The sequence below is a fragment of the Phyllostomus discolor genome, chromosome 2, assembly GCF_004126475.2.
Source record: "Phyllostomus discolor isolate MPI-MPIP mPhyDis1 chromosome 2, mPhyDis1.pri.v3, whole genome shotgun sequence".
Classification (NCBI taxonomy): Eukaryota; Metazoa; Chordata; class Mammalia; order Chiroptera; family Phyllostomidae; genus Phyllostomus; species Phyllostomus discolor.
In genome coordinates this window covers 163,930,045-164,062,048 of record NC_040904.2, presented here as the reverse complement: position 1 = coordinate 164,062,048, position 132,004 = coordinate 163,930,045, and the positions used below count along the sequence as shown (strand labels likewise).

General features: G+C 46.8%; 4 protein-coding genes, 2 long non-coding RNA genes and 2 pseudogenes across 16 annotated transcripts; 3 read left to right on the top strand and 5 right to left on the bottom strand.

Annotated features, from left to right (window-relative positions):
* Positions 1–12,891: 12,891 nt before the first annotated feature.
* Positions 12,892–16,688, top strand: KRT18 (keratin 18). Its single transcript, XM_028533178.2, has 7 exons — positions 12,892–13,416; positions 14,175–14,257; positions 14,556–14,712; positions 15,225–15,389; positions 15,497–15,622; positions 15,925–16,148; positions 16,499–16,688. The coding sequence occupies exons 1-7, from the start codon at positions 13,000–13,002 to the stop codon at positions 16,614–16,616; spliced, it is 1,290 nt and encodes a 429-aa protein (XP_028388979.1). The 5' UTR covers positions 12,892–12,999; the 3' UTR covers positions 16,617–16,688.
* Positions 16,689–25,899: 9,211 nt separating this feature from the next.
* On the bottom strand, positions 25,900–27,208 carry LOC114513684 (annotated as a pseudogene).
* A 5,630-nt stretch (positions 27,209–32,838) lies between these two features.
* Positions 32,839–49,148, bottom strand: LOC118499076. The gene is made up of 3 exons (XR_004901582.1): positions 48,912–49,148; positions 43,747–43,843; positions 32,839–33,253 (listed from the first exon to the last, which is right to left on the bottom strand). It is a non-coding gene; the product is annotated as an uncharacterized LOC118499076 (long non-coding RNA).
* A 7,690-nt stretch (positions 49,149–56,838) lies between these two features.
* Positions 56,839–64,266, bottom strand: LOC118499075. The gene is made up of 2 exons (XR_004901581.1): positions 64,179–64,266; positions 56,839–59,203 (listed from the first exon to the last, which is right to left on the bottom strand). It is a non-coding gene; the product is annotated as an uncharacterized LOC118499075 (long non-coding RNA).
* Positions 64,267–64,296: 30 nt separating this feature from the next.
* EIF4B (eukaryotic translation initiation factor 4B) lies at positions 64,297–94,877 on the top strand. 4 transcript variants are annotated; one of them, XM_028533406.2, is made up of 15 exons: positions 64,297–64,516; positions 73,225–73,362; positions 74,660–74,868; positions 77,378–77,494; positions 79,561–79,615; positions 80,257–80,391; positions 83,616–83,753; positions 83,862–84,035; positions 87,433–87,661; positions 88,527–88,639; positions 89,898–90,111; positions 91,134–91,189; positions 91,750–91,855; positions 92,299–92,371; positions 92,737–94,877. In XM_028533406.2, the coding sequence occupies exons 1-15, from the start codon at positions 64,504–64,506 to the stop codon at positions 92,815–92,817; spliced, it is 1,851 nt and encodes a 616-aa protein (XP_028389207.1). In that variant the 5' UTR covers positions 64,297–64,503; the 3' UTR covers positions 92,818–94,877. The 4 variants fall into 4 exon arrangements, with proteins under 4 accessions (XP_028389207.1, XP_028389209.1, XP_028389208.1 ...); XM_028533408.2 differs by having other exon boundaries at positions 64,404–64,516; positions 88,527–88,624; XM_028533407.2 differs by having other exon boundaries at positions 64,404–64,516; positions 88,527–88,624; positions 91,747–91,855.
* Positions 84,712–84,814, bottom strand: LOC114514313 (annotated as a pseudogene).
* Positions 94,878–96,544: 1,667 nt separating the features above from the next.
* TNS2 (tensin 2) lies at positions 96,545–115,239 on the top strand. 4 transcript variants are annotated; one of them, XM_036018962.1, is made up of 29 exons: positions 96,545–96,656; positions 103,627–103,735; positions 104,222–104,259; positions 105,138–105,176; positions 105,494–105,532; positions 105,702–105,751; positions 105,991–106,162; positions 106,462–106,512; positions 106,823–106,945; positions 107,031–107,095; positions 107,923–108,006; positions 108,518–108,630; positions 108,719–108,779; positions 109,052–109,127; positions 109,371–109,500; positions 109,595–109,660; positions 109,733–109,846; positions 110,045–111,256; positions 111,392–111,542; positions 111,655–112,244; positions 112,367–112,456; positions 112,793–112,918; positions 113,108–113,200; positions 113,322–113,399; positions 113,572–113,649; positions 114,063–114,231; positions 114,321–114,389; positions 114,508–114,537; positions 114,670–115,239. In XM_036018962.1, exons 1-29 carry the CDS (start codon positions 96,582–96,584, stop codon positions 114,806–114,808), a joined length of 4,230 nt encoding a protein of 1,409 aa, XP_035874855.1. In that variant the 5' UTR covers positions 96,545–96,581; the 3' UTR covers positions 114,809–115,239. The 4 variants fall into 4 exon arrangements, with proteins under 4 accessions (XP_035874855.1, XP_035874853.1, XP_028388393.1 ...); XM_036018960.1 differs by lacking the exon at positions 96,545–96,656 and adding an exon at positions 98,780–98,938; XM_028532592.2 differs by lacking the exon at positions 96,545–96,656 and adding an exon at positions 101,311–101,894.
* A 229-nt stretch (positions 115,240–115,468) lies between these two features.
* SPRYD3 (SPRY domain containing 3) lies at positions 115,469–130,824 on the bottom strand. 5 transcript variants are annotated; one of them, XM_028532596.2, is made up of 12 exons: positions 130,700–130,824; positions 129,168–129,314; positions 127,885–127,960; positions 127,282–127,406; positions 126,821–126,956; positions 125,966–126,151; positions 118,892–119,041; positions 118,421–118,478; positions 117,441–117,560; positions 117,182–117,354; positions 116,664–116,844; positions 115,469–116,238 (listed from the first exon to the last, which is right to left on the bottom strand). In XM_028532596.2, the coding sequence occupies exons 1-11, from the start codon at positions 130,774–130,776 to the stop codon at positions 116,710–116,712; spliced, it is 1,383 nt and encodes a 460-aa protein (XP_028388397.1). In that variant the 5' UTR covers positions 130,777–130,824; the 3' UTR covers positions 115,469–116,238; positions 116,664–116,709. The 5 variants fall into 5 exon arrangements, with proteins under 5 accessions (XP_028388397.1, XP_035874857.1, XP_028388395.1 ...); XM_036018964.1 differs by having other exon boundaries at positions 129,168–129,335; positions 130,700–130,801; XM_028532594.2 differs by having other exon boundaries at positions 115,469–116,844.
* Between the last annotated feature and the right edge of the window lie 1,180 nt (positions 130,825–132,004).

Sequence of the window (132,004 nt, the reverse complement as noted above, 5' to 3'; positions counted from 1 at the left end):
ACCTCTCCCACAACCCAGGCATGTGGCCTAACTGAAAATCAAACCAACGACCCTTTTGCTCACAGGCCAGTGCTCAATCCACTTAGCCACACCAGCCAGGGCTGAAAAGATTAAAAATATTGAATAACCTCAATCCAGAGGAAAAAAAGACAAGAGAAGACAAACCACCAATATCATCAATGTAAGATGAGATATTATTACAGATTCTATAAACATCAAAAGGATAAGGGAATATTGTGAAAAACTTGTTGCCCATAAATTAAACAACTTAGCCCTGGCCAGGTGGCCCAGTTGGCTGAGTGTAGTCCTGTGCAACCAAATGTAGTGGGTTTGATCCCTGGTCAGGGCACATACCTAGGTTTCAGGTTCAATCCTCAGGTGCAAATGGGAGGCAACCAACTGATGTTCCTCTCTCACATCAATGTTTCTTTCTCCCTCTCTCTTTCTTTCTCTCTCTTTCTCTCTCTCTCTTTCTTTCCCTCCATCCCTTCCTCTCTCTCTCTCTCTCTCTCTCTCTAGAATAAATAAACACATTCTCAGGTGAGATTAAAAATTTTTTTTAAATTTTAAAATTAGACAATTTACATGACATGGACAAATTCTTTTAAAAAACAAACTATCAGAACTCATGCAAAATTAATTCAATAACCTAAATCATTCCATATCTATTAAAGAAATTGAATTCTTAGTTAAAAAACTTTCAACAAGAAAATTCTAGACTCTGATTGTTTCATTGGTGAATTCTACTAAATACACTTAAGAAAGAAATAATATCAATTATACACACATTCTTCCAGAAACTAGAAGAGAAGGAAACAGTTCCTAACTCATTTTGTAAGGTGGGCATTACCCTGATACAAATGGGAGACAAAACAATACAAGAAAAAAAAAACTATAGACCAAGAGCTTCCATGAATATCAATGCAAAAATCCTTATCAAAACATTAACAAATTAGGCCCTGGCTGGTGTGGCCCCATGACTTGATCACTGGCCTGCGAACAAAAAGGTCGCTGGTTCAATTCCCAGTCAGGGTACATCCCTAGGTTGCAAGTCAGGTCTCCAGTTGGGGGCGTGTGAGAGGTAACCAATCAATTTATCTCTTGCACATCAATGTTTCTCTCCCTGTCTTTCTCCCTCCCTTCTCCTTTCTCTAAAAATAAATAAATAAATAAAATCTTTCTTAAAAAAATCAACAAATTAAATCTAGCAATAAAAAAGAAAATACATCATAATCAAATGGAGTTCTCCCAAGAATACAACATCAGTTCAATTAATGTAATTCATTTTATCAATAGACAAAAAAATCATGATCATCTCAATGCAGAAAAACCACTTGACAAATTTAACATCCATTCATGATTAAGAACTCTTAGCAAACTAAATAGAAGGGAATTCCCTTGACTTAATGAAGAGCATCTACAAAAAAAGCCTATAGCTAATTTCATTTTTAATTAGACTTTATTGATTGTGCTATCACAGTTGTCCCAGTTTTTCCCCCTTTGCCACCCTCCAACTGGCAACCCCCACTCCCTCAGGCAATCCCCACACCTTTGTTCATGTCCATGGGTCATGCATATGACTTCTTTGGCTCCTCCATTTCCTATATTGTACTGTACATCCCCATGACTATTCTGTAACTACCAATTTGTGCTTCTTAACCCCTTCACTTTTTCGCCATTCCCCCCAAACCCCCTCTCATCTCATCTGGCTGTTATCAAACCATTCTCCATATCTATGATTCTGTTTCTGTTTTGCTTGTTTGCTTAGTTTGTTTCTTAGCTTCAATTTTTTTAAAGGTTTTATTTATTTATTTTTAGAGAGGGAAGGGAGGAAGATAGACAGAGAGAGAGAAACATCAATGTGCGGTTGCTGGGGGTTATGGCCTGCAACCCAGGCATGTACGCTGGCTGGGAATCGAACCTGGGACACTTTGGTTCCCAGCCCGAGCTCAATCCACTGAGCTACGCCAGCCAGGGCCTCAATTTTTTATAAATATGTATGTATTGCCATTTTATCATTCATACTTTTGATCTGTTTTTTCTTAAATAAGTCCCTTTAACATTTCATATAATAATGGTTTGGTGTTGATGAACTCCTTCAGTTTTTTTCTTATCTGGGAAGCTCTTTATCTATCCTTTGATTCTAACTGATAGCTTTTCTGGATAGAGTAATCTTGGTTGTAGGTCCTTGTTTTTCATCACTTTGAATATTCCTTGCCAATCCTTTCTAGCCTGCAAAGTTTCTTTTGAGAAATCAGCTGATAGTCTTATGGATATTTCCTCTTAGGTAACTACCTGCCTTCCTCTTGCTGCTTTTAAGATTCTCTCTTAATCTTTAACCTTTGGCATTTTACTTATGATGTGTCTTGGTGTGGGCCTCTTTGTATAATCTTGTTTGGGATTCTCTGTGCTTCTCGGACTTATGTGTTTGTTTCTTTCACCAAATTAGGGAAGTTTTATTTCATTATTTTTTCAAGTAGATTTCCAATTTCTTGCTCTTTCTCTTCTCCTTCTGGCACCCCTATGATGCAAATGCTGGTACACTTGAGGTTGTGCCAGAGGCTTCTTTCTCTTTTTTTTTGGGGGGGGGGGGGGGGTTTTTTTTCCCTCTTGTTGTTCTGGTGGGGGGTTGCTTTTGGGGTTTTTTGCTTCCTTATGTTCCAAATCATTGATTTCATTCTCAGCTTCATCCATTCTACTGTTGATTCCCTGTATATTGTTGTTTATTTCACTTAGTGTATTCTGATTGGACCTTTTTTATGTTATTGAAGTACTCACTGAGTTCTTTGAGCATCCTTATAAACAGTGTTTTGAACTCTGCAGCTGATAGCTTGCTTATCTCCATTTCATTTAGCTCTTTTTCTGGAGTTTTGATCTGTTCTTTCATTTGGGCCCTGTTTCTGTCTCTCCTCATTTTGGCAGCCTCCCTGTGTTTGTTTCTATGTATTAGGTGGAGCTTCTGTGACCTTCTTGGTAGTGTGGCATAATGTAATAGGTATCCTGTGAGGTTCAGTGACACAGCCTCCCCGTCACCCAAACTGGGTACTTAATGTGCGCCATTTTTGTGGGCTGAGTTCACCCTCCTCTTGCATTTGAGCCTCGGTTGCTGTTGGCAGATCAATAGGAGGGATTTACTCAGGTTAGTCAGGTGCAAGGTATAGCTGTGACCACTGACCTCCAAGCTTTGCCCTCCATGGAGGATCAGTTGTTCAGGGACCCACTAATTTCATTTTTAATAGTGAAAGATTGAATACTCTCCCCTCAAGATTAAGAACAAAACAAACATATTTGGTCTTACCACTTCTATTCAACATCATACTGGTGGTGTTAGCTAGTGCAATAAGTCAAGAAAAAGATATAGGCATACAGATTGGAAAAGAAGAAATAAAGCTCTCTTTATTTACAAATGAAATTATATTCTATGTAGCAAATCCTAAAGAATTTACAATAAAACTAATATAACTAATAAGAGAATTTAGCATGGTAGCAGGATGTAATGATCAACATACAAAAATCAATTATATTTCTATACTAGCAATGAAAAATCAGAAATTGAAATTGAATACACAATATTATTTACAATCATATTTAAAACATAAAATACCTTCCAATCAAACAAAATATATGCAAGATTTGTGTGCTGGATACCACAAAACATTAATGAGAGAAATTAAAGGAGATCTATATAAATATAAAGACATATCAAGTTCATGTACTGAAAACTCAATATTGTTAAGATGATAATTCTCTCTCTGAATTAATCTATAAATTAAATATAGCTGCTGTCAAAATCCCAGTGAGCTTTTACTTAGAAATTGAGGAACTGATGTAAATATTTATATGAAAAAGAATAACCAAAACAATTTTGAAAAATAGGAAATTTGGACTCACACTACCTGGTTTCATAAAGCTACAGTAATCAAGACAGTGAGGTATTAGCATAAGGATAGATATATACACACATTAATGGAACATAATAGAATCCAGAAATAGACTCACACAAGAGTACCAACTTAATCATTGCATAAAGAACAGTCTTTTCAACAAATAATGCTCCAACATTTGGAATCCTCAAGAAAAAAGAAATAATTTCAATCCATACTTCATATCATAGATAAGAATCAAGTCAAAATGTAAAACCTAAGCTATACAACTTCTAGAAGAAAACAAAGAAAAAAATCTTAGTGATCTCAGGTTAGGTAAAGATTTCTTAGATTGAACACAGACAAAAACACAAAACAAAAGAAATAATTGATATGGAAACTTTTTTAAAATTTAAAACTTCATGTCTTCTTGTAACATTTTTAAGAAAATACAAAGGTAAGCCACAGCTGGGTAGAAAATGTTTGCCAAACACATTAACTCAGATGAATCATAAGCCAAATATAAAGCCTAAAACCATACAACTGCTAGAAGAAAACACACAAAAAAATCTTTGCAACTCTTAGATAAGCAAAGATTTCTTAAATACAGCACCAAAGCATGATCTATAAAATAAAAACTTGATAAACTGGACTTCTTCAGAATTGATAACCTTCTTTCAAAAGATACTGTTAAGAAAATGGAAAGACAACCACAGACTGGGAGAAAATAGTTATGTCACATATGTGACGAAGAACTTAAAGCAAGATGCATAAAAAACTCTCAATATGTAATAATTTTTAAAAATGTTTTTAAATGGGCAAAAGACTTGAACAGACACTTCATCATAGAAGAGGTATAGATGATAACAAAAAGCACATGAAAAGATGTTCAATATCATTAGCCATTAGAAAAATACAAATCAAAACCACAATGAAGTACTACTACTCACCCTCCAGAAAAGCTGTAATTAAAAAAAAAAAAAAGACAATTCAAAGTGCTCATGAGGTTGCAGAACAGCTGGAACTCTCTCATGGACTGCTGGTGGGCACGCTAAATGATACAGCTACTTAAGAAAACACGTGGGCAGTTTCTTTTAAATTTTTTTTTAATTATTGTTATTCTAAGCTTCTTATAAAGTTAAATACACACTTATATAACCCAGAATCACATTTCTGGCTGTTTTATCCAAGAGAAATAAAAACATTTTTCGCACAAAGGCTTGTACACACAAGTCTATAACAGCCTTTTTTAAAAGGATTTTTATTTATATGTATTTTTAGAAAGAGGGAAAAGGAAGGAAAAAGGGGAGAGAAACATCAATATACAAGAGATATATCTAGAGATATATCTATAGTTTGCCTTTCACATGCCAACTGGGAACCTGGCTTGCCACTCAGATATGTGCCCTGACTGGGAAGTGAACCAGAGACCTTTCAGTTCACAGGCTGGCACTCAATCCGAGGAGACATACCAGCCAGGCTTGTTTATAACAGCTTTATATATAATTACTAAAAAGTGGAAACAACTCAAATATCCATGTGCTAGTGAATGATGAACAAATTGTGGTAACTCCATACAATGGAGTACAGCAATAAAAAGAAACAAACTACTCATTCATACAGTAACATGGAAGCATCACAAAAGCATTATGCTGAGTGAAAGCAGCCAAAGACAAAAGGCTACACACTCTGTGATTATTTCTATGACATTCTGAAAAAAAAAAATGTAGGGATAGATCAGGGATGGCCAGAGCTGGGGGTGGGAGAGGGAGACAGACTACAAAGGAACACAGTGAGACTTTGCAGATCATTAAAATGTTTTATATCTTGATTTATGGTAGCAATTCTACAACTGCATTCATTTGTCAAAGCCTATCAAACTGTATACCTGAAAAGGGTGAATGTGACTGTATGTGAATTATACCAAAAATCTGAATTTTTAAAAAGAAGAAAAAAATAAATGCAGGAAGATCATATGTTCAACTTTAGATCTAATAAATTTATTATTTCTGTGCATCTTCCAAATAGGGATAAAATCCAGTGACCAGCAGGAGATCCAGGTCTGAAAGTCAGAGGAGGGGGCTCTGTTGGATGCTATAACAGGGTCAATGCTGGTCCTTTGGTCTGGAAAGCCCTCTCCTTTACCCCCTTACCCCCCTAGCAAGTTCTTAGTCATTTTTTCAAGCTCTGCCCAAGCATTCCCTCTTCCATGAGGTTCTCCATCACCGCAATCTTTCAACACCTAAAATATGAGCTCCCTAAGAGCAAGCTACCTTATCTGGTTTTTCTTTGCTGTGTCTCCAGAGCCTAGAACATGTCTGGTATATGAGGGGTGCCTTACAAATAGTGAGTGAATGGATGAATTATTCCTTCCTTTGATAGTACTTTAGAACTTTTCATAACACCTGTATACTGTGTTTTGTTTGCCTAATTATCTATCTCTTCTAATAATCATCTATTTAATTATTATTTTTTAAGCATATCTTTGTATTTCCCAGCTCACTGTGGTACTGAACCAAAATGAGAGAGTCAAACCTCCATGCTGATGATTTTTCCAGAAGGAGGCAGGTGAACGCCCTTGAACAGCCCCTGCTCTGCTCCAGGCCCTACCATGCACGTTGAATTCCTGCAACAACAGATAAGGATACTGAAGCTTACTAACTTGGGCTCCTCACCTGACTACAGTCACTCCACAGGCAAACAACAGAGCTAGGATACAAACTCAAAAACAATCAATTCTCTTTTCCCATCCTCTCTTCCTTGAATTTTATTTTATTTTATTTTAATCATTGTTCAAGTACAGTTTTCTGTCCTTTACTCCCATTCCAGCCCACCCAACCATTCCTCCTCACTTCCTTCTCATTACCCGCCCCCCCGAGTTTTTGTCCATGTGTTCTTTATATTTGTTCCTGTAAACCCTTCCCATTCTCCCCTGAAATTCCCTCCCCTCTGGTCACTGTCAGTCTGTCCTCTACTTAAGTGTCTTTGACTATATTTTGCTTGTTTGTTTTGTTGTTTAAGTTCCTGTTAAAGGCGAGATCATATGGTATTTGTCTTTCACTGCCTGGCTTATTTCGCTTAGCATAATGCTTTCCAGCTCCATCTGTGCTGTTGCAAAGGGTAGGAGCTCCTTCTTTCTCTCTGCTGCATAGAATTCCATTGTGTAAATGTACCATAGTTTTTTGATCCATTCATTTACTGATGGACACCTAAGTTGCTTCCAGCACTTAGCTATTATAAATTGTGCTGCTATGAACATTGGGGTGCAAAGGTTCTTTTGGATTGGTGATTCAGGGTTCTTAGGACATAGCCCCCAGCAGTGGAATTGCTGGGTCAAAAAGCAGATCCATTTTTAGTTTTCTGAGTAAGTTCCATACTGCTTTCCATAGTGGTTATATCAGTCTGCAGTCCCACCAGCAGTGCACTAGGGTCCCCTTTTCTCCACAATCTCTCCAACACTTGTTGTTTGTTGCTTTGTTTATGATAGCTATTCTGACCAGTGTGAAATGGTATCTCATTGTGGTTTTAATTTGCATCTCTCTGATAGCTAGCGATATTGAACATCTTTTCATGTGTCTCTGGATCCTCTGTATGTCCTCCTTGGAAAAGTATCTGTTCAAGTCCTTTGCCCATTTTTTAATTGGGTTCCTTGTCTTCTCAGAGTGGAGTCATGTAAGTTCTTTATATATTTTGGATATTAAACCCTTGTCTGAGGTATCATTGGCAAATATGTTTTCCCATACAGTTGGTTCTCTTCTCATTTTAATACTGTTTTCTTTAGCCGTGCAGAAGCTTTTTATTTTGATGAGATCCCATTTGTTTATTCTTTCCTTTATGTCCCTTGCTCTAGAGGACATGTCAGTAAAAATGTGTCTACGTGAAATATCCGAGATTTTCCTGCCTATTAATATTTGACAAAGGGGGCAGCAACATAAAATGGAGTAAAAATAGTCTCTTCAACAAATGGTGTTGGGAGAACTGGACAGCTACGTGCAAAAAAATGAAACTTGAGCACCAACTTACACCTTACACAAAAATAAATTGAAGGTGGATAAAAGACTTAAATATAAACCATGACACCATTAAAGTCCTAGAGGAGAACATAGGTAGGAAAATCTCTTCCTTGAATCTTTAACTCCATGATTTTCAGCACCTTCAGCCACCCTCAAATGGCATCATCTGCTCTGATCCCAAAATCTGATAATCCCCTCTCTGACAGCCACATCCTTTGTGCCTTGTACAGCTGCTGTCATACTGCTCATCAACTCTCAGTCCCTGGGCTCTTCCTTTTTCACTGATGTCTTCCGGTGTTTCCTTTGTTCCCCACTCAACCCACCCCAAGAGTCTGTCATTTCATTCATGCTTTAGGCTTAGATTCCTTTGCTCCTGAGTTTCCACTACTCCCACCCTCTTACCTTTCAGTGAGAGATGCCCCAGGATATAGAATGTTTCTCACGGGGCTGGCCTCATAACAGAGCTATGCTGGGTAACCTCCCCCAAAACCTCAAAATCATTCACGTATCTTTTCATGTTTCCTGCATAATAGACCATGTATCTCAGCACGTATGCTGCAGTCTCCTCCTGCCTCTCATCCACTTTTGCCATTGGTAGAGAAGGCTGTGCCTGAGGAAAGACCACGAAGACAAGAGTCAGAAGGGGAAGAGGTCATAGGATTAGGAGAGGCTGCCCCTGCTGGGCTAGAGTTGGCTTTGCCAGAGAAGGCTGCAAGGGGGCCCAGTTAGGAGAGGGGGCTCCCAGGAGAGCCAGATTCCCAGGAGTCCGCTCCAGGCTTTAGCGCTGAAAATCCTGGGCAGCCCATGTGCTCCTCAGTAGTCAACTGTCTTTTCTTCCTTTGTCCCTGGGGAATATCCCCTTCCGTGCAAACCCAAATAAAGCAAGTATTGGGCTAGCCAAAATGTTTGTTTAGTTTTTTCTGTAAACTAAAAGATACATTTTTCACTTTTACCAATAACTTTATTGATTTGGATATTTTGAGTATGTTGGCTATCTCCCACGTGGTATAACGGTGGTTGTTCTCAATGTCTCGATTGAATTGCTGTCGAATTCAACTGGTCTACCCGACCATGAAGCATTGTCCAGTGAGAAATCTCCAGCATGAAACTTTGCAAACCACTTTTGACCTGTTCAATCAGTCACAGCACCTTTTCCATACACTGCACAAATCTTTTTATGTGTTTCAGTTGCATTTTTTTTTATTTTTAGAGAGGTAAGGGAGGGGGAGAGAGAGAGAGAGAGAGAAACATCAATGTGCGGTTGCTGGGGGTCATAGCCTGCAACCCAGGCATGTACCCTGACTGGGAATTGAACCTGCGACACTTTGGTTCGCAGCCGGCGCTCAATCCACTGAGCTACGCCAGCCAGGTCAGTTGCATTTTTACCTTTCTTGAAATAATATGCCAAAATGTTGCATATTTTCTTCCATCTTCAATATTAAAATGGCTACACAAAAAAATTCACCAATATTTATAAGTTGTTTTTTTTTAATTCACACTGTTCTGAATGAAGTTAAAGACGATTAAGTGCTACTAGAGCCATCTTATGGAAGAAACAAACTTTTTGACCAGCCCAATATATAAAAGTGCCAAAGCCTTTTTGACACTCCCAGCCGGGCCTGAGCCCTCAGAACCCCTCCCCCACTCAACACTGGACAGGCCTCCCCAGGGCCTCCAAATAGGGTAGGAACACCTCTGGAGAAATCCTCAAAGTCTTGACAGGATCAGCACAGGTCCTGCCCCCAACCCACATCATCCCACCTGCCTCCACAGCTCAGCTAACCCTACTCCTGGTCCCCCAGCCTCACCCTGTACCCTCTTTTCATTACTTGTTTGAATCAAAATCATTCCCAGTAGCTCTTAGGGCCCTCCTGGGAGGCCCACTGGCCTGTGCTGGGCCCTCCACTGTGGGGTGGCTGCGGGGGAGTCTCTCTGGCCATCTTGTCATCTTGCCTCCAGCCCTCCCCAATATAGGGACCTCTCACTCTCTCCCACACACCATTGGAGAAGAGGGTGGGAATCAGCCCCTTCCTGTTTGGGCTCTAAACCACTCTTTATCCCATACCTCAGTTGCTATTCTAAACTATTCTCCTCAGGGCTGAGCAAGAAATTTCCAGTCTAAATGTTAAAGCAAAGCCTGAAGGACTCCAGGCCTCAGGGTCCTGCCTAATCCCCTAATCTCCCATCTGGTTTCTACAGGAATGCTGGCTCCTTCCCTCTAGGGGAGAATGTGGGGTCGGGGGAATGAGCTGACCCACCCTTATCAGGATTATCTCTGAGTTTACTCAGTAGTTAAACCTGCCTCTCAGGTTACCTATTGTCCCTCCCTAAGACACTGGAATTCAGGGCAGGATGGGAGGGAGGTGAACCATTTCCCCCTCTCCAGGTCCCCCCTCCGCTGGGTCTCTTTACTCCAAGTGCCTTTTGACTTTGTTCCGGGAACCTCTGGCCAAGGCCCCTCCTCCTCCACCTTCTCCCAGGACCAGCCTCCCAATCACCCTTCCCTCTTTCAGCTTGCCTCACACCCCTCACTCAGAGAGCCCCAGTGATGGGGATCCCGGGAAGGACACTCCTCCCTAATGCCCCCGTCCCCAGCTCTCCCAGAGGCTCTCAGAGTAAAAGGCCCTGAACCACAGAGGAATCTGGAAATGATAGAAAAGGGCAGGTTGGTGCCGGAGCCTGAGGTTGGTATTTGCCCCATGCTGCAAGAGGTCAGGAATGTGGCCCCTGACATCAGCTGCAGGAGATAAGACCCGCTTGGCAGCATTCCTCCTCCTGCCCCTGGACTGAGCCTCCACAGACCCCCAAGGTGCTGAGCAGTTGGGGTGGGGGAAGGACCAGGGGAGGATCTGGAAAAGACCTTGGATAAGAATCCTGGAATTTGGGCCTGATCCCCAGTGGAATTCAAAGTCGTCCCCCCCCCCCCCCCCGGGGTCTTAAGTGAGGTAGAGAGAGCCCTTACTTACATCAGTGAGCCATCTTTACAATTAAATTAATCCTTCCCTCCCCCTACCTCTGCCCTCCTGGATGTGTTGGAAACCTACCCTGCAATGACTGATTAGTATTTGTTTAATAAATGAGTGAGTGATAATTAACATTTACATCCACTGCCCCCCAGGGAGATAGACTGAACAGGCTTTATTATTTCCCCTTTTACAAGTGAAGAAACTGAGTTCAGAGTTAAGTGATTTCCCCAAGGTCACACAGATGGCAAAGTACCAAAATTGGCTGATTTCAAGCTTAGCAAAAACAATGAAGGCAATCCATCGCAGGTGTAGTCTACACACTTTATGGTGCACGTCCGCACAGCCTGGCAGTGCTGGAGCCCAGGGGGACTGTGAGGGTGACCGCAGGAGAAACCCCTCTGACTGGCTAGCACCTCTAATCTCCCAGAAAACTTCCACGGAAAACGACTGAACATTCATTTGTATGCTATTTTGCATCCCATTTGCCTTTTGGCCTTCAGCAGGCCCTGACCCCCCCACCACCACCAGTCAGCCCCCACCCTCACCTGTCCCCGGCCACCTGCTGTGGAGTACTGTGGTGCTTTCCCCACTCAAAGGTGGCTGTCCTGGGACAACCCAGGGCCAAACTCCCACATCTGAGATGCCCTTCCTCCCTGGCTGGTCCACTGGCCTGGCTACTCCCCAGCCCCTTTCCCTCCCCAGGCCTACTGTCCCACCTGTTGCCACCTCTTCCGTTCAGCTGGCAGCTCAGTGAGAATCAATAGGTGTCCTCCAGAGCAAAAAGCACAGACAAGTGTGCAATGCCAGGCCCTGCCAGACAAACCAGCTGCTGGTGGGACAGACTCAAAGACCCAGTCCCTGGGGATTCCCCCAGTTCATTCAGTGGGAGGTGACCATCCAGCTCCAGGCGTACAGGGAGCAGTGAGAACTTCCCAATCTCCATCCTTTTCACCCATATCCTGACCTACGCTCCCTAAGGAGTCAGCCCCCTGGGGACAGGCTTGAGATCCCGAAAGCCTTCTGAGGAGAGGAAGGAGGGGCCCTGCAGAAAAGTCCTAGTAAGGGGGCCTGGCCACCAGGTCTGAGTCTCAGTCTGAATCTCTAGACTGTTTCCGCTGGGTGTGCGTGTTTGCCCTGGGGCCCCGTTCCTTGTGAGACACGTCACAATCTGCATGAGGGGGGTTTGTTCTCTGTTACCACTGCTGTTCTCCCAGCAACTAGAACAGGGCGTGATGCCCTGTTCTAGAGTAGGGGCTCAAAAACTATTTGTGAAACTCTAAGTGCTTGGATACTATTTGTTTACCCAGCAGTGCAGTCAAGGTTGGTTCACAGGTGGACAGAAGTGCAGACGTGTCCTATCCCCGGCTCCAATCACAAAGTGTTCAGTGGAAGTCAGGCCTCCCATGGGAGGGAGCTGGGGGTGGGAGGCAGAGTGAGGAGTGGGTTCAGGGAGTGAGTGTGTCTTCAGGAGTCTCCACACACCTGGTGCGTGACATGTACATGTGTGATACAGGCAGGAGTGTGTACTGGTGAACATGTGCGCGTGGGTATGTTTGGGACCCAAGTGTGCTGGGAGTCAAATGTGTAAACCAGCAGAGTTGGGGCTCAAGACTGAGTCTCTCTTCCTCTTCTCCAGCCCCCACCTTTTCTTCCCCAGGAACCCTGGTGCTCCAGGATACCCGCCAGATCCCCTCAACGTCAAAACTGAGGCTGCACACTGAGAACAGCTATAGAGGCTCACACCCCACTCCACTCTCCCATTCCCCAAAACTCCCAAATTCTCAACCGGCCAGCACCTCCTCTACCTGGGGAGGGGTATAATAACGTCATTTCCTGCCCTTGAAATCACAGCAGCCAGGGCCAACACCACTTTCTGCCCTTGTCCTTCTAGGTTAGTCACCCCCTTTCTAGGGAGTCGAGGGTGGCCTTGGCAGGGCTGTGCTGAGAGGGAGGGGGCAGGGTCTGAAACCTACGCCGCCCGTGCGGCCCGCGGGAGTCCACCTGTCGCCAAAGCACTGCGACACCGGGGAGGGGGCGGGGCCTGCCCGACGGGTCCCCAGCTCCTCCCTCCGCCCTATAAACTTAAGTCGCGGACCTGGCACTCACTGCAGCTTCAACCTGAGTCTCGGCGACTTCTCACCTTCCTCCCTGAACAACATGAGCTTCAGCACACGCTCCAGCTTCTCCACGAACTACCGGTCCCTGGGCTCCGTGCAGTCGCCCAGCTACCGAGTCCGGCCGACCAGCAGCGCGGCCAGCGTCTATGCAGGCGCCGGGGGCTCGGGCTCCCGGATCTCCGTGTCCCGCTCCACCAGCTTGCGGGGCACCTGGGGATCCGGGGGCCTGGCTGCAGGGGTGGCCGGGGGTCTGGTGGGCATAGGGGGCATCCAGAGCGAGAAGGAGGCTATGCAATGCCTGAATGACCGTCTGGCCTCCTACCTGGAGAGGGTGAGAAGCCTGGAGGCTGATAATCGGAGACTGGAGATCAAAATCCGGGAACACTTAGAGAAGAAGGGACCCCAGGTCAGAGACTGGGGGCATTATTTCAAGATCATCGAGGACCTGAGGGCTCAGGTAAGGGGCCGTGGAGGGAACAGCCCAACTCCCAGCCCCGTTTGCCCTCCACGCAGTACCTCGTCCTTCCCCTCTCCCAAGGATAGGAATTTTAATAGGGTGGGGCACATGGACTCCCTCCCCCACTTTCTGTCTCCACCCCACCGTCTGTCTATTGTTCAGGGAGGGTGTTAGGAGTGCCCTGGGTTTCCGCATTTACCCCTAGCCAGTGGGACCCCCAGGGGTGGTGACAGTATGAGCTGGTCCTTTCCCTGGAGAAAGTGGGAAGGGAAGGCCAGAGCTTGGGAAGTGAACAGCATCAAGGGAGGTGAGACAAGGCCCAAAAAGAGGACTCAGACACAGGTTTCTGACAAATGGGGACAGGTGGAGGGTTAAGCGGATGTGGTTAAGGCTGAGTCATACTAAGAGTACACTGGAGGCCTACCTGGGGGGTGGAGAGTGGGGAGGTGAGCAAGTGCCCTAGGAAAAAATGCCGGGAGAAGGCCAGGGAGAGGACTTGTATAGTAGTAGCTGCTCACCTCCAGTAGGCCAGCCAGCAGAGGCTCCAAAGGAGACGCAGCAGGAGACTGGTGGGAGCCCAGGTACTTGGGACTTCAGGAAAGGAGGGAACGGGGTGAAGGGCACAGGTGGAAGCTGATAGCCTCTGGCTATTCCTGGGACAGGGATGTTTTCACTGAGACATATATACCTTTCACACACTGAGCCCATCCCATCACTGACTTCTTATTCATGGAGCAATCTTTCTCACCAATCCTCAGATCTTTGCAAACTCTGTGGACAACGCCCGCATCGTTCTACAGATTGACAATGCCCGTCTTGCTGCTGAGGACTTCAGAGTCAAGTAAGGCTTGGGGGACTAGGCAGCTAGGGTTGGAGCTAGGAATGTTCTGCTTCCTGAGCTAGGTCAGCTAGAGGCTCAGAGTGGGATCTTGTTCAGCTGTGGGTGGAGCTGGGTGGATGAGATGCTCCATCAATCATTCATTCACATAACCCAGTTTAAGAATACTTAGGGCCAGGAATGGCGCTCAGAGGATTACCATCTGATTCCTGGATCAGTTTCTGTTGGCAGTGGCCACAGTGCTGCTCTTAGGGGGCATGATTGAAGAAGGTTCTAGATCTAATCACCTCTACTTCCACAGGTATGAGACGGAGCTGGCCATGCGCCAGTCTGTGGAGAATGACATCAGTGGGCTCCGAAAGGTCATTGATGACACCAATATCACTCGGCTGCAGCTGGAGACAGAGATAGAGACTCTCAAGGAGGAACTGATCTTCATGAAGAAGAACCACGAGGAGGCAAGCAGTGGCCACCGGCCAGGCCAGGAACTAGGGGCCAAGACAAGTCTGGGGGAATAATGAAACTACCAGCCTGGGCTCTTAATCAGACTGTGGCCATCCTCAGTGGGTAACCTAATGTACAACATGATGAAGTCAAGAGGCCATGGGTGAGAGAATAGATGAGGACGAAGGCAGAAGCAGCCAGCACAGGAGTGAGGGGTGATTGAGGAGTGAGCGCAGGTGGAGCCATCAGGGCTTCCTGGAAGAAGGCATAAAGAGGAGGTTTGTGGAAGGAGGGTAGGTGGAGAGATGGGGTGAAGTGAGGAGAGAAAAATTGCATGTGACAGGTGCGGGCAGTAAGTGGGTTGCATTTTACCCATCCAGAGAAGAAAGCCAAAAGGGCAAAGCTAAGAGTTTCCTGTTCTCTTCTCCAGCCGATCCTGTAGGCCAGGAAGAGCCAGTCACAGATGAAGAACCTTCCTAGAGCTCAACCTTGAGCCCCTTCTCACTTCCTCCCCTCTCTCCTTTAGGAAGTGAATGGTCTACAAAACCAGATTGCCAATTCTGGGTTGACCGTGGAGTTGGATGCCCCCAAATCTCAGGACCTCGGCAAAATCATAGCAGAAATCCGGGCCCAGTATGACGAGCTGGCTCGGAAGAACCGACAGGAGCTGGACAAGTACTGGTCCCATCAGGTACAAGACGGAAAGAGATGGACACTTGCTGGGCACAGAGGCCCAAGGGGGAGGGAGCAAGGGAGGCCAACAGAGAAGGAGGGACTTGAGCATCACATCTCCTGCAGATTGAAGAGAGCACCACAGTGGTCACCTCACAGACCGCTGAGAAAGACGCTGCTGAGCAGACACTCACAGAGCTGAGACGTGTGGTCCAATCATTGGAGATCGACCTGGACTCAATGAGGAATCTGGTAAGAGCGCTCACTCCAGCTGCCCCAACTCTTCCAGGTCCCTTGACCTCTGTCTGCCTCAGACCCATCCTGTCTTGACCCAAATCCTACCCCTTCCTTCATGAATTCCTTTCGCCCAGAAAGAGTTGTTACTCTGCGTTTCCTGCTGCTTCTACCTCCCTACCCTAGAAGCTGGCACAGAGCAGTTGCTCAAAGAAGTTGCAAAGAGTGAAGTCCTGAGTTCTGAACTGCTCTGTGAAAAGTTGCTAACTCTCCACTGCACCTCAAGGTTCACCCAACACTTTTCCCTATGCCCCCTGCAGAAGGTCAGTTTGGAGAACAACCTGAGGGAGGTGGAGATGCGCTATGCCATGCAGATGGAACAACTCAATGGGATCCTGTTGCACCTGGAGTCAGAGCTGGCCCAGACCCGGGCAGAGGGACAGCGCCAGGCTCAGGAGTATGAGGCCCTGCTGAACATCAAGGTCAAGCTGGAGGCTGAAATTGCCACCTACCGCAGCCTACTGGAAGAAGGGGAGGACTTCAAGTAAGTGGGGCTGTCCTTCCACCCACACCAGCTAGGGTCAAGATATCACTTCTCAAATCCTGAGCTTTTGAAAGCCCTGCTGAGCACCTTGCTCCTGAGTGCCCCTTTGTCTCCAAGCTAGTAACTGTTACAGAGGTTCCTTCCTGGTGAAGAGGATGGACTAAGTATTGCTCCTAGCTGTATTTAGAGTACACATGGAATTTGGCCTTGGGTTTCCCTTTTATGGAGGGAGTGGCCAAGGGGAACTTGGAGATAAAGGGGCACAGGGATAAGAGGCTTTTTTCCTCCACTTTCCTCATCTCCCTTCTCTGTGGGACTGTTTATAACTGAGATTTGGTCTCCTGTTACAGCCTTGTCGACGCCCTGGACAAGAGCCTCTCACAAACCATCCAAAAGACCACGACCCGCAGGATTGTGGACGGCAAAGTGGTGTCTGAGGTCAACGATACCAAAGTTCTGAGGCATTGAAGGCAGCAGAAGTGGGGCATCCCTTGGCAGGGCAGGAGGCCAATAAAAAGTTCATTGAAAGATTACTTTGCATCTCCTTGGCTATTTTCATACTATGCAAATCCCCTTTTCCAATGGTCTTATCTCTGGTGAGGCAGAATCACCTCTGACTGACCCCAAGGGTTTTATATAGGTAGGGGAGTGGGCAAAGAGGAAGGGTCTGGGTTCTTGGAAACAGCTTCTTAGAGAAAGAGGGAGGAGTGGGTTAAGGGTTGGGGGGGAACTACAATAGAATTGTGTAATCTTAGCTTTGAAGAGACTTGGTGATCATAAATCCTCTGCCTGTTAGGTGCTCTTTAGCAGGAATCAGCCTGAGAAGGAAGTAGAGCCAAGAACAAAGCAAAAGGAAGAGAAAAGCCCCACCAGAGTATACAACTGGCTCTCTCCACCCTTGCCGCTCTGCATGCTTGACACCCTGCCCAGTGCTTCCTACCCACAGCTTCTCCCCCTACCCACTTTTTCTTTTTTAATCCCCACCAAGGGCACGCTTATTGATTTTAGAGAGAAAAGAAGGAAAGGAGAGAAAGAGAGAGAAACATTGACATGCAAGAGAAAGATCGGTGGGAGAGGGAAACATCCATCCCATATGGGCAAAATTTGCAGCCAAGACATTGACCCGGACCAGGAATCAAGCCTGAGACTTTCCAGTTTATGGGACGGGACTGTGATCCAACCAACTTGAGCCACACTGACCAGGGCCCCCCTGGCCCTCTTACATTCAGCCCCCAAACCTATGGTCCTATATGCTCTGCTTCTTCACTCAGTTGGGGTAAGACTTAGTGCACTAGAGGTCTGGCTAGAACTGGAGTAAATGCGATCATTGCGGGTAAAAGAATATTCCAGTGGTCCCCTTCTAGGCAGGTGGTGCCCCTAAGTAAGCACCCACTTAGGTAATAAAAAGCACCTTAAAGCTAACTGAAACATCACAACTCTGCATTCCATTGGAAGTGTCATCTAGTAGTGACAAATGGTTATATCTAAACCTAATCATGTGCTTTGATTGGGATGATAATTTATCTTTTTATTTTTCTTTTGATAATTTATCTTTTTAAATTAAAATATATAAAAGTGACCTGGCTGGTGTGGTTCAGTGGATTGAGTGCTGACCCATGAACCAAAAGGTCACTGGTTCAATTCCCAGTCAGGGCACATGCCTGGGTTGTAGAGCAGGGCCCCAGTTGGGGCCATATTTATTGATGTATCTCTCACATCGATGTTTCTCTCCCTCTCTCTCTCCCTCCCTTCCCCTCTCTCTAAAAATAAATAAAATATTAATATATGTATAAAAGTAATGTACAAAATCTAAAAGGAGAGAAGGAAACAAGATTAAATACTTTCCAATACTTTCCATCCCACTCCCCAGAGGTAACATTGTAAAATAGTTTCTTAAACCAAACATATACACATTTTTCTTTATGTTTGTACGATCATACTATTCCGCATCTTGATTTCTTAAACTCTGGTTTCTTTGTTTTACAATATATCTTGGACACCTTCCCAAACAGTACATGTAAACCTACCCTTTTTTTTCAAACCCAATGAATAAATTTGGAGTCTCTTCTACCTTCATTTGGAATTTATATATGTCTATTCCATTTACCAAAAAGAAAAAAAATTTTAAAGATTTTATTTATTTTATTTTTTTAATTTTAATTGTTATTCAAGTGCAGTTTTCTGCCTTTTATCCCCATCCCAGCCCCCCCCCCCCATTTATTTATTTTTAGACAGAGGGGCAGGGAGGGAGAAAGAGGAAAAGAAACATCAATGTGTGGTTGCCTCTCACATGCCCCCAGCTGGGGACCTGGTCCACAACCCAGGCGTGTGCCCTGACTGGGAATCAAACCGGTGACCCTTTGGTTCACAGGCTGGCACTCAATCCACTGAGCCACACCAGCCAGGGCCAAAAGGAATTATTAGTCCAATATTGGGGGGAAAGCACAGAATTGTGATTATGCATTCTGTCACCTCTCCTGTTTTGGTGACATTTTTTAGACTTTTTTCCTACCCATTGTCCAGTTGAATGTTTATATCACACAAATCTGCTCTCAATCTGTAATAAAGAATAATTACTATGTTCCAAATTCCTTCCAAAAATCAAAACCTTGCTCCATTAATGTCCAATTATGGTCACCAGACCAATTTTTCAGTGATATCTAGGTCTTTTTTGACCCTTGCCTTAGTAATTTGTCATCCATCTAGTCTGAGAGACAGCATACAAAATATGACATCATTTTACATAAAACTTTTTTAAGAACTTTTTAAAAAAAAGATTTTGTTTATTTTTATTTTGGAGAAAGAGACAGAGAGAAACATCAATGTGTGGTTGCCTCTCACATGCCCCCAACTAGGGACCTGGCCCACAACCCAGGTATGTGCCTTGACTGGGAATCGACCAACAACCCTTGGTTCACAGGCTGGCACTCAATCCACTGAGCCACACCAGCCAGTGCTATGTAAAACTTCTTATTGCATCTATATAGGAGTGGTGTTGGGGTAATTATTTTAGAAGGACCCTTAATAATTTTCTTTCAGGTCTCAGCAACCAAAATTTGGTGAGGAAGAGGTTATTATACTTAATTTCCTATACATTGTATACCTCATTTTTCTTTTTAATTGCTGCCTTGCACCAGTGTGTGGAGTACAAATGTCCTCAACCCAGGTCTTGTAGTGATGGATGTCTTGGTCTTCAGTAGTTTTAGTTTTGTAAAAATGCTACAATTAAGGTTAATTAATATGCAAATAATGTTTGTGATTAATAATTATGCTATGTCAGCATACCTATAGGATAAATTCCTAGAAATGGTATGCTGGCCTACCACATTAACAAATATTTTTTGTTTGGTTTGGTTTGTTTTTTTTTTAATTGAAACTTTTTTTTAGACTGATTTTTTTAAAGATTTTATTTATTTTTAGAGAGGGAAGGGAGGGAGGGGGAGAGAGAAAGAAAGACAGAGAGAGAGAGAGAGAAACATCAATGTGCGGTTGCTGGGGGTCATGGCCTGCAACCCAGGCATGTACCCTGGCTGGGAATCGAACCTGGGACATTTTGGTTCCCAGCCCGCGCTCAATCCACTGAGCTATGCCAGCCAGGGAAACTTTTTAAAAGATTTTTATTTATTTATTTTTAGAGGGGAAGGGAAGGAGAAAGAAAGGGAGAGAAACATCAATATGCGGTTGCCTCTCATGTGGCCCTCACTGGGGACCTGGCCTGCAACTGATGCATGTGCCCTGACTGGGAATCGAACCAGCAACTCTTTGGTTTGCAGGCCCACGCTCAATCTACTGAACTACACCATCCAGGGCCATATTAATAAATATTTATGAAGTACCTATTTTGTGCCAAGCCCTGTGCTAGTCAAGTGTGCATGTGGTCACCAAAATGGGTATTGTCCCTACCTCATAGAGCTCACAGTCTAGTGCAAAAGCATGTGCATTTTAATTGTCCTCCAACAAATACTTACTGAGGACCTACTATGTACCAGCCACTCTTACAGGCACTAGAGATACATCAGTGAACAAAGCAGACAAAATCCCTCTCTACATGAAGCTTATATTCTGGTGACAAGAGACAAAAAATAAACAATAAGAATAATGTAGCATGCTAGCTGGTGATGAGTGTTATAGCCCTGGACAGAGCAGGCAAAGAGGGTTGTAGTAGGGGGAGGCAGGAAAGGAAAAATGGATGCATGATGATTTACGGTAATGAATCTTTGACTGAAATGGAAAACTCAGTTTTTACTAAGAAATGCAGCGTGGCCCTGGCCAGTGTGGCTCAGTTGGTTGGACACTGGCCCATAGACCAAGAAGTGGCTGGAGGATTTGATTCCCAGCAGGGCACATGCCTGGGCTATGGGTTCAGTCCCTGGTCTGGGTGACAAGAGGCAACCGATCGGTGTTTCTCTCTCACACTGATGTTTGTCTCCCTCTTTCTCTTTCCCTTCCCTTCCCTTTAGAATCAATGGCCATGTCCTTGAGTGAGGATTAAAAAAATATATATGTATATGTTTTAAAAAATGTAATGTGTTTACTTTACAATCTCAAACAATATGAGGATCCTTGGGGGAGAAAATCTAAAGACGGACTGAGGCCCTGAGAACAACGCCAGGACAGGCAGAACCTGTGGGTGGTGGAGCAGCCCCCCCGAGGAACCGGGTGGGAATCTTCATCATTGTAGAGCCCTGAGAGGAGATGGGCCAGGAAGGCCTGCAAAGTGAACAGAGCAAGAGCTGCCCTTCGTGAGTGAGGTCTGAGCTCGAGTTACATAAGAGGTTATTTGGGAGCTTCTGTGGGTAGGCACCCCTGTGGCCTCTGAGTACCTGGATTGTACTACCTGGAAGAAAACATTCCACTTGAAAGCAAGGTGCCCTGGTGACATGTCGCTCACCTCTCTGAAAAACATAACATTCACCTGCCTCACTTGCTTCTGTTCTCTCTCCAGCCCCTGCTTTCTCCACCCCAGCCCCCAATCTTTATAAGAATCTAGAGGACATGAGTCTTTGGAAAGATGATTGAGCTTTAATTTCTGAAATTTGTTTTAGAAACACATTCAGCGTAGTTTTCCTGCCTTGTCCACCCCTCTGTTTTCCAAATGTGTTAAGTATAATATGGAATGTGTTTGCTCTGACGCGCAGGTGCCCCAGAGGTCTGGTGAGCACCCCCAAAGGGTTGCACCACATAGGCCGGAGAATAGACTGACCTCAGCAAAAGTGACGGCATGGGGACCTGCCTAAGGGTGAAGCAGAAAGTCCCTGGCAGAGCCTGAGCGGGCCTTGCAGCTGAGTCAGGCTAATTGGAGTAACCCGAGACAACCTGCAAGCACCTGATATGACTATCCCTCCATCAGACAAGGTCCCACAGTTCCCAGGGCGCTTATGTATTTGATCCTCATTACAATCCTGCGAGGTATGCAGGGTGGTGGGTATTACTGGTTCTGGCTCAGAGGTAGGCACTGAGATTCAAAGAAATCATGTGACTCGTCTGAAGCCACTGAGCTAGAAGCTTAAAGCAGGAAAACACATCCCCACATTCCCAGTCCCAAGCTCTGTCCTCCATGTATTATAACTTAACCCAGGGGTTCTCAGCCCTGGCTGCAATTGAAGTCATCAGAGGAGTTTTACAAATAATACGAAGGCCCATGTCCCATCTCCAAAGATTCTGATTCAATTGTTTTGGAGGGGGAGCTTAGGCGCCCAGGAAATCTTAAAAGGGCTGCTACTTAGTATCAACAGGCAGGCAAGGTTGAGAGTCAGACCCAAGCTGTACCTCCTGATGTGGCCATGGCCATGCCTGTTTGAAACAGCGCACTGCTGGAAAAGCCTGGCGCCTTCGGGGCAATCCCCCTCTCCCTGCAGGAAGATGACTGCACAAACGGTGGCCCATTTAGTTTTCCAAGGGCTAAAGGGAAAAATTAATGATTCCAAGGTTATACTATGGAATTATCTGTCCCATTTCACCCACCCCCTGTCTAGGTGCAATCCAGAGCGGATATTAAATTAATAAATGGTACTGGAAGGGGCAGAATGGCAGGTATCATACACTGACATTTTTTAAAAGAAGACAAAAACAACAACAAAATATATGTGTTATATACATACACATATATCTAGGTATATATTCATACATATATGTCCTTATATATGTGCAAAGATCTCTGGCAAGATACACAAGAAATTGGAAATGATGATTGCCTCTAAAGAGGAAACTGGTGCAGGGGAAATTAAGGTGGGAGGGAGGCTGACTTTCCCTTGCACATCCTTTGTACCTTTTGAATCATACACTACTAATTCAAATACAAAATATTTTATTGTATTTTTTCCATTACCATTTATCCCCCCCCCCCGCCCGCCATTTTGTTGTTCTCAACTTTTAGAATGGTACAGGAACCTGCAGCCGCAGGGAAGGAAATATTGCACCCTTCTGTGTTTCTGTCCCACACCATTCATTCAATGAGTCATTCAACAAATATTGGTTGAGCACCTACTGTGTGCCAAGAACTGTTCTAGCAACTGGGAATACAGGGTAAACAAAACAGATATTCCTGCTCCTGTGGAGCTTACATTCTCGCAGAGGGAGAGACAGTAAATGATCAATGTAATGAGTAAATTATATAACATGTCAGAAGAGGTATGATAGTAAAAATAGAGCAAGATATGAGAAATCAGGAGTTGGGGAATGTTCTAGTTTCCTGTTATCGCTGTAACAAATAACCATTAGCTCAGTGGCTTACAACACCCATTTGCTATCTTACGGTTCAGGAGGTCAGAAGTCCTAAAATCAGTGCACAGGCAGGAAGGGCTGTGTGCCTTCCAAAAGCTCTAAGGGAGAATCAATTTCTCCTGCTTTTTCCAATTTCAAGGGGCCCTCTGCATTCTCTGACTCTTGCCAAACCTGTTATCTTCACAGTCAACTGCATAATCTTTTCAAATTTCTCTCTCTGACTTCTGCTTGCCGGCAGTCACGTTTCCTTCTCTGACTCAGGCCCCCGTTTTCCCCCTACAAGAAGGTCCTTGGGTGACATCAGTTCCGCACAGATGACTCATCATGACCTCCCCATCTCAAGACCTTTACCTCAATCATGACTGCAAAGCCCCTTTGCCATGTAAGGTAGCATTCAAGGTTCTGGGGATTAGGCTGTGGACTTTTTCAACAGAGGAGTAATTATTTTGCCTACCATAAGAGGGGAGAGGCAGGTTACAATTTTAAGTTGGGCAGTCTGGAGAGAGGATGGCATTTGAGTCAAAACTGAAGGAGATGATGACATTACTATATTTTCCCATGTATAATGCACACTTTTTTACCCAACTTTTTTAGGGAACAATAAGGATGCTCATTATATATGGGTAGTACTAATGCCATATCTATACAAATGTTTTTAATTATTTTATTTATGCTTGTGCATTAAAATTGTAAGTCTAGAAAGCAATAACAATATCTGTATGCAAAATAATACCATGAAATATGATCATCAGTTTTATATATAAATTAAAAATTGAATTAAAAATTAAAACAAATTATTTTTTTTCCTGATAGTTTGGGCCAAAAATGTGGGTGTGTATTGAACACAGCAAAATACAGTAAATAAATGGCAAAGCAAGAATCCAAACCCAGGCAGTCTGGCTGCAAAGTCTAAACGTAGGGAATGGGATGAATTGTCACTCAGTTCCATTCCAAATTTGTGCCTTTTGCTTCATGGGTGGTAAAGCTAAAAAGCACTCTTCTGAGACACCCTTGCAGCTAGGATGTGAATTATGTGCCACTAATTAGATGCAATTCAATCATATTTGGAAGGTGGAGGTAAGACAAAAACCCCCTCCAGCTGCTGTGGTTGCTCCTGCTGGCAAGCGTGGTCATGGGGCTGTCGGGTTTTTCTGGAGCAATGTCCAGTGTCCAGTCATTGGTTTTGTGAGTACTGAGAGGCAGCTGTACCAGGGGAAGTAGTGGCTTCCTGATCCATAGGTCACAACTGCCTGAGTATGTCCATGGGTTCTGTAGCTGCCCCATGCTAGAGTGGGTTGTGTTTCCTGCAACTAGAGTCAAGTATGAGACCTTCAAGGAGGAGATCCGGGAGCAGTTATGTCACTTGGCTGGGTGTGAAGGCAGTGAAATCCTAGTTACCACATGTAATGGCAAAACTGGTAATTTAATTTACTACCTGGGGCTACCCGAAAGGCAAGGCTTTGGCAGACTACATAGTTGTTGCAATAGACCATGATGGTGAGGAAAAGGAAATTGAAGGTTCTGGTGTGATCTGGCTGCCTTGGCTGCACTGGTTAGCTCAAAGAAAAGAAATGGAAAGCTCAGAGTTTTAAATTCTTGGCTCAAGAGGACCAGACTGCCTCTAAGACTTCCCAAATGAATCTCTCAAATCCTGTAGTCACACGGCTGATGTAGTGGAGACCTGAAGCTGCAGGTTATTAACTACATCACAAGCAGGTCTTACATGAAAGCCAAGGCACTGAGGAGGATCCTAAGAATGGACAAAGGGGCTTTGGGATGTACTCGTATTTCAGGATGCTAACTACACAGACTCACTAAACCTCACTGGCTGGCAAAGGCACCCTCTGCTTCTCTGTCTAACGAGGCTGGTCCTGTCTCACGTGAAGACTATAAGGGCCTCACCTAAGGTAGTTAGCGTGCAGTGGATGCCTCGGCTGTATTTAGGGGACAAATACAAAATCTGGTTCTACAGGAGAAGACACACAAACCAAAAGATTTTGCTAGTTGATATGGACACAAACTGGAGGAATGTGTATGAGGTTGGATCCTAAGGGTGCTAACCAGAGAGGAAGAAATACAGTTTTAGACTGAATTTATTGATTTGGGTTTATTTACATGGGTTCAGAGATTCCAAACTCAGTCTGCTGACTCCAGCAACTTGGACTGGCTTTATCTCTTTCTCCCATTGACTGGCTAAAACCTGGACTCAGTAGTGATACACAACAAATGAAGCCGAGTTACCAGAAATCTGACTGCATGATTCAGAAAGAATCCGAAGAATTAGGGAGAGGAAAATGTTAGAGCAGATTTATCACATACAGTCCACTCACCTGCCCCTAAATAACTTGTCCCAGAGGCCCTGGGGGATGTTCCCTTCACTGAGACACTGATAAATACACTGGTAAGAGAGGTATTTTTGGTTTTGGTTTTGTTTGCATGCTGTAAAAGATCATTTTAGTAGAACCTATTCATTTCTCCTCACTCAAAATTGCAAAGAGAAAGCAACATAAAATATGAGGCTAGGGAAGCTGATCTTCAAGAATTTCTGTCTTCACACAAATTTTTTTTTCTGGTATAGCAACACTTCCAAGCCTAGAGCTACTCAAAGATGAATCATGCAAATAAGAAACAATTTTATTTCAAACAGATTAGGTGGTATGTGTGCTGCAGCAAAAGCTGATTGTAGCAAAAAGTTTCATTTCAAACCTGCATTGACGTATAAAATAGACATTATTTGTGAATGATTGATTTCTGGTAGATTCAATCCAACATTACACCAATTTTTACACTTACTATAGATCTGATTTAGATCCTATTATAGATCCTAACTAGAGGTTAAATGTTCATCACCAGAAAATGAGAATAACAGCTACTACTAAGATAATGAGATGTGAAATCCATTCCCCAGCACTGCTTTGAAAATATTCCTCTAGGCTATTAAGAGAAAATCTGACTTTACCTAAATGTATTATTTAACTGAAATTCTTCATTCATTATCTATTGTTGACTTATCACTTCTTTTCTTATACTTTACCCCAAACAGTTAAACATCAGTGCTGCTCAACTCTTCAACTAAGGGCATTTTTTCTCCCAATTCTGTGCACATGTGATTAACCAAAATGATTTTGCCCAAATTGGCTTTGACTGCACTGACTCTTCCTCCAGTCAACATGGGTCCTATGTCCACCCTGAGCACTTCATTCTCAGACAAGTTTTGTACCCTTTCCGCTTTCTTGTCTTCTTCGGTACGTATACCTAGAAGCCATCTAAGTAGGAAGGAGGAACTTTCCAATTCTGTGAAGATCTCAGGTAAAGCTCCAGCTGCACCAAGAACCTATCCCTCCATTCCATCAGCCCAGCACACAGTGGGCTCAGTCTCTGTTCCTACTCCAATACGGCCTCCTGGCGCAGCACACTGAAGGTCATCATGTTCCACAAAGAGTGATACCATTTTGGAAAAGATCAGTTTACATATGCGTTTTCCTTCACTATCTTTGGAAACAATACCAGGTCTAACTGCCATCTCCTGGCCTACCTTTAACACACCTTTCAGAGTACTACCACCAGCCACACTCACAGCCAGGTTTGCTGACTTGAAAGGATTTAATAACAATAAGTCAGGGTTCTGAAGTAAAGTCTCTTGTGGGTACTAGACTTTTCTTTACTGTGTGCTCACAGACAACTGCAATATTGTATTTCAGCTGAGCAGAAATTGGAATAATAGGAGCTCCTTCTGCTACTGTACCTTGTACAAATGCAAGAGTCTGCTCATACTGTCCTTTATTTGAGCTTTCTTTTTTCTTTTCTTTCTTTAAAATTTTTTATTTATGTATTTTTAGAAAGAAGGGAAAGGAGAGGAAAAGAAACATTGATGTGTGAGAGAAACACTGATCAGTTGCCTTTTGAAGGACCTCAAGCCCCCAACCGGACACCTGGCCTGCAACCAGGAATCGAACCAACGATCTTTCACTTTGTGGACAGTGCCCAACCAACTGAGCCACACCAGTAGGGCCAGCTTGGCTTTCTTATACTAAACCCATTTTATTTTGTGGAATCAAAATATGCTTCAGTTTCATGATCTCTATAGCAGCCAGGTGTTCAGAAGTCTGAGGCTGAGGACAAGACTCATTGTCAGCTGTCAACAGAAGAGCTGCATCCATCAGTGCTGCACCATTCAGCATAGTAGCCATCAAAATACCATGGCCAGGACAATCAACAAAGGAAACCTGTCTGAATAATTTGAAGTTCCCTTTGGTCCCTGGAATGTCCATAGGAAACTCATCGGGAATACTACTTCCACAGGATCATTCTGGCTGAGGATAGCCTTGGTCATCAAGTTTATAAAAAAAAATTTTGAAGATTTTATTTATTTACTTTTAGAGAGAGGGGAAGGGAGGGAGAAAGACAGGGAGAGAAACACCGATGCATGAGGATGTATGAAATATATATTGATCAGCTCACCCCCGGGTGAGGACCTGGTCCACAATCCAGGCATGTGCCCTGACCAGGAATTGAACCAGCAATCTTTTGGTTCAGGGGCCAGCACTCAATCCACTGAGCCACACCAGCCAGGGCAACGACTTTATTCTTAGTAGCTAAAAACTAGAAACAATTCAGGTGTCCTTCAACAGGTGAACACTTACATTGGGGTACACCCATGCAGTAGAATATTACTCAGCAATAAAATGGAATGAATTGTTGATACATGTAACAGCCTGGATGAATCTCCAGAAGATTATGCTAAGTGAGAAAAGACAATCCCAAAAGACTACATACTGTATTATTTCATTTATTTATATAACATCCTATTTTATTTCTTTTTTAAATTGTATTTTATTGATTATGCTATTACAGTTGTCCCAATTTTCCCACTTCCCCCCCTTCACCAGCACCCCTCACCCCCTCAGACAATTCCCCCACAATTGTTCACATCCATGGGTCATGTGTATAAATTCTTTGGCTACTCCATTTCCTATACTGTCTTTACATCCCCATGGCTATTCTGCAACTACCTATTTGTACCTCTTAATTGCCTCGCCTCTTCACCCATTCTCCCCCTCCCCTCTCCCATCTGGAAAACTTCTGGTAACTACTTTTCTCTTGCTTCTAAGAGTCTCTCTTTATCTTTCACATTTGACCTTTTAATATTAATGTGTCTTGAAGTGGGCCTCTTTGCATTCATCATAATTGGGATTCTCTGTACTTCCTGGACTTGCATGTCTATTTCCTTCACCAAATTAGAGAAGTTTTACTTCATTATTTTTTCAAATAGATTTCCAATTGCTTGCTCTTTCTCTTCTCCTTCTGGCAATCCTGTGAGGCAAATGTTGGGCCTCTTAAACTAGTTCCAGAGAGTGTTTATATTATCCTCATTTCTTTGGATTCTTTTTTCTTCTTTACTAAAATACCAATGAAACATTAATCTTGTTTTCCACCGGTAGGAATTATAACTTCTTCTGAATTCAATAAAAAGTGTTAATTATGAATATGGCTTACTTAAAGCTAGAAATATAAATGGTTCTGATCTAAAAAAAATTTAAAAATAAAGTAAATAACAGTTCATCTGTGTAGTTGTTATTTGCTTCCTTATGTTCCAAATCATTGATTTCATTCTCAGCTTCATCCATCCCACTGGTGTTTCCTGTAATTTGTTCTCTATTCCAATTAGTGTATCCTTCATTTCTGACTGGGTCTTTTTTATGCTGCTGAGGTCCTCACTAACTTCTTTGAGCATCCTTATAAACAGTGTTTTGAACTCTGCAGCTGATAGCTTGCTTATCTCCATTTCATTTAGCTCTTTTTCTGGAGTTTTGATCTGTTCTTTCATTTGGGCCCTGTTTCTGTCTCTCCTCATTTTGGCAGCCCCCCTGTGTTTGTTTCTATGTATTAGGTGGAGCTGCTTTGACTCCGTGTCTTGGTAGTGTGGCCTAATGTAGCAGGTGTCTTGTGGGGTCCAGTGGCACAGCCTCCCCTGTTACCCAAGCTAGGTGCTCCAGGTGCCCATTTTGTGTGGGCTGAGTATACCCTCCTCTTGTTGTTGAGCATTGGTTGCTGTTGGCAGATCAAGGGGAGGGATTTATGCAGGCCAGTCAGCTACAAAGACTGGCTGTGATCACTGACCATCAACCTCCACCCTCCATAGAAGATCAGCTGGGCAGGGGCAGGGTGGTCTGTAGCTGCCCACTGGGTGCACTGGTCTTGGGGTTCCCTGAGTGGTACAGGCCAAGGTCAGCCCCAACCTGTGTTTTCCCTGGGGCATCCTGCCTAAGCTGTTAAGCAATCTGAGATAACTGCTTCTTGTGCTGGGCTTGGAGGTGGCCAGGTGAAGCCAAGCTGTGACTGTAATCTGGCTGCTGCTAGGCTCACTGAAGCCAGCTGTTGCTTGTTTAATAAGATTTAGGAGCCAAGACCAGCCATTCTTAAGTAAAAGCAGCTTGAGTGGGCCCATAAGTTGGGTAGGGTAAAGCCTCTGTGGGTCTCCCAGGTGGGTCACACAGTATTTGTCAGGTTGATGGAGTCTCAGACATGGCACCAGACTACCAGCCCTGTGGAGGAAAGGGTCAGCAAAGAGACAGTGTCCTCTGCTCACCCCAATGCCAGCCACTTCAGCCTCTCCCTGTATACCACTAGTGCCCTTCAAGCTGCTACCCCAGTGCTGGAGGTCAGAGGGAGGGGGTATGAGTAGGTGAGTCCATGTGTGGGTTCCCCAAGAGGTCCTGCTTAGGGTTCCAGCAGCCTCCTCCACCAACCCAATCTCTGCTGGTTTTTGCAGCCAGAAGTTGTGGGGACTTAGCTTCCTGGCATTGAAATCCTGGGCTGGGGGACCTGGTATGGGTCTGGGACTCCTCACTCCCAAGATATCCCTCCTGAATTTTTATCCAGATGGGTTTGGGGCCAGCCTGTTCTGCATCTGTGCCCCTCCTACCAGTCTGGATGGATGTGGTTTCTTCAATTTTGTAGTTGTCAGACTTCCATTCAATTCAATTTCTGATGTTCCTGAGTGATAGTTGTCCTATTTTTTTAAGATTTTATTTATTTATTTTACAGAGGGGGAGGGAGGGAGAAAGAGAGGGAGAGAAACATCAATGTGCAGTTGCCTCTCATGTGCAGCTCGTTGGGGACCTGGCCTGCAACCCAAGCATGTGCCCTGACTGGACTATCCTATATTTTAGTTGTAATTTTGATGTTGTGCAAAGAAGTGAACTGTGTCTGCCTACATTGCCACCTTGACTGGAAGCCTTATATAACATTCTTGAAGTAAAGTTATTGAAATGAAGAACAGTTTAGTGATTGCCTAGGGGTTAAAGAGGAGATAGGACCAGAGGGAAGTAGATGTGGCCATACAAGGACAATGCCAGGAATCCTTGTGGTGATGGAAATGTTTTCTATTTCTATACTATTGATACCTTGTCTGTGATATAGTGCTATAGTTTTATAAGATGTTGCCATTGGAGAAAACTAAGTCAAGTTAAATAAAGGATATATGAAAGTCTCTCTGTGTTATTTCTTTTCTTTTTTAATATTTTATTTATTTATTTTTTAAAAGGGTAAGGGAGGGAGAGGGGGAGAGAAACACCAATGTGTGGTTGCCTCTTGCACATCGCTCACTGGAGACCTGGCCCACAACCCAGGCACATGCCCTAGACTGGAAGTCAAACCAAAGACCCTTTGGTTTGCAGGCTGGCTCTCTGTGTTATTTCTTACAAATGAAAGTCTACAGTGAGGTACATTGACTTCCAACCAAGATGGAGATGTAAGTAGATACACTTTGCCTCCTTGCAAAACTAAAAGAAGGACAACAAATTTAAAAACAAAAAAAATAATTAGAATTGCCAATAAGTTGAACTGTATGGAATTCCAAGAACCAAGGAGTTAAAGAAGAAACATGCATTCAGACTGGTAGGAGGGGTGGAGACAGGCAGCTGGGGTGGAGAGTACGCACAGCAAGGTGGTGGCTGGTGGACCAGGCAGTCCCACATTTACATGCAGATAAACTGGGAGGAACAACTGGGGAGCAAGACAGACCCTGTAACCCAGGATCCCAGCACCAGAAAAGAAAGCCTCAAAACCTCTGGCTGTAAAAATATGTGGGGGTTGCAGCAATGGGAGATACTCCTAGCCTCACAGGAGAGTTAGTTGGAGAGACTCACAGGGTCCCAGAATGTACATAAACCCACCCACCCAGGAATCAGCACCAGAAGAGCCCACTTTGCTTATGAGTAGTGGGGGAAGTGACTGAAAGCCTGCCAAGAGCTGAGCAAGAGGCACTGTTCCCTCTCTGACTCCTCCCCCACAGCTCAGCAACATGGGTTGCCCTGCACTGGTGAATACCTAAGGCTCTGCCCCTTACAATGTAATAGGAACACCAAGACAAATATGGCCCAAATGAAAGAACAGATCAAAACTCCAAAAATAGAACTAAGCGATGAAGAGATAGCCAACCTAGCAGATGTACAGTTCAAAACACTGGTAATCAAGATGCTCACAGAAATTGTTGAGAATGGTTGCAAAATAGAAGAAAAAGTGAAGGCTATACAAAATGAAATAAAGAAAAATATACAGGGAACCAACAGTGAAGGGAAGGAAACTGGGAGTCAAATCCACGATTTGGAGCAGAAGCAAGAAATAAACATTTAACCAGAACAGAATAAAGAAACAAGAATTTTAAAAAAGGAGGAGAGGCTTAGGAACCACTGGGAGAACTTTAAACATTCCAGTATCTGAATCATAGGGGTACCAGAAGGAGAAGAGGAAGAGCAAGAAATTGAAAAGTTATTTGAACAAATAATGAAGAAGAACTTCCCCAATATGGCAAAGGAAATAGACTTCCAGGAAGTCCAAGAAGCTCAGTCAGCCCAAAAAAGTTGCACCCAAGGAAATACACACCACGGCACATCATAATTACATTACCCCCTGGCTGGTGTAGCTCAGTGGATTGAGCACGGGCTGAGAACCAAAGCATCGCAGGTTCGATTCCCAGTCAGGGCACATGCCTGGGTTGCAGGCCATGGCCCCCAGTAACCACACATTGATGTTTAAAAAAAATTACATTACCCAAGATTAAAGATATGGAGAGACTCTTAGAAGCAGCAAGAGAAAAGGAGACAGTTACCTACAAAGGAGTTCCCATATGACTATCAGCTGATTTCTCAAAAGAAACCTTAGAGGCAAGAAGGGGCTGGAAAGAAGTATTCAAAGTCATGAAAGGCAAGGACCTACATCCAAGATTACTCTACCCAGCAAAGCTATCATTTAGAATGGATGGGCAGATAAAGTGTTTCCCAGATAAGGTAAAGCTAGAGGAGTTCATCATCACCAAGCCCTTATAATATGAAATGTTAAAGGGACTTATCTAAGAAAAATAAGATAAAAAAATATGAACACTAAAATGACAACAAACTCACAACTATCAACAACTGAACCTAAAAAAAAAAAAAAAAAAAAAAAAAAACCTAAGCAAACAACTACAACAGGGATAGAATAGCAGAAATGGAGATCACATGGAAGCTTATCAGCAGAGAGGTAGAGGGGGAAGATTGGGGGGAAAGATACAGGGATTAAGAAGCATAAATGGTAGGTAGGAAATAGATAGGGAGAGGTTAAGAATAGTATAGGAAATGGAGAAGCCAAAGAACTTATATGTATGACCCATGGACATGAACTAAGGGCAGGGGGTGGGGGGGATGCTGGTGGAAGGTGCAGAGCAGAGGCGATTAAAGGGGAGGGAAAAATGGGACAACTGTAACAGCATAATCAATAAAATGTACCTTTAAAAAAGAGAAAGTCTACAATGACCTCTTTAAAAGTTTCTTTAAAAAAAAAGTTGGTATGTAAAATGTTTTGCATTTATTTTCTCCAAAAAAAATTAAGGTTTTTTTTTAATATTTGACTCTTACCCTAAACATATATACATACACACACACTCGAAATTTTTCCTCCTGAGCGTTATGATAGGAAAGAGCTCCCCTTCTTATTTTAGGAGACTGAAAGGATGTTGCAGGTGCCCAGGGGAATCACCCAGTTCCCCCAGGAGACTCTTGCAGCTAGTGGGGTGCCAGCGTAAGGGGGCGGTGGCCCTGCCCTGAGTACTGGCCCCAGCCTCCCCAGGGCCACTGGGCCAGTGTAGGCCCTGAGCCGTCAGGGCTGGGGACACCCAAGCGCCATTCGCCCACTGACTCCACGGGGTGGGGGGCCTGCTCGGGGTCGGATGGCTGCCGCACCTTTTAGTGCGTTGTTAGAGCCGAGGATGTGAAGCTGCCGCGGAGAGAAAGTGAAGAGTGGGCAGGAATTACTGTAGGCTTCCCCAAGCGTTTGGCTTGAGAAATGAGCCGAGACGGCGGACAGTGTGGAGCCAGGAGCAGCTTTCTCAGCTCCAGGGGGTTCTGTAAGAATTTGGGGGATCCAGGCTTTCGCTTCCTGCGGGCTGGGCTCTGGCTGAGTGGACAGAGCGCTGCACCCAGAGCTCCAGCATTTGGCACCTTCTCTTGGTTCCTCCCCCACCCCTTCTGGTTCCCACTTTGGCTGTGGTTTTCTGGGGAGTCCCACCCAGACACGAAGCTTCTTTGTTCTTGCAGCTCCTTTTCGCCCCTTAGCCCCGCTAGGAGAAATGCGACCTTGGAGGCCTCCAACGACATGATCACATTGGAGGAGTGTACAGCAGGTGCCAGGGCAGTGGGTTGGCCAGGCCCCTGCTGCAGGAGATGGGGAGTGTCGACAGGCTCTAGACTCAGAAGTGGCCAAGGCCAGCGCCTCCGAGACGCAGACGTGGGGCTGGACTGCCCCTGCTCAAATCCCTGGCGAGACACTCACTAGCCGATTGACTGTGGGCAGGTTCTTTATTAGTGCCTTAGTTTCCTTGTTCCTAAAGTAGAGCTGAAAAGAATGCATGCTTCTTAGGGTTGCTGGAAGGATTAAATTAATTAACATATGCAAAGCTTTTAGGACACTCTCTAGTCAACAGTAAGTGATATATAAGGGTCAATATTGATAAAGGACTCGAGAGTTGGAAAATTTTAGTTTAAGGTAAATGGTTAATAGGCCTAGTAGGTAATGTGTATGTTAAGGCTATTGTTTCAGGAACTGCAGGTGTGGCCCACCACTCCTGGGAGAGACAGTCAACCTCCTGGGGCACAGCTAACGACCACCACCTGGGCACAGCTGGAGACATCCGGTCCATTGTGTTCCAGAGAAAGACAGATACCTGCCCGTCCAGAGGACAGCTAACTGCCCAGGGCGAGAATACTGCAGTTTTTTACATCTAATTTTCAATATTTCAAACCCCTCACCACACTTTGCTCTCTGTTATAAAAAGGCTGGCTTGGCCTGGCTGGTGTAGCTCAGTGAATTGAGTGTGGGCTGCGAACCAAAGTATCGCAGGTTCGATTCCCAGTCAGGGTACATGCCTGGGTTGCAGGCCATGACCCCCAGCAACCGCACATTGATGTCTCTCTCTCTCTCTCTCTCTCTTTCTCCCTCTCTTCCCTCTAAAAGTGAAAATAAATAAAATCTTTTTTTAAAAAAAAAGGCTGGCTTAGAAGGAAATATAAGGTGGTTATTGGGGTATGAACCCACCATCTTCTCAGATCGCTGGCCATCTGAATATCTGAATAAAGCACCCATAAAGATTGAATCCCTGTCTCTCTGCTTATTGCGTTTGGTAGGTGACAGGCAGCACAAATGCCGATCTTTTCCAGTTTCAATGTTATTATAAGTGTGTAAGCACCAGAATTCAGGTGGCCTCCTCCCAGGTTCCATAACTGCCCCTTTCCCCCTCCCTCTCTGGAAGCCCTGTCACAATCTGGTTACGCTCACTGGTCCACAGGAATGAGAAGGCAGTCCCCTCAGCCCAGCCCAGGTGCCTCTCCCCTGGGTGCAGGGAGGTAAGGAAAGAGATGTTCTGGCCTCACCTGGTCTAAGTCACACGCCAGAGTGAGACAAGCTGGGAAGCTCTAAAATCTGAATCCTTGTCCCAGCCCTGTCACTACCTCTGTGACCCCGAGTCAGCCACCCTCTGGGCCTCATTTTTGCCATGGGTGAAATAAACATATTCCTTTCTTGAGCACACATTTATAGATGGAAGACAGTGACCTGGCATTCTCTAACTATCTTAAGGGTTGTGACAAGAGCCTGAAAAAATGCAGGTGGAAGTGAGTCACAAAGTTCCATGCAGTTCCAGGCATTCTATAATCCCAGAATTATAGGAAGCCTTCCAACTCACTCAGCCCCTGTCCTCTTCCCACCCACCACCCATGTCAGCTCCAGCAGATTAGGGACTTCCGTGTTTTGTATTCAGGTGTCACCCCAGCACCTAGTACAGTATATTTAATAGGTGGCCAATGAATGTGTGTGGAATGAATGAATGAATGGTTCAAATTTGGCCTCTTGGGATAGGAAACTTCTTTTTAGCTTTCCTGACATCTGGCCTCTGTGTGAAGACTTTTAGTGACTTTAACCTAATGCCAGTTGGACACTGTAGTTATTAGAACATTATTTCTCCTACTGAGCTCAAATCTGCCTTCTTCTAACCTTCTAGCCCCCTAGAGTTACACAGAACTCCCTCCTCATAAGGTTTCATATGGGAGTGATAATTATTCTCCTAGTTTGTGTAGAGGGAGCCCCAAGCATGGTGTAGGATTTTGCTCCTCTGCTGGCCTTGGACCTACCCGCCAGGGGATCAGCTGGGGAAGAGTCTTCTACACAGGAGCATCTCAAGGAATTAGAACTACAGTGACCCTGGGGTCTTGGCAGTCTGCGTCTCCCAAAGGTCCTGGTCAGAAATGATGAAGTGGATCCTCTACTCTTTCTCCATTCACAGGCAAGATGGAGAGAATTTCTAGAACCTGCACAATGGAGCCACAGGAGACAAGGGTGTATCTGAATGGCCATATGGAGCACAGCCCTCCTACTCAACCTATCAGAAAATGGAAACATAAAGTTGTGTCAAAGGCTTAAAGTGGAAATGAGGACAGATGCTCTCTTAAACAACAAATACTGAAGATGTATGCCATTTTATGGCCAAGTTTTCTTCTTATGATTTTTTACTTTTTACTTTTATTATATATATATAGAGAGAGAGAGAGAGAGAAGAAGAAGAAGAAGAAAGGAAGAAAGAGAGAGAGAAACATCAATGTGTGGTTGCCTTTAGCATGCTCCCTACTGGGGACCTGGCCTGCAACCCAGGCATGTGCCCTGACTGGGAATCCAACTGGCGACCCTTTGGTTCTTAGGCCTGCGCTCAATCCATTAAGCTACACCAGCCAGGGCTTCTTATGTTTTTTTTTTTTTTAATAATAATGTAACAGTATTATACAGCAGTAGAAAAGAATAAAATATTTCCACACACATCAAATTGGATGCATCTCAGAAAATAGTATTGAGTGAAAAAATAAAATTGCTGAAGAATTCAGTGATTCCATTTATATCAACACAAAACATTTAAAATTAAACTACAGATTGAAAATATCAATTTACATGACAAACTACAAGGAAAAGCAAGGGAATCATAGCCTCAAAAGTGATAAAAATGCAGTGTTTCTTATCCTGGGTGTTGGCTGCATGGTTGTCAATTTTACTGTAATTCATCACACCTTACACACATACTATAATTATTGTTTTGTATTCATTCAGCTTCTGATAAAAACAATTAAAATAAGTCCAGAACACACATGTGTAGATATACAGTAATTTTTTCTCCTGTTAAAAATAATGGTGAGCCCTGGCTGGTGTGGCTCAGTGGATTGAGTACCGGCCTGTGAACCAGAGGATCACATGCCTGGGTTGCAGGTCAGGTCCCCGGTTGAGGGTGTGCAAGAGTCAACCACACGCTGATGTCTCTCTCCCTCTCTTTCTCCCTCCCTTCCCCTGTCTCTAAAAATAAATAAATAAAATACTTTAAAAACTAAAAAATATATATTTAATGGTGAAATGACTGGTTCTGAAGCAGGAGGAATTTAAGGTAAAATTCTGGGGATCCTAAGGCATTCCAATGCCCTGGGCCTACAGCACACAGAGTTCTTCCCAGACCTCACTCCAGGGGGCAGGGTCTAGTTGGCTGACCTTTCTCCATCACCCACCTGCTCAGCAATCTGAAGACATTCATTTACGTGGTTGAGCTTCCTCAAGGCCCTCCCCACACTTTCCTGTAATTGAGTTCTTCTTTGAGTCCACTGCTAGAGCTAATGATTTACACTCAAGGCCAGATAAAAGGGCTGGGAAGCCAAAGGTAGGAGGGATGGGGGAGGCAGAGGCTTTGAAGCCACCTAGGGGTGGGGCATGAATCTCAGCCCCTGTGGCCCATGACCTCCCCCCAGTTCATTCCCTCTGCCAGACGTACACTGTTCCTTTCCCTCTTTTCCTTCCAAAAGCCACTGCAGTCTGTTCCAGGAAGCCTTCCTCACCACATCACTCTTCTCTTCTCTACCCTCAGCAGCCTGCCCCACCCCACTAATGTCTAAAGCAGGATTTTCAGCAGAAAGTGTTGACTAACCAGCATATAAATATATTGTTAATAAAGTAAGTAGAATATGGTAAAATAAACTAGACCAGATAGCCTCCCATATGGTCAGGGTGAGTATTACTGTTACACTGTTTCATTAGACTCTTGATAGAAATAGATAGATGTGTATGTGTGAGTAAAAGTGGATTGTAATCAATACATCATATATATATATATATGGTCCTGGCTGGTGTGGCTCAGTGGATTGAGTGCTGGCCTGCAAACCAAGGGGTTGCCAGTTTGATTCCCAGTCAGGGCACATGCCAGAGTTGTGGGCCAGGTCCCCCGTGGGGGGCGTGAGGGGCAACCACACATTGCTGTTTCTCTCCGTCTCTTTCTCCTTCCCTTCTACTCTCTCTAAAAATAAATAAAATCTCTTTAATATATATATATATTTATATATGTACCTAGGTTTTAATCAAAAAAATTTTTTATTTTTTAATATATTTTATTGATTATGCTATTACAGTTGTCCCATTTTCCCCCTTCACTCCCCTCCACCCTGTACACCCTCTCCCACCCATATCCCCCCTTTAGTCATGTCCATGTGTCATACTTATAAGTTCTTTAGCTTCTACATTTCCCATACTGTTCTTATTCTCCCCCTATCTATTTTCAACCTACATTCTATGCTACTTATTCTCTGTACCTTTCCTCCCCCCTCCTCCTCCCACTCCCCTGTTGCTTACCCTCCATGTGATTTCCATTTCTGTGGTTCTGTTCCTGTTCTAGTTGTTTGCTTAGTTTCTTTTGGTTTTGCTTTAGGTGTGGTTGTTAATAATTGTGAGTTTGCTGTCCTTTTACTATACATGTTTTTTTTAATCTTCTTTTCTTAGATCAGTCCCTTTAACATTTCATAAAATAAGGGCTTGGTGATGATGAACTCCTTTAACTTGACCTTATCTGAGAAGCACTTTATCTGCCCTTTCATTCTAAATGAGAGCTTTGCTGGATAGAGCAATCTGGGATGTAGGTCCTTGTCTTTCATGACTTGGAATATTTCTTTCCAGCCCCTTCTTGCCTGTAAGGTCTCTTTTGAGAAATCAGCTGACAGTCTGATGAGAACTCCTTTGTAGGTTACTGTCCCCTTGTCTCTTGCTGCTTCTAGGATTCTCTCCTTCATTTTTACCTTGGCTAATGTAATTATCATGTGCCTTGGTGTGTTTCTGCTTGGGTCCAACTTCTTTGGGACTCTCTGAGCTTCCTGGATTTCCTGGAAGTCTATTGCCAGAACGGGGAAGTTCTCCTTTATTATTTGTTCAAATATGTGCTCAATCTGTTGCTTTTCCTCTTCCCTTTCTGGTACCCCTATAATTTGGATGTTGGAACGTTTAAAGATGTCCTGGAGGTTCCTAAGTTTCTCCTCGTTTTTTTTAATTCTTATTTCTCCATTCTTTCCTGCTTGGATGTTTTTTTCTTCCTTCTGGTCCACTCTATTGTTTTGAGTCCCAGTTTCCTTCCCTTCACTATTGGTTCTCCATGCATCTTCCTTCATCTCTTTTATGGTAACCTGAATTTTTTCATCTAATTTTCACCCAAAATCAACCAATTCTGTGAGCTTCCTGATCACCAGTGTTTTGAACTGTGCATCTGATAGATTGGCTATCTCTTAGTCGCTCAAAAGGATGAGTCCTGGGGGATTGAGCTGGTCTTCTGTTGGAGACATATCTCTCTCTCCTTTTTTTTTTTTTTTGTTTTTTTCTGGTCTAGTCGCTCCAGTTACGGTGAGGGGTGGAGCCTTAGGTGTTCAATGGGGCCGGGCACCCGGGTTGCTAGATTGTGAAGTTGTATGTAGGGGCGGGGGCGGGGGCGGGGGCGGGAGGGAACAATGGCGGTAGTTCCACTCTCCTGGGGCGTCAGTAACCCCCCTGGGATCCTGGGTTGCACACTCTGCCCTGGTCCACAATGCCGCCTCACTGGTTCCACCAGCCGCCGCTTGCGTACTCAGGGTCCACCGCTACACTGCAATCTTGTCTGCCGGGGAGGCTTACGAGCTTGGTTGCCTTACGCGCCCAGTTCTCCCCATCTCTGCGCACCCGACCCACTCCGGCTCCTCCTCTCTGCCCCTCCTACCGGTCTGGATGAACGGGTCTACTTCAACTTCTTGGCTGTCCAACTTCCACTCAGATAAATTCTCTGTTAGTTCTGGGTGTTATTCTGCCTCTAAATTGTTGTTGTTCTAATCTTGGTTATGTGTGGAAGTACGGTACGTCCACCTGTGCCTCCATCTTGCCGAAGTCTAATCAAAAAACTTTAAAAGGTACAGTCTAGAGCACCTGGTTCTATCATTTTGAAGGTCTGGTCTGAGTCTGCATACATGGCCCATTCACCTTGTCCATTCTTCTTTCTCCTCCTGCCTTGACAGAGTATCCAGTGGAACAATAGAACTTTCTGTAGTAATGGAATATATACTACATCTGTGCTGTCCAATGTGGTAGCCACTAACCACAAGTAGCTGTTGAACACTTAAAATGTGGCTAGCGTGACTGAGGAAATGAATTTTTTACTATATTTAATTTTAATTAATTTTAAATTTAAATAGCTACCGTAGTGGCAAGGGGCTAATGGCTCCCATGTTGGACAGTGCTGTGCTAGGCTATAGGGTCCTGATGGGCAGAGACCAGGCAATCTTGTTCACTGTTGCATCTCTGGGACCTAGACAGTTCCAGCACATGTTAAATCATCACTAAACAGTGTGTGGGGAAGGGGGTATTTCTAAGACAAAATCAAGTCCCCTGGTCTGTAGCATTTGCCAATTTCCACAATGTAAATATTCCCACTGTGGTCAATTTCAAGTTACTAGTGGTTTAGTTCTGGCAAGCAAAATTCCTGAATTTAACAGCTCTCACAAGCTGTAGAACAAATGAATGAATGAATGAATAAACAAATACATGAACCCTTGCTGGTGTAGCTCAGTGGACTGAGTGTGAGCTGCGACTCAAAGGGTCGCCAGTTTGATTCCTGGTCAGGGCACATGCCTGGGTTTTGGGCCAGATCCCCCGGGGGGGCCACGTGAGAGGCAACCACACATTAATGTTCCTCTCCCTCTCTTCCCCTCTCTCTAAAAATAAATAAATAAAATAAAATAAAAATACACGAGCAAATAACCTACCAAGATGGGCTCTGTATCCAGAAGGGAAAGAGGAAGGAGAGTACAGGGATCTTTTAAGCCGTTAGCAGGCATCTTTCTTCCTTTGTAGCTCCTTTTTGTACCAAGAAATAGAACCTAGAGGGAGAATGGCTGAACTTCCTCAGTCTGTGACCCCACTTCACAACTGTCAGAACTTTAAGAAATCCCAGGAGATTTCCAGCAGGTTCCTCAGTCATTCTAGCAAGAAGAAAGACCTGAATGTTACAAAAGTTATTGAATGAACATTCAAGTATGCGGAATGAATACTAAACTCACATAAGCAGTCACTACTATTTTGTTTAATGTTCTAGGTACAGAAATCACTGCAGCCTCCCTGAGTCACTTAAACAGCCTTTGTAATGGGAACGTATTAAACTGTAAATCTCGCTGTCATTTAGGAATGACCAGTGCAAATACTTAAATACCCCAGGCACCATTTCCACCTCACCTTTGAAGGGCACCTCTGAAGGGGTCGCCCCTGCATTCCACACATGTTCAAGGAAGGAGGGGCAGTTAGCCCTAACTGATTCTGCAACCAGAAAAGACACCAGAGTTCAGGCTGCCTGTCACTACCAAACTCAATAAGCAGAGACAGGGACTGAATCTTTATGGGCATTTTATTCAGATGTCTGGCCAGTGATCTAAGAAGATGGCAGGTTCATACCCTAACACACAATCTTGTCTTTTCTTTCCAGGCCAAGGTTTTTATAGCAGGGAATAAACAAGGTGTGGTGAGAGATCTTGAAATCCAGGGAAATGTTAATTGGACTAAAAAGAAAATGACTTCAGCATTCTTGTCTTGGGCAGTGGTCTTAAGCTGCACCCCGGGTGGTGGTCTTTAGCTGTGTCCTGGGCGGTGGTCATCGCACCCTGGAGTACAATGGCTCAGACATCATCTCGAGTTGCTCGCCGTCCTTCTCAGAACAAAGGTGGAACCACTTATGGTCTCCCAGAGTCAGGATGGGTCAAACCTTCAGTTCCTGGAACAAAAGCTTTTATTTGCATTGATTACCAAGCTTATTAACTATTACTTAAGCTAAAATTTTCCAACTCTTAAGTCCCCTATTAATTCCAAACACAGAAAGGAGGGTTGAATAAAAATTCAAGCAACAAAACATACGACGAGGATACAGGAAAGGTCACAGAGCAAGTTTAGAGCCAAAGAATGTCAGGGCAGTAAATGCTACCAGCATTCGGAGGAAGGATGGTGATCAAGAGTCACGGCAGAAGTGGCACCTGGGGGTGCCAGGGCTTGTGAAGTGGGAGACGTGTGCATTCCACACGAGGGAATAATGACGACAAAGTCCCCAAGGCCCAACAGCGGGCCTAGCACATAGCAGGTACTCAATAAACACATGTTCATGGGGTAAAAAGGGCCCCAGAGAATCTGAGCCTGCTCTTGGCTGTGACAGAGACAGGAGAGCATGGGAGGGCAAATGCCAAGCCTCAGGTAGTACATACCCAAGGAGATAACCTTGAGCTGGAAGGAGCAGCAGTGGCATAGGTGGGGCTGAGCTGGGCCAAAAGCTCAGTCATTCAACTGAAAGTCTGTCCCTGCTGCTATTATCTGGGATGCCAACTCTCCAGCTGCTCCAAGGCCCAGGCCTGAAAAGGAAGTGACATTCTGCCTACGGAACATGGCTCTGCCCAGCCAGGGTCTCAAAGGCCTGCTGCCTGCTGCCTATCTTAGCGCTGCCTTGAGCCCCGCCTGGCACCAGGCCCAGCTATACCCCCTTCCTCGAAGCCATCAGGGCCCCGTGCTGGCAGCACTGAGGATGGCTGGATGGTCACAGTTCTGTTCAAATCAAAGCCTTCCTGGGGGCTCTGGAGCTATCTCTGTATGTGCCATCCACTTCCAGGCCTCGATCGCCCCACCCCAGCCCTTCCCGGCAAGTTCTCTGGCTTGTTCAACCTCCCATCCTTAAAAGGCAGTATCATATTTTTCAGTCTTTTATCCAACAATTCTAAACTCCAGAAACCTCTAAAGACCAAAAGTTCTTTGTAATTCACATGCATGAGACTATTTATAGTTTTCACAGATTCCATTTAGTGTGACTGTTTATACATTTCACTGCAGAAATATGAACGTCTGATTCCGTGATTCCAGGTGCCACCTCAAATCCCACTGTGGGTTTCCCTTATATGTTACATATACTACGTGTCCTTTCTGAAATGTAAAAGATGCTGAATCCCAAGTCATCTGGACCCGAGGGTTAGGTGAAGGGAATGAGGTCTTAGAACATAAGCCCAGGCTTAAGTTTACAGCAAAAGGATTTCAAACTTGAATGCCTGCTCCTTAGAGCTGACGGCAGGAAGGGCTCCTAGGAGGACAAGATGCAGTGAGGGGACTTGGACAGCTCAGGCAGTGACTATTTACCAGCCGGGACACGAGGGTGGGTTTCGATGCTTTCACAAGAGCAGTGCAGGGGTATGCTAGCTGCCCAGGAGCCGTGGCTTCACCTCTTCTGGGGCCAGACTATACCCTCACCTCGTCAGCTGTTTTCCTTCAACGTTTAAACGAAGCACTGGGTGGGGATGAAACGAAGCGTGTAGTACACCTGAGGAACTCAGTGGGTGTCAGCCACTCTGATTGTTCCTTCATCCAGTAAATGTTTCTTGACCACTCCTTAGCACGCTAGGCCCCTGCGGGCAAGACAAGGCTTAAATGGCAGGGTGAGCTCAAGGAAAAAGACAGAATGTACACAGACAAGTAGAAGCCAACTGGACTGGGAAGGTAACAGTAAGATTTCAGAGGCGGGGAGAGTTTGTCCTGGAGAACAGAAGCGCTGGGCTTCATCAGGAGACCCAGGTCCAGTCAGGCTGACGCACTGTGCCACCACAGCACGTGTCCATTCTGGGCCCCATTTTTCTTCATCAGCAAAACATAGGTTTAGCCTCCAATCTCCTCTCAGTTCCCTTCCGCTCTCTGTGAGGCCAAATATCTGAAGGACTGTCATTTAGGAGAAGGGAAATTAAACCTAGTCTCTGCAATTCCCAGAGGTGCAGCCAGACCAAAGAGTGGAAGCATCAAGAAGCATATATCTGCTCAGATGAAGGACCTTCTACAATGTTGTCCTATAGTCAGGAGGGCTACCTGCTGCATCCTCATCCCAGAGAGCAGTCTGAGGTTTGGGCACCTGGCAGGGAGTCGGCGCAGACAGCCATGTGTTCCCTGCCCATCCAAAGGGCCGGGATTCCATAAGCTGAATCTCAAGAGAGGCCTGGTGTCCACAGAGCGTTTGGCAGCTTACCAAGGGGCAATTCCATCTAATTCCACCCTTGGCACGGGTCTAGAAGACAGCAAGACAGGAACTCTCATTCTTCAATGAGGTGTTGGGGCCTAGGACGCTGGTGAACAGAAATATCCTGCTGGGTGCCTGGATGGCAAGGCAGGGGAACTTATAGTCATCTGTGCACATAAAACATGAAATGCAGCCCTGGCTGGTGTAGCTCAGTGGACTGGGCACAGGCTGCAAACCAGGGGGTCTCCAGTTCGATTCCAGGGTTGAAGGCCGCATCCCCCATGTGGGAAGGGTGTGTATGAGAGAGGTAGCCACACGTTGATGTTTCTCTCCCTCTCTTTCTCCTTCTCTTTCCCTCTCTCTAAAAATGAATAAAATCTTTTAAAAAATGAAATGCAAAATATACACCAAAGAGCAGAATATAATCAGTGTGGGCGAAGGTTAGTGGTGACGAGGGCTAGCAGGGTTAATGAAGCAGCTCGTGTCCCCACTCCCATCTCCAGTCGGGGAGTCAGCTGCTGCCCTGGAAGAGTGTGAAGTGTGGCTGGGCAAACACTAGGCTGGCCCATCCACAAGAAACCATGAGGGACCAAAGCCCCTCAGAGCCTGAAGGGAGAGGTACACTGAGGGTTGCAGAGAAGAGGACAGGCAGGGGAAGAAGCTTCCTGGAGGTGGTGGGCACCACGTTGACAAGCAAGGATGAGTGAAAAGTAAATGGACAGAGGATGGGGGCAGGGAGCAGTGGTGGGAAGCACTGAGTAAGGGCTTGAAGTGTCACCTGACTTAGTCCCTGAATGGAAAGTCTACTTCCCTTTCCAGAAGTAGAGCATGGGCCGTTCTTGGAGGGGACCTAGGGATCTCGGAAGTGGGGACACCGATCACTGATTTAATCATAGCAATACCTCCTCCTTCCCCACATTTGGAAGCGTGCATATATACACAGGGTCTGGCAGACGTAAGACCTGCTAGTGTGGTTGGTAGGGTAATAATATGGGTGTGATCATTTATAGTTTTAATTTGAACATTTCACCTAAAATGTCATTGGTGTGCTTGAGCAATATATTACAGAATTACATGCTTACGATTTTGTAATAAAAACGGGGGTGTTACTTGTGCCGGATACCACCTGTACACATAGCACCTCTGAACCCTGAGCCTCTGGTAGGTGCCAGGGGACACCTCCACAGCAAGACTGAATGAAGGGCCTGCAGACAGCACTCCTGCACCAAGCTCAGAGATGAGGCCGGCGTCTGCCGCATTTCCAGCCCTGTCTGAAGGAGAAGTGGGATGGGTGTGGGGAGCAGGACCTCAAAGGCAAGCGGCCTGCCCTCAGACACAAGGTGTTGGGGATGAATCAAGACTCAAAGGTCTGGATTCCTAGAACTCCTGTTAAATGTTTTTTCCCTTTCTGTATTAGCAGCTCCAAATGGCCCAGTCTCAGATTCCTAGAGAGATGTTACTGGACAGAATTCAAAAAGCCCAGCCTATACCCATGAGCACAGTCCTAGAAAGGTCATTGCCTCCATCCCCCTCCCTCTGAGACATTCTCCCAGACCCCAGGAATCACTGTGGGTCTGTAGTCCAGTGAGCTCTTCCTCACCCTGACCCTGGCTTCTGGGGCAAGAGAGGAAGAAAGGGGAGGGATGGAGGTCACTGAGGCCTGGGTGTGGGGGTCACAAAGAGAGAAAGGAGATACTCTGGGGAGCCTCTGTGAGTGAGCCAAGCCTCTGGGATGTATCCACAGACCTAATGATTTCATTCCAAACCATCCCCTTTGCTTTTTAACTTCTGCCCTCTGCTCCTCCATTCCCCACTCCCACCTCCCTTGGCTGGGCTGAGGTGAAAGCATGAAGGATGCAGGTAGCACTCGCAAACTGAGGTCTTCCCTGAACACAGAACAGTTCATCCTGTCCTCTGCTATCTGGGAGGTAGGGAAGGCTTTGAGGTCGAAGTTCCACTGTGGTCAAAACCTCTGGCCAGGTGCAGACGCAAGGTCCAAGAATCCCAGACTCGGAGATGAGGGACAGTGTCTCTCTTGCTCCCTTAGTCCCACCACCCTGGTCCTGCACTCAAGGTACTTCCGGGCCTGCTGGGAGAGCGGCCATAGCTGATGGTAGAGAGTGGGGGGCGACGAGGGAGCTTGAGACCCTCACTTCTCTACCATGAACACCAACCCACACTTCACTTTCAGAATTACCTTTAAATCCACATCTGTCCCCTCATCACCGCTCCCCTGCCTTCACTGTAAACACCTCTGATGGCTTCCCATTGTGGAAAGCATAAAATCTGCTTTCCTCACCCCTGGATTCCATCTCTCCTTCCACCCCCATATCCACCTCCCTACTTAATGCTCCAGCCTCCTTCTTCTATAAAACCTCTGCTCCACCTGGACTGATGTCTAACAATGTTCTCCAAACTGCCTCCTGCCCATTCCTCTATTTACCCCTGCTCCTCTATCTCCTCCATCCCACACTTTCCTCCAGACTTGGCACAATGACACCTCCTCCCTGAAGCCCTCCCTATAACTCTAGCTAGCACCCACTGCTGATGTCCTCTCCTTCTCTGGACACCTCAAATTAGCACCACACATTGAATTTATTCTTTTAGTATGTAGAGTGCCTGGCCCCATCTGTGGGTGGCTTTGATTATTGAATTGGCATTGTATTGGTCCAATCATGGCACCTGCTGTACCGTCCTAGAAGGGACAGAGCAGAGAAGAACATAGCAGGGGTCAATACCCCCAGCCAGAACCCGAGATGTCCATGTAATGGTTAAAATGAAAGGCCTCCCTCCATGTTCAAAAGCCCAGGCCCTGTACAAGACGAAGGAACCATAAGGCATGCAGAGACTCATAGCTGGGGATGAGGGCTGAGGTAGGGGACAGAGAAAGAATATCCCCCCAGGGGGAGGATAAACTGCAGGAACTACAGAGGACAGAAACTAGCTCCTGGGAAAGAATGTGATATTCACCCAGAAGAACAAAAATGGAAGCTCCGGAAAGGAGGGGTCGAGATCTTATCTGATGCGCACATTCCAGAGGGCCCCAGCGGCTCTTCTCACCTTAATTAGAAAATACCTGAAGATCCCTGCTACGTGCTGGGAGGAAGGAATCCAAATGCCTCTCCTGACCTCCACCCAGTCCTGCTCCCCTCACCACTGACCTCTGTCTGCATTTTTGTTCCTTTGTCTACAGTGGGTTGATCCTTTCGTTTACTTGGCAGATAATGTAAGAGGGCCTGGGAACTGTCAGGACTCCACTCCTGCAAGGGAAAAAAATCAGAAATAGCCCCTTCAGCCTACCAGCCCCCACCCAATCGGCCTGTTACTCTACCACCATGATATCAGCTGTGCTGACATTTCTATCCACTTCATCCACTCACCCATCCGGCTGTCCATTCAAAACCACTTATTAGGGTCGACTGTTGAAACCAGAAAAGCTGATGTTCATGCTGCCTGTCACCTACCAGACCCAATAAGCAGAGACAAGGATTGAATCTTTTATGGGCACTTTATTCAGACAGCCGTGATCTGAGAAGACAGTGGCTTTGTATCCCAAAAGATCATCTTACATTTCCTTCCAAGCCAGCCTTTTTATGACAGAGAATACAGTGCAGTGAGGGGGTTTGAAATTCTGGGAAAATTAGATTAAAAACTGCAGTATTCTCGCCCTGGGCAGTTAGCTGTCCCCCTTGGGCAGGCGGTGTCCATCTCTCCCTGGAACACCCTGTCTCTGATGTCTCCAGTTGTGCCCCAGGCGGTCAGCTATCTGTCTCTGGAGTCAGGGTAGGCGGCACCGCCCTGAGTTCCTGAAACAATAGCTTTAACATACACATTACCCACTAGGCTTATTAACCATTACCTTAAACTAAAATTTTCCAACTCTGAGTCCCTTACCACTATTGGGTTGACCAAAATCTTGGGTTTTTTTTCCATAAGGTGGCTCTAGTAGTGCTTTGTTGACTTTAACATCATTAGAGAACAATTTTGTTAGACTGTATTGTGACAGATGTTCTAACAGCATTCATTAAAAAAAAACTTTTATCAAAATGGGTGAATTTTTGTGTAGCCATTTTAATATTGAAGCTGGAAAAAATAACCCCTTTTTAGCATATTATGCATTATTATTTCACAAAAAGTAAACATGCAACTGAAACGCAAAAAAAAGATTTGTGTGGTGTGCAGAGAAGGTGCTGTGACTGAGCGAATGTGTCGAAAGTGGTTGGCGAAGTTTCGTGCTAGAGCTTTCTCCCTGGATGATGCTCCACAGTTGGGTAGGGCAGTTGAAATCAATAGTGATCAAACTGAGGCATTAATTGAGAACAACCAACATAACACCACTCGGGAGAGTGGGAGATAGTCAACATATTCAAAATATCCAAATCAATAAAGTTATTGGTGAAAATGAAAGAATGTGTTTTTCATTTTATGGAAAAAAACCATATGGACTTTTTGGCCAACCCAATGTACATGTCAGACACAACACTGGAGTACAGACCCTTCTGTAGGATTCTCCGTTCCCAATAATATACAAAAGAAGCTAGAATCCAGCTGTAAACATGCTGTGAGAGGGCACAAAGTTTTGTCTTGTAGACGTCCCAGAGGCAGTAACATCTGAGCTGGTCTTTAAAGGATTCATACAAGGTGAGCATTGTGGGCAGAGGGAAAAGCAGGAGTGAAGAACTGGACACTACCCGTTGACCGTCCTCTTTCTCCTACATCAGATTTCTCTCACTCTGCTAGGTCCTTCCTGTCAGCATTCAAACCTGTATTGCCCATCTTCAAACAAACTCTCCTGACCACCTTCCCCAGCAGCAAATTCCCTAGCAATCCGTCCCCTTTCACAGTCTATCCCCTTCTTTACCCCAGTCAACTCCTCAGCCCCCTCCAGGCTGGCCTGGGCTCCCACTGCCCCAGGGAAACTGCACTAGGAAATCCCAGAGACTCCTACATTCCTTAGCTTTCAGCAGCTGAATGCTCCCTCCTTGAAACACTCTCTCTCCCTGGCACCTCACTTTCGGTTTTCCTCAAAGCACACCTTCTCCGTCTCTTCCCCAGTTCGCTTCTTTCATCTACTCTATGAACATCCATGTTCCTATCTGATCTAGATGTTCCTATATGGTCGATAAACATCCTATATGATGCTCCTTGGGCTGGGTCCTAGACCTTCTCATTACTGTGTACTATTTCCTCAAGTAATTTTGTCCATTGCCGTGGCTTTCATTGCATCTTCTATACACTAAAGACTCCCAAACTTAGGCGTCCCACTCAGATCTTCCTTCTGAGCTCCTCAACAGTCCATGGAGCTTTCTATTTGATGTTTCCTTTCAAATGTCTCTTAGGCATCTCAAATTCAACCTGTTCAAAAGTGAATTATTGACATTAGTCTCCCCACCATCTCCTTCTTAATTATTGCTCATCTTAGTAAATGTATGGTCCACCCAACTGCTCATGCCCTAAAGCTGGGAACCATATTTGACCCCTCTGTCTCTCTTGCCCGACCCCCCTACATCTAATGAATTATGAAACAGAAGTCTACTTCCAAAACACATCCAAACCTGTTCCCTTCTACTCATCTGCACACCTTGTCCAGGCTGCAGCCATCTATCCTCTGTATCCAACACCTCCCTAACAGATCTCCTGGTCACCAGCGACCCCTTAAGAGTCTTCCACACACCACCCAGCATGGCCTTCTTTAAAAATTAACCACACCAGGCCCTAGCTGGTGTGGCTCAGTGGACTGAGTGCCAGCCTATGAACCAGAGGGTCGCAGGTTCAATTCCCAGTCAGGGCACATGCCTGGGTTGTGGGACAGGTCCCCAGTTGGGGGCGTATGAGAGGCAACCACACATTGATGTTTCTCTCCCTCTCTTTCTCCCTCCCTTCCCCCTCTCTCTAAAAATAAATAAAATCTTTTTTAAAAATTGTACCCCTGCAAACTATATGTATTTTTAAAAATTTACCTCATCATGTCCCACACCTACTTAGAATACTTCCATGGCTTCAGAAATGCCCAAGCTTCATGGTCAGGCTCCTGACTCTCTCCGGCCCCAGCTTTTCCAGTCTCCTCCTTGTTGACCAGTCTGCAGCCCCCATGGGCTTCGCCTGGTCCTCCTAACCAGCCACATTTTTCCATCCCCAGGACTTGGGAGTGTGGTCCTCTTTGCCGATCAGACTTGATACTTCCACTCCACACACACACATTGCCCCTCACTTTGCTCCCTCCCCTCTCAACCACAGGGATCTTTCCGTTACCTTCCCAGGCTCTGGCTAAATGCTTTGATACCCAGAAGATGTTCAGTGAATGTGGGAGAAGGAGGGGAGGACAGAGGGAGGGAAGGAAAAGACCTTGGTAAGAGTGTGGGGCTTAGAGCAAGCAAGAAAGGGCTGAGGGATGAGCCTGGAGCCGTATTTTGAGCTGTCCCTTTAAGCATTTAGTTTCACGATCTGCACCTGTTTGAGTTATTGTTTTGTTTCTGGCACTTCATTGTTATAATATTCCGTTTACTGAACGGCAGCTGATGGCTGTTGTTGACTGTTACTCCAGCTGGCCCTAGGGAAGCAGCACGACTCTTAATCTTCCTCTGCCCCCTGGTGGCCTTCTGGATGCTGACGGCTGTTCCTGCCTAATGCAGCCCTGCTACGCTACACTTTATTTTCTGCCTAATAAACACTACTGTCTGACCAAAGCTGCTAATAGTTGGCTTCTCCACCTGTATTCACGTCCAATTTCCTTCCAACATTCCCAGTGGACAGAGTTTGTAGACTCATGACCTCTTGGAATACATGCCACAACAGTGGGCTAAAGACCCATCCAGAGCTTTATCCCATATTTGAAGTTCATTCTGGGGAGCCATGCTAGAGGTGTGGATAGAGGCAAATGACCATGGTCTAGCAGTCAAGGAGATGGCAATATGAGTGCCAGGAGTGGGACCTCCAACCTGCGACATCTCCTTTGCACCCAAACTATCCCAACTTTCCTTGTCCTTCCCCTTTTGGTCCTCCCCATACACATCACACCTCTCAGGATCCTTCACCCGGCATGGGAAGTCAGGGGTCTCCTACTAGGTGCTTTCCCAGATTAGCTCAGTCCTAATGACGCAATCTTTGATCTTTGCCCACCTGTCTCTCACCATCCTTTTAAAAGTAAATGTTATTGTTTTCCCTACTATAACAGCAAGACATGTTAATTGTGGAAAGTAGACAACACAGATGAGCAGAAATAATACAGTGTCTAAAACCTGCAGAATATTACCACGTAAAGATAACCATTGTTACCACCTGGATGTATGTCCTTCAAGATCTTTTAACATACACCTGTTTCTGTTTCACCAAAGTGAGACTGACTTGTATCCATCATTTGGTAATCTCTTTACACACAACACATACAGTGAGGATTTCTTGCCTTGTCTACATAGGTTCTAATAATATTTTTTTTAAGATTTTTTATAATTTACTTTTAGAGAGGCAAAGGGAGGGAGAAAGAGGGAAGCATCAATGTGTGGTTGCCTCTTGCTTTCCCTCTACTGGGGACCTGGCCCACAACCCAGGCTTGTGCCCTGACTAGGAATTGACTTCATGACCCTTTGATTCCTAGGGAAGCACTCAATCCACTGAGCCACACCAGCCAGGGCTAATACTATTATTTTTAAGAATTCAACAGTATTCCTTTAATTCATGGAGACAGCATAACTTTCTTAACCATAACCAAATGAGGACATAACTTATTTGTCCTTCTTTTGGACATTCACATGGCTTTCATTTTTCTGCTATCAGAAAGTGAACTGCAACAAACCTCCCTGTGGCCATTTTTAAAGTAATTTGAACTCTAAGTGTTCCTGTGCGTGGCATGTTACCTTGTTAAACCGTGAGGACCCCAGAGAGAGATTCACTCGCTCGCCCTTCTTGCCCTGAGGCAGAGACACACTTCCAGCCATGACAGTCCTCGCCCGCCCTCGCCCCTGCCCTCTGTGAGCACTGGGACAGTGGGCTCCTCACCTAACTCCCGCCCACCTCAGCTCTCGGCTTCCCCAGGGCACCCACGTGTCTTACTCTGTTCTCACCTCTGACATAAATCAGTAACCATCTATGAATTAGTTTCAAAGTAAGGTGACATTTTTACCCTGGTGGTTAGGTCCTTTATAATAATACCTAATACTTGTATGATGTCTTGCAGTTAACAGCTGTTTTATATGGAGCTACCAGTCACTCTTTGAGTGCTTACTGTGTGCCAGGTACTGTGCTTAGAATCTGAACTAAATTGTTCCTAAGCTTCCCAAGAGAAGTAGGTATCAGTGGCCCCACGTTAGGGAAGAGGAAACTGGGGTTTACATCAAGGCCAACAGCATGGTGGAAAGACCTGTGAATTCAGCCCAGACCTGTTTGAACTGTTTATTGGTCCGTTGCACAAGCTTCAGCCCACCACATGGATGTGTCTGAAATAGGAACATTGAACGTGAAGGCCTTTAAAGCAGGGCACAGGCTCCTGGGTCTTCACAGTCTGCACAGCTCTGTGACTGTGACTTCCACCACTTCACATGCTTGCCTCTCTGACTCCTGACAACACTGAATTTGAGATCCCTGAAAACATTATCCCATTTGATCTTTAACAAGGACCTTGGAAGGAAGGCAGGACTGTGGGGGAAGTACAACCTGGATTGGCAACAAGCCAGTGCATTGTCTGTAGAAAACTTTTAAACTATCAATAAAACTGATTAAAAGTCTGTTGTTATTATCTTCATGTGTGGGCAATTCTAAACAAGGTCAGTGATAAAATACTCCATGAGAGCATCTTCTGTTGGTATAAGTTATACACCATCGCTGTAATTACTGTTGAGTTTTAACAACAAATGGGTAAGCTTCAAATTAACATACTTTATTTATCCAAGAATATTATGGAATAAACATAATATTCCATATGGACTGAATACCCAATGTTTTCTACTATACCCACTCATTTTGAGAAAAGTTTGTTACAGTTCAAAATTGCCCAAGCACTCACCCAGCCAGTTCCTGTGATAGTCCATATTCCTGGCTTTAAACACTAGATGAGCCCTGGCTGGTGAGGCTCAGTGGATTGAGTGCCAGCCTGCGAACCAAAGGGTCACTGGTCTGACTCGCAGTCAGGGCACGTGCCTGGGCTGCGGGCCAGGTCCCCAGCTGGGGGGCGTGCACATTGATGTGGCTGCCTCCCTCTCTTTCTACCTCCTTTCTCCTCTCTCTAAAAATAAAAAATAAAATCTTTTTAAAAATTCTAAACACTAGATGAGAAATATACAATTATACACACAGTGATTGTAAAAAACAAAAAAACAAAACAGTTGTTACTCCAATTCTGCCATTCTATGTGGATAGTTAGAATTTTCATTTGTGTTCGAAATGTAAAATAATGTCAGTGCAAACTGAAAGGTGTAATAATTTTGCTGAGCAATGCAAAGTTTAATTCCTACATGAAATATTTTACAGGATTCAAATATCTTTTAAGTTAATTAATATCTTTAAATTCTTAATTGTTCTACAGCTGAAAAATGAATCAAGAAAATAATTATTCTTTCTAAAAATAATTCTGTCCTTTAGAGGTAGAAGTGTCAAATACTCTAGGTATACCACTGGGGAAAGACAAAATTTTATTTTTTTAGATATTTATTAGAATTATTATGGATTAATAATTTATTTCTTGGTTAATTAGTATTGTTATTGAGTGGATAACATTTGCCCTATGATTACTGTGTCAGGGTTCTCCAGAGAAACAGAACCTACATATATATGAGATTTATTAAGGGAGTGGGCTCACACAATTATGGAGGCCAAAAAGGCCCCTGATCTGCCGTCTGTAAGCTGGTGAACCAGGAAAGCCATATGTGTAATTCACTCCATGTCCAAGGCCTGAAAATCAGGACCTAATGCTACAAGTCCTGGTCTGAATCCAAAGGCCCAAGAGTCAGGAGCACCAGTGTCTTGGGGCAGGAGTAGCTGGGTGTCTCAGCTCGAGCAGAGAGTGAATTTGCCCTTCTTTTGCCTCTGTTATATGCAGGCCTTCAACAGAATGGATGATGCCCACCTGCAGTGGGGAAGATGATTCTTACTCAGTCTGATTCAAATGCTCATTTCTTCTATCAACACCCTCACAGACACACCCAGAAATAATGTTTCCCCAGCTACTTGGGCATCTCTTAACCCAGTTAACATGCAAAATTAATCACCACAATTATAAAGTTAAATAGTACAAAAAATACACAATGAAAAATAAGTCTTCCTCCTAGCCCAGATGCCCAGGCCCCATACCTCACTCCAGATGCAATCATCGTTTACACTTTTTTTAAAGATTTTATTGATTTTCACAGAGAGAGGAGGGAAAGAGAAAGAAAGGGAAACACTGATTGCCTCTTGCACACCCCCAAATAGGGACCTGGCCTGCAACCCAGGCATGTGCCCTGCCTGGAATCAAACCAGCAACTGGTCAGTTTGCAGGCCAGCACTCAATCCACTGAGCTACACCAGCCAGGGAATACACGTTTTTTAATTTATAGGTAGATGAAATTTTAATCTCACTGAGGACACTGAGGTTTACAGAGGTTGAGTGACTACTTGAGATCACACAGCTGATGGAGCTAACAGACTGAACTAGACCTTTTCCTTGACACCACACTGCCACCCTGACATCATCCTGAGTTCACATGTATGTCCTGGGTTTGCATCCTGGACTGAGGATTCTTGGGGAAAGAAGGGCTGCACATGGCACCTGACTGAGAGAGTACCCAGCACTGGGCCACTGGGCACTATAACAGGGGGCCTGAGATCTGCCCCACGATTAAGCCTCTGCGTGGTGCTGGGCAAATCTCTTGGTTTCCCCACCTGTCCTTCTTATTCACTGGGCTAGGCTGGGACTCAGACAAGCTAAGCAGAAAGATGTCCAAAAAGTAAAAGTGTTGTACAAATTCAAGGAAGGAAGGGGAAAACATTATGATAGGGTTAACTTTGTACTTTGTTCAGATATAAACTTCCTCAGAGTGTTACTTGTTCACTGCCTCCCTTTTAAAGAGGGCTGGCTTCTACTTCTCTACGAGTGCCCAGCTCAGTGCAGATAATGAGCCTGTCAAAAGGGCAGCATGGGCACCTTTTGAGGCCAAACCACATAGCCAGGTAGTGACACTTCCTTCAAGGAGCACCACAGGCATCCCAACCAGCTAGGGTGCAGGACAGCTGGGCCAGGAAATTCAATCATGAGGAGCAGCCTATAACCCCAAAGAAACACTTGTGCCCCTCCCCTGAATGGCACTCTCACTGCACAGACAGTACTGTATCACTTTAGCCCTCACTGTGTAACAGAACACCCCAAGACTTAGAAGCTTAAAACAATAACCATTTACTCATAAATCTGCAGTTTTTAGCCAGGCAATTCTGCTGCTGGTCTCATCTGAAGTTGTTTGTGTGGCTGGAGTCACCTGGACCATCCTGGTCCAAGATGGCCTCATTCACAACCAGGGTGGTTGGCTGGGGCTGTCGGCCAGGATGCTTCGGTTCTCCTCCATGTAGCTCTCCAGCAGAAGAGCCTAAGTTATGTACTTGGTGATGGCAGGGCCCAAGAGAGTGAAAGCAGGGCCTCTAGAAGTCTAGGATACAGAAGTCACACGTTGTCACTTTTGACATATGTATTAGCCAAAGCAAGTCACGAGACATTTCCAGATTCAAGGAGTAAGAAAATAGACTCTCCCTGGCTGGCATAGGTCAGTGGATTGAGTGCAGGCTGAGAACCATAGCATCGCAGGTTCAATTCCCAGTCAGGGCACATGCCTGGGTTGCAGGCCATGAACCCCCAGCAACTGCACATTGGTGTTTCTCTCTCTCTATCTCCCTCCCTTCCCTCTCTAAAAATAAATAAATAAAATCTTAAAAAAAAAGAAAAAAAGAACTAGGTTTCTGAAACTTGAGAGTTCATTACTTTAAAAAAAAAAAAAAAAAAAAAAGAACAGCCCTGGCTGGCGTAGCTCAGTGGATTGAGCGCGGGCTGTGAACCAAAGTGTTGCAGTTTCGATTCCCAGTCAGGGTAGTTGCCTGGGTTGCAGGCCATGAACCCCCAGCAACTGCACATTGGTGTTTCTCTCTCTCTCTATCTCCCTCCCTTCCCTCTCTAAAAATAAATAAATAAAATCTTTAAAAAAAAAGAAAAAGAAAATAGACTCTACTTCTTGATGAAAAAGATGCAAAATACATTGGTCATGGTTTTCAATACACCACACCAGTATAATCCGCCATTCAGTAGTTCTCATCAATCAACCAGCCCACAATGATTAAACACCTAATATGCAGTAGGTATTGCACTAGATGCTGAAGTATAAAAGAACTCTAAGACCCAGTTTGTGCAAGAAAATTGGTGAAAGAATTCGAAATGAGCAAAAGTTTCCTGAGTGCTTTTTCAATGGAATTGAATTCTGGGCTTTGTCCAGGGACCCTTCAGTGTCATTTGAATCTGTAAGGGTCTGTGCCTTTGACATTTTTTAAGTTTATAAAAAATAACTTATTTTAAAGACTCTCACTAGGACTTCAACATCTTATTTTCAGACACACCAAGAAGATAAGCAGTGTGTTCAGTATAACTTCTGATTGTGTTTACCTAGACTCACAGTTTTCTAAGTTGGAAAAACTGACATTAATGCAAATGACTTTTGTCCATAGGAATGCAAATGAACTTTGTCCAGTGAGATAAAATTGGTTTGTGCCCAGTAGACAAGATGATTCCAAATATTACATTTTCATACCTAGAGGATATTAACCAGTTTTGTACCTATTAGCAAATTCATTTCAGCATTCCTGATAGCCTACAAATGTCTGCTCTTCAGATTCTCCTTGCAATTGGTTTTTAACAAATTACAGGTTTCCTCCTTAATTAGTGAGCTAAATAAAATCTGTGATGTGTTCACTGCATATTTGTATGAGTCGTTATTTTACCTTTTAGAAAATTATTCTATAACATAATAGCCTCAGGTGTAAATGGTAATAATAACAGTATCTCCCCATTGGGCTGTTGGGTGGATGAAATTAGACAAAATATATAGATATGTTATCATAGTACCAAGCTCATAACAATCCTTAATAAACATTATCTGCTTTATTGTTATTAATATTATCCAAAGGACTTAGAATTTAGTTGGGAAATCACACAAAGCAACAAAGAGTTTACCTCATGCACTTCATGAAAAGACTAGTAACAGTGAGAAAGCCCAGCATCTGCTCTGGGCAAGGCAGAAGTTAGGGGCAACAGATAAGGTTGGAGAAGCAAGGTGAAGGCAGATTATGAAGTGCTTTTGATGCTAGGGAGTAGGGCCTTGGAAAGAGATGGAGTGTGTATCAGTCAGTGTTCTCCAAAAAAGAGAACCAATAGGACATATAGAGATATATAAGACAAGATTTATTGTAGGAATTGGCTCATGCAATTATGGAGACTGATAAACCCCACAATCTGCTGTCTGCAAGCTGGAGAACCAGGAAAGCCAGTAATAGAATTCAGTCCAAGTCAAAGGCCCCAGAACCAGAAGCACCGTTGCCCAAAGTCAAGAGAAGATGGACGTCTCAGCACAAGCAGAGAGTGAGTTCACCTGTCCTCTGCCTTCTTCCATTCAAGCCCTCAGCGAACTGAACCATGCCCACCAGCATCGGTAAAGGTGATAGTTTCTTCAGCCTGCCAATTCAAATGCTAATCTCTCCCACAGGCGCCCTCACAGAAACACCCAAAAACCATGTTTTACCAGCTATCTGGGCATCCCTTCACAGTCGAGTTGATGCATAAAGGTACCCATCACAGAGCCCCGTTTTAGGAAATTTGATCAGGTGCTTGCTGTGTGCCGAGTAGATCTTGTGGAGAACCAGTGAAGTAGAACAATTCCTGCAGCGGTCTGGAGGGGATTTTAGTTAAGCTCATGGTGTTGTGCAATCATCGCAATCAATTTTAAAGCATTTTCATCACCCCCAAAAGAGACGCCATATCATTTAACAGTCATCCCTCATTCCTTCCATCCTCCAGCCTTAGGCAGCCACTGATACACTGTCTTTATAGATTTGGCTATTCTGATCATTTCATATAAATGGGATTATGAAATATGTGTTTTTTTGTGACTGGTTTCTCTCACTTAGCAAAATGTGTTCAAGTTTCATCCATGTCACAGCATGTATCAATACTTCATTCTTTTTTATTGCCAAATGATATTTTCTCTGGATACAAAGTTCCAGGGTGCCTACACCTTAGGGAATTTTCTTTTTCTGGCACTTAAAAAATCTTGTTCCTCTGTCTTCCAGGCTCCATAGTTTATAGTAAACCCATGGCCATTCAAATTATTGGTCTCATGTATGTGACATCACTTTTTTCTGAATGCTTTCGAGATCTTCTTGTTGTCATTGGTTTTTAGTATTCTGTGACAAGAGTATTTTCTTCACATTTATGCTTTTTAGGGTTTGCTGAGCTGCTTGAGTTTTAACCAAATGTGGGCAGCATAGAGGTATTATTTTTTCAAATATCATTCCACCCTCTCTCTCTCTTTTTCCTCTCCTTTTGAGACTTCAATAAGATGTCTTTTCATGTTGTCCACAGGTCCCTAAGGCTCTATTCACTCCCCCCCACTTCTTCAGTTTTGATCATTTCTATTGATTGACCTTCAAGTATTGACTCTTTTTTAATTCTGTTCTTAATCCTATCTCATGAAATTTATTTCAGATATTTTAATTCTAAAATTTCCGTTTGGCTTTTTATATTGTCTATTTCTCTGCTGAGATTTTCTACCTTTTCATTCATTACAACAACATGTTACTTTATCTCAATGAGCACAGTTACAATAGCTGCATCAAGTCCTTGTCTGATTGTTTCAACATCTGGGTCATCTCAGGGTCAGCCTCTGTTGATTTTCCTGTTCCTGGGAAAAGGGTCACATTTTCCATGTTCTTCATATGTTGAATATTTTTATTGTATCCTGTACATTGTGAATGTTATATCGTGGAGACTGTAGATATACTTTCTGTGGTAGGCAGAATAACAGCCTGCTCAAAGATGTCCACATCTGAATCCCTGGAGTCTGTATGTTATGTTACATGGCAAAGGGGAAGAAAAGCTACAATGGAATTAAGGCTACTAACCAGATGACTTTAAAATTGGAAGACGATACTGGATTATCAGGTGGACCCAGTGTATTACAGGGGTCCTTAAGAGTGAAAGAAAGTAGGGAGAGAGGAGTATAAGGGGGCTAAATGCAAATGGAAAAAAAATACAATAAAAAACGCCAAAAAAAAGTGAGAGAGCATTGGATGTAAGAAGGATCCAACCTGAACTCTCTGGCTTTGTTAATGGAGGAAGGGCACCATGAGCAAAGGAATGTGCACAGTACATAGAAGCTGGAAACGACAAGAAAACGGATTCGCCCCCAGGGCTTCCAGTCCTGTCCTTAGTTCGGTGAAACCCATTTCAGACCTCTGACCTCCAGAGCTGTAAAGAGAATAAAACTAAGTTTGTAGTAATTTGTTATAGCAGGAGAGGAAACTAACATATCCTCCAAAGACATTCGCCTTTTTATTTTAGCAAGCCATTAAATTAGACCCAAACTGCAAACTCTCATTTGAGGTAGACAACAGCAGCTCAGATCTCAGTTTGATCCTCTTTCTTTCCTCAACTGAACTGTTTGCAACAGAACTCTGGTTCCCTTCTTCCCTGCCCCCCCCAACTGCCACCCCCCTACACACACACACACACACACACACACACACACTTTCTGAGAGCAGAGACTTCCCCAGGCAATGCCTTCCTAAAGGCAGAAATATAGTAGCTTTTCCAGGAAAGCTTCAGCCATACTGGGCTGTGCCACCCCACATCAGCACCTTCTTCCCAGTTTTGTCTCTCCTCCAAAATCTGCTTGCCTTTCTCTACAGCTTTTGCAGAGTTGTAGGTTTGGTTGTTAGGTTTTGTTGTTGTTGTTGTTGTTGTTGTTTTTGGTCGAGTTTACTGTTATCTATGACAGGGTAGATCTACTGAAAACTTATTCACCATACCCAAAACAGAACCCCTATATAATTTATATATTTTTAATATATATTTAAAATTAACCTTACACATTTAAAACTCAGTGATTAGAAAAACATTTTAGAGAAATACACACTGTTAAGGTAGTGATATACTTCGCTTGGATTGTGTGAACATAAAGCAGAAAACAATGATAATCTATTATTTCAGCTACACAAGCCGAATGAAAGAAGTAACTGGCATATGAACCACATTCTCTGATTAATAGATTAGCTTAGCTCTGGTTATCTGAAGAATGTCTTTTCCAGCTTTACCAGAAGGAAGATCATAATATCCACAATTAGCATCACAGATTCATAAAATGACAAAAAAGATCTTTGAAATTATCTAGTTAAATGCCCTCCTTTTACAGATAAGAATTCTAAGGCTTAGACAAAAACAAGGGAATGATTTAACAAAAATTTATTATTATTAATGTTGAAATTTTTTAAACAGCCAGGTATAATTATATATACATATGTGTAATTTTATATACACACACACATACATACACCCAGGGTGGTCTTCAGAAGGAAATTTGGACAATTTCAACCAAATTATTGTAAGAACCTTAAATATTAAGCTAATTAGCTTGGTAAATTCAGACTCTGGAAAACAAATATATACTTATGTGCATTTCTTTGTTTCCTTTAACTTAGTTTCCAAACATTTTTCAGTTTGAAAAATCCTAAAAGAGTACATTTTTGCTTTCTTCCTGTGAAGGAAACCACTGTTTTTAAGGGCTACATTTTCCAGTTCAATGAAATAAATCCAAGCATACAAATCAATATGTGTTACGATAAGTTCTTAAAAACCTCCTCAATGAATGTCTATAATTCCTTGAAAGTCTGACTTTAGCACCAACAAATATATACTGACCACCAGCAATGTTCCAGGTGCTAAAGCGCAGAAAACAGTGATAATCAACATGGATTCTGCCCTTGAGGAGTTGATGGACAAGTGAAGGCAATTCAAGGAGAATGGTGACAAATGCCAAAAGATACAGGCACAGTCCTGGGGGGGGGGGGGGGGGAAGTTCGGAGAAAGAAGCTCAGCAAAAGCTTCGTAGAAAAGGTGACGTTTGAAAAGCCCTTATATTGTTGACCCATTTGGTAGTGAAGGAGGAAAGCATATTCCAAGCAGAAGGAAGAGCAAAGGGGGAAAAAAAAAGACGAGGTCAGGAAAGCACAGGTGTAGCTGGCTGGAACGTAACAGCAAATAGGGAGGATAGCAGGAAAGAAGTGATTTGGGATTGGTAGTCTTGAATGTCTACCTAAGCCATGTAGAATTATGGGAGGTTTGTTAGCAGGGGATCTATACCTGTCCGGACCTATACTTTGGGAAATAAATCTGGTAGCTACACATGACATGGAATGAAGCAAGGAAAGACTGTAGGCAGAAGACTCATTAGGAGACCAACGAAGTGTCGAGGGTGAAAAATGACAAGGGAAAGAACAGGAAAATGGAGAAGAGGATATGAATGTAAGAGACACTGCAAATGTCAGGACTTGGAAAGTGATTTTCAATAACCAATTTCTGACCCACAGAAACTGAGAGAATAAATGTTTATTGTTTTAGGATAATTTGTTATACAGCAATTGATAACTACCAGTTTGTTTCTTCTAGGTTTCTTCAGAACAAATGCTACAAAGTGGTTGTCATAGACTTCTCATGAGATTTTAACAGTTTTATTTTTTTTTAAGATTTTATTTATTTTCAGAGAGTGGAAGGGAGAAAGACTAGGGATGAAACATCAACATGTGAGACAAACCTGGGGACCTGACCTGCAACCCAGGCATGTGCCCTGACTGGGAATCAAACTGGTGACCTTTGATTTGCAGGTCAGCACTCAATCCTCTGAGCCACAGCAGCCAGGGCATTTTCTTTATTTTTTTAAAGAACTCTCTAGGAAACTGGAAAGGACAGAAACCTGAGAAAGATGGTTCTGGGTCCACCACTCTACCACTTGCTGCCTGTGTGCTCTCACATAAGGTACTTACTGTTTCGGAGCCTGAGTCATTATTTTAAAACACTATTAATAACATTAACCTTAGAGTAGGGGTCCCCAAGCTCCTGGCCAGGGACTGGTACCAGTCCGGTCCTGTTAGGAACCGAGCCTCACAGCAGGGGGTGAGCTTGAATGTAAAACACTTGAATCATCCGGAAACCATCCCCCCCACCCCAGTCTGTGGAAAAACTGTCTTCCACAAAACCAGTCCCTGGTGCCAAAAAGGTTGGGGACCGCTGCCTTAGAGGGCCATTGCGAGGACTACACAAACTAGTTTTTAAGTGCCTGTATTACCCTTAAATACACAGGGGCTTAGTAATTGCAAGTTTCTCCCTACACTGTATATCCTTATCTTATCTGGCTTTTTTCAGAACTTTCTGAAATCTACTGTCTCCAATGGTAACTGGGACAATGCTTTTTTTCCTTAATTTTCAGGTATTATTCCATTTTAATGATCCAAACCAGGAGAAATACAAAATCTCAGGCTCACCCCAGTCCTACTGATTTGGAACACAGCTTTTAACAAATTTCCCAGATTTGTAAGCACATTAAAATACGGGAAGCACGGAACTGGTAGCTACCTCAAACTTAATAGGGCCAAAACAGAGCCCACCCACCCTCTCCAAACCTGCTCCACCCCAGGCTTTGCCATCTAAGTAAACTGTATCAGCCACATGTTCATGCCAAAAATTTGGGAGTCATCTTTGATAGCTCCCTCTCCTGTGTCCTATGTCTAAGCAAGCACCAAGTCTACTTCCAAAATATTCCTGCATATATCCCTTTCCATCCTACACTATGTCTAGACTACCACCTTTGCTCATCAGGATTTACAGCAGCTAGGGCTGGCTTAATCCAGCTGACACAGCAGGCACAGTGCCCAGACCCCGCCACACTTTAAGGAGACCTCAAAAACATTTTAGTTTATTTTTAAAATTATAAGGAAAAAAACCATTCAGGTTAAAGAAAATGTCTTAATGTATAGTATCAACATATCTGTCTTTATAACAATCATAAAATATAATTTTTAATATTTTTTTTATGGAGAAAGGGACCTATGAGCGCAGAAATGCCTAGAGTTCATGAAAAGTCGCAGTGGGGGCAGCAACCTTTTAAATGGTTTTTCTCTTCCATTATCGCATCTGTATAATCCACTCTCCATTCAATAGCCTGAATATTCTTATTGTGGCAGGTTTTTTTCACGTTAAAGTACAACTTCTATAAGTAAACTGCACAAATCTTAAGTGTACTGTGTGATGAACTTTTTACATAAATATACAGTCGTATAACCACTACCCACATTGATACTAATCTTTCTTAAAATTTTATTTCAAGTCATGACATTCCCTCATATAAAATCCTCCCATGCTTTCCCAACTCACTTAAAATCCGAACTCCTAAACCTGGTTTACAAAGTCACATATGATCCAACCCCTACTTACTTTTCAAACTTCATCTTATACTCCCTTACCATACCCCAGCTATCAGCCTTCAAATTCTTCAACTTGCCAAGATGTTCCTGCCTTGGAACTTTTGATCTAGCTCTGCATTCTCTGCCTTCTCCTAAAGCTCCTCCTAAAGTTGTTCTCAGAGCTAGCTGTTGTAATTCTCAGATCTTAGTTTAAATGTCACTTCCTCAGAGGCCTTCCCTGAGCAGGCAATCTAAAATCGCACCCAATCGGGCCTAACCCGGTGGCTCAGTTGGTTGGAGGCTCCACTGGTACACCAAAAGGTTGCAGGTTTGATCCCTTGTCAGGGCCCCATACAGGAGGCAGCTGATTGATGTTTCTCCCTCACATCATGATGTTTCTCTCTTCCTCTCTCTCTGAAAGCAATAAAACAAATCCTTGGGTGAGGCATAAATAAATAAAAATAAAGTTGCAGCCAGTCATCTTTTATCAAAATCACCTTAATTACCTAGAGTGCTTATCTTTCCTCATTGGACTATAACCTCCTTTGGGGAGGTTTTGTTATCTCTTGTACTCAAAAAAAGCCATTAACAGTGCCTGACTCATGGTAGATAACCAATGAAATTTTTCATTGAGTAAAGTGCTAATATGATAAAATGCAGCATTAGCCGAAGGACGGATAGCACTCGTCTCTGAAATCATGGGCCTGAGTTTGAACTATCCAGTAACATAAAGGATTAAATGACGTGAAAACCTTTGGCAATTAAGTGTTCTATATTTTTTACTTTATTCCTTCTAAATAAGCAAAATTAAACCCATCGTTACGCAGGATTGTGAGCTTGTTTTGCTTCAACAAAAATGACCTTAAAAAGAAACTCAAAATACTGGCTTTCAGAAAACCAATGTAGTACACCCGTTCCGAGCTGCAATCCGCTACCTTTCCGCCCCCATACGCGACCCAAGCGAGAGCGGACCGGCCACTTCCGCTTACCCCACCGACAGGAAGTCGCGAATCCACAGACCCTGTCAGGGACTCAGGCCTTGCCCCCCGTCCGTGCGTAGGTCTACGTAAAGCGTTAAGGGTTTCGCGACAGCCCAGGCCCCACCCCTTCGGCCACATGTCGCGCAGGTCTTCCCATCGGACGCTGCGCCACCTCCTCGCGCTGCTGTACGAACCTAGATCAGCGACGCCCCGCCTCCTGTCTCACTCCTCACCTCCCTGCCCCCTCCAGTTTCGCGTCTCCTTGCTGGCGCTCCCGCTATAATCACGTGATTGCTTCATCCGGGTCCTTTGCGTTCTCTCTCCCTCTCCCAACATGGCGGCCTCAGGTGAGTGAGCGGCCGAGTGCGTCCAAGGAGCGGGCTTCCAAGCCACTCTCCGAGCCTGATCCACTGATTCCCTGGAGTCGGGGAATGGGCGGCACTGCTTTCCTTCGGATTTGAGGGCTGCGGCAGGCTGGCGGCTTGGCCACGTTAGGTTATCGCCTTGGGATGTTTGGGGGAAGGGGAAGGACACCCTCCCCCTCACACCCTTTTCACCCCATTTGCGCGAGGTTGGAGCGGGGAGTAATGATGGACTCTCTCTGGAGTTGGAATGAAGAGGAGACGCAGAAAGATCTGCGAGAGGCGTGAGGCCTTCTCGGAGGCTTGAAGTACTGTGCCGCCGTGAAAGCGTGGAGGAAAGGAGACGGTTGCCGCGCGGACGGGTGCACACTAGCCTAGGTCTCCTAGGCGCGAGGCCGTTGCGGACGGGAGTGGGGGCAGGGGAATGAAGGGGGGGGCAGTTAGAACGCGAGCGTGAGTCGGTGAAGGGGCGGGGGATGGCAGCGGTGCGCGTGCGCGGTAGAAGAGCCGAGGGTAGTGGAGACGGGCGCGCCTTAAAAGCACGCGCGAGCGCAGATGGCAAGATTTTACGCGCCTGTGTTGCTTTCTTTTCTGTCCTCACACATCTGCTCTTCCCGTTTTAGAGTGTGGCCCGGCCCATGTGTTCCAAGGGTATGTGTTAGTTGGGAGGTTGAAGTACTCGAGTTAGGTGGGAGTGGGAAACCCACTATGGTGTGCCCACGTGCTGGAGGAGAGGAAGCAAGGGTGAAGACCTGGATTATTTCTGGGCTTTTTCTCTTAATTCAGTCAACACTTTTACTGAATGCAAACTATAGTAGGCATGTTTCGTGGTGTTGAAGATGCAGTGATGAACGAGATCAGATCTCTTGACAGCTCTCACTTTGGTTAAATGTTTATAACTTAAGCAGTGGGATTTAGCTTTTTTTTTTTTTAAGATAATTGCGCAACTACTAAGGTCTTTATTCCCAAACAGTACAGTGTAACAACTATTTGCATAGCATTCACATACTAGGTATTATGAGTAATCTAGGAATTATATAAAGTATGTGGGAGGATGTGTGTAGGTTATATGTAAATACTATGCCATTCTACATAGAGAACTTGAGCATATGAGGAGTTTGGTATCCAGGGAGGTCCTGGAACCAACCCCCTACAGTATCAAGGATCAATCAACTGTAGTTCTTTTTCCCTGGCACGATCTTGCATTATACAAAACATTTACTGAACAGCTTCTATCTCTGGACACTCATTTGTCCCCAAGAATTTACATCCCTATTATTACATAGGAGGCTAAGGATTGTGTATGTCTTCGGGAAATGTTGAGGGAATTGAAGTGCTTTTGAACCTTTTCATTGGTCTAGCACTAGACAGTTGACCAAGCACTTTTATGTTTCTTGTCTCATTTGATGCTCTGTGAGATAAATGTAGGCAGATGGTGGTATCTCCTAGCTGAAGAAGAAGTTATTCGTTGTTCAAGGTCACACTATGCAGGTGGCAGAGCAAGGTCGAAGTCTTTGAGCCTCCTGACTCTTCTCCATTGTCAGCTTGGAAATAACAACGTTGACTTCATGTCGTAACTTTGGGGTGTTGTCCAAAAGCTTCATCTGAAGCAAAGTGCTTATTCAGCCTGGATTTGCCATCTTGACGGCTTAGGGTCATGATTAGTGAAAAACCTATACTCCCTTTCTCTGTAACTTTTGTGGAATTTTTTAGAAGTGGAAGCCACATTAGCAATTTTGTCATTCATTTTACAGAGTTGAGTGAAATCCAGATTGGTTAACAGAATTTGCTTAGTGATGTTCCATATTTGCCTCCTTGGAAACCTTCATCTCCTTTAATCTCATAAATCTTTCTAGATTGTGTAGTATCGTAAAGGGCACTGTGCTAGTGTATGAGCACAGGTTACATCTGACGGTCTACCCTTGAATTTGGGATTTGTCAAATTTTTTTCTCACACTTAGAATCTTTTCAGATCAATTGCATTGACTCCATTGAATGATCAGTATTCCCACATATTGGTCACTCAACCAACATGGCTGTATTAATAAGGTTATAAAACTCCCAAAGTGTATTTTCAGTATACTTCTTGATGTTAAATGTTTTTGATAGAGGTTAATGTTTGAGGCCAGAATGCTTTAAAATTGGGTATGGTATACGTATGTTCATGAAAACCTTTCATTTGCATGACACATTTCAAATTGATGTTATATGAAGGATCTTGTTTATTTTTATAGAAAGAGGGTGGTGTCTGTTGGTAGTTTTTGTACAATGCCAAACCTTAAGTTAAAAATAGTAGTCATTGGTTGCCATTTATGCTGTTTACATATTACCTATTTTCAAATCCTGCCCTTGATCATGTGTTATTCTGTGAGTAATATACCCAGAATCAGAAGGCCAAGACTAAAACTTAAGAAAATTCAAGTACAAATACAGAGAGTGATGTCAAAGTAAAACAGTGCTTCTAAGTAATGTCATTTAAATATATATAAACAGGATGTTGTCGCCCCCCCCCCCCCCCCCGTGATTGTTTGATTGATTGATTGATTTTTAGAAGGGAAGGGAAGGAGAGAAACATCTTTGTGTGGTTGCCTCCTGCACATTCCCCCACTGGGGACCTGACCTATAACCCAGGCATACGCCCTGACTGGGAATTGAACCAGCGACCCTCTGGTTCACAGGACGGCACTCAATCCACTGAGCCACACCAGCCAGGGCTATATAAACAGTTTTGGGGTATAGATCACATACCATATGTATATGGCTTGAGATAGAAGACCCTACTACTGCTTAAAACATCCTAGAATTCTCTGTCATGATGGTGAGGGAAAGAATGAACTTAAGGGTTTGATTTGGTTGTTTGTGTATTTGTTTTACCCGAGTGCTTATTTGTAATTAACTACATGTGTATACATACGCAATTGCACACACCAAAGTCAGTTTCTTAGGTGGTCCTAATGATAGGAAAATGCCCACAGCAAGACTACACCAAAAATTCTTGAATTTTTATAGTTCCTCTCTTAACAGAGAAACTCCAAGAATTTTGTGTAATGGCTAGCATGATGTATATTACATGCCTTTTTTTAATATTTAATGTAAATGATCAAATCGAGTATCTAAAGAGGTGAGGAAAGGGAAATAGGCATTTTCCTCAGATTGTGTCAACATGAAGAAATTGGGCAGAGAAGAGGGGTTCATATATAAGTGAACACAGGTTGAGATGGTGGAGCTTATTGGTCTTGACTTAACCTTTATGCTCTACTATGCCAAACTACAATGCAGTAAAGGTGAAGCCTCCCAACATGATGATACTGCATTGTATGAAACCTCTTTTCATGTCAAGACTCTAGCAGTATAATTACTATAGTTCTAATTCTGGAGGATTTGGCAGGATTTACTTTCTAAAGGAAATACCTTAGCCATTAGCAGTCATTTATTCTCACTCCTGCCCTCAACATTAATCTACAATTTGTATTTTTTTTAAAGATTTTATTTATTTTTAGGGAGAGGGGAGAAACCTCAATGTGAGAGAGGCTCATCGATTGGTTGCTTCTCACATGCCCTCAATGGAGGACCTAGCCTGCAACCTCGGGATGCGCCCTGACTAGGAATCGAACTGGTGACCTTTTGGTTTGCAGGCAGCAGGCTGATGCTCAGTCCAGTGAGCCATACCAGCCAAGGCTGTAATTTCTTTGCTTTTACCTGATCTGAACCTTTTATATGAATGGAATAATATAATATGTGGGCTTTTATTGTTAGCTTCTTTCGCTTAGCATGTTTTCAGGGTTCATCTGTATTATAAGAGGTATGGGAACTCAGTCTTTAATTGCCAAATTTATCTATTCATCAGGATATTTGACAGACATTTGGATTGTTTCCATGTTTTTGCCTATTATGAACACTGCTTATTATATTATATCATCAGTTGCTATGATATTATACAGGTTTCTATGATACTTTCTGACTTTCTTAACCTGTAGTTACTAAAACAGAAGAGTTGATAACACTATAAAATAAGTAGGACTTAGCCTGACAAGATCTGAAATTAAGTAACTTAATTTTTTGACAAAGCCTCACCTGAATGTTAAGAGCTATATGAATTCCCCTTCCTAAAGAAGAGATAACAGTATTACCAATTTGATGAAGTAATAACAGGAAAACATTCTGAGAAAAGTAAAACTTTTTTTTTTCCATGCTGCAACCTGATAATCCAATGTCTGGAGGCGTTTTTGGTTGTCACAGTGGGGTAGGGACTTTCCTGCTGGCCTCTAATGAGTAAGAGGCTAGAGATGCTGGTAACCATCCTACAGTGCACAGGACAGCCCCCTAACGGAATTACCCAGCCTACAACGTCAGTGGTGTAGACATTGAGAAACTGACAGAGTTAAGTTTTATATCTATCATTACAAACCCTGTTTATTAAGAAGGGTTAGCTACAAATGTTTTGTCTCGTTTAAGGACTTGCAGTCTTAGTTTTGAAGAATGCTGCCCTTTTTTAAGATGTTTTAATTAACCTATATGTTATAAAGAACTTCATAAGCACAGTTTTGGTCCTGTATATCCATGGGTTTCACATTGGTAAATGTTACCAGTCGCTGACTGAAAAAATATTAGGGGGAAAAGGTTATGTTTGCTGGTGTGTACTATGTAGTTAGGTTTGCGATGGTTGCACCTGTACTGACAATGTACAGACTTTTAAGAAAGAGAGAGAGAGAAATATCAGTGTGTGGTTGCCTCTCACATGGCCCCCACAACCCAGGCATGTGCCCTGACTAGGAATCGAACAAGCAATTCTTTGGTTCACAGCTCACACTCAATCTGCTGAGCTATACCAGCCAGGGCCAGACTTTTTATTTTTAGAGAGAGAAGGGAGGAAGAGAAACATCAGTGTAAGAAAGAAACATACAGGGTCCAGCACAAATAACGCCACTTTTTTATTACAGAATCATAAGTATGTCATTCTGTAACATAATATCACACTCAAGCACACCATATGACATTTTAGGTGAAATGTTCAAATTAAAACTATAAATTATTACACCCACATTATTACCCTACCGACCACACTCAAGTAGGTGTTAGTGCTGCCAGACCCTGTAGATCAGTTACCTACCTCATGCCCCCAACTGGAACCTGAGACACAACCCAGGCATATGCCCTGATTGGGAATTGAACCATTGACCCTTTAGTTTGCAGGGCAAAGCCCAGCCCACTGAGCCACACTAGTAGGGCTATACAGACTTTTTTCTCCTAGTCATTATTCCCTAATACAGTTTAACTATTTACATTGTTTGGGGTAGTATAAGTAACCTACAGATGATTTAAAATAGTATGACATTTAATCTATGGGATTTGAGCATCTGAGGATTTTGGTTGGGGGTGGGGCTGGAACCAGTCACTCGTGGATATGTAGAGACCACTGTACCCAGGGCTTGTTCAATATATTACAATTGTAATTGAGGCAGCAGGTAGATAGAGGAGTTAATAAAATTTCTGAGATCCATGTTTTCCCCACTTAGTCCACGTGGGTTTGGTTTTAAATTGGGGCATATTTTGTTTGCTTCGTGAGGTGTTTTGTTTGACTTCTTAACTAGTTAAACTAAAGAAAACTAAGAGTTGCCCTGGCTGGTGTGGCTCAGTGGATTGAGTGCTGGCCTGTGAACCAAAGGGTAGCCAGTTGGATTCCCAGTCAGAGCATATGGCTGGTGTGCAAGCCAGGTCCCCAGTAGGGGGCGCATGAGAAGCAGCACACATTGAAGTTTCCCTCTCTCCTTCCCTTCCCCTCTCTCTAAAATTAAATTAAAATCTTTTAAAAATTTAAAACAAAAAACTTGAAGAGTTGGACCAGTTCAATAATTGTGGCAAGGGATTGATAAACCTGGAGTATTAAACAGTGTTTTACTTACAGAGGAGAACACTGTTGAAATCCTAAACATACTGTGGGGCTAGATATTGGAGGAACAAAGGGCAGAGAGAATTTAGATAACATCATTTTTCAGTTTTGGGGATAAAATAGTGAAGCAAACATTGGTACCCATTTTAGATTTATTGATTTTACTTTTGAAAGGCTAGATCCTTTAAATCTGCTACTTATACGATGTATTGTGACTAGATTTAAAGAAACCTAAGTTAGAGATCTTGTGAAAGAATTTTAGCCTGTCTTTAAATGAAACCTGTCATCTGACATGATTTTTAGTCATGGTATTTAGTTTATTATTTTTGAAATTTCAAATAACATTAAAGGAGAGCATGAGACTTGTCTGTCAAGAGTAAACAGGTAAAAGTTGAGAAACCTTGATTGAGAACATTGGTTTAAGCCAATATCAGACCAAAGGGCAAGTTAATTTCATATTCTATTGTTTTAGTATTAGATATGTATATAGAACAAAGGGGAAAGGGATACTTTAATCAAATTCTTATTAATCTTATGTTGAAGTTGACCTCATTGTATGGACTAACCACTAGTTGTATTTTGATTGCTCCAATAACCAAACAGGTTAATAATTAGGTATAGCTGATACTAGGTTAAGTCCTGTGAGGGTAAGGATCTCTAGCTAGCCTTTTACTAGTCCCAGACACTATTTATGATCTGTATGATATAAAGACTAAAATAAACATATATATTATAAGTATTCTTCCTCAGAGGTATTCTTTATGTCTTACTCAGATTGGATTTTTTAAAATTTCCCCCGGGCCTTTGCATATGAGCCAGTAGCAGTTTCACTGCCATAGGACCCAACCTCTGCGTTATTGGTTTCTTTGAAAGCATAGAATAGATCCAAAATACAACCTGGTTAATCATAAATTACACTTTTGGGATGTGAATAGTATTTTTTAAGGTTTTATTTATTTATTTTTAGAGAGAGAGGAAGGGAGGGAGAACGAGAGGGAGAGAAACATCAATGTGTGGTTGCCTCTCACGTGGCCCCCACTGGGCACCTTGCCTGCAACCCAGGCATGTGCCCTGACTGGGAATTGAACTGGCGACCCTTTGGTTCGCAGCCTGCACTCAATCCACTGAGCTATACCAGCCAGGGCTGTAGTATGAATAGTATGGATTCACTTAAGAGAAACGTGGAAACTTCACATTCAAGGCCATCTTTTCCCCTGTATTACTGCAGCCAAGTTCATCTGGTTTGCACATTGAAACCATATTACTTTGTCCAGAAGATCGTTTATAACATTCATACTAAAGAAGTCTTTTTTTTATGGTTTTAATTTTTTTATTTTTTGAGAGGAGGAGGGAAGGAGAGAAACATCAACACGTGGTTACTTCATGTGCTCCCCACTGGGGACCTAGTCTGCAACTCAGGCATGCTCCCTGACTGGGAATCGAACTGGTGACCCTTTGGTTTTACATGCGGGCATTCACTCTGTTGAGGGACATCAGCCAGGACTGAAGAGGTCTTTATTTCCTGTAAATGGGGCTTTAAAAGAAAGGCAGGTACCAAGTGAGAGAGCACCCTTTTTAGTTAAACAAATGGTGTATCAAGTTACAGATTCTTGGTCCTCTTGGATTGCAAATTAGATGAGAACGGTGGAGAGGAACTCATGACTAAAGGCCATGAAACTGATTTTTGTTACAACAAAGCTTTTTACTTTTTTCTTACCATGTAGTGGCTGCTCTCAGGGGCCAGTTCTAAAACTTCAGTTAGTCCTTTCAGCTCTTCTGCATTAGCTGTTGATTGGTGCCATCTCAGAAGTTCTGAGGACTAGATAAAGAGCCAAGGTCAGTCCACAAAATGGAGTCAGGTGGAGATTTTGAAGATTTCATAACCTTGGAAAACATTTAAATGTGTTGGTTTTTAGGGATTTCTTATTCATTCCCTTTAGCACTGTTTTTCATCTTCATATATGATGTTAAGGTGGGGAAGGAGATAATTTTTTTCTACAGGGCAGAGAGCTCCAGCTGTGTATATGAATCTTACCATTTGAACACTTTCAAATGAGTGAGTACATTTTACCATGATTGTTATAACCTGTCATAAAACTAATAAGCTTCTTAAAGGCTGGAGCTCCTATGGGAAGAGCCCTAGACTTGGGATCCAAAACCCCGGGTTTAATTCTAGCTCTGCCATCTAATAGTTCTGTAACTTTAGAATAGTTATTTAATCTCTCTGAGTCTTAGTTTTCTTTTCTGTAAGTTTTGATAGCAATGATTCCTATCTCACGTGGTTATTTTACAAGTATCAAACAATCTTCAGAAGTGTCATATAGAATACATTCTTAGGGGTAGGGATTTTGTTTCATTTCTTTGAATACCAGGAGCAACTAATGTAACCTGTCTTAAATGCAATTAGTTGCTAAATTAAAAATCTCAAGTGATGTATGAGTGAATATTGTAGGAGATAAAAGGTTGCCCCACCCCTGCCTTTCACCACAAAAGGCACACTTGAAAATTCTTCTAGACCTTTTTTCATGTATAAGGATAAATGTGCATTTAAACAAAAGGGATTTCCATAATATGTATTCTGAAACTTCATTTTTTTTTATTTCTTGATGGACTTCCTGTGCCAGTATATTTTACTTTCTCCTTATTTTTATGTGCATAGTATTCCTTTGTAAATGTGCCCTAGTCCAAGCCTTTGATAGACCTTTATGTTGCTTTCTTTATAAATATATTTAGCAATAGTATAATGTATAACCCTGTGAATACTCAAGTATTGATGAATAATCTTTCTTGCCTTTTTAAACAGCAAAAAAGAAGAATAAGAAGGGAAAGACTATCTCCCTAACAGACTTTCTGGCCGAGGATGGAGGGACTGGCGGAGGAAGCACCTATGTCCCCAAACCAGTCAGCTGGGCTGATGAAACAGATGACTTGGAAGGAGATGGTAATTTTTATTTTTACATCATGCTAGGAATTTTCATTATCTTCTGGACAAAGTCTACTCCATAATAGTGGCTCACTCATTTTGTTGAAGCTGAAATCTTATGTTCATGTGTGTTAAGGAATTTTAGGTTTAGGCTTTAATTAAGAGTTTGTGATAAGGACTAAAGTGATTTAAGAGAGCTAGTTCTGGCTCTTAATAGATTTCTCTGAAGGTATTGTCCTTTTTAAGTTTCATTCTTCATTTGAAAAGTAAGGACTAGATTATTTCCTTTTGTGTCTAAATTTTATTATGTCCTCACAACGTGATGTCACAATGTAATCTATGATGTTTATATTCAAAGTCAAGGAATAATTCATTCCAGGAGCTGTCCCTGAGTAAATAAAAGCAATTTGAGGAGAGGGAATAGGACAAGTAATTACGGTGGAAAAATACAGAAGAGTCATCAGGGTTATCATTTGGCCAAGTTCTATACTTTCGAGGAGTGACCAAGAACATGCAGGAACTGTATATAATCATTGGATATGACATAAATGGGATTGCCCATCATTTTTCTCTGAAAGCTTTCATTGTGAACTGAAGAATGTTTTTTCTTCCATAACCTATTTTCATAATGACATTCACATGGATTGTACTTTCCATAAGTGTTGATACCTGATGTGTAAATTCATGGACAGAACAATAGGGACGAAATTTATCTCTTTTTTGAAAAAATAAAGGGCTGAAGAAAACAATTCCTACAGCTGAAAGGTAAGAATGAGAGCTATTCGTAGTGGTTAAATACATTTGGAGTGAGGGGGGCCCAAGTTGGAACCCTAGCTACCAGGATTACTGTGTACTGCTCCTGATGTCTGTGACCTTGGGTGAATTACCGGACCTTCCTAAAATCTGAGTATCCTCTGTAGAATGGGGAACAGCCTCACAGGGTCGTCAAAAAGATATGATGGGGTATAATGAACATGAAGTACCTTGCATACATAGTAATATTCCATAAGTAGTAGTTGATATATTCATTTTCTTTCCCTCTCTCTCTTTTCTTTCTTTTCTTCCTTTCTTTCCTCTCTTTCTTTGTAAAGAATGAGTCACCATGATTTTGTTAAGAAAAGCCTGGGCCCTTAAAGGCCGTCAAACACTGAGAGACAAAGAGACTAAGACTTTTTGCATGCTGTTCTGATTCTGACATTGCCTGTTTCTTTCCTGACGTAGCCTATTTAATACTTGGCACCCAGTATGGGTCCTCCTGTTCTACAACAGCATTGGGGGAAGTTTCCTCTAATTTGTGTCTACGTTTCTGTCCTAGTTTCAACCACTTGGCACAGTAATGATGATGATGTGTATAGGGCACCTCCAATTGACCGTTCCATCCTACCCACTGCTCCACGGGCTGCTCGGGAACCCAATATTGACAGGAGCCGTCTTCCCAAATCACCACCCTACACAGCTTTTCTAGGGAACCTGCCCTATGATGTGACAGAAGACTCCATTAAGGAATTCTTTAGAGGATTAAATGTAAGTCTGAAGGTTTTAAGCAATTAATTAGTTATGGAGAATAGCATATTAGTAGTGACTGTCTCTGATTTTCTATACTGAGAAAGATTCTAGGTTTGCGTCTAGGCTTGGAAGAAACAGATACATAATAAAATGGTGTTTTAGGTTCTTTGGCTGAGAAAGTTATCGTCCAGCACCAATTGGACAGTCTTAGCAAAATTAACAGTACCTTATTGATAGGGTCTCTCAAACCTGTACCCCTTCTTGTTAAGAAACTTAAGTTTTCTACCCAGTTGAATGTTAAAAGGTGGAAAGAAAATTCCTCTAAACTTAGGCATTCTGTTAATGACATTCAGGTTTTTGTCAAAATTACTGCCCTGGCTGGTGTGACTTAGTGGATTGAGCACCAGTCTGCAAACCAAAAGAAGGACGGTTCTATTCCCAGTCAGGACACATGCCTGGGTTGCAGGCCAGGTCCCCAGTAGGGGGTGCACAAGAGGCAACCACACATTGATGTTTCTCTCCCTCTCTTCTTCCTCCCTTCCCTTCTGTCTAAAAATAAATAGGATCTTTTAAAAACTAAATTTAAAAAAATGTTACTTACTGATTTTTTATTTCTTATTTATTTATTTATAGGAGGGAGGGGGGAGAGAGAGAAACAACCATGTGCGGTTGCTGGGGGCCGTGGCCTGCAACCCAGGCATGTGCCCTGACTGGGAATCGAACCTGCGATGCCTTGGTTTGCAGCCTGCGCTCAATCTGCTGAGCTACGCCAGCCAGGGTGCTACTTAACTGATTTTTTAGAAGAATACATTTAATTGGGTAGATGTATAGTTTTTATTAAATTTCTTGGGGTGGCATTGGTTAATAAGATTCTGTAGGTTTGAAGAGTACATTTCTGTGATACATGATTTACATACTACAAAGTCAGATCATCTTCTGTCACCATATATTTAGCTGCCTTTACTACCCCCCCCCCCCCAACCTTCCCTCTGGTAACCACCCTACTTTGTCTGTGTCTGTGAGTTTCAGTTTTATATCCCACATATGAGTGAAATCATATGGTTCTTAGCTTTTTCTTACTTTCGCTTAGCATAATATTCCCAAGGTCCATCCATGTTGCCGCAAATGGCAGCATTTCATCTCTTGTGGCTGAGTATATTCCAAAGGTATGTTTCAAAATGCTGGTCTAGAAAGTTATAGAGTATAGAGGAGCTCAGTTCTTTTTTTCAAACTTTGATTAAAAAATACTTAGCACATAACCCTGCCTAGTGTGGCTCAGTAAATTGAGTGCTTTCCTAGGAACCGAAGGGTTGTGAGGTCAATTCCCAGTCAGGGCACATGCCTGGGTTGTGGGCCCAGTCCCTAGTAGGGGGCAGTTGAGAGGCGACCACACTTTGATGTTTTTCTTCCTCTCACTCCATTCCCCTCTCTAAAAGTAAATAAATATTTGAAAAAATCACTTAGCACTTAAAAAAATGAAACAGTGAATAACAGTTTTCTGTTAGGTTTTTCTCCAGTGTTTGCCAATGAGAAAACATTAAAAGTGTGTTTCTTCTAAGAATCTGCCCCCTCCACTGTTTTTTTGACTCCCCTCGTAGGTACTGTTCTCTACAGTGAGCCATTAACTTCTGTAGTTGGTTATTCTGACAAGGTTGTTTTTGACTGCCACCTACAAATTTTCCTCCCCGTTTAATTATGTAGATCAACTAGAAGGCTGGCCTGTTTTTTATTTCCCTCTTGTGGCTGCTTTCTGTAGAATGTTATAAAAGTCTGTTCTGTTCAGGTTTTTCACCTTTATGTTCTAGAACACAGTGATCTTCAGCTACTTCCCCCTTTCATATTTTGTTCTTTTTTCTGCTGTCTCATAAATTGAATTAAACTAGAATTTAAAAGAGACTATAACAAAATCTCTTATCTAAGGAGCCAGAATAAAATGTCAAGTCAGTGATTCAGAAGATAAACTTGAATATAGTAAGTCAAAAGGGTAAGGAAAACAGATGTGGATGATGGAAAGAAGATGGCAGGAAAATAGTCAAAAGTATTTGAAAATGATCCTAAAATTGTACATAAACCTGTTGTAAATAATTAATTAATAAAAGTTAGTGCTGGGGAATGTTTCATGAAACTTCACAGGGAAGAATCCTGCATTTACAATTAGAAAACACAAGTTAAATAATGTCAAATTAAAACCAGGTTGGTATGACTTTTTTCCAGTGCTTCAAAAAGTAAAAATTCAGTGGTTTATCATCTCAGAATTCCACAGAGGGGGGTGTAGGGGCGTGAGGGTTTACAGTCCAGTGTTTGATTCCACCAAACTGTTTTTAAGGGGTAAATTCATATTCAAATTAAAAGGGTTTGATAGAACATTCAGTGAAGTCTGTCTTCTATCCCTTTGCACCAATTTTATGGCTGGAGACAACCAGGTTCTTGTGTATTCAAAGAAATTTATTGTATATACAATGATCAAAGAAAGAAGAAGAAAGAACATTGAATTGGGAACTATTTTTTTGTTTATTTACTCCTTCAGATCAGTGCAGTGCGTTTACCACGTGAACCCAGCAATCCAGAAAGGTTAAAAGGTTTTGGTTACGCTGAGTTCGAGGACCTGGATTCCTTGTTCAATGCCCTGAGCCTCAATGAAGAGGTAAAGAAAATAAGGTGGGGAGTTTGAAGGGTGGGAGCTAACAAATCTTGGTGTTTACCCAACTTATGTATTTTAAGTTAAATCAGTAGCTGTTTGAAAGGTTACCAGAATATCTACAAAGAAAAGCCTGTGTTATTTAATAATAGTATAAGACTTAAAAATCACACCTCACTTCAGCGAGCTCAACAGACCACAATAATCCAGGGAGGTACTTAGGAGGAAAATTGTGGAAGAAATCCACCTACACTAAGTCTTTTAATAGAATTTCACATTGTTCACTCACAGCTTTGCCTCAGCTCTCGTGGGTTTGCTTTTTCAAAATAATCTGACCAGATCAAGCCAAATAGAAAAATCGTGTTAATCAGGTTAGTATTAAGAGGCATTTTCTCATTTCAGAGAAGTAATGGTATGTTTGGCTTTAAAAGGGTTTGGAAACATTTCTCACCCAGATGTCATTTGCAATCAATACATCCCCCTAGAAATCTTTTATAGAAGAATGACAGTAAACATTCAGTCCTTCTGCTTTTTAACATTGCCTGTAGATGTTTTTCTGTCCAGACACGTTTAGAGGTCCTGTAGGAAGAAGAGATTCAGCTGTTAATATGTGAGGGAAAGTAGAGACTAAATCTAATTGTAATAGTTATTACATGATTGGTGCTGTGTAATGATGTTTAGGCTGGCCCAAGCAGGATGGTAAAGCATTTATTTACCTTTGAGTGGTGCGAGTTTCTAATCTAGGAACTGCTTTTTTACCTCTAGTAACTTTAGAAATCAAACTAATTATATCTGGGAAGGAAGAAAGCATGTTTATTTTTTCTCTTTTAATTCCAGAAGCCACTATTTGTTGAGAAGGCAATTTCCAATGCCATTTCTGCCATAATTCTGTGGTCCAGATCAGCCACTTGAAATGATGAAAATCAAATACTTTTAAAAATATATTTCTTGTCTTATAATTGAGTACCACTTGATAACCTGAAGTAAATATTAGTTAGAAATAAAAAATCACATTTAGCTAAATCTATGAGAAGCTGAAATTGTTCCAAAGTATTTCTTCTTCAGTAATCTTTAGATTTTATTAACATTACTCATTTTTAAATTCTCAGTCTAGATTTAAGAAAAGAATAGCATATAGCCCTGATCGGGTAGTTCAGTTGCTTAGAGCATCGTCCTGATATGTCAAGGTTGCAGGTTCAGTCCCAGGTCAGGGAACATGCAAAAGTCAACCCATGAATGCATGAACAAGTGAATCAATGTTTCTCATTCCCTCTCCCTTCCTCTATCTAAAATCAATAATTTTTTTAAGAATAGCGTACAGTTATTATCTGAAGTTTGCTGGAGTAACTGTTAAAATGTTCTTATGGTCCAGATTTAGGAGTTGCTGTGTATTTAAAGATTTTATTATAATGCTATTTAATACAATTCTGAGTGTTTTCAACTAAAATTCACTGTTATCCTTCTTCAACTGTAGATTCTACTATGAAATGAGGAAAAATCAGCAGTAGAATTAATTGGGTTCAAAAAATATATACTTAATTATGGGAGAAAGGGAATCAGGGTATCCTGCAGGAACTGATTTACCCAAAGGTAATACTGAATGAAAGAACTTGACATTATACAGAGACCATGCTTTAAGCATCTTTGTGGTACATAATAAGGGTTTTATAAATGCTTGAATGAGTAGTTAGTTACTCTGGATCCAAATATGTCTTTTATTTAGCTAGTTGTCTGGGAATTTTTTTTAATTTATCACACTTGATATTATTAAGTTGCTTTTGATAAAAAGTTAACTCTATTCTGTGAAAGTCAGCTTTATTAAAATAGTAAGTTAATTGACCTGACGTCATTTAAGCCCAATTTAACTTTGTTAATTCTAAGGGATTATTTCCGTTTTCAAGTCTTTATAAAGGATTCTTTAGCCAACAAATTGGAGTGTTGGCTAGATTACAGTGTTTCTCCTTTATCTTCCTTTCCCCCAGTGCTTCTGCTATGCCCAGACGTTCAAGGTCACTCATGAGATTTGTGCATAATGGGGCGAAAGGTTGGTTAATATGGTCCTATGCTCTCAGTCTCTAGGTAACAGGAGAATTCGAGTGGACGTTGCTGATCAAGCCCAGGATAAAGGTAAGAAAGCTGATGGTTCTCCTGTTTTGTTACTGTCGTAGGATGATAACAAAGCCAGAGGGACCCTTTCCCAGCAAATGTTAATAGAGGTAGATAGTGGTAGCTCTACCTTAATCTAGAGCAGTTTTTCTTAACTGAGGATGACTTTGTCCCTAGGGAACATTAGTTAATGTTTGGAGACATTTTGGGTTGTCATAACTGTGGGGAGTGCTACTGATATATAGTAGAAACCAGGGACTGATCCTGTAATGCATAGGACAGCCCCCTAACAACAAAGAGTTATCTAGCCAGAATGTTACTAGTGTTGAGATTGAAAAACCCTAATTGACATAGGTGAGTGTTAAATGTATAATAAATAGATCAGGTACTCAATAGCAATTAGACCCAAAAGGGGCCTGCTTTAGGTGTATATCAGGGCTCCTCCTGTACAGAAGTTGAGGCAGATAAGCATTAAGCCAGTAGGAGTAAATTTGAGGAAATGCATCACTCAGTTGAGTTGGAGAGTCTGGGGTAACTTCTTAACTGTGCTGTGGTATGAGTAAGAATACAATGAATTGAGGGGAGTTTTTATGCATGCAAAAAATTCTGAGCAAATGGTTTTGTGAGCTCACTTGTGGGTTTTTTGTTTTGTGTGTCTGTAGACAGGGATGATCGTTCTTTTGGCCGAGACAGAAATCGGGATTCTGACAAAACAGATACAGACTGGAGGGCGCGCCCTGCCACAGACAGCTTTGATGACTACCCACCTAGAAGAGGCGATGACAGCTTTGGAGACAGTAAGTTCATTTTCATTAAGTCACCAATGAAAGTCACCACTTTCATTAAGTCTTTTTCTTTGTTTTTTCCTCTCGATTTGGACACAGTTATTTAGAAAGAAACCCAACAGATTCTACAAAGTAAAGTACTTGCATTAACAACAGATCAGCAAGATTGATGGGTTAAGAGTGGGTGTAGTAAGTCTTCATTTAATGTTGTCGATAGGTTCTGCAACTTTAATTAAACCATATAATTAAACCAGTTTTACCATAGGCTAATTAATAGAAACAAGAGTTAAGTTCCTGTGTTGTTGGAGAACCTGCTGTACAAAAATTGGTTGCATTACTTGCAGCAAACAGTCAAAATGTAAAGTTTTAATGAGACCTTTTAATAACAAAATTAATTCACTTCAAAAATACTAAATGTCTGCCATGTGCCTGATACTGTTCTAAGTTCAGGATATACCACTGAACAAAACAGACAAAAATCCTGTCCTCACTAGACATTATTTATAATAAGGAAGATAAACGGTCTGCAAATAAAAGATAATGTAGAGAAGGGGAATAAAGCATGTCTTGGGATGGGAGCTGGGGTAAATTGCAACTTCTACATATACCACCTAAATCCAACAAAAGCTTTGTAAAACATTTGTGCAGAAATTTATGCAACCTTATTAAACTACACGAAGAGATACTGTGTGTTTGGGGGGGGTTTTTTGTTTGTTTTAATATTTTATTTATTTATTTTTGGAGAGGGGAAGGGAGGGAGAAAGAGGGAAACATCGGTGTGTGGTTGCTTCTTGCGCACACACCTACCGGGGACCTGGCCCACAACCCAGGCATGTGCCCTGACTGGGAATCGAACCAGCAACCCTTGAGTTCACAGGCTGACACTCAGTCCACTGAGCCACACCAGCCAGGGTAATACTTTGTATTTTCAAAATGTAAAGAACCTGTTTAGTAAAGAAATGGCTAAGTAGTGGTTTGTTTATATAATGGACTACTCTATAACATACATGCCATGATGGGGATAAAATTAAAAACCTGTTGAGGGAGCAAGAATGTACAAACTTTGAAACAGTATCATATAGTACTAATACATAAGTTGAAAAAATGAATGCATGGTAATGTAAGTACCCTTATGATTGTGGATGGAGGGTGGAGGGAGCCCTTTAGCTACATCTATAATCCTCTGCTTTTTAAGTTAATTTTCTGTCTGACTTTACCATCAAGTCTTTTGGATCCAACAAAGCTGTGGAGAGAACTACCTCAGGTGCTTATTTAGCATTTATGCATAAGGTTCTATTATTAACAGGAAGAAACTGCTCTTGAAAGAAAAGAAAAGGTAGACGTGCCAGACAAGGGTCCTGTTTTGAATCAAGGCCCATGGCTGTTTTCTTACCTCAAACTTGAATTTGGAGCAAGCAGAATGGATACCAAGAAAATTGAGTGTGCTATTATCCAAACCTGCCGTGTTTGTAAAACTGAGTTATGACCCCAAAGTCAGCTCTGTCAGTATATTAGAGGCCCCAGATTATACCAAGAGGTTACAGACTGCTATCCCAAGCATTTGGCCCATAAGATACTTTAAGGGCCAGGGTAGGGGGATATTATAATAAATAATACTGTAAAATCTCAGCAAAAACTCATACAGTTAACTGTTTCTCCAGAAATTAAAAACATTTCAAAATAAAACACATGGCATATTTTCTTGTATGTTTGTTTTTTGAATTCCATTTCTGATTCTCTTCTCTTTTTTTTTTTTTTTTTTTTTTTTTTTAAGATTTTATTTATTTATTCTTAGGGAAGGGAAGGAGATAGAGAGAGAGAGAAACATCAATGTGTGGTTGCTGGGGGTTATGGCCTGCAACCCAGGCGTGTACCCTGGCTGGGAATCGAACCTGTGACACTTCAGTTCACAGCCCACACTCAATCCACTGAGCTACACCAGCCAGGGTGATTCTCTTCTGTGTGTAACTGTTTCACTAACGTTAGCGTATCCTTTAATTTACAAAATTTAAACTACCACGAAATGTCTGTTTACATAGACAAAATGATATTCCTCACAAAATGAAATCATTGTTTAAAAGGAAGCAGCCATAACATTAGGTCCTTCTTTGGCCTGCATGCATCAGTTATTAAACTCAAAATGTTTTCAGCTTCACCCTGGCCAGTGTGGTTCAGTTGGATCATCGTCCCATAAACCAGAAGGTCATGGACTCAATTCCTGGTCAGGGTACATGCATCTGGGTTCCCAGCTCCTCTCAGAAAATTGTAAGATCTAACAAGTCATCTGAAGCCAAAGAGCCATAACCCCCTTTTAAAAGTGACTTACACTGTCTAGTTGCCACTGGAGCTACTACTTTATGCAAATTTCTGGCATTTAGATGCTTCTTACATTGGTATTCACGTTAGGTATGTAATCGTATGTAGTGAACACATTCAGTTATTACATTTCTCATTGTTTTTAATAATTGCTTTGTACGGGTTCCCCCTGATTTAATCTCAAAGAAACATTGCAGTGAACCTCCTGGTACATGTGTCCAGTTACTTGCTCAGGAAAAATTCCTAGAAATTGTTGGCCCAGAGGGTATACATAATTTAATACATAGTTCTGAGGCAACTTTCAGAGTGTTTGTACTATTTTAAACACATCAACAGTGTAGGAATTTACTTTCTCCTCTAAGCCTTGCCAGTGTGGGATGGGTCATTTATTTTAATCTTTGCTATTTTGGTAGTGGAATATGATGTCCTATTAATTTTAGTTTCTGTTACTTAAGTAATAGACAACCCATTGTCATGTTACATATATTTTTCTTAATTTTCTTTGCCTCTCAGATTGGTGATGTGTGTATTGGTTTTCCATGCTAAACGTTTTTAAGTGATCTCTGGTTCCAACTATATTTTCTTCTAACGTTTTGTACTTACATGTTTTAATATCTCAACCTTTACTCCTGGAAATTATTATGGGATATATATTTTTCTTTCTCCTAATTTCCTTCTAAATTGTTAGCCCAGCAGTGTATATTGAATTACTAGATAAAAAAATTTAAATCAAATAAATACCAAGAATACTTTAGTGCAGTAGAAATTCTTCCACTTTGGATACAATGTGGCTTATTTTTACAAAAATGGACACAGCGGTGAATATGAACTCATGAAATCAAATTGGTCTAACAGGCTGTTATGTTTCTTTAGTGTCAAAGGGAAAAAGAAATGACATTACCTGTCTCTCTTCCCTCTAGAGTATCGAGATCGTTACGATTCAGACCGATACCGTGATGGTTTTCGGGACAGTTACCGTGATGGCCCACGCCGGGACATGGATCGGTACAGTGGCCGGGACCGTTACGATGACAGAAGCAGCAGAGACTATGATAGAGGTCATTTTAAAACACCATTGAGTTAAATTGCTTTCTTTTAAGAGTTTCTTTCTTGCCTTTTCTTCCCTCCAGTGTGATGATCACAATTTGGGGTATATTTATTTACAGGCTATGATTCCAGGATAGGCAGTGGCAGAAGAGCATTTGGTAGTGGGTACCGTAGGGATGATGACTACAGAGGAGGCGGGGACCGCTATGAGGACAGATATGACAGACGTGATGACCGGTCCTGGAGTTCCAGAGATGACTACTCTCGGGATGATTATAGGCGTGATGATAGAGGTAATTATTTTCTTTTGCTTGCTTGATGGGGCAGACGACTAAACAAACCGACTGGGTTTTTCAGGTATGTTCAGACCCCTTAAGTGGGCACAGACAGAACTTACACATGTATAGGAGGTAGCAGAGCATAGTGGAAAGAGCACTAGATACAGATGATGTGATGGGAGTAAAGCAAAGTCTGGTTGTAACTTCCCATAGCATACACACTTTTCAGTTAAAATGTATTGAGGAAACAAAAGTAGTAAAGGATAAAAAACATTGTCAGACATTTTATGGTGTGATCTCATTTAATAAACTACAGTTAAATTAGGTGATGGTGATGGTCCAATATTCCTTCCTTCCTTCCCTCCCTCCCTCCCCCCCAGGATATTTTTACTGGTTTTATTTTATTTGTTTATTTTATTTTTAGACAGAGGAGAAAGAGAGGGAGAGAAACATCCATGTGTTGTTGCCCCTCACGTGCACCCTGCTGGGGACCTGGCGGGCAACCTTTGCCCAGCAGCCCAGAGCTCAATCTACTGAGCCACACCAGCCAGGGCCCAGTCTTTCTAATGAAGGCAGTGATGTAGTCTCATAGCCAGTAATTGGCAATGTGGGGTTAAAAATCAAGTGTTGCTGGTTTAAAGCCATTATTACTATAGTAATTGACATTTATTTATTTATTAATGCTGAGGCATTAATGTACCTGTTCTAAAATTATGTTCCTAATGTTACAACATTTATTAAACTGATAAGAACAGATACTACACTTGATCTCAGCCAAAAGGCCAAAAAGCAATAATGTTACATTTATATAAAACTTTGTATTATAAATCTGACCTCTCAAAAAGTATTACTAAGTGGCCACCATTTGTGTTCTCTTTAGTGATATCATTGAAAAAGTAAGGTATCTGGCCGAGAATTTTTCTCTTTATTTTTAGAAGCAGTCCTAGCCTTTGTTAACACCCCTTTGTCAGCCCTGACTTGGTGGCAAGTGCCATATTCTCCTCATTGCCTGCAAACCCTCAAGTAAGAAAGGTAGGCATGGACAACTAAAAAACACAGTGAGGTGACAAAAGTCATGAGAGCCATATTGAAATTCCACTTGAGTAAAGTTTTTCCTCCTCCCTCAAACAAAAACAAAATGAAAATAACATTTTTAGTCTTTTCTATAAAACTTTTAATTGATTCTTAAAAGCATTGCTGTTAAAGGCATCTACTTCCATGCAAGAAACGTAGAAACAATAGCTGGCATTTGTTGAGCATTTACTCTGCACCAACAATGAGCTGAGTTCTCATACAAGTATTATATAATTCTAAGAATTCTGTCTGGTATAGGTAGGTAAAATTACCGCTTCTGCATTACTGGTGAGAAGAGTGAAGGTTCAGATATGGGCCTCAGGTTGTCTTCGACTCCTGACCTGTTCTCGTGCCATTTGTTCCCTCCTCCAGTAGCTGTATGCCTCTCCTCCCCACCCCGGTGATCTTACCCCCTACTCCCTCTCTGACCTGCCCCCTTGTCTCCCAAGTCATTGCCGCTGCCTTTGTTCAGGTTTCATTGTTGTACCCACACTACTAATAAATTTTCTTGCCTTGCTTCATTCTTCACAGTGTCCCAAATTGTCTTTGTAAACAAGATCTAATTGTGATTCTCCCTTTTTTAAAAACTTTCCTAGTCCTAGCCCTGGCCACTGTTGCTCGGTTGGTTGGAGCATCATCCCATAACCGGAAGGTTGCAGGTTCCATTCCCCATCGGGGCACATACCTAGGTTGTGGGTTTTATTCCCAGTTCAGGCATATAAGATCCCTGGTCTGGGTACATATGGGAAGCAGCTGATTGTTTCTGTCTCACATCAATGTTTTTCCTCTCTCCCTTCCCCTCTTTCTAAAAGCAATGAAAAAGATGTCCTCAAGTAAGGATAAAATTTTACAATAAAACCTTCTTAGTCTCGCTGTGGTCTGAAATGTATCTTTTCGTCCTTACCTCTGACATATAAGGACTTCCACTGTTCTGCCTACAGTTGACTTCTTCAGGGTTGTCTTCATCTTTTCCATATCCAGCCTGATGTGTACATGCCGAGCTCTCAAGGTTCTCAGGTGTTAGCACTTTGAAAACTTTACAGGCTTCCCCAGACTGCATCCCAGTTTTATGATTTTTTAAGATTTTGTTTGTTTGTTTGTTTGTTTTTAGAGGGAGGGGAAGGGAAGGAAAAAGGGAGGGAAACATCAGTGTGTGAGAGATACATCTATCAGTTGCCTCTCACGCACTTCCTACTGGGGGACCTGGCCTGCAACCCAGGCATGTGCCCTGACTGGGAACCAAACTGGCGACCCTTTGGTTCACAGGCCAGCGCTCAGTCCACTGAGTTGCACCAGCCAGGGCCCATATGAATGAGTCTGTTTTATAGAACTTAGCATGCTGTATTCTTTAACTTTGATCCTCCCAATAAATGGGGCCTCTTGCAGACAGAAACTAGAAACTTAACCAACCATCGAATTCCTGGCCTTGGTATGGTTCCTGAAATACAGGTACACAAGCTGTTTGTTGAGTAGGCAAATAAATGGAAGCTATCAAAGGAAGAAGAAAGGGAGACGAGCAGTAAGAGTTGCTTCATTAACACAGATTTTAACCATTGGTAAGGATAAAGACAAGAATGGGAACGATAAGCACCAAGTTCAGCACAGTGGTTATGAGAAGACAGCACAGCTAGGTGTGTCGTCAGAGGAAGGATACTCAGGCTTCTGTGGTTTTCATGGTTTTATTACTTCAGCCAGGTGGTTGGTACACGTAGGCTTTCTTTACCTTCTGTATCTTTTGTATGTCTGAAACATTAAACACTGAATTTGAGAAACACCGTTTCCTTGAAACACTCAAGTATATCTTGAAATGTGCTGACAACTTGAATCCAGGGAGAAATCAAGCCCCCCTAAAGTTTATATTCAGATGTTCAGTGTTGCGTGCTTTGTCCTGTGAAGCACTGTCACATTTGTGTTACACACAGAGACACAGAGTGTAGGACTAGGGTCCACCCTGTCACAGTGTCACAAGCTCTTAACGTAGTGAAGTCATCCATCTTCCAGAGACATTTTTGGACAAGATTACTTTTATCCAGTAATTTATTATAGTTGAAAATTTCCTCCTGATAATAGTGATCGTGATAAATAATTGGTTTATTGTGTAAATTGTTACTGTTTTTTGTCTTTCTCATAGTCTGGTACTGCATCATGGATGTGGCTGTGGAAGGACTGATTAGACTTGGTTATTTAAACCATGCATTTTCTAATCTCCCTTACCTTCTCTGCTGTACTGGCTGGGCCCCTAATCTGAATCCCGTCTAAGGGCTATCTGGGAATCTGGCCTTCGGCCATCAGTTTCTGATTTTAAAAAACCTGTTACTTAGAGTTTTATTTAACTTAGGTCCCCCCCAAAGACCCAAACTGAATCTAAAGCCTCGGAGCACTCCTAAGGAAGATGATTCCTCTGCTAGCACCTCCCAGTCCAGTCGAGCGGCCTCTATCTTTGGAGGGGCTAAGCCTGTTGACACGGCTGCTAGAGAACGAGAAGTAGAGGAGCGGCTACAGAAGGAACAAGAGAAATTGCAGCGGCAGCTGGATGAGCCAAAATTAGAACGGCGGCCTCGGGAGAGGTGAGGTCGTCATCAACGAATTTCCCGTCTTTGAATCCACTGGGTCTTAATTGGGGCATTGCATTCCCAGGGACACACGGGACGTTTGTGAGAATGATACTGGTTGTCGTTTATCAGCATTTGGTGTGCGTAGGCTCCAGTCACTAGGTGCTCTGTAGCACATGGACAGTTTAACCCAGTTAAGAGTCGTTGCTTATCACACAATTTTCAAAAGGTCTATTTGGTTTGACCTACAACTAATATAAATTGGTGGTACTTGAATACAAAGGTCAGCAAATTGTAGCCTGGGCCTGTTTTTATTAGTACAGTTTTATCACGGCCTTTAAGAATACTTTGCAAACCCTGCTTTAGTATATAAAATAAAACTCCACCATGGTGAGGTAAGTGGATTTAGCTCGTTGCAATTTACACAAGGGGTAAAGTAGAAAATGTTTTCACTTATGTAAGTGTGGATTGTGAACTATTTTTCATTTATTTTTACTTGTATGTATGTTGGTTATACTGTCCAGTGTTTCTTCAGGATGCCAAGAGTCATTACAAAATATTTATTATTGACATTCGCTAACATTCTGGAAAACTAGGCCTAGTTTTGAAAGGCTTGCGGAATTGTGCTACCAGTAAGGTTGTAGATTACTAGGAGAATGCTCTTAACTCCAGCTGATGCTTGCTGAAGCGATGAGAGCCAGAGTGTCTTAATGTGTACAGCTTTCAGCTGGTTCGAGGGAGCGACAGATGCACATACCTGCCTATATACAGAGCAGGTGTGATAAAATATTAATAAGTGATGGCTCTTAAGGGGTCAGCATGGGTCCGAGATGGCCTTCACCTGAGCTGGACTGAAGCATTTTTAATATCTCTTACATAGACACCCAAGCTGGCGAAGCGAAGAAACTCAGGAACGGGAACGGTCAAGGACAGGAAGTGAATCGTCACAGACTGGGACCTCAGCCACTTCTGGCAGAAGTAAGTCAGATCAGGGTGGGTATCATATTATTGCCCTCTTCTGTAACCTACCCATGACCAAATTATGCAGAGACTTCGGGGTGTTAAATTCAGTCGTGGGCTCTATTTGGGTTGTCCTGGGTTGATCTGAGCTTTACATCTCCTGCTCTGAAAAATCTGAGAAATGGGCACCAGAGGGAGACTTGAATGATCTGTTAATTCTTCACAGGAGAGTATACTTGATTGTTACATTTGTCCCTTCATTTTATGTGTTGACATCTCAGAGTTTTGTTTATTCAGAGCAGTCATGGTCCTGTCGCTCTCTAAGCTGCTCCCAAGGCCAGCCTTTTATTATGTCATACGTGACCAGAGTGGTGTCTCGAGTGATGATGATGTGCTCTTGGCTCTTCCTGACTGAATCTGACTGACTGGGCTCAAGCACACTCGTTGTTTTGGAAATTGAACGGTGCAGTTGTGACACCTCCCTCCCTCTATTATGAGCCTGTTTTTAAGGCTTCTGCTCCCACCTCCAGATTGATTTGTACTTGAGCTTTTCAGACATGGCTCAAGGCTTGGGTGGTTTGGAAATAGTCATCCATGTGGTGTAGAAGTTTTCTGGAAATTGTTCATACTGGAGTAGACTCTTAGTAAGAGGATGTGATGCCTCTTTGTAACCCAGTAGGGGTATGTTGGTTGGGTTGATTTGTATCCCTGCTTCTGAATAAAATGTAAAAATCTGACAGAATAAGTTCCTGGTTTTAAGGAGACATTTGGTGCTTTAAAAAAAAAATACATGAGTATGTTCTGGTTTTCATAAATGTAAAAATTTGTTTGTATCATGTTTTGTTATATAGTTCGTGTGTGTGTTGAGGCTCTAAGTTGGTCAGTGGTTCTGGAGTTTGAGCTTGTGCATGTGTGTGATTCTCCAAGCATGACCATTTTAACATTGAGGTTAGACGAGCTATAATCCTAAAATAAAGAATACTCACTTATTCCTAGGAAAGATCAGGTGGTACCCTTAGAGAGTCACTTTTTCTATTTCTCTTGCATCAGTAAAACATTTTTTCTCAAAATGACATTTGGGAACCACTGGCTTAGGGATAATGTCATAATTTTGGGAGCCAAATTAGAGTCTGTATTTAAGAAAAATGATAGAAAGCAGTAAATGTGGATGTGGACCATTTCCCACTGTGTTGTAATCCTAATACAAATAAGCCTTTTTTTTTTTTCTTTTTTTTTCCGTTTTTCCTCTCTCTCTCTCTGGTAATTTGACCTTCTGACTCTGATTTCACAGATGTGCGAAGAAGAGAGAGTGAGAAGTCTCTAGAAAATGAAACACTCAGTAAGGAGGAAGACTGTCACTCTCCAACTTCCAAGCCTTCCAAACCCGAACAGCCTCTAAAGGTAATGCCAGCCCCTCCACCAAAGGAGAATGCTTGGGTGAAGCGAAGTTCTAACCCTCCTGCTCGATCTCAGAGCTCAGACACAGAGCAGCAATCCCCTACAAGGTGAGTCAGCTGGGAAACATAGCAATTGGTTAGCTCTAGAATCCTAAATATTGTGATGTCACAGTATGGCCAGGTAGCTCATCTGGTTAGAGCTTTGTCCTGATCGATACATCAGGGTTGAGGGTTCAGTCCCCACTTAGCACACATTTAAGAATGAACCAATGAATGCATAACCAAATAGACCAACAAATCGATGTTTTTCTTTCTCTCCCTCTTTCCCTCCCTCCTTCCCTCCCTCATTTCCCACCCCTCACCCCCTCTCTTTCTCTCTCTCATCAATAAATAAACAATTTAGGCCCTGGTAGATTGAGTGCAGGCTGTGAACCAGAGGGTCGCCAGTTCAATTCCCAGTCAGGGCACGTGCCTGGGTTGCAGGCCAGGTCCCTAGTGGGGGCCATGTGAGAGGCAACCACACATTGATGTTTCCCTTCCTTCCCTTCTCTCTCAGCCCTCCCTTCCCCTTTCTCTAAAAATAAAAAAAAATCTTGGAAAATAAATAAATTTTTAAAAAATATTGTGATGTCATGGGGGGAAGTGTCCTGTAGGGAGTTGGCCTGAGATAGCATCTTACATTGCCTTTGCTCTTGTAGTTCAGATTCAGTGATATACTGGAGCTGCCTCATAAGCACCAACTGTTCATTTTCTAGAGTTTTGATAGCTGGTTGACATCACTTTGGTTACTCAAAATCTGCAAATACTGTAAATGAGAACACACAGCAGTCACGTGTTGGCAGTATATCCTTTGTGGTGATTTTACCTCCCTGAGTCGTAGGGTCCTCATTTGTAAAATAGAGAATAACATGAACCTTGCATGATTGTGATGATTCTAAAGGACATGGCACTTAGTGTTTGTTTAAGTAATTGCCTTTGTTGTTGTCTTTCCCATAGTCTAAAGTTGCACAGTGTTAAGTATGTATTTTTGGCTCTCTGTAAAGCTTACTGCACTTAGGAGAATGATTATAATTTCTTATCTTTTCCATCCTTAAGACAGCTGATGATGTGATTACATGTTTTCCTTCTAGTGTTGGGGGCAAAGTACTTCCAGCTCAGCCATCTGAGGAAGGACCAGCAAGGAAAGGTAAGACCAAAAGGGAATGGGTTTTTCCACTTAGAGGCATAAATTAAAAGGCCTGTAAAGGAGCCATGAAGCACTGAACTTCGGTGTATGTTGTACCCAGTTTTGTGGTAAAGGTTCATAGGTTGTCTGCCTTTTCTTGCCAGTAGAGGGCAGGAGTGGTCTCTTTGGAGAAAGCATGGAGCCCTGCTCTTTCCTGGTAGAACATTTTGGGGGAGAGACTCGGAAGGAAATTAACATGCTCAGTACAGATTAGAAATGTCACCATCTGCAAGGCCAGGGCCATTACACAGCATCATAGCTTTTATTGCCAGTTTGCTTTTCATGATGGCATAACCCTGCAGTGGAACTTTTTAGTGGATCTTGTTGGGTGGGTAGGTGTGATATATATAGAGAGAGAGTATGTGGGAAGAAGGGCTTAGAAAGGAAGTCTGGGTTGGGGTGAGGTCAAATTTCCATCAGTACATATGAGCACATTTTTTTCCAGCCCTTAGGAAACCTAGGAGAGGGGGACTAATTGTTTTACTTGCCTTCAGTTTATTTTTGCATCTTTACTCAAGCAGATGAAAATAAAGTGGATGGGGTGAGTATCCCGAAAGGCCAAAGTGGGAACTCCGGCCGGGGTCCAGGAGACGGAGGGAACAAAGACCACTGGAAGGAGTCAGACAGGTATGCATGTTCTCTAAGCATTGCCAGTTCTCCTACTGTGAACAAGCCAAAGTCAGCCAATACAGACAGTTAAATTCTGAGAATCTAGATAAACAAAATGTCCAGATAGCAAGGACTGTTAACTGGAGGTACCTGTTTTGTTTTGTTTTAAGATTTTATTTATTTATTTTTAGAGAGGGGGAGGGAAGGGGGAAGAGAAGGAGAGAAACAGCAGTGTGTGGCTGCCCGTCACACACCCTGCACTGGGGACCTGACCCACAACCCAGGCATATGTCCTGACTGGGAATCCAACCTGTGACCCTTTGGTTCACAGGCTGGTGCTCAATCCACTGAGCCACACCAGCCAGGGCTTGGAGGTGCCTGTTGAATGCCTCAAAATTGTTCATGGATGATGGGAGAGTGGTCTCCCATAAAGGTGCAGTCTTATACTCACATCTCTGCAGGAAAGATGGCAAAAAGGATCAAGACTCCCGATCTGCACCTGAGCCAAAGAAACCTGAAGAAAATCCAGCCTCTGTAAGTGTCAAAGGCTTGCCCTCAACTTCCCTTAGCTTTCCCTTTTGAAAACCTCCCTTACATTTAGGGCTACAGAGTGACTGGAAATAAGGCACTGCTGCTCGTTCAAAATAGTGAACAGTTAGATTAGTGTTTTTCTCTGTTCATACCTTTCTTTCACTACTCTCATCCCCTTGTCAAGATAAAGCATGTTTGTATGACTTGCAAAAGAACACATGCGCCTCTGACAGCTCTCCCTGGCTGTGGAAAATGCTAACAAGCAAGCAAGTGGTTGTGGTCTGGACTAAAGTAACAGTATCCTGTTTCCTGGATTTTGCTGTGAGAATTCAAGGCCTTGGTCATTTTATCACTCTTGTCTGTTACAGAAGTTCAGTTCTGCAAGCAAGTATGCTGCTCTCTCAGTTGATGGTGAAGATGAAAACGAGGAAGAAGATTACACCGAATAGACCTCTACATCCTGTGCTTTCTCCGAGTCTCTCTCTACCCTGGAACATCGAGAGCAAATCAAACCTCTATCCAGACAAGACAAAATAAAACTCACCATCTCCTGGAGACCTTTCTTAACTTTTTTTTTAAAACAATGAAATGAAATGAAATTCTTTTGCATGCTGCTGCAGCCTTTAAAGTATTGAACTAACTGGAGAATCGCCAATATAACCAGAGAGAAAGACATATTTTAACGGAAAAGTTGTGCGGTTTTATACACATGCAGTTGCCTGTGTGATTAGTGCCTAGAGGACTCCATTTAGGAAAACGGCAGTGACAGTGATACAATGTCTGGAATCTGGTTGGGCAGTGGGGCAGGTATGAAGAAGAGTGTGAGATTCTTTAATTCTTATCCTAATGTGGCATATATTAATTCTCAAACATCTAAATAAATTCTCCATTCTTGGAAAGGTAGGTTTAGTCTCTGAAATTTTAGTCTCCAGGAGGCTGCCAGCCCCTCCTCTTATTTAATTCTGAGTTAGTGGGGCCAGCCTAGGGGGAATTCCTTCATTTTTACCCCCCAGGGGGGTAGCTGGAAGTGAGTCTACAGGCCACTGAAGAATAGGACTGCTTGGTGACCAAAATAAGTGGGGAAATCGTGGTTTTAAAAGAAGCTTTGAGGAGGTGATGAATTATTTTGCACCAGTAATAGGGAAAAATGGTATGACCTCCAATGAATACATGAGTGGTTACTTCCTGCAGCAGGAAGCACTTGGGGGGGTGGGAATTCCCAGGTCTCTTACGTGTCCTGGTTTTGCCCTTTCTTAAACATTATCCTTTTTCAAACTTCAGCTCAATCCACATTTTGCTGAAATCTTGAAGCTTTACAAATTTAGACTCATCTCATGTTCCTCATCTCCTCTTTCCTCTTACCTCCCAAAAAACAGCTTCTCTTTAAGCCACATACCCAGTCTCCTAGGCATTCTGTATCAGCCCCTGGGAGCTGTCAAATGAGGAATCACTGCTTTTCTCAAGTAAATCTTGGCTTCTTTGTCTTTTGACTCTCCTATCCATTCCTGCTCCTGCTTCTTTGACCCCTTTTACACCTCAGAACATTCTGGGATTGATGGTCTTACTTGGTGAGTGAGGGCAGATAAACAGGGACAGTTAAAGCTGGGAGCCTTTCTTGTGACCTTGATTAGGGTTTTTGTTTCGGGCTTTTTATTTTGTGGGTTGTTGTTGGGGTTGGGTTTTCTTTTCCCCCCTTTTTTTTTCTTTTTTTTTTTTTTTAACATGTTTCCTTCTTCACTGAAATCCCACACCAATGTTCAGATTTATAATGTGGCCTAGACCAATGTGTGGTTTGGTTTGGTTTGGTTTTTTAGCCTCCCTTGAGAATAAATGATAATGGAGAGAACTATTTAACAAGGTCCTGGTTTCTCTTGCAACACAGTAGCTTGACTTGCCTGCTTTCATGTGCACCTTTGTACTGTCAGTGCGGTAGGTAGTATCTTCATGGGCAGTGTGGGTACCTACAGAGAAATTGCACCTTGGTCTCCTGTTTGCAAGCCCTTCTCCCATCAGTCTTAGATTAGGCCCTGTCCAGCCACACAGGGGTGTTGGTTTACGAGTGCTGCAGCAGTGGGCATAACAAATCATTTACCCAGTGGATATAGAAGACATACCAAGTGAAATAACTTTAATAATTGGCTTGGATGGCTAGTAGCTAGGAAGTGGCTTTTAAGGAGATACCCAAGGTTGGAAGGGGTTTTTCTTTAGAAACCACTTGCTGTAGATGATGACGAGATAGGGTTTGCCTTCTTCAAGTCTCCTTCCAAATAGTTGTATCCAAAAAGGCTTTTTTTTTTCCCCACTCCCCTACCTTGGCCCCTGTTAAAACAGAAACAGGGATTTATGTCCCACTCCTCAATACATGTAAAATTTGTACAAAAATATCTTCTATGAAAATGATTTGTAATCTGTAGACTTACTACCTGGGAGATGTCTTGAGATGTGAATCCCATCCTTTGGGTTGTGGGGTTTTTTGTTTTCTCCAAATAAATCTAATCTTTAAAGTTCATTTTCATGCTGAAATTCTTTGACAGTACACTCCATGCTCCCAGCCCCCCACCCCCACCCCGTTTTTTTTGTTTTGTTTTGTTTTGGATTTTTTGACTCACCACTGAGTCTGCTACCCTGCCTTCCTACTTCTGATTGGGTGCCGTTTTGTGTGAGTACAGAGGGTGGTGGGGTTGCAAGGGGAATGGCTTCATTGAGGCCCAAGAACTGGGAACTCACATCAACTCCCCTCCAGAATTTTTTCTGGGTACTAACTTTCAATACCATTTTAGTGCATCTGCAGTCCATTTACTAAGACAAATGGAAGTTCCAAGGATAAAATCCTCATGTCCTTGAGGCAATGCCTCCATAAACCTCTGCTCTTCATCAGTCAGATGCTGCCTCTGCTTTCCTGGGTTACAGTGTACAGGCAGAATGGAGTCTGAGTTACTACTTGCCATCATCACTCTGGCTTAGTGGGAATTTTCCAGGCAGCAAGGACAGACAGACTGTTCATTGTTGCAAGGCAGGAAAGAGGTTAGGACAGTGGCAGAGAATCCTTAAGGTCACAAGGGGGTGGAGCACAGAAAACCCAGGAAACCTCAGACAATTTGGGGGACTCGAAGCCAAAGGGAAGGGGGTACGTGGAAGTGAAGGGAGTTGGAGGCACAGTTACACGAGTGGCTTTCCTCTGAGCCAACTGCAGCAGCTGTTCTCACAGTTTCTTGCCAGTGCATTGATCTCTTCAAAGCTGAGGGATGAGGCTCAGTGTGGGGCCTGTCTGGGTGGGTTTAGGTGAAGGGAAAAGGCCCTGCCCTTACAAAAGGCAGCGCTCGCTACTGTGGCTTCACAGCAGGAATCAGTCTCAGTCATACTGTCCAAGTCTTTGTAGCCAGTCCCCTCGCTGTGCAAGCTGAGGTCTGGGTGAATGACAGAAAGTGGGAAAGGCTAACTTGAAGAAGGTTCACATTGGTTGAGCACAGAAAGGGTACAGAGGAAGGAACTCCCTTTGCTGTGTCCCAAGAGAGAAAGCTAGGCCCCAGTATGTCCCCCAGAAGCCCTGTGGCAGAAAGGGACCCCAGAACTGGTCAGCCTTGACTGACAACCTACTGTAAATGTCGGGCCACCAGAAGGATGCAGGTATGGCACCCTACTTTACAAGGATCTGTTTCAGGCTGGCTGGGTCCCATGTGTGTAACAGGCCACAAAGCCTGGTTTCTCCTAAACAAGCCTCTGGGTCCCAAGGCAGTGAGGATCCCAGTTAGTGCAGAGGGCCTCGCCTCAAATGCTAAGTGAGCTCACAGCATCTGGCTTCTCAGGAAGTGGGAAAGCTACACATCTGCTCCTGGGAAGCTGGGAAGCATTATTTCTCGAAACTTGTTGCTCAGCAACCATCCTAGCCCCTAGGGCCACAAGTGAAGGGGGGACTCGCTTTCCCTCACCCTCCCACCTCACTAAAAAGAAGGGGTTTGGAAAAGGCAAGCTGTGCTGCTCCCCGCCCAGCTTCAGCAACCTCCCGGTTGGACAATACAAGCTCTGTCCTCAGCCAGAGAGCTGCCTCGAGTCAGCTCTGCTCTTCCCCCCCCCCCCGCTCTTCCCCCCACTCTTCCCGGTTTCTAGCGCCCTGCCCTCTGGTGAAGTTCCCCTGACCCAGTGTTCTTCCAACCCTCAATGCCCTCCTCCCTCGTCCCCCACCCCAGGGATCTCAGCACACTGGGTCACAGGCATGGGATCACCGCAGACCATGGAAGAGGGAGTTCAGCCGTCAGTGCCAAGGTGGGCTGCCCTCTGCATAATCAAGGTAAGAAAACCTGCATGGAGGGAGGTGAGAAGCTGTTCCCAAAATTGTTTCACCTTTACTTTACTAACATCATCCTGACTCTAGCCTCCCTTTCTGCAGTTCTTGGTCCACGTGGCTAGCCCCATGTGCCACCCATTTTTATTTCACTCCCACCCAGCCACCTCCTGTCTGAAGTTTCCATTCTCAGCCTCTCGTGTCAGCTTTCTTTCTGCAGCCTCCTTCCCCCTGGTCCCTACGTTGGTGGCAGCCATCAAGTCTGAGCTGGAGTTCAGCTTCCCATCTTGTGACCCTCTCCCAATTCCTGACAACCTCAGAAGGGGTTCCTCTGCAGGGGCAGCAGGGGCAGCAGCACCAGCGTGAGTGTGAGGCCTTAGCCCTGAGATTCAGTCAAATGCCTCTGCTCAGTCCCAGCCCATCCTTCGGAGAGAACCCACCCCAGTAGCAAGTACCCCAAGGCCCAACCAAAGACTCTAATGATGTTAAAAAGAACTAATGTATGCTCCCCCCTCCAAAAAAAAGCAAAACACAAATTTTCATAGCACATATATCTCGATTACATAATTAAATCTTGCCAAAATACATAGAATGACCTTCAACCCCCCCCCCACCCCAGTAGCCTCTGATTCCAGTTGCTCTCCTAACTCCTACCTCTCTTCCCAGCCTCTTCCCTCCCCAGCTCTATTCCGATCCCCAAGCCCTTCCTCCAGACCCCAGTGACTGCTCTACCCTCTGAGACTGCCTATTGGACACCAACTCAGCCAAGAGCAGTAAGATCGAGGCTCCCTAGTCCAGCAACATCCACCCCTCCCAAATGCCAGTTTCTGGGGGACCCACATTGTCACCATATGCTGGTTCACAGCCTCTTCCTTGCCACCAGATTGGAATCAGGTGCTCCACCACCCCTAAGCAAAACCTGACTGACTTCCCAGCCTTTAACAAAGGCAAGGCGAGCACAGAAGGGTCACAGGGATGGAGGGCCTCAGAGCTGGTGGTATTGGCTGCTTTGAGGAGACACTGGCATTGAGCCCTGGGCTCTGACTCCTCAGAATCTGCCTCCCCCACCCCCACCCCCGCCCTGTTTCATCATGGAAAATCCAGTAGGGAGGAGGAGGAGGGGAGAAAGTTTCAGGAAGTGCTCATTGCTAAAGAGCATTGGGGAATCTGAGAATGGAAATAGATTCAGAGCTTCTAGAAAGACATCCTTTCCCTTTCCCTTCCCTTTCAAGGTGGCACAACTCAAACCAACCTGATGGCCCATTACATCAATTCCAGGAAGTTCCTATCCAGTACCAGATCCAGACACTGGGGAAAAAAAAAAAAAAGGCGAGCGGATAGTGGGTGGGGAATGATGTTAAACCACAGAATGAACTTCCACACCCATTGGAAGCCTGGGACTTGAGTTAAATGTGAGGAAGACTTTAGTAGAAGTCTTCTAGGGAGTGGGAGTGACTGTCCAGCTCCGAAGCAGGGCGATAGATGGGCTGACTGGAACTGTTTAGTGACGGTGTTGTGGGGGCGGGGGATGGACGACGTGATGTGAAGGCCCTCAGCTAAGTCCTTTGAAAGGGGAGAACAGGTGACACCTGAGAAGTCTCCCATGAGGCAGAGGACCAGAGAAGGGTGTCCAGAGACTTGTGACATAGGTGACACTAGGTATCTTCATCCGAATCTAGTGCTCCCAAGGTTAGGTGGTGCAGCTCCACCAGGGCAGGCCGCGGGTGGGTCCACACCCTGGGGTCAGGCCCAAACCCAAATACACTCCTATGGAGAGGCCAATCTGAGAAAGGCCGAGGTAGTTCTCTATCTTGTTTGTCGAACCTTGGGACCTGTGTCCAGCTTTTCTTCTGCTTCTCTCTGGTTCGTGTGGGTTTTGGGCCTCTGTCCTCTCTGTCCACCTTCCTCAAAATCTCTCCCCATCTCTCAGTCTTTCTGTCTCCGAGTGTTTCTAGGCATCTCTGCGCTCTTTCCCCTCAGCTCTTTTGTGAGCCGGGTTCGCAGAAGGTGGGGAAAGTAGGGAAAGAGGAGGAGGGCGAGGGGCGGGAGCCGGCGGAAGGTGGGGATTGGAGACGGGCAGGAGGGAGGAGAACAGCGCGGGAGGGAGGAGAGGGCGGCGCGGGCGCGGCGGGGCGGGAGGGAGCCCTGGAGCGCGGCACCCGCTCCCGCCTCCTGCGCCTCCCGCGCGGCCGCTTCGCGCGGGCCGGGCCGGGATGGGCTGGCCCGGGGGCTCCCCTTGCTGCTGCCCCGCCCCGCCGCGCCCCCGCCCCGCCGGGCGCCCCCCGCAGGTGAGTGGCCGCGCGGTGCTGGGCGGGAGGGCGGTGGCCTGTGCGTCACGGCTTAGGGACAGTGCCGGGGGCGGTCACCAGGGGGCGCAGGGCCGCCGGGGCTCTAAGGGGCGCGGGGAGCGAAGCTGGCGCCCCGGGCTGGGAGCCCGAGATCGGCGGGTCGAGGCGAACCCAAACAGCTGGCAGCTGGGAAGGTGACCAGGGGGCGGGGCGCCGGCCGCGGTCACACTCCAGTGGGGGCCGTCATGCCTTCAGGAGTACTTGTGTGCACACGCACCTCCCCCCACCGGCACGGCATTGCTCAGTCCCGCCACGCACGTCCCGCCCGCACTAGGCACGGCTCCTCTAGAGCCTTGGGGCACGTTACCCAGCACACAGGCCCGGGACTTGGCGGGAACTGGCAGCTGAGTTGAGGCCTTGGCCTGGGAATGCTTGTGAGAGTTTTCTTTTCTACTTCACACCCGGGAAACTGAGGCAGAAAGCAGGCACAGAAGAGGCTTATTTCCACTTTCCAGGCCCACTCCTCGGGCCCCCTTGTGCTGCTCCTCTCTTCTCCAGATCCCCCTGGGTACAACCATAGACCCCGCCTTCCGCCCCTCTCTCCTTCCCTGGGCCTCACCCCTCCTCTGTGGCGGCCAGGCTCCTAGCCTCTCATCCAACCACAGCTATTTCCAGGAAGGGGGAGTGTGGGTGGAGGGGTTTCTCCAAACAAACCCAAGGCTTCAGTGTGAGATGGGGACCAGGCTGGGGGAGAGGCTGACAGACTGGAATGTTCCAGGCAAGAGAAGGGCGAGGGTCCTCCAGGGTCGGGCAAAGCCTTCCCAGCCCTGTCCCAGTGAGCTACTTTTCCTCTCAGCACAGGCTGAGGAGTCAGTGCTCTCTGTCTCCATCTTCCCTCAAAGGTGCCCCACAAGGTGGGGAAGGACACAAACCTGTGCTTCCCTTGCCACCCAATACAGGGGATTAGTGACCCCCCAGGACACAAGAGTGAGGGTCAGAAGATGTTTGCAGACTTGTTGCAGATGAGGGCAACTGCTAGGTGAGGGAACTTTCAGCCCCCCTGGAGGGAGCAGTAGAGAGGAGCATGCTGGAGGGGTACTGGGCAATAGGGGCAAAGAAAGGCCACCCACCCTACCACAATGCCCTCCTTCCCCCTGGGGACTGGATGAGGCCAGGCCCAGTTGCCCACACTGGCCAGGGGCCTGGAATGTCCTGGGACCCGGCCAGAGCTGGTGGGGTGGGAGTGGGTTGCAGAACCAGTGCCCCTCTCCAGTTACAGGCTAGGGGCCCAGGCTTTGCCACACAGATGCCTCCCTCTGGGCAAGGTACCCTGGGGACAGACTTCCTGACCTGGAAGAATTAGAGCTTCCGAGAGAAGCCTCAGGCTGGGCCCAGCCCAGGCAGGTCCACGGAAGTGTCCTGAGTGGGATCCCATAAGGACACTCATCCAGAGAAGTCAGGATGAGACCAGCCCCAGGAGCAAGAGGGAGGCAGAGGGAAGTCAAAGGACCCGGTGGGAGATGCCAGAGCTGGGGGAGTTGCCTGAGCTCTGGGACATTCAGTAAATACCATGCAAATGAGGGGGCAGTGGAAGGGTGGCAATACTTGCACATTCTTTCAAGTGACAGCTCTTGCAAGTTCAAGGGGCTACTCTCCAAGGCTTGGGGTTGAGGACCCCGCAGGCCATGAACCCCTTATATTTGGGGAAGACTACTTTATGTTTGGGGAAGATTACTTTCCCTGTTTCCAAGGCCGAAATCCACCTCCTTCCCTAGACTCCCGGGGACAGGAAGTTGGCCATGTTCCCAGGAGGGAGGCAGGAGGCCCATTGAGGGGTGTGGAGTCTGTGGTGGGAGGGGGGCCTCCTGTCCAGTCCTCAGGTCCTGGGACAGCTGCTCAGGAAGGACAGCAGAGCAAGGAGAGCCATGAAGGTAGTACTCAGGCTTTGGGGGAGGGGCAGCCCTAGGACCTGGGCTGGAGGGCCTAAGTGGCGGGGCTCCAAAAAGGGGCCAGGGGTCTGAGAAGCTGGGTGAAAACCAGCCCAGAAAATGAGTGAGTGGAAGACTGTGTCAGGAGCAGAGCTGCTGGGGGCTGTCAGGAGAAGGACCTCAAATGCCTTGGGCTGGGATAGGAGAATGGATCACTCCTGTGGGCAAAGCAGCCTTCTGGCTGGAATTGACCTTCCAGTGTGAACTGGGGAAGGGGGGAGCATGCATGTTTCCCTTTTCACAACCAGTGAAACTGAGGCAGGAAACTGGCCTTCGGTACCATTTTTCCTGACCCTCGGGATGCACTCCTGATCCTGGGATCCTGGGCTAGCCAGGATCGTGATTCCTAGGTCCCCTCCCACCTCCCACAGGAAGTCCCCAGAGAGCCTGAGAGTTCAGGCTGGGAGGCTGGTCTGGACAGGACTTGGTGTTCCCTGCCGCTGGCCCTTAAGCCCTGCCATGAGACCTAAATTCCCACCCTGCCCCACAACACAGGGTGGGGCGGGTGGGGGGAGGGGACTGGATCTCAGGTTTCTTGCAGATCCCTTGATAGGGCAGATCCCTGGGCATGGGGAAGCTCCAGAGCAAGGGGATGGGGGGGGGGGGGGCAGGAAGATCTTGGGCTGACACTCCCAGCAGGGTAGATCCTGGGAATCTGATCTCCTGGCCTCCCCCACATCCTCCCCCCCCCCACTTCCTGGAGTAGCGACCTGCCCCCTTCCCGCCTGTACTCCCCTCCGCTTCCAGGGCTGGGCTTCTCCTCACACCAGCCAGACAGCCTACCCTCCACCCAGGGGAAGCGGCTGCCTCCGCCAGGCCGCTTCCAGGAAGCCCTGGGCCAGGCCCCAGCATTGTTTGGGGCCCGTGGCCGGCACCCCAGCCAGAGGGACACCATGAAGTCCAGCGGCCCCGTGGAAAGGCTGCTCAGAGCCCTAGGGAGGAGGGACAGCAGCCGGGCCACCAGCAGGGTAGGAGTGCCCACCAGCTGGGCAGAGGAGGGGCAAGGGTGGAGGTGTGGGCAGTGGGGGAGGGGGCCAGGAGATCAGATTCCCAGGCCAGACCCTCTTCCTCAGCCTTCTCCCCCTGCCCTGCATCTCCGCTTTTCTCTGCCCCTTTGGTTGTGGCCAGGGCTGTGGCACGAGCTGCAGAAGTTTGGGTTAGAGCAGAACCAGTATCAGCTTTGGCTCCTCTATCACCTCCCTACCCTAGTCCAGGTCACCCCTGGGGGGTCCTGGCCCTCTACACCTGCATCTAGGTATACTTCATTGTAGGACTTCTCCAGTACTACCCTGGAGTTCCAGAATAAGGCTAGACCCAAGCTGAGAAGTTTGGGGGAAATGGGGTGGGCAGCGGTGAGGAAGGGAGGGAGGCAGCCAGGTCTCAGTCTCAGGAGTGCCTTAGACACAGGGGGTTTGCTTTCCGCTGATACTGTGCATGTGCGTGCGTGCGTGTGTGTGTGTGTGTGTGTGTGTGTGCCACTCGTGCCAAATGCACTCAGGTTTCCTAGTGGGTCCAGCAAGTCCAGTCCCGTTTAGGGGAGTTCAGCTGCTGCTTTAATCCAGCTCCTTCAGGGACAGACAGTCAAGAGACCAGAGGTGATGCCTGGGTCCCCAGGCGGGGAGGGCCTGGAGACCCCATCACTCCCTTTCCCCACATTTGTTCAGCCTTATCACAAAAGCAGCATGAGATAATACTATAGAAGAGAAGGGAACAGGAACTTGAGCTCCAGGAGAAAAATGGGTAGGAGAGTAGAGGCAAGGAGGCGATGGTCCCCAGGCGGAGGATGGGAGGAGCGAACCACAGTGGGAGGGATGGGACTCAGGTGCGCCTGGGCCGAAGGGAGCATCCCAGCCTCCTGCCCCACCGCACCTCTGGGTAGGGAGGGGCCCACACCCACACGACATCTGGCCCAGTCCTCCCCCCTTCGGTGCTGGAATCCCACTTGAGCTTTCTCAAATGACATGATGGGGTGCTCACTACATCCAGAAGTAGCAAGGCAGCTACATATTTTCCCCGGTGTCATGCTTCTGTCTGCCTCTCCCTCCAGCAGCACCACCCACCACCCGCTTCTTACACAACTGCTGCCTGCAGCCTCAGCGCACAATGAGTAAACATGTTGTTCTTGCGGGGGGGGGGGGGGGGCAGGGGCGGGGGAGAGCACGTCAGCTGCCTAGAGCCTGGGGACAGGAGCCAGGGAAGCAGGACTGGCTGAGGCCATGCCTGCCAGGTCAGTCTGGGTGCTGCTTCGTGACCATCATCCTACACTCATGCCTGGACTCCCTGCCGCTCACCCTGCATATGGGCCTTCATCTGGGGAGGGCAAGTTGGGAGGAGAAACAGGGGGCCTCACAGAGGACGGTAAGAGCACCCCCCACCAGGAGGACAACGCTCAGGTTTGGGGAGGGCAGTGACCACAAGGATATCACACACCAGGGCCACGTGAGGGACCTAAGTGATCCCCTGGGGAGGAGCTGACCCAGCAAGGCTGACGCAAGGGCCAGATTCCATGCACTGTCAAGGACAGGCCCTACAACTGGCCGGAAACAGCTGTGGCCAAGTGTGTCCTATGAGTTTAGGGACTTCGGTTGGGCTGGGGGAAGGAAGGAACCAGTAGTGCTCAGGCCCAGGCCCAGGCCTGGCCCCGGAGATGGGCCCGCTGGGAACGGACACTTCTATCTGTGCCTGTCCCTCTGCCCATAGCCTAGAAAAGCTGAGCCACATAGCTTCCGGGAGAAGGTTTTTCGGAAGAAACCACCAGTCTGTGCAGTGTGTAAGGTGACCATCGATGGGACAGGCATCTCGTGCAGAGGTGAGGCACCCTGCTCTGTGACTCGGAGAGCCTCCACCCAGCACCACGGTGTCACATCGCTCCAGCCAGCAGACGCACGGGACGTGAACAGTGTGCGTGCTGCCCCTCCGCTGGGCAACACAGGAGCCGAGGGGATGCTGCCTCCCCTCCCAACAGCCATTGTTGCCCATGACAAACACTCCCAGAAATGCAGGAGACCCCCGTACAAGGACTTCCCGCCCTGACCTGTGACTGGGGGCTTCCTTTTCTCCCTTCCTCCTTGCCCCCACCCACCCTAGAACATTGCCCTGGCTCCCTCCCATCCCGACCTGGGCAGTAGTACTTTACTGCCATTCTCTGCCCCTGCTCCCCAACTCCACCACAAGGCAGTTGGAGTTCTGGAAGTCCCAGGGTCTGGTCCCAGGGCCTGGGGAGATGGGAAAGGGCCACTCCTTCCACTGCCCCAGAAGACCTCTGCTAACCCCTACTCTCCCTATCCCTCTCCAGTCTGCAAGGTGGCCACGCACAGAAAATGTGAAGTAAAGGTGGGTACCTGGTGGGGGGAATGGGACTAGGGTCCCTTCCTCCTCTGAAACAGGTTCATGCAGCCACACTAGCATAAACCCTCCACCCGTCTCATCACTGGGGAACCCCTGCTGAGGTGGGAGAGGGTGCTGTACTGGGCCCTTTAAGAACCACCCTACTCCACCCCCTGAAGGGCTGGCCCAGGCGAGTGGACAGCTAGACAGCGTTTGTCTTGGTGCTATGCCCAGGCTGCAGCTGGCAAGAGGGTGGGGGGTGGGGAATGAATGAGGAGGAGGAAGGGTGGGGTGGGTGGGTGAGTGAGCAGGATTTCAGAGACTGGGCAGCCGGATGGGCTGTGCCTTCCCTCTGGGGAAGGGACCTCAGGATGGCTGGGTGGGTCTCATCCTGGGCCCTGGAGAAGCTAGGTAGAAGGTGCAAACTGTTGATAGCACCCACTGTCCACTGGGGACCTGAGACAGCCCATCTCCAAGGAGATCCCCTGGTCCCCCTCCTGCAATGCAGGGGTGCCCAGGTCCATGGAGCCGGCTTGGGGAAGCTGTGTGCCCAGGGGCGGGGTCTCCTGGTGAAAGGGGCCAGTGTCCGTCCCTGGCCATGGCCTGCCTGCATGGCTCTATATATAACTTCTGCCCTGCAGCTGGATGAATGGGGGTCTGTGTGGGCACAGGGCTGGGAGCCAAGAGCAACAAGTGGGGGGCCCAGGCTGAGGGACCTAGAGGCCAGAGGGGAGGCTCCCTTAAATAGAGGAACTTCAGCTGGAGCCTGCACCCATCTCCTGACAGCCCCTCCACCTTGCTGAAGCTCAGGGTTGGCCCCATCCTTAAGGCCAGGAGAGCCCGTTTCACCAGGAGCTTAGCCCCCCACTCGGGTCTCCTTCCAGGTGACTTCATCCTGTCAGGCCTTGCCTCCTGCAGAGCTGGTGAGTGTGCTCTGGGATAGGGTGTGGGAGGCAAGGAACCTAACCTGGCTGTGGAGTCCAAAGGGCTGGTGGCCACAGAGGGCCACCCCCCAGAGGGTTACGTTGAATGAACTGCTGTGGATATTGGTCATCCTGAGAGGGAGGAAACGTCTGAGCCCTCTGCTCTTGTCTTCTGGGCCTGCTGGGGGCTAGGACTCCTCTCCCCTTGTCCAATATAGCCCTCACAGGGACACTGGCGGCCGCCTCCACCTTCCCCAGGCCTCTACTGGTCCTTGCTCCCGCCCTAACCACTCCCCTTTCCCCCCATCTCCCTCCAGCGGAGAAACACCGCCCCGGTGAGGCGCATAGAGCACCTGGTAAGGTGATGCTGGAGGGGGTGGGGTGGGGGACGGAAGCAGGCAGCTCTTCGAGCAAGGACCTGGGTTTCTTCCGAGGACAAAAGTAATTGAAGCTCTGGAGTGGGGATCCTAGATTTGAGGGGACACCCAAAGAGATGCTTGCTCATCATCTCATCTCATCCACCAGGGATCCACCAAGTCTCTGAATCACTCAAAGCAGCGCAGTACTCTGCCCCGGTAGGTGATGGCGCTGGAGGTGGTCCCACTTGAGCCCTTTTCGCAGTCTCCACTCCTCACGCAGCCCAGGGCAGTGGCCCCCAGCAAAGTTCTTTGGGACAGCCTCAGGCCCCAAAGCGGTCCCACCCACCCTCAGGGCCCGGGAAGCCTCACCTGCAGCTGGCCAGACACCCTTCCACCACACCAGCCCCCTCGGGAAGCTCGCCCCTCCGTTTCTTACGCAGCTTCACTCATTCTAGGAGCTTCAGCCTGGACCCGCTCATGGAGCGCCGTTGGGACCTGGACCTCACCTACGTGACTGAGCGGATCCTGGCCGCCGCCTTCCCTGCACGGCCCGATGAGGAGAGACACCAGAGCCACCTGAGAGAGCTGGCTCATGTGCTGCAATCCAAGCACCGAGACAAGTACCTGGTGAGGGGCGGGGCCTACCGCTGTCAGCCAATGAGAGGTCTGGGAGGTCCAAATGGGCTTGGCTGCACCCTGACATCAGACCCTTGGAGGAAGGGCGGGACGGGCTCTAATGGGTAGGGGCCCGAGGCGCAGTTGGAACCGACCTGGAACCCGGACCCGGGCTATCTATCACACCTGGGCAGGATCTTTGCAACCTCCTCATTTTGGAGAGACTCTTAGGGTCACGGCAGATGATACCACCTCCGTGCATCACTGCGCCTCGCTGCATCAGGTCTAAAGCCTCCCCACTTTTCTTGCAGCTCTTCAACCTTTCAGAAAAAAGACATGACCTGACCCGCCTAAACCCCAAGGTAGGAGGGGATTAAAGCCATTAAACCGAGTCATCCCCACCCCAGACGGCCCCAACCTCCTGGTTATTAACAGGAGCAACTGGCATCTATTTTCCTCTTAAGCACTTTCCCATATGACATATGCTTGAGACACCACAAAGCGTGGTGCAACGGGCGTCAACCCACTCTGCACGTGCGGAGAGTGTCGAAGCTGTTGTGGACAGCCAAGGGTCTGACCTTGCCCCAGACCCCTACTCCCTGTCCCTTTTCCACCTATCTGTCTTTGCTCATGGCCCGCACTCCCAGTTTCACCCCTGTGCCCCCCACCCAGGTGCAGGACTTTGGCTGGCCTGAGATGCACGCACCCCCCCTGGACAAGCTGTGCTCCATTTGCAAAGCCATGGAGACCTGGCTCAGTGCTGACCCACAGCACGTGGTCGTACTGTACTGCAAGGTGGGCTGCGACCTCAGGTCTGCAGGGCTGAGGGGCCCCCAGCCTGGAGCCCCAGCAGGCCCTCTATCCCTGTGTCTGTCCTCAGGGGAGCAAGAGCAAGCTCGGGGTCATCGTCTCTGCCTACATGCACTACAGCAAGATCTCTGCAGGGTGAGGCTCCCCGCCCTTGAGTGGCCCCTTCCCCAATGGCCCTTCCTCCAGCTGATCCTTGACCAACCCATGTCCCCTGAAGCCCCACCTGTGTTCAGAGAGCCATTTACGATAAATTTGACATTGCCACCTCCTTTTTCTCACTTGTACTTCACCACAGCTCTCCGGGGCTACAGTAACAAAGTGCCGCAAACTAAGTGGCTTGAGACAACAGAGATGTATTGTCTTGGTTCTGGAGGCTGGAAGTCTGAACTCGAGGTGTCAGCAGGGCCTCACTCCTCTGGGACTCTGGGACTCTGGGACTCTGGGCAGAACCCTTCCTTGCCTCCTTCTAGCTGCTGGCGGTGGCCAGCAGTCCTCGGTGTTCCTTGGCTTGCAGCTTCATCACTCCCATCTCTGCCTCCGTCACCACTTGACCTTCTCCCTGTGTCTCTGTCTCTTCTCTTCTTCTAAGGACACCAATCATATTGGATTAAGGGCTCACCCTACTCCAGTATGACATCTTAACTAATTACATCTGCAACGACCCTATTTCCAAATAAGGTCACATTCTGAGGTACATATCTTTTGCTGGGGGACACAATTCAACCCATAACATGGTCTCATTGCCCCATTTTACAGATGAGGAAACTAAAGCTCAGGGAACAGTTGTTTGAGGTCCAACAACTAGTAAAGTGACTGTATGTGGGGTTTCTGGTTCTCTTTACCAGCATTCTAGGCTTCCTCTAGACTTGGGGGTCACCCCCCTCCTCCTCCCCTGGGGCTTAGGGATAGGAGACCAGGATGGAGACCAGCCCCACACGCCTGCACTTGTTTGCTCTCCCCAGGGCGGACCAGGCACTGGCTACTCTTACCATGCGCAAGTTCTGCGAGGACAAAGTGGCGGCCGAGCTGCAGCCCTCCCAGCGCCGGTGAGCAGCCTGGGTGGGGATGGGCCGGAGGACCCATGGCCACCAAGGCCAAGTGCGTGTCATTCACATCACACACTTTAATGTTACACCTCTGATGTGCCAGGCACTGCCAAGTGCTGAGAATTCAGAACAAACAAGGTCCTTGCTCTTACAGAGGACAGTAGAAGCCGATAAACCTGTGATAGGTAGGAAAGGTCATTTTGGGGGATGACAAGTGCTATGAAGAAAATAAAGTGGAGTCTTATGATAAAGAGAGACTTGCAGGGCCTGCCTCTATAAGGTCTGCGGGAAGAGCATTCCAGGCAAAGGGGACAGACAGCAAGTGCAAAACCTTGGAGCCAGCAAGAAGGATTCAGGTTCAATGCAGGGAAGAGCTTTCTGGTGGCTGGAACGGAAGGGAAGTACTGAGGAGAAGGGCAGGCCTTCCGAGGGTGGGTGGGGGTGAAATGCTGCAAGGGGACCGCCACAGGAAGGGCCTTATGTTCTTGATCTCCTCCCCCCCGCCTCCCAGATACATCAACTACTTCAGTGGCTTGCTCTCTGGCTCCATCAGAATGAACAGCAGCCCTCTCTTCCTGCACTACGTGCTGGTGCCCGTGCTGCCAGCTTTTGAACCTGGCACAGGCGAGTCTGCCTGGGATGTCCCCTATGGGGGGGCTGTTCCCCCACCTCTCCAACTCAGCACCTCTCATGTGCCCTCTTGCCCCTCCAGGCTTTCAGCCCTTCCTCAAGATCTACCAGTCCATGCAGCTCGTCTACACATCCGGGATCTAGTGAGTGCTATGTTCCCAGGCCGCTGCGCCCCTGGGCCCCAGCCCCCCGTTTCTCCAGCCTCTCCAAACACTGGGGCCTCCAGCTCTAGCCACTGTACCTGAAAACCAATACCACCATGGAGTCCACTTTACAGATGGGGAAGCTGAGGCTCAGCTAAAGGTCTCTCACTCAGGGCTCAGGCGCCCATCTCCCAACTCCCTCCTGCCTCTTCACAGTCAGCCCTGAGCCCAAGGACTGCTGATCCAGCTGTGCCTCCTCCTCTCTTCCACAGTCACATTGCAGGCCCCAGTCCCCAGCAGCTCTGCATCAGCCTAGAGCCAGCCCTCCTTCTCAAAGGCGACGTCATGGTGAGGGGCCTTGGCCACGAGGAGTCCTGGCAATGGGGTGAGGGGTGGTGTCGTCTCCTGCCAGCAGCACAATCTCTGACGAATGGTGAATTCAACCCAGATGGGGGGGCAAAAAGGGAGTCCCCTAGATGGGTCGCCTTGAGGCTGAGGCAGGGCAGAGCTGTGGCCGAGCAGTCTCCAGGGTGGAAGCACAGAGGAAGTGTAAGTGGACACGAGTGCCTGATTCCGGCATCCCTCACCCAGGTGACATGCTATCACAAGGGTGGCCGGGGAACAGACCGGACTCTTGTGTTCCGAGTCCAGTTCCACACATGCACCATCCACGGGCCACGGCTCACCTTTCCCAAAGACCAGCTGGATGAGGCCTGGACTGGTGAGCGGGGCACAGGTGGTCTGAGGGCTAGAGCCGGGGAGGGCAAGCAGGCAGGCAGGTGGGGACCCGGCTTCTCACTGTCCACCGTTCACAGACGAGAAGTTCCCCTTCCAAGCCTCGGTAGAGTTCGTCTTCTCCTCCAGCCCTGAGAAGATCAAAGGTAAGAGCAGGTCCTGGGGTCAAGGCCGAAGGCTGTTCCCTCTCTGCTCCTCACCACTGGGGCCTTCCACAGGCAGCACCCCACGGAACGACCCCTCAGTCACTGTTGACTACAACACAGCAGAGCCCGCCGTGCGCTGGGACTCCTACGAGAACTTCAACCAGCACCACGAGGACAGTGTGGATGGTGCGTGCTGTGGCGCAGGGGTGGTGGGAGGTGGAGGTTTGGGGGTGCACTCCGTCTTCCCCAGACAGACCTGCCTCCCAAGGGACACCTCTTGAGCTGCAGTCTCCAGGGCTGTCCCCTCTCATTAAGGCTCTCTCTCCCTCTCTCTCCCTCTCTCTACCCTGACTGCCCACCCTACCTGCTCCTCTGCCCACCTAGGCTCCCTGACCCACACCCGTGGCCCTCTAGATGGCAGTCCTTATGCCCAGGTGCAGCGGGCCCCCCGCCAGACCCCGCCGGCACCCTCTCCAGAGCCGCCCGCACCTCCGCTGCTGTCCGTCAGCAGCGACTCCGGCCATTCATCCACACTCACCACGGAGCCAGCCACAGAGTCCCCTGGCCGGCCACCCCCAACGGCTGCTGAGCGGCAGGAGCTAGAGCGCCTCCTGGGAGGCTGTGGAATGGCCAGTGGGGGTCGGGGGGCTGGGCGGGAGACAGCTATCTTGGATGATGAAGAACAGCCCCCTGCAGGCGGAGGTGCCCACCTTGGAACATATTCAGGTCACAGACCTGCCCTCAGCCGCCACTGCTCCTGCCGCCAGGGCTACCGGGAACCCTGCGGGGTCCCCAATGGAGGATACTACCAGCCAGAGGGAACCCTGGAGAGGCGGCGGCTGGCCTACGGGGGGTACGAGGGGCCCACCCAGAGCTATGCCGATGCCTCCGTAGAGAAGAGGCGCCTCTGCAGATCGCTGTCTGAGGGGCCGTACCCCTACCCCCCTGAGCTGGGGAAACCAACCGGTGGGGACTTCAGCTACCGCTCCCCAGGCTACCGGGAAGTGGTGATCCTGGAGGACCCTGGTCTGCCTGCCCTGTGCTCCTGCCCTGCTTGTGAAGAGAAGCTGGCACTGCCCACAACAGCTCTGTACGGGCTCCGGCTGGAGAGGGAGGCTGGAGAGCGGTGGGCAAGCGAGGCCGGCAAACCTCTCCTGCACCCAGTGCGGGCCGGGCACCCACTGCCCCTGCTGGTGTCAGCTTGCGGGCATCACCATGCCCCAATACCTGACTATAGCTGCCTGAAGCCACCCAAGGCAGGCGAGGAAGGGCACGAGGGCTGTTCCTACACCATGTGCCCTGAAGGCAGGTATGGGCATCCAGGCTACCCTGCCCTGGTGACGTACGGCTATGGAGGAGCAGTTCCCAGTTACTGCCCAGCATATGGCCGGGTGCCTCACAGCTGTGGTTCTGCAGGCGAGGGCAGAAGGTATCCCAGCCCTGGTGCCCACTCCCCACGGGCTGGCTCTATTTCCCCGGGCAGCCCGCCCTACCCACCATCCAGGAAGCTGAGCTACGAGATCCCTGCAGAGGAGGGAGGGGACAGGTATCCACTGCCTGGGCACCTGGCCCCAGCAGGACCCCTGACGTCTGCAGGTGAGGGGCACGGGGGTGAGGAATGCCTAGGGCAGAGAAGGGTTCTGGACTATGGTCGGGAAAGCACAGAGTAAGAAAGAGCTAAGCCAGACGGAAGGCCTGTTCCTAGCTCACAGCCTCCGCTCTCCCCTGCAGAGTCGCCTGAGCCAGCGCCCTGGGGGGAGGGCCCCAGCAGGCACAGCACCCTGCCTCGGTCCTCTCAGGATGCCCAGTGCAGTGCCTCTTCCGAGATGTCTGGTCCGTCCACACCCCTGCACACCAGCAGCCCAGTCCAGGGCAAGGAAAGGTAGGCGAGCACCTCCGTTTCCAAGTAGACACTGAAGGCTGGAGTGGGGGTGGAGGCAGTTCACAACAGGGTCTTGGAGGCCCTGCTGACCACCTGCCCTCCCTCCCTGCAGCACCCGACGGCAAGACGCCAGGTCCCCCACCTTGGCACCCATTCAGAGACTGAGTCCTGGCGAGGCCTTGTTGCCTGTATCCCAGGGAGGTGTCGAGAAGCCTCCTGAGCTGCCAGCAAGAAGTGGGCTTGAGCCTCCAGCCCCCAGCCCCTTCTCCCCGACCTCCCCCCCTAGCTCACCCAACGACTGGCCTCAGGAGAGGAGTCCGGGGGGCCGCTCAGGCGGCAGCAGTCCGAGGGCCCCTGTGCCCACTACGCTACCCGGCCTCCGTCACGCCCCCTGGCAGGGCCTTCGAGAGCCCCCAGACAGCCCAGATGGGTCCCCTCTCACCCCAGTACCCACCCAGATGCCCTGGCTTGTGGCCAGCCCAGAGCCACCTCAGAGCTCACCCACGCCTGCCTTCCCCCTGGCGGCATCCTACGACATCAGTGGCCCCACCCAGCCCCCCCTTCCTGAGAAACGCCACCTGCAGGGGCCTGGGCAGCAGTCCGGCCCCTGGGGCCCAGAGCAGGCATCACCACCAGCCAGAGGCACCAGTCACCATGTCACCTTTGCACCTCAGCTCCCAGATAATACCCCTCAACTTCCAGGTACGAAGGCCTTGAGGGAGAGGATGAGGGGAAACTACCTCGGGAGAACCCTTTTCCCAGGGAGGGGCATGGTGTGGGAACTTGGGAGACCTGGGGCCAAGCTCAGTCCCTCCCTGTCCTAGAGCCCCCCATGCAAGAGAGCCAGAGCAACGTCAAGTTTGTCCAGGACACATCCAAGTTCTGGTACAAGCCACACCTGTCCCGTGACCAAGGTGAGGAGCCAGCCTGCCCACCACTCCCACCTTCCAGGGCTCTGTCTGAGCTTTGGACCCAGTCCAGCCTTCTAGTCGACACCCTATTGCCTCCTCCCATCTCAGTGTTTACTCTGAGCTGAGCTTCACACTAGCAGGTAATTCTGGGATCTGTGCCCAAGGAGGGCTGGACTTAATGTGGTCACTGCCCTGTGAATGCTGCAGTTCTGTACCCAGATGCCCAGCACCGCCACACTGGTGGGGCGAGGGCCCGGGAGCCGGGGGCTGGCAGAGCGGAAGGGCAGCTGTTTGGGGCTAGGTCAGCCCTGAGCAAACTTCTCATCCCGCCTCCCCCAGCCATTGCCCTGCTGAAGGACAAGGACCCCGGAGCCTTCCTCATCAGGGACAGTCATTCATTCCAAGGAGCCTATGGGCTGGCCCTCAAGGTGGCTACACCCCCACCCAGTGCACAGCCCTGGAAAGGTACACAGTGCCCAAACCCAGGCAAGGAGTGGGGCAGGTACAGAGGCAAGACAAGGAGTGGTGGGCCATGCCAGTTCTCGGTGGGGAGGGACGGGAAGTGACTCTCACGCTCTGGAAAGAATCCCAACAGAATAGAAGGCAGGAACCTGGAATCTGATAAAGGCTTCCTCTCCTCTCCCGGCCTCTCAGGGGACCCATTGGAACAGCTGGTCCGCCATTTTCTCATTGAGACTGGGCCCAAAGGCGTGAAGATCAAGGGCTGTCCCAGTGAGCCCTACTTTGGTGAGAAGCGGGGGCTGGGGAGGCTGCACCAGGCTGGTTTAGGGCGGCCGAGGGATCACAGGAGGGTGCGGGGGGAGTTAGGGCTCCGGGGGCACCTCAGTTTTCTCATCGGTCACTGCAGGCAGCCTGTCGGCCCTGGTCTCCCAGCACTCCATCTCCCCGCTGTCCCTGCCCTGCTGCCTGCGCATCCCCAGCAAAGGTGGGTGTTTGCTGTCTGCTCGCCCACCTCTCCCCACCCACGGCCGCCAAGGGCAGGATCCTGGGGCCTGGCTCCCGGCCTGCCTTCCCTTGGGGCGGCGAAGGGAGTTGTGCAGCTCCCAGGGAATACCACCACCTCCCCGCTGACCTGCCTTGTTGGCTGCTTCCCTCAGATCCCCTGGAGGAGACCCCAGAGGCCCCCGTGCCCGCCAACATGAGCACAGCGGCAGATCTCCTGCGTCAGGGTGCCGGTAGGGTTCTCTGCCTCCGCCTGCCCCTCTCCCTAGGTGCCAAGGGGGCACTGCAGGTAGAGGCATAAGACACTGAAAGGCCTTGAGATAGATGGGCCCTGCAGGTGCTTGTAAACCCCAAAAGGCAGGGGTGGGTAAGGGGGCCCTCAGGCTAGGTTCTCAAACTTTTGTGAGCATGAGAATCTTGCGGAGGGCTTATTAGAATGCAGATTCTCAGGCCTCTTTCCAGCGTTTCTGACTATAGATCTCAAGTAATCATAGAATCTGCGTTTTTAACAGGTTATTTATGTGATGCTAATGCATTTTGAGCAGTGCTAGCCAGGGAAAGTACAAAGGTGGTGGGGTGGGGGGACTAAGGGGAGAGATCTGAGGACGACAGACCGTGCCCCCTAACCCACTTCTTGCCCACATAGCCTGCAGTGTGCTCTACCTGACCTCAGTGGAGACCGAGTCACTGACGGGCCCCCAGGCAGTAGCCCGCGCAAGCTCTGCGGCCCTGAGCTGCAGCTCCCGTCCGACACCAGCCGTTGTCCACTTCAAGGTCTCAGCCCAGGGCATTACACTAACAGACAACCAAAGGAAGTATGTGTGCCGAGCCTCTGGGAACCCCCCAATCTTAGACCCTTGGGACCCCAATTTCTGGGTGATTCCCCCCTCCCTCCTCTTCACAGGCTCTTCTTTCGCCGCCATTACCCGGTGAACAGCATCACCTTCTCCAGCACTGACCCTCAGGACCTGAGGTGACCCTCCCTCCCAACCCTGTCTTCACACAGCCCCACAGACCAGCCCCTGCCCCAGCTCCTCCTTTGGTAGCCATTCCCAGGGGTGTGTGCCTTCACAGCTCTCTTCCTTCTGCAGATGGACCAACCCCGACGGGACCACCTCCAAGTAAGCCTCCCCATTACTGCAACTTCTTCCCCACATGGGACTGAGGTGCCTCCTTCCTCCCCAACCCCAGCTCTGCAGTCCTTTGTGGAGGGGGTGCGGAGCCCTCTCCCAACCCTGCCTGTGTACCCCTAGGATCTTCGGTTTCGTGGCCAAGAAGCCAGGAAGCCCCTGGGAGAATGTGTGTCACCTCTTCGCAGAGCTTGACCCTGATCAGCCTGCAGGCGCCATTGTCACTTTCATCACCAAAGTTTTACTGGGCCAGAGAAAATGAAGGAAGGCCACAGCTCAGAGCCCACGGCAACACTGCGCCCCTCCCAGCACCCCACAGCCCTCACCTCCCCTGGCCTGGGACGCTGCTCTCCTTCCCCGCCCCCAGCCTGCTAAGCCAAGTGGACGGCCCGTGAGATGACCTTGCACGTGAGCAGACGGCAGAGATGGGCATGTGAAGGGTGAGGAGGCACCAGCAGTTGTGCCCTGGAGGGGATCAGGGCAGCCCCACCTACACAACAGCAGCCAGCCCTGGAAAGGAGCCAGCTCCACCCAGCTGCAGGTCCCAGCCTGGCAGGGAGAGGGGGAGGGATGGGGAGCAGCGTGCTCCCTCCTCTGCCTTCCCCCCTGAGCAGAGAGATCAGAGTGGGAACACATGAAAGGGGGGGAAAGAGTCTATTTTTGTCTAATAATAAAGAATTTCTATAACGTTTAGTTGGGGTTGGAGTCGTGCCTGTTCACAGGAAGGGCCGAGCCTCGTGCCTCCTGGGGCGCACCGGTGCGGGGGCATCCCCTTCCCAGGCCAGGTCCATGGAACATGCGCGGTCCCCATCCTTGGCCTCACAGTGGTCCACATGTCCTGGTGAGCAAGCTGCCCTCAGCTGCCCTCAGCTGCAGCCCTGTCCCTAGCCACATGTGCTGGAAAGAACTCCCATGTCCTGGCCATGCTGATAAATATGGAAACTCCGTCTTTATTGGCTGTATAAACATCTCTGTCTGTACATACAATTCATACATCATAGTGCAGGGCCTGGGGGGGCGGCCCACAGGGAGGCCCCAGCAGCTACCCCTCCTTCCCCCAAAGCCCTGCCCACTCTGTGCAAACCGAGGCCAACAGCTCCTGTCCCCATTTTCTCCCAGGAGAAGTCACTATATGGGAGGGGGTCAGAGGTCAAGGGGATAGGAGACAAGAGGGCTTGCAGGGGGAAGACACATATGAGCGCTAGAATCAAACACTGCAGCGAAGCGGACAACTGGCACAGGCAGCAAGCAGGGTCAGAAAGGGGAGTGAGGGGCCCAGCTGCCCTCCGGGGTACTCAGTGAGGGCTCTGGGGTCTTGCCCTCCCTTCCACAGGAGAAACATGCTCTGGAGTCTCAGCCTGCGTCCCGGGGAACTAGACACAAGGGCACCACTGGTAGACCAAGGATGGCAAGGGGGACATAGGAACAAAGGCCTGAGTCTCCGGCCTCCCGTGACAGCCCCTCTCTATGCCATTAAATAAGTAGTGGGCACCCGTTTATGTGTGTCCAGCTCGGGGAGCTGAAGACTCCGTCTCTGGAACTCTGGTGCCTGACCAGGTGGTGAGGGAGCAAGCCGGCGCTCAGGAGAAAGAACAGAAGCCCTAGAGCAGTCTTCTTGGGACAGCAGTCAGTGGGAGGAGAGAGGGCCCAAGAGAGCCCCCCTAGCCCAGCCAGGGGGGATGACAGCAGCAACTGGTTCACATGATGAGGACCGGGAACAAAAAAGAGAAGATGCAAGGAGAAATACTGCGGTAAATAGGGGAGGCAGGGGGCTGTCTCGTCTCTACCCTCTGCAAAACCCTTGGGCAGGGGGCCCAAACAGCAGCCTAGACAGAGCGCTCATTTCCCTCCACTCACACAGGCCAGTGGGGGAAGGGGGGTGTGGAGCCCACTAGCCAAAGCAAGCGGGACCCACTGATGCAACAACACTGTTCTTTGGGTCTGCTCCTGTCCCACAAGGAACTAAGACCCAGAGACTGACGGTAAGAGTGGCACCGGGTCAGAAACCTGGGCACAGAAAGGCTGGGCGGGGGCCTGACCTGGTAGGGGCACAGTGACTGTATACCCTTGGGACCTGCCAGGCAAACAAATCCTCAGAGGAGTCAGGAACTGGGTACCTGGTCCTGTAAAGAGGGAGAGGAAGCTGGTGTGCAGGAGAAGCCCCTAGCCACTCAAGGGGTGCAGGTCCACTTTGACTTTCTCCCCACAGCTCAGCATTCCGATGGTGGGAAAGAAGCCCCCAGAGGGTACAACAGCATCCTTCTTCCCGATGATCTTGCCATTCCGAGTAAAGAAAACCTGGGGTGGAGGTGGAGAGAAGAGTGGAGCAGGCAGTTCTGGCGGGTTGGAAGATGCTGGAGCTACACAGGCCTAAACCCTGTACACTCCCTACTCCCAGCAACGCATGCAGAGACTTGGGGTGATGCAGGAAGTGACCACAAGAGGGCATCCTAAGGCTGGAAACCAGCCTCCCACCTGGAGTCTCCCACTCAGCCCTCCAAGTACCTCAATACAGAACACACCCATAACAGTACCAGGCCTTCCCTGCTTTCCTACCCGGGCTCTACTTTCTGCTCCCACTACTACCAGCCCTGCCCCGACCCAAGAGCCCCAGTCCACAACCCTCCACACTCACCACCACCTTCTTGCCCTCATGCTCCTGCTCTATCTCTTCTCCATCCTCTTCCTCTTCCTCTTCCTCCTCTTCTTCTTCCCCTTCCTGGTGCAGGTACATAACATTCCGGACATTCCGGACAGCTCGGGCAGTCGGGGAAAGGATCACTGTGTCACAACTGTCATCACTGTCACCTAGGAGGCCAGGAAACCTGAGCTCCTGTGGTACTGCCCCCACCCTCTGCCCAGCCAGCCTAGTTGGCCACCCCACCCCCACTCACCCTCGCTGTCCAGAATGTAGTCCCGGGGAAACATGATTCCACAGCCCATAATGTCGCCTTTGTAACAGCGTGGCCCAAAGGGGTCCCCCACACCACTGCCATGGAAGATCTTCCCATCATCTGTTGGAGGGAGGGGAGAGAACACACGGTGAGGGAGGGGCTGGCACTACACTCCCAAGAGCAGCCCCGGCTTAAAGGTGACGTTCCCCTGCCTGCCTCTCTGGCCCAGAGGAAGGGAGGAGATAGGTGAAAGAAAGATGTAGAGACAGAAATGGGAAGAGGGCACCAGATTAAAAGAGGATAAAGAGAGAGAGCCCTGCTGGTGTGGCTCAGTGGATTGAGCACTGGCCTATGAACCAAAGGGTCGCCAGTTTGATTCCCAGTCAGGGCACATGCCTGGGTTGTGGGCCAGGTCCCCAGTAGGGGGCATGTGAGAGGCAACCACACATTGATGTTTCTCTCCCTCTGTTTTTCCTTGCCTTCCTCTCTCTATAAAAATAAATAAACAAAATCTGTGAAAACAAAAAAGGACAGAGAGACAATGTGGGCATTCCAGGGGCTAAGGGGGAGACTTCTCAGGGAGCTGGTCAGAGAAGGGAGAGGGGCCAGGGGTTGGAGGGAAGAGGTGGGACCAGGAACTCAGGGTTTGTCCTTTCTAAAGAAAGCACCAAAGGAAATCAAGCTGACCAAAAAAAGAAAATGCAGAATCTGCAGGAAGGGCACAAAGGGAGCCAACTCAGAGGCCAGGAATGTCCAGTTTGGGCCCAGATCCCCCACCCTTTCTCCGCTCCCTGGCTTTTGGGCTTGGAGGAAAAACACGGATGAGGAGAAAGCAGCTTTGGAAGAAAAGGAGATGTCAGCAGGGGAAAGTCTCTCCAGCCAAATGCTGGAGGAGATGCCACTTGGGAGAGTCAGGAAGCTCGATGTCCGTGTTTCCACATCCCCACAACCCTAGCTACGCCAGGACAGCCTCTGCTCACCTGCATGATAAGCCACAGACCCTCTGCTCCAGCCAGGGTGCCTGTTCTTGGGGTAATCCTGCACAAGGGAGAAAAACAGAGATCTATGGTACAACGCACAAAAGAGGAGAGGAGAGAGTGGCATTGAACCTTCAGTCTTCTGGAATAAACTACAACCCAGACAGCTGCTCACCACCTCCGCAGCCTCACCCGCTTCAGGCACTTGAGGTTGCAGGGGCAGCAGGGAAGGCGAGGGGGTTCCTGGCTTTCCTGGCCAGGGCGGCAGGCTGCCCGGGCCCCACATCCTGGGCACACTACATGTGGTGCAGTCAGGACACTCTCTCAGGTCACTTGGGATCGGCACCCTCACACAGCAGACCCACACAACCACGTCCTGTCTCGGGCTAAGACCCTCCCTCTGCAGACCGGCCCCCAGACCCACCCAACAGCCCCCAAGTGAGCAGCTCCACAGGCAAAAACAGTTGTGCTCACCTTCCGGGCCAGCCCCAAGGCGATGTAGCATTTCTCTCCGGGGTCTACGATCTCCACTTCGAAGTAGTGGCTACGCGTGCTCAGGGGGTGCCGGGCCTGGGCCAGCCCTACGTCAACAATGCTCTTGCCTTTGCCCAAGTATTCCAGCAGCTGTGGAGGGAGAGAGGAGGAGGGAGAAAGAGGCAGGCTGAAACCCACCCTGGAAACCTGGTCCCAAGGCAGTCTGGGGACCAGTTTCCTGTTCCTGACAAAAAACCCTGGCTGCAAGGTAAAGGATCCTAGAGGTACAATGTGGGCCCCCCTGTCCCAGACAGACCTGGGAGAACAGGAGTGGGTCGGGAGCAAAGGGGCAGCATGAACAAGAGGGCTGGGCCCCTTGCTGAATACTGCACCCACCTGCCTACTGAGCCAATGCCAGTAGGCAAAGCCGGTTTGCGGGGGAGACAGAGAGAGCAGCACAGCAATCCCAAGGGCTGAGTGCTGGGAACCACACTAGGGGTCTCCAGGCTACATTGGCACTTCCCCGAGGAACCCTGCTGGGAAAGGTACACCCAGGGCGCCTGAGCAAGAGAAAAAGGGAAGTGAAGGCTAGGCTCAGAGGGAGGGAACATGGCAGCTTCCATCGGGGCCGAATGGGGACAGGTTAGGTGCCAACTCCAGATGTTTCGGGGAGGAGAGACAAGCTCAGAAGCCAATTCAGCCTGGGATGGACCTGAAACAATTTCTCAAGGTCTTTGTTATACTTGGCTTCGGACAGAACTGTTCACAGCCGGGGTCAGGGGGCTGCTGAGAGGAGCCAAGGAACTCAGAAGAGCCAACTCTACTCCTTCATGTAACATGAGGGAGGGAAGCATGCAGGACAAAGCTAGAAGGCAGGTTTTGCCACTCCCGGCCCCTGTGGCTCTTTCAAGCTAGAGTAGAAGTGTGGAGGGGAACGAGGGGAGATGACCGACGGGCTCTTGAGGCTCTTCAGTCCCACAATGGTCCTGCCAGGGCATGATGGGGCAGCACCCCCCAATCTGGGAGGATTTATTTATCAGTTGTCATGGTAATAATGGGCCTATGACTCAACTCCATCCCCTCTTCACCCCACCTTTCAGCATCACCTGGGATTCCTTAATCCCCTTTTAATTAGCCCAACTACCCCTTGAAACTTTCTTTAACCCTCCTACCCTTCCAGCCCTGAAGAATACACATTCCCTAGGACCTCCTGCACTTCTTCCTGGCAAGCCTTGAGATGCTGGCCTCTCATGCCCCAAAGAGCTCCTGCCAGAACAGGAGAGGAATTATGTTCACTGGCACCAGTGTGGAAACCTCTGTCTTCAGCAGAGGCAAGTCCCCCATCCTTACCACCCCCTTCAGAGAGTAAATGAAGGGACTTAGTCCCCATCTCAGTTCCGGATTCCCAAAGCCCCGCCATCCCAAGTCCATCTTCCTCTCCTCTCCAAAGAGAAATGGAGGCAGAGTCTGGTGGGGTGGGGGCTGGTCAGGGTAAAGCCAGAGATGTACAGGAGACCACCTAACTTCACACCCAGGCTGACTCATTCCTCCAGCCAGAGTCTTACCCGTCTTGGGTTAACACCAGCTTTTCTATTTACACTCCTAGCCCCATCTTCTCCATATATCACACTGCTTTGACTCATCAGAGAGCAGTCCCCTGCATCCCCTTCTGAATTTCTGGATACTAATTAAGGCCCACGCTGTTTGAATTCTGTTTATGGTCCTCTGAATGTTCTCTGCCCGGCCTGGGTTCCTCCTCTGAATCTCTCCCCACAGGCCGGAAGGGATGCGGCTTGATGCACACTAACGAGCTTCTACCCCACCCGGTCCAAGCAGCCCCTAGCTCACCCTCCCCACTGGGTGGGGGGCCCCACAGCTGCCCTTGACCACTCCATCCAATTGGCTTCAGCACAGGAAACGCAATGTTCTCCACCTTCAGAGCCAAGAGAGCGGATCCAGACCCTGATCCTTGGGAAAAACCCTCCCAACCATCCCTCTGCCGCAGCGCCGAGAACGGGAGCGCTGCAGTGGCGCCTGTGGACCCGGTGGGGGTGCTTCTTCAGGTTAAAGGCCCAGAAAATTAAGCACACCAACTCGGGACTCCAAAACCCACTCCCCACTCCTTGGAGCGGTTCAGACAGGCTGCTGGCCGCCTGCAAGCCCAGATCCCAGAACAATTTGCCCTTGTCAAGAGAGGAACCACCAGCCCCTCAGGATAGAAGCCACTTCAATTCATCTGTTCCTCCTGCTCTGGGGCAAAGTCCCCCCAGGCCTTCCAGAGCCTTCTCAGAGCATTTAGAGGGACAGAGTCGGGGGAAGTTTGGCCTCCCTGACAGAACCCTTGCTTGAGTCCACTCCTTCCCTCCTTGGACCAGGGCTAGTAGGCACCCAGGGGAGATGGTAGGTTAAGTCCCTAGAGTCTTGGTTGCTAGGAGCCTGATGCCAGTCCCTTAATCTGCGCCTCAGATGCCTCTTAGTTTGAAAGAGAAATCAAACAGACTGGGTTCCTTACTTGCTAGCCACTGACCTTGAGCAAGTGACTTTTACTTCTTTAAGCCTCAGTTTTTTCATCAGTAAAATCAGGATACTACCATCTGCATCTCCAAAAACAGGGGAGAAGACTAAACAAAGTGTCAAGTGCTTAGCGGAGAGCCTGACACCCACCTACTACACGATCAACACAGGCTTCCACCTTTCCCTGAATCAGAAATGGGGGTTGTAACGGACCACGCCAACATATTAGTGCCCCCTAAACTTTAACAGTCACCCCAAAGCTACAACAGACTGGAAACGCCGATCACAATTCACGAAATGATCTTTCATTTCGGCCTTTACGTCCCACTGGAATGGGCCCTCAGAGTCCCAGAACTCAGTACTGTTTCCACAGTGGTACAGATGGCCTCGGGACAGATGGCCGCTTCCCAGATGACTCCACCCCAACCGATCAACTGTCCTCCTCCGCCCAGTGTGTCTCTTCAAATAATGCCCAGTCCGCAGGAATGTGCCTCCACATCTCTCGTGGCAGGGTGGGGGCCTCCTCCTCAGGACTCTCGAGCCCCGCTGCCTCTCATGGGTCCCTCCGAACACAACCAAAGCCTTGAGAGGCCGAACGGGTGGACTCGACGCCGCAGAGAGGAGGCTGCAGCGTGCGCGCCACCCTCGCCTTGTACCAGTGGCACCTCCTCAGCTCCTGCTTTCCTGCTGGCATCCACCCTCCTCCTCTCATCAGCAGAAACTCTAATCCCTCTTGACAGGAGCAAGGCAAGGCTCGGTGCCCCAAGGGCCCAGAAGCAGCAGAGACAGGAACCAAGAACATGCTCCCCACCAGCCAGCTCACGTCCCAACACAGGTCTCCTCCTGGGTGGGGTCCATGAAGGACCCCTGGGAGGGTGAGGCCTCATTCACCCCACTTTGTGTACCGAAGCTGTTGCCCCGTCTCTAAGGAGTTGTCAGAGGAGCAATGAACAGGAAACAAAGACAGAATGAGTCTAATCCCCCAGCCTTACTGATGCCCCCCACCCTGCACCCATTACCTCACCGTGCAAAGCCTGAGGGCAGGGATGAGGTGAGGGGCGACACTCCCGTCTCTGAGCAACGCAGCAGCAATACTTCGACACCCCCAGAGGTCGGGGGAGGGGAACTCTTTAGGGGGAGAAACCCAGGCCCCAGGAAGCGGGCGGGGGGGGGGGGGGGGGGGGGAATTCCACTCAAGAAAGAGCCAGGTCTGACTATATACAGATACCCAGATTATGCAAACATGACTACCAATTAACAACTGTTGAATCTAAGTAGAGGGTACATGAGTGTTCCCTCTACCATTATTTCAACTTTTCTGTTATGTTTGAATTTTCTAAAAGATTTTATTTATTTATTTTTAGAGAGAGGAGAAGGGAGGGGTAAAGAGAGGGAGAGAAACATTTATTGGTTGCCTCTTACACACCGCAGCCAGGGACTGGGCCCGCAACTCAGGCACGTGCCCCAACTGGGAATCAAACCAGCGACCCTTTGGTTTGCAGGACAATGCCCAACCCACTGAGCTACACCAGTCCAAGCTGTTTGAAATTATTTTAAATGAATTTGGAGAGAAAAAGGGGTGAGGACTTGAATCCGTGCTCTTCTTTATGGGAAGAACTGGTAAGAGGGAGAAAAAAAGGTGACTGAGAATTCCAACTGAGAAAACGGGCTGGGAGCGAGAGAATTCCAAGGCAGCCAAATAAAACCACCCAGGGAGGGCCTTGGCTGTAGAATGCAGACAGGAGAATCCCGGGGAAGTGGGAACTGAAGCCCAGAAATTACAGACTCATCTGAGAGGAAAGGGGCAGGAGGAGGGGAGAGGCTGGCTAGAGGACAGCGGGCCTGGGGAGAGGTAACAGCACACATTAGACAGTGGAAAGGCAGGGAGTGGGGAGTCAAAGAATATCTGGGCCTCATTTCACCACTAAATCACCTTTTGACATTTGAACAAGTCTCTTAACTTCTCTGAGACTGTTTTTCTTATCAATGGCCCAATATGATATTCGGGAATGTGTGGCTGCCACAACAACTAGGGGAGGGGTACCGGAGGGGTACCGGCGTCCTACATCTAGGAGCAGGATGCTAAGCATCCTGCCCATCAAGGGACTTTCTCACCTAAAATGCCCACAGCCTTCACACTGAGAAACCCTGGACCGGACAGCACCAAAAGCATCTCCCAAACGCTTAGGGTGCTCTCCTGGGAAGGTCACCCAGGGCAGGAGAAAGGCTTGAACGCAGCAAAGGTCTGAGGTCCCAGGTGAGGTTCCCCACAGAGAGGAACGGAAGAAAAAAAACAGGAGGGGCAAAGAGAAGAAACAGCTGTGCTGGACACAGAACCTGGAGGCGCAGGCACAGTCCCAACGGCTGGATCGAAATTCCATGCACGATCACAGAGGGGAGGAGAGCAAGAGGCAAGTGGGGGAGGGGGCCACGGGGATGGAAGAATGTGGGTCGGTCACCCTCATCTGAAAGACGGGATAGTTAGCAGGACTAGGGCAGAGAGAGGCACGTGTTCCCCAGGCGAGCTCAGGGAGCAGCGTGCCCCCCTGCCAGCTGTCACAGGCTAGAGTGAGGGTCTGAGAGAAAAGCCAAACTCAACAGCTTATGTTTAAGAAAGAAAAAAAAAACCTTCATTACATGGCCTGAGGGCATTGCAGGGAGGGCAGAGAGGAATGAAGGCTATTTATAAATGTCTACAGGACTCTGCATCAGTTAGAAAAGATTGCCTGGGAGGAGCGGGGAGCAAAGTGGAGACAGGTCCAGGCAGGGAAAGGGTGCCAAGAAAACACTCTTGAGGAGAGGTCAGGGACGAGAGCTGGAACATCGCCCTGGCTCAGCCCCAAGTTCAACTCTGTTGTCAAAATAATGGTGCCAAAATGATGGTAAAGGGGAAAAAAGGAAGGGAAGAGTTAGGAGTTAAAGAGTGGGCATCTGAGCCCTCCCGGTGCACAGGCACTGCGGCCCTTGGACCCGTGTCAGGAGGGGTACCGAGTGTCAGGAGCAGCGGGACAGCACACTTTCTGCCAGTTTCCTTGAGTCTGACTCACCTTAAACTCCAGAAGGAGGGACAGGGTGGGGGCCTTGCTCATAATCCACTCCCACCTCCCACTGCTTCTGTTTTGCTATCAAAGACTGAATTGAAAACAGCTTAGTTTGGGGCAAGAAGGCCAGTGGTGGAGAAAAGGTTGAGTCAGGTGCAAGAGGGCAGCAAAGGGACAATTCAAAGTGGGAGGCCGAGCAGTCCACTAGAGGTCAGGCCCAGACACCTGGCTCAGCCTCCACTCACTCCCACCCCGGCATGAGGTACAGAGGGTAGATATGAGAAATTTCCCTCTCTCAAGGTCCACACACTACCTAAGAAAGTTTAAAATCCAGGGAAAGAGCCCTGGCTGGGATGGCTCAGTGGATTGCATGCCAGCCTGCAAACCAAAGGGTCTCAGGTTCAATTCCCAGTCAGGGCAATGCCTGGGTTGTGGGCCAGGTCCCCAGTAGGAAGAGCACAAGAAGCAACTACACATTGATGTTTCTCTCCCTCTCTCCCTCCCTTCCCCTCTCTCTGAAAATAAATAAATAAAATCTTTGAAATCCAGGGAAAGACTAATAAAGAAGGTATGACAAGAAGATGTATAAAAAACAAGCTTTGGAGGGTTAAGGATTCTCACTGATCTCCCTGCACCTCTATTCTCACCCTCCATAAAATGTAGGGGGAAGACAGAAGAGATTGACATTGACCCTTATTCAAAAAACCCTCCAAGGACCTCCCCACACTGGTGGAACTTGTGAACACACCTGCCCCACAGCACAGTGATTGGAAAGTCTGGGCCAGCTAAGCTGAGATCAAACCCAAAGGGGGATCCGGGCATCCTGCTTCCCAATCAGCCCCAGGGCAGCAGAGGACACCCGATGCTGAAGGGACCAAAGAAGGCGAAGGAGAACTACGTGTGTTCCAAGAGTAAAGGTCTCAGATGAAGGGGATGGGGAGAAAGCAAATCAACGCTAAGGAGAAAATAGACCAAAGAATCATGTCAAGCCCAGGCTGATGTTGCTGAGTGGATTAAGCAGTGGCTGTGAACCAGAAGACTGCCAGTTTGTGTCCCGGTCAGGGCACATGCCAGGGTTGTGGGCCAGGTCCCCAACTGGGTGTGTGCAAGAGTCAACCAACTGACGTATCTCTCACACATCAATGTTCCTCTCCCTCTCTATCTCCTCCTCCTCCTCTCTCCATAAATGAAAGAAAGAAAGGAAGGAAGGAAGGAAGGAAGGAAGGAAGGAAGGAAGGAAGGAGGGAAGGAAGGAAGGAAGGAAGGAAGGAAGGAAGGAAGGAAGGAAGGAAGAAAGAAAGAAAAAAGAAAAGAAAAGAAAAGAAAAGAAAAGAAAAGAAAAGAAAAGAAAAGAGAATCATGTCAAGACCCCAGGCTACCCTACCAAAATTCCCATTTCCTAAAACCCTACAAAAGACACTGTCCTCACTCCCAATTCTAAGCAATTCAGACATGTTTATGTGGCCCACATGTGTCCTGCGCAGCTCTCCCTGCCCCCACACCACTGCCCCTTACTTACAGTTCCACAGACTCGGACGTCATGCAGCCGGCCCCATTCGTCCTCATAACTGTCCACCATCATGACACTGTCGTCCTCGCGGCCCAGCTCAGCGTTGAGGTGCAGTCGTACCTCCTCACCCAGGGAGTGCATGCCCACTGCCGGGAACAGCCCGTCTGGGGACATGGGCATGATGGTGGAGCCCACCTGCAGCGGGCGGTAGGGGGCTACCCTCAGCTCACTTTTCCATAGCTCACCTAACTCTCACAGGGTACTCTTGAGATGATGCAAAAAATGACTATCACACATGCTGACAGACAGAAAAACAGGTACAGAAAAAATGTTAAGCCTGCAAAGTACTCCTGGATGAGTAAGGTATCCACAGAGCTACAAGGCAAGCACAGGTCTCTCAACTTGCTGCCAAATACTTCTGGTATGAGCGAGTGTGCCCGAAAGCAGGCAAGTGCTGAGGCCTGGGTGCTGCGCAAGTCCAACCTCTCGGCCAAGGCCCGATAAAGTGGTTTTCCGAGGGTGGGAGATGGCACTGGATGGCTCTCCCTGCTGCGTGCTCTCATCCCATCTCTTCACTACTACTAGTCTCTCTCTGAACCTCCACAGTTTCTGCTCATCCTCCACTGCACTAACTGCCCCACTGCATCTGTCGTTTGGGTAATGTCCTGGCTTCCCCTGGGCAGGGAAAGCGTCTTCTCCTACAGGTAGGAAACTTCAGGAGAACCTGAGGCTGGACTGAAGGAGACAGGAACTGAGCCTGTGGGTCCCCGGGTAAGCCCCAGCCAGCGGACTCTTTCTAATTCCTCCCACAAATTATTCAATACCTTCAAACTGCTTAAAACCAACTTGGGATTTCCCACTCACCCGCTTTCCATTTTTGGTGAAGAAGATCTGAGCGGTCTGCACGTCAAAGGACACGGGCTCAATGCCGCAGCCAATCCGGTCCCCAGAGTTGCACTTCGATCCAAACTGGCGACCCTTGGCTCGGCCATTGTACAGCCTGTGGACAGAGTAGCACAGACACAGGACCTGAGCTGAGCCTCCCAACTTCTCCCCAGTGCCAGGAGCTGAGGCCTCATCCCACTGCTCCCAGGCACTCTGCGGCGGCATCCACCTATGTCCTGGCATGAGTCCCACCGTTTCCTCTAAGTCTGCGAACCAGACTTAGGGATGGCCGAAAAGCTACCTTCCTGTCTGACCAGAAAAGTCTATGAAAATACCCCAAGATAGGTGAAGGAATGGCAAAAGCCACTCTGAGGTACCCCTTCATATCGAAGCCCCCCAAATCCACAGGAAGGGGGTCAGGTTCCAGAGAGCGCACTCACTTGCCATCATCAGCATGGTAGGCTACAGAGTCAGGCAGCCAGCCAGGCTGGTGATCCAGACTGTAGTACTGAGGGACCAGCCCCACGGCAATGGTGCCTCGGACACCACTGTCCACAATGGACACCTGGAAAGAGGAGAGCAGGGCACAATTAGCATAGAAGGGAGATGGGAACTGCTGGGGTGCAGGGAAGGGGAGTTAGACACCAAAGGGGGCTGAGGCTCAAAGAGACAACAGACTTGCGCATCAGAGAAAAAAAGAGGGCACTCAGAGGGAGGACTGGGAGAGTGGGCCTACTTTACCGTGATTACTTAGAAAATAATTTCCAATTAATGGATAGGAGATGCAGTAAATGTTGAGCTTGGGTTAGGGAGTGGAAAAGGACATGGATCAAAGTCTGGGATATGGGTCAAGGTCTACTTAGATGACGGGCAGGAGAGCATGACAGGACTCCAGGGTATCTATCGCTCAGATTAGGCACCATGCTATTCTGTGCCCTTTCCCCAGCCAACAGGACAGCCCCATGGGAAATAAAAGGCCCAGACAGTGAATCTAGTAAAAAGGGTCCTTGGAGCTTAATGCCCTCACCCCCTGCTCTACCCACCTCAAAATAATTGCTGTCCTTGGTCAGGGGTCGAGAAGCAACGTAGCAGCCAACTTCTCCGGAGTTTCCATGGTAACTGAAGAAATGAGTGGGAAATTCCATTAGCAGCCTAGCCCAGAAGTTAGGGGAAGGGCCTCATCTCCAACCCCCACCCTATGAAGGTCAGCACAGAGGAGAATCCACTAGGCCACACACTTCAGGACAGCTTCACAGACAACATAAGATACTTGAAGTCACCCACTCCTCCCGCTGCCTCCAATAAGGATCCAACCCAGACCAGACCAACGCAAGCCTGGTTTCTTCATTTCCAGGGGCAAAAGAAATCAGAGCCTCCCTTAGTTGCCTATTAGGGGGTCTCACAACCCTGTCTAACCTCAATCCCTCATGCTGCAGCTTCGGCCCTTTTCCTCTGGCTCTGTCCTCAGTGGAGCTGGAGAACGGCTGGTCTCTATCCTCTGTACCAAAGCCCTTCATAGATTGGAAGACAGTTATTCAGTCCCCACTCCTCAGCTTTCTTGTTTCCAGGCTAAATGGCACGACTTCCTTCCCCCCTTCAATGACAACTTTGTGAGTTAGGCTCAGAAGGAATCAGGGGAGAGGCTCAAGCCAGGAAAAAGAGAGAAAATAAACACAAACACACAATCCAAAGGGTTGTAAGGTGATGAGTGGAATGCACTAGGTAACTGTCCTTCCCCAAACAGGAAATCCACTGCCTTTGAAATGGCCACTCTTCACCTAAGGCAACCCCTGAGACACAGGCAGAAGGAGACCCTAATACCCCATAGCCCACTGGAGTCCTCTCAACAGCACTTGGCACCTCCTGAGACCCCTGGGAGCCTCCTATCTCTCACATGATTGTTTCCAATGCAGACCAGGATAGTGACCCAGAGACGCAGGCCAAAGGGAGTGCTGGCGGAAGCAGCACACTGCTCCACTCAGAAAGGCCTCCACGGTCACCAGCATTTCCCTCCCAGTGCAGGGTAGACAGTCCTCTGGCTCTAAAAAAGCCCCTTTTTGCCCTGGCCAAGTGGCTCAGTTGGCCAGAGCATTGCCCCATACACCAAAAAGGTTGCAAGTTCAATTCCCAGTCAGAACACATACAAGACACAACAAATCAATGTTTCTCTCTCATACTGATGTTTCTCTCTCTCTTCTTTTCTTTCCTCTCTCCCTATAATCAATAAAAATACTGTTGGGTAAGGATTAAAAAAATTAAAATGCCCTTTTTCATCTCTAAGATCTGGCACAAAAAGGAAAATGTAGAAAAACTCTCCTCAACTCACCTCAAAGTGTCTCCATCTACAAGAATGTGCTTGAACCTCTCCTGATACCGGAAAGCCCGAACCTCCCGAATCTCTCGGATCCGCCGGCGCCAGTTCAGAAACCGGTAGTGCAGATTGAGGTCATCCATCTTGTTCATGAGAACAAACCTGCAGGTGGGGAGAAAGGGACTGAGGAGGAAGCAGGGCCAGCCCTTAGCAAAGCATCCCAGCCTGTTTTACCAGGAACGTGGTACGAGCACTGCACTTGAAGCCAGGTGCCCGGATTGACCTCAGCAAGGTCAGGAGGATTGATCTCCATCCTCATCCTTTCATTCAACAAAGATTTACTGTTCTAGGCGCTAGGGACATGCCGTGAACAAGATGGACAGGATGCCTGTTCTGATAGAGCTTCTGTTCTAGTGTAAGGAGGCATGACAGACAACAAACAGAATCATGTTTGACAGTTGAAAAAACAGAGTGAGGTGATAAAGAAATGGGGTGAACTCTATCTAAAGAAGGCGTCTCTGAAGAGGTGCCATTTCAGTTGAGATGAGGAGCCAAACATGTGACAAGTCACAGAAAGAGCACTCCAGGTACAGGGGACAGCCAGGACACTGGTCCCGGGGGGTAGAAGGTACCTGGCCTGGTAGAGAAATGAAAGGGCCAGGGTGGCTGGTGTGTAGGGAATAGGAGAGATAACACAAGAGGATGAGAAGAAGGCAGGGGCCAGATTAAGGCCTAGAGACCACAGTGAGGAGTCTGTATTTTATTTCAAGTGTGATGGGAAACCTGTGGAGGGTTTTAAGCAAGGAAATGATATGAACTTAAGGTTTGTCAGGTCTTAAAGATCATTCAGGCTGTTGGTTGGAGAACTGACCATAAGAGAAGAGAGAGTGGTGAACAACTACGAGGTCGTCGCACCAGTTCAGATGAGAAATGGCATCCACTAGGATGGCAGAAGTGAAGATGGAGAGTAAAATGACCTGGGTTTTTGAACCACCAGTGGTGCTAACATATGAATGAATGAATTTTTCCTGGGAGCTGAAAGTGAGAAAAAAGGTGAGGTACTTCTCTCTTCCTATCCCCAAAACCCTGAGACAGGGGTTCCATCAAGACCTGACAGTGCTTTGCACGTAGTTTGTGCTTTAATAAGCCTTGGCAGGGCTGAATTCAATCCCAAACCAGCCACCACGTGGCCCGGGGCTCAATCCGAAGTAGACACTGGCGCCCCAGACCCAGGGGTATGTGCTTGCCCAGAAACCAATAGCCACGGCATCGGGCAAGTGGAGGCCGCACCAGCACCCTCCTGCACTCCGGGCATGGCCTGGTCACTCAGACGACACGCAGGGGCAACACAGCCGGCCTGTCAGTGTAACAACGCACGGTCTCGTCCATCCCGGCACCGGGCCGAGGGTCCCAACGGGGTGAGCCTCCAGACCACAGTGCAAGACACCGCCCATAACCTCGAAGCCCTCGCCCAAGACCCCTGCCTCCGGCCTCAGGCTCCGGGGAGACCCGAGATCTCTAGGACCCCGCCCCCGATCCCCGCCTACCGGGGCCGCCGCGTCCTCCTCATCCATAGGCCTCTCAGCTCGCACTCTAGCTCTTCGGCCGCCGCCACCACACACATCCGGGTCCCCGCCCTTCCTACGCTCCCCAAGGCCCGCCTCTCACCATCACCCCCGGCTAATCTGAAACAGTCTAGGACGACAGGCACTTGTAAGAGCCAATAGGAGGGCGCAGACAGGATCGGGCGCGGTTCGGTGAAACGGGTACCTAGCTCTGGGTCGGGTTTGGTAAACCCCGGTGTGGGAAGGGTGGGAGGTGGCGACGTGGCGGCGCGCACGCGGCTGGGCGGTCTGGGCGCTGACGGGGCGTTAAAGGGGTGGCTACTGCGCTGGGAGGGGCAGGCGGAAAAGGTTGTAGCACCCCAACAAAGACTACGCGATTCCTGAGCGCTAGTCTGCGGCAGACGTGATGGTAAAAGCTTTGTGGGGCTGTCCTTTTTAATACACTCAACAGCGTTAGGAAATGAATCTTACTTTTTTGCAAATGAAGAGCCTGAGGCTGGCCTCCATAGTCCATGGGCTTAATGTAACCACATGCTTTATATTTTCCTGAGCTACACTATTAATGTGCCTTACAGTCCCCGAGGTCCATTTCATGTAACCTTTGGCTTTGGGACATTCCATTCCAGGAGGAGAGAGTTTCGAATGCAAAAAGCACAGTGGCATGAAACGGTTCAGGAAGAAAGGGGTTTGGTGTGACTTAAGAAAGTTAGGTTGAGCCCTGGCCAGAGTGTCTCAGTTGGTTGGAGTGTCCTCTCATGCACTGAAAGGTCACTGGTTACCTTCCCACCAGGTACACGTTTCTGGGTTATGCATTCGATCTCTGGTGGGGCACGTGCAGGAGGCAACCGATCTATTCTCTCACATAGATGTCTGTCTGTCTGTCTGTCTGTCTCTCCTTAAAAAACAAAACAAAAGTTAGATTGAATAGGTTGAATACCTACTGAAGGGTGTTTATTGTCATTCTGGGGACAACTTCTGCGATTTTCTCCCGTCACTGAATCCCTTTTCCAAATAGAAAGGTTTTCTCCTCCGTCTGTATTCTCATACTAAGTTGTTTGCACTTCATTTATAGCACTTTTTACAATCATACTTTTATGGTTAAAATTACCTCTATGTAGCAGATCTATCTCTTGCTAACCTGTAAGCTACTTCACACTCTGGGATTTATCTTATTCTTACCATAAATAGGTGCTCTACAAATGTTGAATGAAATGAAAGCCATCATCTCTTACATCACAAACAGTGATCACTTGGCATACCGGAAGTAGGTGATGGAGATAGGTGTAA

Excerpts from the sequence above, each read along its gene's own strand:
- KRT18 (XM_028533178.2), top strand. The coding sequence starts at position 13,000 with ATGAGCTTCAGCACACGCTCCAGCTTCTCCACGAACTACCGGTCCCTG. Across the intron at positions 14,258-14,555 it reads GCTGAGGACTTCAGAGTCAA|GTATGAGACGGAGCTGGCCA; the intron begins GTAAGGCTTGGG and ends CTACTTCCACAG. Across the intron at positions 15,390-15,496 it reads ACAAGTACTGGTCCCATCAG|ATTGAAGAGAGCACCACAGT; the intron begins GTACAAGACGGA and ends CATCTCCTGCAG.
- SPRYD3 (XM_036018963.1), bottom strand. The coding sequence starts at position 130,776 with ATGTGTGTGGTGGCGGCGGCCGAAGAGCTAGAGTGCGAGCTGAGAGGC. Across the intron at positions 127,407-127,884 it reads AGGACAGCAATTATTTTGAG|GTGTCCATTGTGGACAGTGG; the intron begins GTGGGTAGAGCA and ends TCCTCTTTCCAG. Across the intron at positions 118,479-118,891 it reads CCTTGGGGCTGGCCCGGAAG|GATTACCCCAAGAACAGGCA; the intron begins GTGAGCACAACT and ends TCCCTTGTGCAG.
- EIF4B (XM_028533405.2), top strand. Across the intron at positions 73,363-74,659 it reads AGATGACTTGGAAGGAGATG|TTTCAACCACTTGGCACAGT; the intron begins GTAATTTTTATT and ends TTTCTGTCCTAG. Across the intron at positions 88,640-89,897 it reads CAGAAGTAAGTCAGATCAGG|ATGTGCGAAGAAGAGAGAGT; the intron begins GTGGGTATCATA and ends CTGATTTCACAG.
- TNS2 (XM_036018962.1), top strand. The coding sequence starts at position 96,582 with ATGGGATCACCGCAGACCATGGAAGAGGGAGTTCAGCCGTCAGTGCCA. Across the intron at positions 105,533-105,701 it reads TGAGGCGCATAGAGCACCTG|GGATCCACCAAGTCTCTGAA; the intron begins GTAAGGTGATGC and ends CTCATCCACCAG. Across the intron at positions 108,780-109,051 it reads GTCTACACATCCGGGATCTA|TCACATTGCAGGCCCCAGTC; the intron begins GTGAGTGCTATG and ends TCTCTTCCACAG.